The 144,179-nt window shown below is 47.6% G+C and overlaps 3 protein-coding genes across 3 annotated transcripts; 1 reads left to right on the top strand and 2 right to left on the bottom strand.

Moving 5' to 3' along the window:
- Positions 1-40,220: 40,220 nt before the first annotated feature.
- Positions 40,221-48,096, top strand: POLR2L (RNA polymerase II, I and III subunit L). Its single transcript, XM_065402521.1, has 3 exons — positions 40,221-40,314; positions 41,914-42,021; positions 47,642-48,096. The coding sequence occupies exons 2-3, from the start codon at positions 41,927-41,929 to the stop codon at positions 47,748-47,750; spliced, it is 204 nt and encodes a 67-aa protein (XP_065258593.1). The 5' UTR covers positions 40,221-40,314; positions 41,914-41,926; the 3' UTR covers positions 47,751-48,096.
- A 22,821-nt stretch (positions 48,097-70,917) lies between these two features.
- Positions 70,918-125,076, bottom strand: CD151 (CD151 molecule (Raph blood group)). Its single transcript, XM_065403779.1, has 8 exons — positions 125,004-125,076; positions 90,215-90,318; positions 88,703-88,894; positions 81,853-81,927; positions 78,850-78,954; positions 76,261-76,416; positions 72,364-72,450; positions 70,918-71,203 (listed from the first exon to the last, which is right to left on the bottom strand). Exons 2-8 carry the CDS (start codon positions 90,296-90,298, stop codon positions 71,144-71,146), a joined length of 759 nt encoding a protein of 252 aa, XP_065259851.1. The 5' UTR covers positions 90,299-90,318; positions 125,004-125,076; the 3' UTR covers positions 70,918-71,143.
- A 4,647-nt stretch (positions 125,077-129,723) lies between these two features.
- LOC135878150 (histone H2A-like) lies at positions 129,724-130,203 on the bottom strand. Its single transcript, XM_065403733.1, has one exon. It carries the CDS (start codon positions 130,201-130,203, stop codon positions 129,724-129,726), a length of 480 nt encoding a protein of 159 aa, XP_065259805.1.
- Between the last annotated feature and the right edge of the window lie 13,976 nt (positions 130,204-144,179).

The raw sequence follows: 144,179 nt of genomic DNA, 5'->3' as shown, positions 1-144,179 counted from the left end.
CCTTGAAAATGACTTTTTTGTTTAAAGTAATCTGAGTCCAACGAGCTAGAGTCTCAAGGCAAACTGAGAGAGACACACGGATACAGGCTCAAAATCCTCAGGACACAGAGCGCTCTTTAGATAAAGCATACATGGAGTTACATGGGAAATAAAAAATGTGAGGCATCCAGTAGGTCTGTGCACTGCAAGGCTGGAGCTGTATTTCAAAGCCAAATGTCACTGAGGGCAAGAAAGTTTCACATAGATGAAGAGCTACAGGAAGGAGAAAGGAGTATAGCTTGTTATGCATTTTAACTGCCCACGTGCAAATCAGATGACACGTCACTTCATCTTGCCGGATTACTTTTTCCAGAACCATAGGTGATCACAAAGAGACTTTGACTCCATAAAAGACGCTAGCATGAAGGCAAATTTGCTGTCATTTCAGTGGGTTAAGTTATAGTTACTGCCCCATTGCAACTTCTTAAATGTATAGTAGCTGGCAAGATGCCATGACGACAGGACATCTTCCAGAGTACTAGAGAGGAAAGATAGATGTGCCGGGGGTGGGGGGGGGAGGACACGGCAGGAGGAATTAAGTTTGGATAGGGTCTCAAATTCTTTCAAATTGCAAGCAAGAGAAATTCTTGAAGAAAGGGTGGCTTTTTTGGACTGGGGGAAAATGGACGTCCTGTACACTACTCCAGACACAAAATGCAGACAGACAATTAGCCCCTAGTGATTCTACTGACTAGTAAACAGAATGGATTTCCTAGCAATCTGGCATGCAGGTGGTAGAATCCCAAGAGAGAAGACAAGCTTTACAACTCCTTGCCCTTTCTGCGCTCCAGCAACATCCCCTAAGAGATAAGGGAAGCTGCTTTGCCTCACATCTCTGTCCAAATTCTTGAGCAGAAAGATAAAAGGCAGCAATAGAGGTAGAAGCTCAAGGAAGAGACTTCTGTGCTGATCCATATGGAAGATAAATCCACTTGGATCAGAGAGTGGCAGAACATCACAAAGATTCTATGTACACGCACACAATATTTTATATGGTATTTGGTATATTTTTTAAAAATCTTGAGCTAGATGTCTCCTTCCTGAAGCACACAATTTGTGTCATTTAATAAAAACTTATTTGCAAGTAGCGGTGTTCATGAAGAAAGCTATAATTTTTCATGAGGACTATATTTTCCTCACAGAAAAAGTATTCCTCTCTGATGAGTGAGCCACAAAGGAGAGATATTCATATGCTATCTGATTGGCTGACAGGCAAATAATATTTTTCACTGAATTCAGCCGAAGCCAATCACAATGCAAAAATTTACATATACAATCTGATCCATCAACAATGTTAAGACCTTATTATTGCTGACATCAAACCTCAACAAGAGAAACATTTTGATTTGTCACAGGACCTTTCCAACACTCATGAGACAAGATTTCCTCTGCTTGTGTAACAATATAAATTTATCCTAGCAAATGTGAAAGTCTTCAGCCTTGTTGCTACATTTGACCCCGGAAATGCACTTCCTTTGTCTCAAACTGCAAACTGGTCTTCCTGCTGGAAAACAGCAGTAACAAGATAATTCCCAAGGAGAGGCACAAGGATGATTTGGCATTACGACAATATTAAACAGAGGTACATATTCTTATTGCTGGTGAAAAGTTTTGAAAGTTCCGTTTCTTCTGTACATATGCTCTCATCAGTAAATACACCTCTACCCCGATATAACGCTGTCCTTGGGAGCCAAAAAATCTTACCGCGTTATAGGTGAAACTGCGTTATATCGAACTTGCTTTGATCCGCCGGAGTGCGCAGCACCGCCCCCCCGGAGCGCTGCTTTACCGCGTTATATCCGAATTCATGTTATATCGGGTCGCGTTATATCGGGGTAGAGGTGTATAACATCTAAGACCCTGCCATAGCAAATGACTTCACTAGCGCTCTGTTTGGGCACTGGATCCACTCCCAGGGAGCTCACTGTGGGATAGGAGCCTATGGTACAAACTGCTCAATCTTCCTGTATAGAGACACCGTCAACAGGTTTGTTATAGGTAAAAAGTACATGTTAAAAGAAAGTCATGCGCTAAGTATGACATCACATTCTTCACACTGGACTTGATGTGGCGCTGGTTTGGTCTGGTCTGTATATACAGCTTCTAAATCCTTTTATTTGCAAAATGTTTTTAAACAAAACCTGTTACTAGAATTGATTGTTTTTGTTTAAATGGAAACAGATGTGTTTGTTTGTTTTTAAAAAACTTTGTATTTAAACATTGCCTTACAGCAATTATATGGGATAATCTTCCCCCATGGAAATCCCATCCCAATTCCAAATAATTAGAGACCGGTTTAAACCGTGAAGCATGAGGTTTTATATCACTTCCAAAACTTATTTAAGTGACCCTAAAAAGGGACACTGACTAGCATATTTTCCATTGTTCAAGATGAATAATTCTGACTAATCTAACTATTGGTAACCCACGTAAGAATTTTTGTTTTTTAACATGCATTATTTTTAAACTGAGAGCCGCCCTTTAAATTAGGACATTGGACCCAGGTATTGGTGGGCAAGAAACAAAACAAACCAGGCTGAATAAAGAAAAGTCTTTGTGGCCCAGTCTGTGAAGTTTTATTTGCAAAGCTAGTAACGGCATAATGAGCACAATGTCTTGGATTCTAGCATGCATGGAGTCTGATCTTGTCCTCTGGCTGCTGTCTGACTAGCAACATTGCCTGGGCTCTTTGCAGGAAAGTTTGCGAGAACGAGTTTGTTATTTTAAGCCGAAGGCTGGGTTTTATCTTATTGTTTCAAGTAAATGAAAATGAACACACTGTATAGGGGAAAAAGTGTTTTTAAAGCTTCCCACACTAGTCTGAAATCTCAGCCAGTGTTAAGTCTATCTAAAATTTCCATGGAAAGAGTCTGCCCAGGGGAATTACATAGCTAGAGAACCAGTAACTATACAACTCCCCAACAAGAGCAAGATTTGCAGAGATGCTCAACACCCAGCAGCTTCCATTGAGACACTTATGGAGAGATTTAAAAAAAACAAAAAAACAACACCCAAAGTACTGAGCTCTTCTGGAAACCTGGCCATTTAGGTAGGTAGCTAAATTATTACAAAATGGGAGCAGAGCCCTTTTGAAAATCTGGCCCACGTGCCTTGTAAGAGGGAGGTGATTTTTAAGTGATGATTGATCCCCAGAATGTATTTAAAGTCCCATTTGGTGACCAACACAATCCCTCTTTTATCCCAAGCTTAGACATGAACCTTGTCGAAGGATATCTGGAAGTGGCCCTTGAGAAGCAGCGGGGAACCTGTCGGCAAAAAGAAGCTCCTGACTAAGAGAGACATGGTTAGGAAAGCTGTTTTTCAAGTGGCCTCATCCAATTATAAGCCCAAACAGCAGCAAATCCTCCCCCCCCCCCAACCCCCCACAAAAAGTGATTAACGGCAGCACTCTGAGCAATGTGGAGCTATTTTTTTTTCCCCCAAAGGGAAGTGATTATAGGTTAAAAGAGCAAGAAGAAGCCAATGGTGAAGTAATCTTTTTACTTGTATGTAGCATTTCTCTGGTTTTCCTCAACTAATTCAATGGTTTGGGTGAAATGGGTTTCTGTTGCACTAACAACCCTTCCATACAAGAAGTAAACACAGAGAGACATTCTTTAATTTCAAACAGATCCAGAGCCCGGCACAATTTTGGAAATCTCAACAGGACAGTTGTAAGCATTCCTCCTCCAAACTTTGTTCATGTGAGTTCCTGGAATGTCCACAAGCATCTGGATAAGTTCCCAGATTCTAAGAGGGGCATGAAGTAATTTATAGTCTTATTTATTTTAAATTTATTTGTAGGCCCAGGTTCACAGATCCTCTGACTCATTCCCATGGAATGCTCTGGTTGCACCAGCTACACATTGAGAGCAGCAACTGAAATATAAAAGGGGCCAGAAATCCAAGATCAACTGTCCAGCCATCACCACCAAAGAAAAAAAGCCTGGTGCCATGTTTGCTTCTCAAGTTCTCCCTCTCCTAGCAGCTGTGATTTACTATCCACAGCTGGGAGACAGCACTGCCCGGTGGACAGGGCACTGGGCTAAGACTCAGGAGACTTGGATTCTAATCCCAGCTCCACCACTCACCAGCTGTGTGCAAGTTACCTCATCTCTCTCTCTGCCTCTGTTTCCCCACTCAAACTTCATCTGTTTAGACTGTACATTCTTGAAGCCAGGGACACACAATCTCTCTATACAGTACCAAGCACAATGGGACCTGATTTCAGTTGGGGCCTCCAGGCATTATGTCAACACAAAGTAGTAGCAACCAGCACCATGCACGAAAACAGTCACCTGCCAGTACAAAACTCCAAGCCTTCAGTAAATATAAATGACAGATAACATGCAGAATCGAAGCAAATTAAGTTTGGAAGGAAACACTAGAGGGAAAGGAATAAAACAGAGCTCTTCATTAGCTGAGGCTCCACTTACCCATGATCTATGGTGCTCACAGCAGCTCTGCACCACTGTAAAACATGCACAGCTCTGAACGGCACTGTGGCATCCACCAAGTCCCTCCCCTATTCATCTACGTCAGCAATGCAATGATATCATTTTGTAATTCAAGAGCTCATCTATCTGATCACCACCCATCACACCTTCAAGTTCTAGAGCACATTTCACCAGAATGCGTGAGCCACAAAGTGCTTTGAAGAATAACGTCTCCATAGGTCTGATCCAAAGCCCAATGAAGTCAACATGAGTCTTGCCATGGGTGCCAGTGGATTTTGGACCAGGCCCCATGGCCCTGAATGAGCAGCCCCCATCCCTATTCAGCAAAGCACTTGCTAAGCCCAACGGTCCCTTCATTTTCCAAGTAGCACATATAGAGCCCATATTTTCATATTTCTTATCCTAAAATCTGTCAATTGTTTTCCCAAAAGGGCCACGGTTCAGAAAAGCATTGAAGTATGTGCTGAAGTGCTCTGCTAAATAGGGACAGAAGTAAGCAAGTGCTTAATGGCCAGATTTTCAACGGTATTTATGCGACTAGTAGGATTTTCAAAAACCCCTAAGCAGGTTAGGCACCGAATTTCCATTGACTTTAATGAGAGTCTGGCGCCTAACCCAGTTAGGGGCTTTTGAAAATCCTACTCAGTGCCTATCTTCATTGTTAGGCACTGTAGCAGGGTGGTCACCCGCTCCTGCCTTAAAAGGCTTAAAACAACCTGGGGAGAGGGCTGTGGCAGGGAAGGAAAAGCAGCGCTGATTGGGGAAAGCAGCCTCACCTGGGGGCCACACCCCAATCAGGCCGAAGCTGGTTTAATGAGGGCCCAGCTGGCCCTTATAAGAGGGCAGTGGGCCAGGAGCAGACAGACACTCTCTCTCTAACCTTTGAGAGGGAGCGGCCTGGCTGCTGGAGAGCGTACCTGAGGGGGAGCAGGGCTGGGGGAAGGCCAGAGGAGCTGGGGAGCTCTAGCCTGGTAACCCCCCAGGCTGCAGGCCTAGTATAAGGCCGAATAGGTACTGGGTTTGCAGGGGCAGCCCAAGGGTAGGCAGAGGCAGCAGGTCCAAACGCCCCTTGCCTGTGATGAGTGGCTTATATACTGCAGTCTGCCTCAGTGAATGGGGGCTAGATGGGGACTGGGCAGTAGCCATATACTGAGGTGAGGTGGGGATAGGGGGTGGGGGTTCCCCTGGAAGGGGGAGACCCAGAGACTGTGGGGTTACTGCCAGGGGGCAGCACTCCAGTGGAAAGGGGCACCAGGGGCCGGGAGGGACACGGGGGCCCAGCGGTAGCGAGACACCGGCTGACAGAGGGCGCTCTAGAGGCTGGAGAGCTAATTCCCCAACGGTACCAGCAGGAGGCGCCGCAGGGGTGAGTCTCACACCATTACAGGCACCTAAATGCCTTTGAAAATCTGACCCCAAGCGCTTTGCTAAGCAGAGACGTCCATAAACATGTGCTGAAGCTCTTTGCTGAATAGAAGCCCATGTGATCGAACAATTCACCAGCTGCATGATGATCAGAAAGCTGGGTACTTGTTTTCTATAAGAAAGAGTGGAGAACATGAGCCTTCCCTTCTTCCCCACCCAGCTTCTTCCTTCCGGCTTTCCTTTCTTCTCCCCTTCTTAGCAATGGGTAAAGCGGTTTTATAATTGCAATCTACATCCATTTCAGTGCCCTGGCTGTCACCATGTATTTGGCGGATGCTATAGGAATCACTTATTTTTTGTTGTAAACGTCTCTTTTCATAACGTTATTTTCCCCCAAACTATAAAAACAAAGAATTTTAATGAGTTTACATTACGCCTTCCAATGGCCAAACCACTTCTTTAGTTGAGACAGGGTGGTGACACAAAGTAATTTAGCAACATTACAACCAGTTCATAAGCTGCAGACAGCTAGGCAAGATTTGGTACTATTAAATTATAAACTCCTGGATCCATGGAAAGGGAATAAACAGTGTAGATTCAAAATGGGAGAGAGAGGGAAACCACACAAGGACTGAGGTAATTTCTTCTAGTCCTGCTATTACAGTTTCATGCAATCAAGTATTAAGAGTTTCCACAGGGAAGGGATGGGACAGAGATTCAGAGGAGCCCATTACAAGGTATCTGTGTCTCTATGGTCCACAACAGGAACAAAGTCTGACGACCATGGTTCCAAACCAGTAGTTTTCAATCTTTTCCATACTGGGAGCCCCAGGAATACCACCTTATTTAGTCAGGAACCCCCTTCCTCCTCCTCATGCTGTAATATGGAAATGGCCGGGAGATCATTGCCCCGGACATCTGGTCATTTGCCCCAGGTTAAGAACCTCTGTCCTAGAACCAATCTATCCAGATAAAGAATGAAAAATTACCACCACCAGACATATAGACACTTATCCATGCCAAACGTTATGGCTCTGTCCTCAACTTTCAACTGAGCCTGTAAGCAGCTGCTGGCATGGTTGTCTCTAAACACGGTGTGAGTTCACACAACACATGATTGTTAGTAACCATGGCACCTGACAGTGTGTCACTCTTGCTAGAAGCCTAGGCCTGCAATCAATCCTGCATACTGGTGGTTTTTTGTTTTGCCTTTTTTTGTTTTGTTTTGTTTGGCATTGCAGATAGACCTGCTAATCACATGTGCAAGAAGTCTGGCCAATCCTCTTTCCTCCCAACTGTGTGATAGGACATCCCAGAATGCACTGCTGGTTCCATTGTCTGCATGTCCTTTACTCTCAGATGAGACACTGTGGGACCGTGGCCCTGATTTCCCCAGCCTGCACCAATACAAATACGGTCAGGCAGCCTGTTCGGTGTTGACCGCAAATATGACTGTAATGGCAGGAAACACCACTATGTGGAGTCAAACTAAATCATATTACTTGTAAACAGCTATAGTGACCAAGCCCCTAAATGGTTACAAAATCCATGAAAACTGTAGCATGGGCTGGGGCCCTTGTGCTAATCTTTCCTCAGCATGAATGTGAAGAAGTAAGTCCAACTCTTCCCTGTACAGACTGGACAACACACACACAAAATGCTGCCCTTGAAAGCTAGACTTTTCCCACTCTTTAATTAGATATTAGCTGCAGTTTAGTACGTGAGAAATTTGTCTTAAGTGCACAGATACAGTCAGGCAACCGTAAGGAACGCTTTACCATCTGCTATGGCACTTCTTAGGCAGAGAACAGGATGCCTGTAACAGGTAGCCTTCTACCTCTCCAAGTGTAATGGAAAAGCACCTCTCTTTTCAAACAATCAAGGAAAATAATGTGGCCAACTAAGCCCAGTTGAGAGAAAGATTAATTCTCTACTTGAGGCTGCATGTGAGAGCCAGCTTGTCACAGTTTAAAGAGAAAGAAAAAAGTTAAATCAATTAGAGGAAGGTGGCAAAGCTGCTAGGCTAACACTCCACTTTCTTGGACCTTCTGCACAGCTCAATGCTAGGCGATGGATGTACAGTATTCAGAAACAATGCTAAGGCCAAACCAAAGCAGGGTAATACACGTTCCTCTGAACAAGACTAGGAGAGTGGTAGGATTCAGTCTGTGCTGGTGAGGATTCTATTTGCTTTACCCCTAGATAACCTATCTAGCCACACAGCTAACCACTCCCACATCCAAGAGTGGGGAAAATAGCTGGAGCCCCATTGGGATTCTTGGGGAGCTGTCATGATATAGAAAACCGTAGACCTTTTTAAAACAGGAGGCATTTATTAAACAAAACAGCTACATACTACAGACAAACATGCAGGCTTCCATATAGCTTGAGCCCCAGTTTTGGTCCCTTGTTTACCAGGGACCACATCCTGGCTGGAGTTCTATACAGAACAGAGACGTCTAATAGCTGAATAATATAATCTCTAGCATATATAATTAAAGTGTAGGGAAAGGGAGAGCATAAGAACCTTAGCCCTACCCCCAGTAGCCCCACCACCTTTAGACACTCCAGACATTTGGAACTACCGAAAGCTGTTCCTGATTATCTATTTACTTTAAATCCCTTCTTGGGCCCAATCTGTGATCTCTGATGTGGGAGAGGGACAGGGTGGTGAGGAGGATTGATGCTGGATTTGAGAAGTAGGGTGGATCAGGGACAGATGGCAAGATGATGTAGGGAAAGGAAAATAAAAAAATCTGATAAGCCACATGCCACACTTCATCTCGCTCCCTTTGTATGCGATCCTCTCTCCCTTAGGCTCAGTTCCCCCCCCCCCCCCCATTTAGAACATATGCCCCTCTGTATAAGACCCTGCCTTATTCGATGTCTGCGACTGAGCTCAGGGCAACACTCAAGTGCAGTTTCTGAATGGTGCGGAATGCAATTTGGTCCTGTCTACACCTGCAGTTAACAGTTTTCAGCACTGGTTCATCAGCATTCATTGCTGACAGTCAGCAACATGTAAGTCTCCTAATGTAGAGAAGGCTTAAAGGACTCCAAGTGCCCAATCCCAGCATTTAGTAGAGATATGCCTGCAAAACACAGGGGATACAGCCAAGTTTCACTTTACCAGCAGTGTAGCTAGATGGTGCTCTACTGTATAACTAGAGAAAGGAAACCAAGCTTAATTTGGAACTCACCAACTTTGAACATGCCCCTTTAAGCGTAAGAGAGCTTTCCTTCAGCTTTGCACTCCACAGAGACTGAGAAATCGCGGTCAGACAATACATACTGTGCATGTCACCCAGATTCTACAGCACTAGGTGTATTAGAAACAGCTCTATTAGATACAGCCAGATGTTTAATACCGATGTAACATGGTCCTGCTTAGCTGGGGATTTGTTACGTTCTGAATGCTGCTATTAGTTCTAATTATCCTGCCTTCACCATTCACATTCACCTCCAGATGGATACAGAAATGCCTGACATTCTGAGCACCTTTCTGGCCCCTCTACACCAGCAAGTGGAAAAAACCTTTTTGTTTTAAACCCATACATGCCATCTACGCAGAAGCAAAGCCAGCCCTGCAGCCAAGTTTCAGCAGCGGTAAGTCTAGTTTTTTGCTGCTGATGTAATTTACTCAAGGGTTCTGGTAAACCGCAATTGCATCACAGCAAGGGACAAACATCAGGGTAAACAATCGGTCTAACATGAATCAGTGACCTTGCCATGATCTTTCTATCATAGGAGACTTACGAGGGTTCCTTTCCTGCTTCCTTACGCTAGACAGCTCAGCAGTGCAATATTGTGAGTAACCCAAGCACCAGCATAGTATTTTGCTGGTGTTCACCACACAGTTAACTCAGATACATAGATTGGAAGGAAATAAGTGAACACCCACATAAGGGAGGCAGGGTGACTTAAGGTATGTCTACACTACGAAATTAGGTCGATTTAATAGAAGTCGATTTTTTAGAAATCGATTTGATACAGTCGATTGTGTGTGTCCCCACTAAGCGCATCAAGTCAGCAGTGTGCGTCCACAGTACCGAGGCTAGCGTCGACTTTCGGAGCATTGCACTGTGGGTAGCTATCCCACAGTTCCCGCAGTCTCCGCCGCCCATTGGAATTCTGGGTTGAGCTCCCAATGCCTGATGGGGCAAAAACATTGTTGCGGGTGGTTCTGGGTACAAGTCGGCAGGCCCCCCTCCCTCTGTCCCTCCGTGAAAGCAACGGCAAAAAATCGTTTCTTGCCTTTTTTCCTGGGTTACCTGTGCAGACGACATACCACGGCAAGCATGGAGCCCGCTCAGCTCACTGTCACCGTATGTCTCCTGGGTGCTGCTGGCAGACGTGGTACTGCAGTGCTACACAGCAGCATCCCCTTGCCTTGCCTTGCGGACGGCAGACGGTGCAATACAACTGCTAACCATCGTCGTTGTCCCGTGGGTGCTCCTGGCCGACCTCAGTTGGGTTGGTCGGGGACGCCTGGGCAGACATGAGTGCTCCTGACCGGCCTCAGTGAGTTCGGTCGGGGACGCCTGGGCAAAAATGGGGATTATTCCAAGTCATTCTCTTCTTTAAGTTTCGTCCAATGGAGATTCAGTCCTGCCTGGAATATCATGCCAGCTGGAGGCTTCTGCCTCAGGCTGCTCTCCCAGTCGGCAGCACCGTGCGGTCGCACCTATCCCAGCCTACCCCTTGCTCCCATGGCTCATGAAGCCTGGACAGTAGTAAGGAGCAGTTCAACTATAGGCTGAGCAAGTGCAGAATGGTGGTAAGAATGTGCCTTTGGACATTTAAAAGCTCGCTGGCACAGTTTACTGACTCAGTTAGACCTCAGTGAAATCAATATTCACAGGGTTATTACTGCTTGCTGTGTGCTCCACAATATCTATGAGAGTAAGGGGGAAGACGTTTATGGCGGGGTGGGAGGTTGAGGCAAATCACCTGGCCGCTGATTACGCGCAGCCAGACACCAGGGTGGTTAGAAGTGCACAGCAGGGCGCGCTGTCCATCAGAGAAGCTTTGAAAACCAGTTTCATGACTGGCCAGGCTATGGTGTGAAAGTTCTGTTTGTTTCACCTTGATGAAAACCCGCCCCCTTGGTTCACTCTACTTCCCTGTAAGCCAACTGCCCTCCCCTCCCCCCTTTATCTCCGCTTGCATAGGCAATAAAGTCATTGTTGTTTCAAATTCATGCATTCTTTATTAATTCATCACACAAATGGGGGGATAACTGCCAAGGTAGCCCAGGAGGGGTGGGGGAGGAGGGAAGCACAGGGGTGGGGTAGTTGTAGGGGCACCCCCTAGAATGGCATGCAGCTCATCATAGAAGCGGCATGTCTGGGGCTCTGACCCGGAGCGGCCGTTTGCCTCTCTGGTTCTTTGGTAGCTTGCCTGAGTGCCTTAGGTTTCACGTGGCACTGCTGTGGGTTCCTGTTATAACCTCTGTCCTTCATGCCCTTGGAGATTTTTTCAAATATTCCGGCATTTTGTCTTTTGGAACGGAGTTCTGATAGCACGGATTCGTCTCCCCATACAGTGATCAGATGCAGTACCTCCCGTTCAGTCCATGCTGGAGTTCTTTTGCGATTCTGGGACTCCATGGTCACCTGTGCTGATGAGCTCTGCATGGTCACCTGTGCTGATCAGCTCGCCACGCTGGCCAAACAGGAAATGAAATTCAAAAGTTCATGCGGCTTTTCCTGTCTACCTGGCCAGAGCATCTGAGTTGAGAGTGCTGTCCAGAGCTGTCACAATGGAGCACTCTGGGATAGCTCCCGGAGGCCAATACCGTCGAATTGCATTCACACTACCCCAAATTCAACCCAGCAGGGTCGATTTCAGTGCTAATCCCCTCATCGGGGAGGAGTACAGAAATCGATTTTAAGAGCCCTTTAAGTCGACAAAAACGGCTTCGTCATATGGACGGGTGCAGGGTTAGATCAATCTAACATTGCTAAATTTGACCTAAACTCTTTATGTAGACCAGGGCTTAGTGGATAAAAGCACTGGACTGGGATTCAGGAGACCTGGGTTTCTATTCCTGGCTGTGCCACTGGCCTGCTAGGTTACCTTGGTGAAATCACTTTACCTCAGTTTCCCTATCTGTAAAATGGGAATGGTACTGACGTCCTCTGTAAAGTGCTCTGAGACCTACAGATGAAAAGTGCAATACAAGAGCTAGGTATAATTATTCTTTTATATGAACTGGCTAAGTCTGGCTGACAACATGGGAATAAGCCACTGAGGATTTCACATTTCTCCTCTTCTTCCCCCATATGAACTCGTTTTCTCTACTGGGCAACAAGGGAAGAAAGATGAAAGTGTACTGCGGAAAACTCACAGGAAGAGATAGCAGCAGCTGTATAAATCCAGTAAAACACAGAGGAGGGACCACTAAAGTAAAGGCAAAAAAAAATGTGTGAGAAGTGAAACAGGTTGCCTCATGACAACTTACCACATAACTCTGAAGTGAGATGGGAGAGAAAGTAAACAGCCAGCCCAGACCTCTCGGGGTCACTAAAGGGAATCTTCTCTTAAGCACGGAAAAAAAAAAAAGGTAATTGAGCAATCTCTCCTGCTAACCCTCTTCAATCACATGCCCAAGCTGCTTCTGCAGCTGCTAATAGTAAAGCAAAAGCAGGCAGGAGGAGGGGCTCGGTTGCCTGATGTCTTCCCTTTCCAGCTGTTTATAGAGTATGTTTCTCTGCGCTCGTGTTTACTTCCCTGGGTCAGCCCTCATTGAGCCGTCTATCAACCACACACCGTGACTCACAAAGTTGAGGCACTTGCTCTCTGCCACTGTGCACACCCTTCCCCTGGCAGCCCCCGTTCTGCTTCGCCAGTGGAATGCGAGCAGCGAAGAACGGGAAAGGGGAAGGCTCCTTTCTGCACAGCGCCAGGGCTCTGTCTTTTGGTTTGTTTATCGGTCTGAACACTGGGAAGGCTTTAAAAAGAGAAGACAGATTTGAGAAATGGGACTGGGCGGCCCAAAGGGTCTCTGGGGCAAAGTACCAGATGTGCACAATTTCTCCTCCTTTTCCATGAGCAGTGCAAGGAAAACAGCACCTTCCCTCATTGAAAATAAGTTGGCTCACTGCACGCTGCCCGTGGCGTTATGAACACACTGGAGGGGAGGCAGAGGGAAGGGATTCCTGTCCCCTCTGGCGGGGAGGGGAGGGATGGCTTAGATCCTTCCCTTTCAACAAGGTTTGTAAGGGAGTTACAAGCATCAGTCTCAACTTCACTGCCTCGCAGATCGACTCACTCTCGGATCTGCCTAGGAGCAGCATCCCGCACTGTGGAAGTGCCTCACTTTGTTTTCAACACCACTAGCCTTATGTAAAAGGTTACAAAGCACTGCCTCCCTCCTCCTCCCCCCCGTACGGGGCCAGCCCAAATTCTCTCCATTGGCACAGAGAGCGAAAGCCACTCTGGCCCACTCTCAACCTGTGGGATGGGAGATGGAGGGTAGGAGAGTCACAGACAAGAGGCCTCCCACTTTGGGGGACTATGCTGGAGCTCCCTGGCACCTCACAATCTCAAGGCCAACAAGCATATTTGACTCCCCAGGAAAAGCTTGAACTGGGTGATCCTGGTTGCGTTTCCAAACACAGGACCAGACCCTCAACCCCGGAGGCACTTCATAGCACAGAGCAGCACAAAGGGACTTTAAGCTGCCCTAGATGGGCAGTAAAGAAACCCCCAGTCATGGAGGAATTCTCGGCTGCTGTCAAGCTGGCATAGCTGTCTCTGTGCAGCCCATCCTGTTCCCCTCGCCCACCAGCGTCGGGGGCATGGCAGAGACTGGGATCACAGTGCACTGTGCTCCAGTGACTCCGGTTGGCACAATGGCTCAGAAGTGGCCATTACAAGTCAGTGCAGGACAGATGTGGAGCCCCTTTCTGCCTGCATTGCCCATTGTGGGCTCAGTGCCCTGTAGAACTGTACCCACTGAATCTAAGGGCTAATCACAACACATGATCTAACTCTTGTTATTTGCCCTTCCAAAGAAGAGTTCAACCCTGGTTTGGTTTTTTGCATTCTCCCTGACTTTTGATTCCCTCTTCCCTTTCCACCCCTTCCCCTCCCTGATATTTCCATGACAGACACAAAGATACTTCAGATTTCAACCTAGGGTTTTTTGTATCATAGATTCTCTAAAGTTTTCACTTCCATTTCTTGCTCTTAAATCAATTCCTTACTCCTTGTCCTGAACAGAAATTCAGAACTACATACAGCTCTGCTGTTCATGTTCACTTAACGGCGCAAACCCTTATGTATCACTATGGTAGCCCAAACCCAAAGTAAGTCTCCAAAAAGTTAGAAACCTCGTGGAGGTGGATTACCAGGAGCGCTCCAGCCGCGGAGTCCGGGCGTTCTACTTGCCTTGCCAGTGTGGATGCGTCTTGAATTAGGGTGCCCGGGGCTGCTTTAATGCACTCTAACTTGCAAGTGTAGCCAAGCCCTTAGATTGCAAGCTCTTTGGAGCAGGGACCTCTGTTTGTTCTGTGTTTGTACAGCACCTAGCACAACAGGGTCCCGGGCCATGACTGGGGATCCTTGGTGCCACCACAATACAAATCAACAACAACATAAAACCTTCCCTGTTGAGCAAGAAGCAATAACTAAGAGCTCATCCTGGCTGCCATTTTAAGAAAAAGACTTGGATGTAATATGGCACTAGCATACACCGGGCTTATGATCGTTTTCCCAGGGATTTATGGGAGTTTGACCTGTTCTCCTACAATTCCCTTGGGCTCCCCAAGGAATTCCCAAAGGCCTTTTGAAGCCTCACAGAACAACTGCTTCTAGGAGCTGTGCCAGGGACTGAGAGTGGGATACTCAAAAGGCAGTGCAACTGCAACCCTGTAGCAGAGCATAATGGTGGATAGGAGATGTAATTTGCACTGAAACATAGCCCTACTACCCGGCGCTAAACACAGTTCAAAATGCAGGATGCTGCAAAAACAGCCCTTTACAAAAATTGAAAGCAAACAAAACTATTCTAACACAGCAGTAAGAGTCTGCAGATGAGCTCCAAGAATCACTGGGATTTCAAAAGTGTATCACGGTGTTCAGCAGGGCTCGCCGCCCTCTCGCCGCACTGCCCCCGGCGCTCTGGCCGCCGGGGGGAGAGCGGAGCCCCGGCCGGGGCTCGCCGCCCTCCCCCCCGGCGCCCTCCCCCCGGCCGCTGGGGGGAGAGCGGAGCCCCCGCCGGGGCTCACCGCCCTCCTCCCAGGGCTCCGGTCGCCCTCCCCCCCGGCGCCCTCCCGCCGGGGGGAGAGCGGAGCCCTCGCCGGGGCTGGCCGCCCTCCCCCCGGCCGCCGGGGGGAAAGCGGAGCCCCCGCCGGGGCTCGCCGCCCTCCTCCCAGGGCTCCGGTCGCCCTCCCCCCCGGCGCCCTCCCCCCGGCCGCTGGGGGGAGAGCGGAGCCCCCGCCGGGGCTCGTCGCCCTCCCCCCCCGGCGCCCTCCCCCCGGCCACCGGGGGGAGAGCGGAGCCCCCGCCTCATAGTCTGCAGATGAGCTCCAAGAATCACTGGGATTTCAAATGTGTATCACGGTGTTCAGCAGGGCTCGCCGCCCTCTCGCCGCCCTGCCCCCGGCGCTCTGGGCGCCGGGGGGAGAGCCGAGCCCCGACCGGGGCTCGCCGCCCTCCCCCCCCGGCGCCCTCCCCGCCGGGGCTCGCCGCCCTCCTCCCAGGGCTCCGGTCGCCCTCCCCGCCGGCGCCCTCCCGCCGGGGGGAGAGCGGAGCCCTCGCCGGGGCTGGCCGCCCTCCCCCCGGCCGCCGGGGGGAAAGCGGAGCCCCCGCCGGGGCTCGCCGCCCTCCTCCCAGGGCTCCGGTCGCCCTCCCCCCCGGCGCCCTCCCCCCGGCCGCTGGGGGGAGAGCGGAGCCCCCGCCGGGGCTCGTCGCCCTCCCCCCCGGCGCCCTCCCCCCGGCCGCTGGGGGGAGAGCGGAGCCCCCGCCGGGGCTCGTCGCCCTCCCCCCCGGCGCCCACCCCCCCCCCCCGCGGGGGGGGGGGCGGCCGGAGGCTTTTTTGCCTGGGGCGGCAAAAAAGCTAGAGCCGGCCCTGGTGTTCAGGAGAGGAAAACTGTGCTCCAGAGCCTGAGCTGAGACCAAGTGGCTATCCAAACGACATCCCCTCCTGCTGTAGTTAGGCTAACCTTGCTCTCCAGGTGGCTTTGGCTCTCAGATGCCCAGTCATACAAGTGCCCCCTTCTCCTGGGGTGAGGTTTCCCTCAGATACAGTTTAGCTCTAGACTGGGAGAAACAATGCTCCAAGGGGCATTAGAGCCAGCTCAGCAGCCTCCTGATATGGCCCAATACTTGGGAATCACCTCCAGCTCCCCTACACTGCAAGCCCCTCCAACCAAATGGCTGAAAAAAATCATCCTGTGACCCACATCCTACACTCTTCGGCAACCACAGAAGATTGTGAGATATGGGAAGTTTTTTATGTTGTGGGCCACCAAACAACAAAATGTTGAAAATCGCTGCCTTGAACTGAGCCCCCTTGGGAACTGGTTTCTTCCTTCTTTCCTGAGCCTGCTTTAAATCCAACCCAGTAGAGGGGATTGCTCCTGCCCTCCAGCTGTGAGGAGGCATATCAGATCTCAAAGCATTTTACAGGGTAAATGTTATTCCCTTTTACAGTTGGGGAAACCAAGGGTATGTCTACACTACAAGAGTAGTTCGATTTCACGTAAATCGAATATGTGGAATCGATATTACAAAGTCGAACGTGTGTGTCCACACTAAGGACAGTAATTCGACTTTGTGAGACTTTGTGAGTCCACACTAACGGGGCAAGCGTCGACATTGGAAGCGGTGCACTGTGGGCAGCTATCCCACAGTTCCCGCAGTCCCCGCTGCCCATTGGAATTCTGGGTCGAGCCCCAAATGCCTTCTGGGTAAAAAAATGTGTCGAGGGTGCTTTTGGGTACCTGTCGTCATCCATCCGTCACTCCCGCCCTCCCTCCCTCCCTGAAAGCGCCGGCGGGAAATCAGTTCGCGCACTTTTCTGATCAGTGACAGCGCGGACGCCACAGCAGTGCGAGCATGGATCCCGCTGCGACCATCGCTGCAGTTGTGGCCGTTCTCAACGCCTCGCAGCTTTTCATCCACCTTTACCAGAGGCAGATGCAGAGAAATCAGGAGAGGAGGCTACGGCACTACCGTGAGGGCCTGAAGTCGGAGAGTAGCACAGAGCTCTCAGAAACCACGAGACCCTGCGCCCAGGACATCACGGTGGCAATGGGTCTTGTGGATATTGTGGAACGGTGATTCTGGGCCCTGGAAACAAGCACGGAGTGGTGGGACCGCATAGTGCTTCAGGTCTGGGATGAATCCCAGTGGCTGCGAAACTTTCGCATGCGGAAGGGAACTTTCCTCAAACTTTGTGAGTTGCTGTCCCCTGCCCTGAAGCGCCAGGACACCCGGATGCGAGCAGCCCTGACTGTCCAGAAGCGAGTGGCCATAGCCCTCTGGAAGCTTGCAACGCCGGACAGCTACCGGTCAGTCGCGAACCACTTTGGCGTGGGCAAGTCTACCGTGGGGGTTGTTGTCATGCAAGTAGCCAAGGCAATCGTCAAAGTACTGCTATCAAAGGTAGTGACCCTGGGAAACGTGGAGGTCATCATAGATGGCTTCGCCGCGATGGGATTCCCAAACTGCGGTGGGGCTATAGATGGGACTCACATCCCTATCCTGGGACCGGACCACCAGGGCAGCCAGTACATTAACAGAAAGGGCTACTTTTCAATGGTGCTGCAAGCACTGGTGGACCACAGGGGACGTTTTACAAACATCAACGTCGGATGGCCGGGCAAGGTTCATGACGCTCGCGTCTTCAGGAACTCTGGTCTGTTTAGACGGCTGCAGGAAGGTATTTACTTCCCGGACCACAAAATAAGTCTTGGGGATGTGGAGATGCCTACAGTGATCCTCGGGGACCCTGCATACCCGCTAATGCCCTGGCTCATGAAGCCCTATACTGGCGCCCTGGACTCAGAAAAAGAACTGTTCAACTACCGTTTGAGCAAGTGCAGAATGGTGGTGGAGTGTGCCTTTGGCCGTCTCAAGGGGAGATGGAGAAGCTTACTCACTCGCTGTGATCTCAGCGAAACCAATATCCCCATTGTGATAGCTGCTTGCTGTGTGCTCCACAATCTGTGTGAGAGCAAGGGGGAGACCTTTATGGCGGGGTGGGAGGTTGAGGCAAATACCCTAGCTGCTGATTACGCCCAGCCAGACAGCCGGGCGATTAGAAGATCCCAGCGGGACGCGCTGTGCATCCGGGAGGCTTTGAAAGCTAGGTTCCTGACTGAGCAGGGTATCCAGTGACTGTTAAGTTTGTGGACACAGATGCTGAACCTGCCCCCGTTTCTTTACCCAGTTACTGTTGACTATCCTTCCAAGATACATACCCCCTTCACCACCTTCCCAAAAAATAAAATCTGTTCCGTTTTGTTAATGAACACCGTTGTCTTTATTACTGTTTTCGCGGGAATGTTTTAAACCGGGGACGCAGACTGTGGCGGGGGACGGGTTTAGTGTTTTGATGCAAATGATGCTTCTAAACTCCGGGAATGACAGGCTCCTCAGTGGTGGACTGCTTGTTTCAACGGAGCCTGCCAGCAGTCCTGGGCGGGACTGCGTGTATGTGTCGGCCAAGTGACTTTCTGGCAGGGGGAGGAGGGTTACAGATCCCCTGCTGCGTGGCTCTGTGATCCAGGATAAGGACCGCGGCATAAGATCTCTAACTGCCCTCCCCCGCCACAAAGTCACAGATCAACCCCCCCGCCCCCCAGAACATGAAAAGCACCTCCCGGACTGACCAGGGTAACTGGTGACTGCACTGTGTATGTGTCCTGATGCTGGACCTGCCCCCGCCTCTGTACCCTGCTAAAGGTGACTGTCCTGTCCAATTACCAAACCCCTTCACCCCCTTCAGACAGACTCTCCTCTAAAAGAAAATCTTGGAAACAGTACTTAACAGAAACGAATATTTTATTATGAACCACACATGAAACGGGGGGGGGGGGGGTGAAACTTGGACGGGGGCTTGTGTGAGGTGGGTAGGAAAGGACTTTTCAAACTTTGGGGAACGAGAGCCTTCTAGTGCTACAGCAGTCTGCAGGGGTTGACTGAAAGTTTTAACGGCCCTTGCCGCCCCTCCTTCTTTGGACTTTGGGTGAGGGGGGTGTGGGACTTTGTGGCGGAGGAGGGCGGTTAGAGATAGACTGCAGCGGGGCTCTGTCCTCTTGCCTCCGGTCTTGCAGAACATCCACAAGGCGCCGGAGCGTGTCCGTTTGCTCCCTCATTAGTCCAAGCAGCGTTTGAGTCGCCTGCTGGTCTTCCTGACGCCACCTCTCCTCCCGTTCCATGATTGCTCGGTGCATTTGGGACATGTTCTCCCTCCACTGTGTCTGCTGGGCTGCCTGGGCTCTTGAGCAGTCCATTAGTTCTGAGAACATGTCTTCACGCGTCTTCTTCTTCCTCCTCCTAATCTGCGCTAGCCTCTGGGAGTGTGATGCCAGGCTGGGTTGGGAGACAGTCGCAGATGTGTCTGTGGGAATGGGAAAAAGGGAGTGAATTCCTGAGACAGATAAATGAAGTTGTGAACAAAGAACATAGTCTTTCTCTGTGAACAAGACCATGCACTGCACCTCTCACATGCGCACTCAGGACAAGGTCGAATTTTCGGCCCTCGCCTTCAGTGCCTGGGGTCTTGCAGTTGCGATCTGAGAAGCGGGGCAGGACACCTAAACTTTTGTAGCAGGCAAACATGGTAAGCCGTACACTTGTGGCAGCTTAAAACTTTAATAGTAGCACTGGGCTCCTTTCGCATTGAAAGCAATGCCAGTCTCTGCTGGCAGCAATCAGGGAAGCATGAGCTCTGCCCCTGTCCCACCACCTCGCGGCTGTCCCAGGAAAAGATCCCTGTATGCTGCCCCTCTGCCGCCTCCACCGCGTGGCTGTAAAGCAGTCCCAATACTAACATTCCCCTCCCTAATTCAAAGCAGGGCGTCATGTGCGACATCACGCTGATGAGGATCTCGGAGAGCGACAGGGAACGGATGCTCCGGAAGAGCATGCAGAAACCAGGGCCGTATGCCGCCATGCTCTGCCGTGCAATGATCCCAGACTACTTGATAGAGTCATGGCGTGGGAACGTGTCGTACCACGGTGGACCTAACAAGATCGCCCTGCCACGGAACCTGATGCACAGGCTTGAGCACTACCTCCAGGAGAGCTATGCTGAGATCTCCCATGAGGATTTTGTGTCAATTCCCGGACATATAGACCGTATTTTGGTTTAGCTGTACTGGAAGGGACTACAGAGTGGAGCGTCCTGTGGTTGCCTAATCATGAAAATCCGGACATTACTTGATTTTTTTTACATAGTTGGGACTAAATAGTTGCCTAAGGCAAAGAAATCATGAACAACCAATTGTTGATATTATAAATATTCCTGTTGTGTTATAAATAAAAGTTTATATGTTTAAATGACTGAATGAAAACCCCATTGTTAATAATATAAATATTCCAGTTATGTTAAAAATAAATGTTTAGATGTTTAAAGCACTTACTGCTTGATCCTTCCCCTGATTCGGTGTCTGGGGTAACGGATGGGGACGGTTGGTAGGGGATCTCGGTAAGGGTGATGAAGAGCTCCTGGCTGTCGGGGAAATCAGCGGTGCAAGCGCTGTCGACTGCCTCGTCCTCCTCATCTCCTTCCTCATCTTCCCCGTCCGCTAACATTTCCGACGAGGAACCGGCCGTGGACAATATCCCATCCTCAGAGTCCACGGTCAGTGGTGGGGTAGTGGTGGCGGCCGCACCTAGGATGGAATGCAGTGCCTCGTAGAAACGGGATGTGTGGGGCTGTGATCCGGAGCGTCCGTTTGCCTCTTTGGTCTTCTGGTAGCCTTGTCTCAGCTCCTTGATTTTCACGCGGCACTGCGTTGCATCCCGGCTGTATCCTCTCTGCCATGGCTTTAGAGATCTTCTCGTAGATCTTTGCATTCCTTCTTTTGGAGCGCAGCTCGGAAAGCACGGACTCATCGCCCCACACAGCGATGAGATCCAAGACTTCCCGATCAGTCCATGCTGGGGCCCTGTTTCTATTCTGGGATTGCACGGCCATCTCTGCTGGAGAGCTCTGCATCGTTGCCAGTGCTGCTGAGCTCGCCACGCTGTCCAAACAGGAAATGAGATTCAAACTGCCCAGACAGGAAAAGGAATTCAAATTTTCCCGGGGCTTTTCCTGTGTGGCTGGTCAGAGCATCCGAGCTCGAACTGCTGTCCAGAGCAGTCAACAGAGTGGTGCACTGTGGGATAGCTCCCGGAGCTATTACCGTCGATTTCCATCCACACCTAGCCTAATTCGATATTGCCATTTCGAATTTAGCGCTACTCCTCTCGTTGGGGAGGAGTACAGAAGTCGAATTTAAGAGAGCTCTATGTCGAACTAAATAGCTTCGTGGTGCGGACGGGTGCAGGGTTAATTCGATGTAACGGCGCTAAATTCGACATAAACTCCTAGTGTAGACCAGGCCCAAGACACAGAAAGTAGAGGTGACTTGCCCAAGGTCACACAGCAAGCAGGTGAGCGGCGGAGGTAGGAACAGAACTGAGGTCTCAACTTCCAGTTCAGGGCTCTATTCATTAGAATACCCACAGCTTCTGTTTAAAAAAAACTGACCTAGGTTGCCTTGGAGTTACAGTCTAGCTAGCACAGTGATACTCAGATCTCAGTGGTTCAGGAGCCAAATTAGTGATCAACATTACCCAAAAGAGCCACAGTAGTGTGAATGACAGGGAAAATATTTATTTATATCTATACTATTCTGACAGCAAATAAATTAATAACTTAGCACAAGTCGATAACTTAATTAGTTAAGAGTAAAAGCATCCTGTTGCGTAAATAATTAAATCACAGTTTTAATATCATGCGCTGCAAAGAGCCGCACGGGACACATTAAAGAGCCACTTGCGGCTTGAAAGCAATAGTCTGAGTATCACTGGTCTAGCATAAATTGACTAAGGGTATGTCTACACTTCGAAATTAGGTCGAATTTATAAAAGTCAATTTTTAGGAAGCGATTTTATACAGTCGATTGTGTGTGTCCCCACTAAGCACATTAAGTCGGCGGAGTGCATCCACAGTACCGTGGCTAGCGTCGCCTTTCGGAGCATTCCACTGTGGGTAGCTATCCCACAGTGTAGGAATATAAAAGAAGGTACTAACAGTGATTCCCCCAAGTGACAGTGACCCCCTCATAATTTCCCCCCCACACTTTAAAATCCAACAGTTTCACCAAGTACAAAAATCTCTTGGGTCTTCTGTTAAAACTTGTAAGCTACTGTCTGAAGAAACCATTGATTAGATCTATCCTGTGAAAGATACTTTATTACTATGTAAAACTTACAAACAAGTTAATTGACTTTGTTCTTGAAGTAATTGATACAATGTAAACCAACACTATAAGCTGTTAAGTGACTTTCACTTCATTCAACGGCTTCTAGGACAGACCCCCACCCTCTGTGATTAAAGGGCCGGGAGTCTCAAATGAATTAGCACACACTCCGAAAGTGGTGGAGACAGTAAATTAAAATATGGTTAAGATATGGAATGTATGTTGATGAATGCTTGATGTACATAAATGGTTCGGGAGGTGCCAGCCTAGAAAGGAAGTATCCATCGGCCGAAGAATGTGTCAAGTAGGACCACCAGACAACCCCCTGAGGGTAAACTGGGATCCACTCCATCACCTGGAAAGATGAGAAACCCAAACTGTGGACAGTGTGGAGCCACCAGGAATGTGCCACTTTGGACAGGAATGTGCCATCTGCTGATTGAGTCAGCAACAGCAGGATGAAACAGTTCCCATAGACTAACATAGGAATTAATTCCTATAAGAATGGACTCTAAAGACTGATGACTTTGAGTCTCTGGTTCTGCTGCCAACCTCCAGGAGCATCAGGTGCACCTGACACAGACTCGGCTCCATTCTCATGACCAAGATACCTGGCCAGTAACTTGGCATGAGCAACTTCTAGGCTGGTAACTATAACACCTATACAGAACTTGAATGAATGATTGTGTGACTGAATCTCTCTCTCTCTGTGTGTGTGTGTGTGTGTGTGTGTATAAGAAATAAGTAGTCAAACAACGTTGTTTACTTTTATCTTTTGCTTTATCAGTATATTTACAATAAATGTGGCATCTTTGCCTTATCCCTCTTAATAAGATCCTGCTGGTTTTTATTCTATTGGTATAACAACAGTTCCCACAGTCTCCCCTGCCCATTGGAATTCTGGGTTGAGCTCCCAATGCCTGATGGGGCAAAAACATTGTCGTGGGTGGTTTTGGGTACATGTCGTCAGTCGCCCCTCTATCCATGAAAGCAAAGGCAGACAATCGTTTCGTGCCTTTTTTCCGTGCAGACACCATACTGCTTTCAGCAGACGATGCAGGGCCTCTCGTCGTTCGGTATAAATATCTATTCTCGTGGCATCCATCATCATCCACCACTTCCGCTGCAACTCTGCTCTCCTGCAGATGCCATACCACGGCAAGCATGGAGCCCGCTCAGCTCACCGCTGCTGTTGTGAGCATTGTAAACACCTCGCGCATTATCCTGCAGTATGTGCAGAACCAGAACCTGCAAAAGCAGGCGAGGAGGCAACGACAGCGCGATCGCGATAGTGATGAGGACATGGACACAGACTTCTCTCAAAGCACGGGCCCTGGCAATTTGGGCATCATGGTGTTAATGGGGCAGGTTCATGCCATGGAATGCCGATTCTGGGCCCGGGAAACAAGCACAGAGTGGTGGGACTGCATAGTGTTGCAGGTCTGGGATGATTCCCAGTGGCTGCAAAACTTTCGCATGAGTAAGGGCACTTTCATGGAACTTTGTGACTTGCTTTCCCCTGCCCTGAAGCGCAAGAATACCAAGATGAGAGCAGCCCTCACAGTTCACAAGCGAGTGGTGATAGCCCTGTGGAAGCTTGCAAGGCCAGACAGCTACCGGTCAGTCGGGAATCAATTTGGAGTGGGTAAATCTACGGTGGGGGCTGCTGTGATCCAAGTAGCCAACGCAATCACTGAGCTGCTGCTATCAAGGGTAGGGACTCTGGGAAATGTGCAGGTCATAGTGGATGGCTTTGCTGCAATGGGATTCCCTAACTGTGGTGGGGTGATAGACGGAACGCATATCCCTATCTTGAGACCAGACCACCTTGGCAGCCAGTACATAAACCGCAGGGGGTACTTTTCAATGGTGCTGCAAGCACTGGTGGAACACAAAGGACGTTTCACCGACATCAACGTGGGATGGCCGGGAAAGGTACAGGACACTCGCATCTTCAGGAACTCTGATCTGTTTGAACAGCTGCAGGAAGGGACTTACTTCCCAAACCAGAAAATAACTGTTGGGGACATTGAAATGCCTATAGTTATCCTTGGGGACCCAGCCTACCCATTAATGCCATAGCTTATGAAGCCATACACAGGCACCCTGGACAGTAGTAAGGAGCTGTTCAACTATAGGCTGAGCAAGTGCAGAATGGTGGTAGAATGTGCATTTGGATGTTTAAAAGTGCACTGGCGCAGTTTATTGACTTGGTTAGATCTCAGCGAAACCAATATTCCAATTGTTATTGCCGCTTGCTGTGTGCTCCACAATATCTGAGAGAGTAAGGGGGAGATGTTTATGGCGGGGTGGGAGGTTGAGGCAAATCACCTGGCTGCTGATTACGCGCAGCCAGACACCAGGGCGATTAGAAGACCACAGCAGGGTGCGCTGCGCATCAGAGAAGCTTTGAAAACCAGTTTCATGACTGGCCAGGCTATGGTGTGACAGTTCTGTTTGTTTCTCCTTGATGAAAACCCGCCCCCTTGATTCACTCTACTTCCCTGTAAGCCAACCGCCCTCCCCCATTCGATTACCGCTTGCAGAAGCAATAAAGTCATTATTGTTTCAAAATCATGCATTCTTTATTAATTCATCACACAAATAGGGGGATAATTGCCAAGGTAGCCCGGGAGGGGTGGGGGAGGAGGGAAGCAGCGGGTGGGGTGGTGGATGAGGGGAGGAGGGAAGGACAAGGCCACACTGCACTTCAAAACTTATTGAATGCCAGCCTTCTGTTGCTTGGGCAGTCCTCTGGGGTGGAGTGGTTGGGTGCCCGGAAACATCCTCCCCTCTCTCCCCCCACGTTCTTGGGCATCTGGGTGAGGAGGCTATGGAGCTTGGGAAGGAGGGCGGGCAGTTACACAGAGGCAGCAGCAGCGGTCTGTGCTCCTGCTTACTTTCCTGCAGCTCCACCAGACACCGGAGTATATCAGTTTGATCCCCCAGTAGCCTCAGCATTGCATCCTGTCTCCTCTCATCGCGCTGCCGCCACCTCTCTTCTCGTTCGTCCCTCCTGTCCTCGCATTCATTTTCTGCTTTCCTGGACTCTGACATTGTTTGCCTCCATGCATTCTGCTGAGCTCTTTCAGTGCAGGGGGACTGCATGAGCTCAGAGAACATTTAATCGCGAGTGCGTTTTTTTCCACCTTCTTATCTTCGCTAGCCTTTGGGACAGAGATGATAGGGGGAGCATTCAAACATTTGCAGCTGCGGGAGGAAAAAAAGGGAGAGTAGTATTTAAAAAGACACATTTTAGAGAACAATGGGTAGACGGTGAACCAAGCTGTTAACATTACATAGCATGTGTGCTTTTGGTACAAGGTCGCATTTTGCCTCTTATATTGAGGGCCTGCCGGTTTGGTGTTAGAGATCACACACACAAGGCCGGGCAACAGAATTAGTCTTGCAGGCAGCCATGGTAAGCCACAGTCTTTCAGCTTCTTCAACCTTCATAACATGTGGGAATGGTTTCAAACATCAGTGCCTTCCTTTCCCATACCAAGCACCCATTGGGTTGGCCATTTAAAAGAAGGGGCTGTACTGGCCGCGAATGCATCCTGAGTCTTCAGGGCAAATTAATCATTAGACACGCTTGCTTTTAAACCATGCATTATATTTACAAAGGTACACTCACCAGAGGTGCCTTCTCTGCCTTCATGGTCCATGAGCCCGCCTTGGGAAGGTTGGGAGGGTATTGGCTCCAGAGTGATAAACAGTTCCGGGCTGTGAGGGAGAATGGTTTCTCCGCTTGCGTGCTGTGCGCTATCCTCATCCTCCTCCTCCCCAAAATCCTCATCCCTGTTTCATGAGACTCCCCCCTTGCAGGTGTCCACAGACAGAGGTGGGGTAGTGGTAGGGGCCCCCCCTAGAATTCCATGCAGCTCATCATAGAAGCGGCATGTTTGGGGCTCTGACCCGGAGCGGCCATTTGCCTCTTTGGTAGGCTTGCCTGAGCTCCTTAATTTTCACGCGGCACTGCTGTGGGTCCCTGTTGTAGCCTCTGTGCATCATGCCCATGGAGATTTTTTCAAATATTTTGACATTTTGTCTTTTGGAGTTCTGATAGCACAGATTCGTCTCCCCAAACAGCGATCAGATCCAGTACCTCCCGTTCGGTCCATGCTGGAGCTCTTTTGCGATTCTGGGACTGCATGGTCACCTGTGCTGATGAGCTTGCCACACTGGCCAAACAGGAAATGAAATTCAAATGTTCCCGAGGCTTTTGCTGTGTATCTGGCTAGTGCATCTGACTTGAAAGTGCTGTCTAGAGCGGTCACAATGGAGCACTCTGGGATAGCTCCTGGAGGCCAATACCGTTGAATTGCGTCCACACTACCCCAAATTCAACACGGCAATGTCGATTTCAGCGCTAATCACCTCGTTGGGGAGGAGTACAGAAATCGATTTTAAGAGCCCTTTAAGTTGACAAAAATGGCTTCGTCATGTGGACGGGTGCAGGGTTAAATCGATCTAATGCTGCTAAATTCGACCTAAACTCGTAGTGTAGACCAGGGCTAAGACATGAAAGAAGTTCAGGGTTACTCACAATGCCAGGTATATATCCTGGGTGGAGATGAAGAAAATACTCTCCAAAGAAATTTTAGTGGCTTTTCATATTTAATTTTGGAAGGGGCAGGTGAGGAGAAGGAGGGGATCTTGCCTCAGTTTTGTCCAGGCAGGAGTGGAAGGCAGCTAACAGACAAAACGGCAACCTTGATCAAATTTTATGTTTATTCAGACCAAACGAATGCAAAATACTCAGCCCCTGAGCATAGCTGGCTACCAACTATCAGTCTACTGTTGTGAAAGGGGTTATCAATCTTTACAGACAATGCGCTGATCGGGGCATATGATTAAAGGCTCTCTTTTATTATTCCCACTTACCACAGGCAAGTGTAGCGGCAGCAGCATATCAGATCAGATGGTGTAGAGGCTGTCCTTCAGTACAAACTCTTGAATAACTGTTCCCTGATGTGCTCGGGTGTATGATTTAATCACACACCCTGGGAATGCAAGAGTTAGAACATGCCACAAATACCACACTACTACTTAGAATGTTTAAAGAGGTGACACACACTGACGGCCAGGAAATTCAAAGTTGACTCTCAGTCCTTAATTCGCTCTACCTGGCAAGAGTTCCTTTAGAATTAATGATATGATACAACACAGTTACCCAAGGTACTGTATATAACTCAGCAAGTTCCCTCCCCCTACCATATCACCACACACTTCAACAACAACAAAAAAGGGGGCTTGTACCACTGGGTGGAGCTGATCATGCTGTTGGAAAGCTTCCCCTGAACAGCTCTGCCAATGCATCTCAATCCCTAATGCAACATCCCCTGAGGCCCCAAATGCATCTCACCAGTAAGCTGTCAAATTCCCTCCCTGTACTATTACAGTTCTGGGGCCTCCCCCCCTCCAGAGCATCTCATATCATGACCTGCAGCCCCCTGTTACACCAGTGCTGCTATTACAATGTGAACAAAATCCTGGTAGTGGCACTTTGAAAGGGGCGGAGGGAGAGAAACACTCACTAGAGACCAAACCAGCTTCGGAATCCATATTTGGCTTTTTTTCCTCTTTACCCATTAGAACATAACAGTTCCTGGCCCATCATATAAATAAGTGCAATAAAAACCCTTTTGCAGAGTAGTTACTGTGCATGTGCCGCCACCACTTGAATACCATAAAGTTCATTACAAAAAATTAATACAACAAGAGTGATTCAATGGACTATCCCTCTGCTAAATTTCAATTTAATATCTGCACTTTAAGTGCTGGACCCCTACAGTTACTGTTTCTGCAATGCAATAGCTTCAGCGCCTCTTGTGAGACCAAGCATGTCGCCTTAATGCATCCTTAAGGTGACAGAACCACCAAGCTGAGCAGATTTATCACCCTAAGGGCACATAAAGTAACATGCTTAATCCGATGAGTGATGCCAAAGCAGCGCCTGTTAATATTTTATGAACCATTTGGTTGTTTTTTAATTTAAAAAACAAAACAAAGCAGCAACTCAATAAACGGAACGTTCCTTATGGATGGAACAATCCTGGACGGGCAATGGCCCATTTCATCCGAGTGATAGATTATCTCCTTTGTGTTTACACCTTTTTTCACGCCGATTGCTGAAATCCCACTCACCACAAGACTTCAGGCTCTGCTTCCCGACAGGGATGGCTGCTTAGAAAGAGGATTGTCTCTCATCAAGATGTGACAGGTCTCTCGCACACTGGCAGGGGAAGCTTCTGGGCTGCTTTAGAATGTTTAACTTCCATACAGCATCACAATCTGAGCACGGCATGTGAACATTTAACAAGGTGAATTTGCCTGCCTAGCTCCTTGCCCTACCAATGCTACTTCTTCCCTAGTCCCAGGAGCTTGAATCCAAATATTAGGGTCCATGGGCCTCCCCCAATCCCAGATCCATGGATTCAGCCACAACTGACTCCTTCTTACAGTTGAAGTTCCCACTCCTAATGCTGCTATGCAGTCTTGCAAGGGGCAAGAAGGATTCTTCATAGAAGATATGCAGAGAGGATGGCCTAACATCAGGCTTAAAATGCAACCACAAAAATCCTCTGGAACCACAAGGTTCAATCCCATTAGGGACTCAGTAATTCATCATTCCAAGACACACATTCACTATCACATATAGGGGGTCTCTCATACAAGATCTTGAAAGAAACCAGCAAAGCTCTGATATTTTGTGCAGTCATTATTGAGCTCAGAAAACCAGAGCACCTGTTTAAAAGAGCCGTGTTTTGCTGTAGTATCCTTAACCAAAATGTTTCTCTCCCCTTAGTACTGTACGTACTGGTTATTAATGTGGCTAGGACCTTTCCACTCAGAAGATGGCCATGGTTCCATGGTGCTGTATGAATGTTTCTGCTTCTATTGGACGTGCTTCTGACTTCCGGGAACACGATCAAGCTCTTAGAGACCAATCCTACAAACGCTTACTCATGCCTGGCAGAATCAAGACCATGAGTTGCTAATCACCCATGATGAAGTGGGTATTCACCCACGAAAGCTTATGCTCCAACACATGTTAGTCTTAAAGGTGCCACAGGACTCTCTGTTGCTTTTTACAGATCCAAACTAACACGGCTACCCCTCTGATACTAATCACTTTTGGGTTCTTTGGAAGGAAAAGTGCTATCAAAATGTAACAAAGTAACCCCAAGAAGGAGAATAATTATTATGACATCTGAGGACACTTGCAGGAAATGGCAGAGCTGATGGACAGCTGGAGCAGTCTTATTAATTAAAATGTTGCCATGGGATATTACTGAGTTTTTGGAGGTTTTTGTTTGTGGGGTTTTTTTTTTTTTTTTTTTTTTTACAGGAAATGGTCAATTAGCTAGCAATATATTCATGTCATCAAGACTTTTCTCTCATAAGGCATGTCAATCAGCTAACTGCATAAACAAGACTAAGGCAGGCAAAAATTAGTTTTGCCTTGAAACAACCTTGCTGAAACCAAACATATCAGATCAATGCAGCATTGAACAGGTTAAACATCTGCACCTGGGGAAATTGAGGAGTGCGGGTGGGATCCTTATGTGGTTCTGTTTGTGTCCTCTCCCATCTCACTTCTTCTGTGAGAAGTGACACAGACCATTGCAGGGAAAGGCAGATCTAGAATTATATATATTACACACACACACACACACACACACACACACACTCTACCTATGGCACTTTTTGCAGGTGCCCTTTCACAATACAACAATAGTTTCTGTGACAAAAACTTCTTTATGATGTCAGACATCCAATGGACAACTCTTGATTCTCAGTTATGCTAATGCCCCTTTACGACACTGTCAAAATCAAAATATGTCTTATTAAAATGAGTGGAAAGTACCCTCTGAGAATGCTCTCTGTGCAAAAGGTGTTCCCAGGCAGAATAAAGCTGGCATAAGGGCTCTGCTCCCAGCATAGGGGACATAATGGGGAGGGGCATGGGCAGAGTACACTGCTCTATAGCTACTCTCTACTCCCAGGTCCAAGACCCACTGTAGGCCTGGGGAAGCAAGCCAAATTACAGCAGCCCTCAGGCAGCTCGGACTTACACCAGAGGCAACAACTTGCCACAGAACACAGCTTAATGCCAGTTTTGTTCCCTACCTCTGTTCCCGCCCAAAATCAGAACCCTTGTCTCCACAGATTGACAAGAAATGCATCAATTCTTGCCACTTTCCAAAGGGATCTTTTAAAACAATTAGTATTAATTATTCATATTGCAGTAGCACATAGAAGCCGCAGTCACAGACCAGGACCCCATTGTGCTAGGTGCTGTATTAACAAGATAAAAACAAACAAACAAACAAAAAGACAGTCCCTCTCCCAAAGAGATTACAATCTAAAAATAAAATAAATCTTTATATGAACAATAGAACAAACTTTACATCCAGCACAATGTTTTACACAGCATTACAGTGAAATATATACATTTGGGATGTGTTGGTGGGACTGTCACAGGTTTTATTTTCCTAAAAACTGGGGATTTTAAGAAACATCTGCTTCTCAACATATATTTTTATATAAAAGGACGTTATGCCGATAATAGAAAGCAACTCTTTGAATCCTTTCTATCGGTCGTCACTAATGAAGTCTATGTGTGCAAAACTGAGTTCATTCCGCCCCCATTAGGAAGCCAATTACACTGGGAAAAATATGCAATTAACAAGGTGTAGAATAAACAGCCTGCCACCTGCCTTTAATAGCAGCCCCACTTCAAACAAGTCAAGGTCTCGGCACAGCTTTCAGAATTGGCAATGGATATTATACGTATTTATTCAGCAGCTGCTCTTCATTGCAACAAATATTACAGGCTTACCAGATAAGGTCAACATATTTTTTAAAAATACACTAAGTATTAAACCCTGCTTTGAAGCTGCAAATGTTGCTTTTAATGAAATCAGCAGTATCAGGCTTTTCTGTATCACTGTGAAATCTGCAGTTACAGCCCCTAGCTTATCGTCATATTTCCCTTCATTTCTACAGGTTCAGCAGCTTCTGAATTCGTTTCACTAAATCCAGGGGCCCGGACAGCTTTTAAACAGCACATGGGGGGGCTGATGGAGCTGTTAAACAATGCAATGCATTGAGAAGCCCAGCAGAGTAGACCATTCATTCCCCCTATCATCGTTCCTTCCTTTTGTTCTGACCTTCTGCCACCTCTCCATTGTCAGATGCAGAAGGTACATCAAGTGAGGGCAAAAAGGGCAAGTTTCCCGCTGGTGTAAAGGACAGCCAGTCAAGATTTCAGCTCTGCCCTTTTCCCCTTAACCAGCAGAGGTGGAGTGCTTAGGAGGAAAAAAAACAATACTCTCACGCCTTATGGGGAGCGGGGGGGAGGAATTAAGTGAAGGGAGGGGAGTTACTGTGCAGCAACTCTTCTGGCCCCTTCCAAAGCAGTGCTGACTAGTTGCAGAAGAAGTCACATTCATCCCTGCTTGGACGGAATGTCAGTGAGTGAGAGGCACTACTGTGTGGTACATGAGGCCTAGTGGAAACCGAAGGTAAATCCTTTGTAGGCAGAGACTGGTCTACACTTCAAACTTAGGTCGACATAAGCCATGTTAAGTCGATCTAATAACATATGTGTCTACACTACCGAGTCCCTTCCACGGACCTAAATGGCCTGTAAAGTCGACTTCTGTACTCCACCTCCGCGAGACGCATAGCCCTTGATTTGACATCCATGGGTCAACATGGGGATAGTGTAGACAAAGCATTGTGTAATTCGAACGAATTGGCCTCCAGGAGGTGTCCCACAGTGCTCCGCTGTGACCACTCTGGAGAGCGCTTTCAACTCCACTGTATGTCAGCCAGGTACACAGGAAACAGCCGGTCCCCTGTTAAAGCCCTGGGGAACTTTTGAATTTTCATTTCCTGTTTGATCAGCATGGAGAGCTCGCAAGCACAGCTGATCATGGAGACAAGGCCTCAAATGCGCTCCAGCATGGAGTACACAGGTGGTGGTGGATCTTATTGCTGTATGGGGAGAAGAGTCTGTGCAGGCAGAGCGCCGATCCAGCAGAAGAAACACTGACATCTATGCCACGATTGCGTGGGGGATGGGGAGAAGGGCTACCCCAGGGACACACAGCAGTGCCACATGAAAATAAAGAAGCTTCGGCAAGCATACCAGAAGACAAGGGAGGTGAACAGTCGTTCTGGTTCTGCCCCACAGACATGCCATTTTCATGAGGAGCTGCATGCAATTCTTGGCCCCAGCACTACCCCAAAACGCTCCGTGGCTACCTCCCAGGAGCCCCGGGCAACCTCAATCAACAACGAGGAGGACATTGTCGATGAGGAGGAGAAAGTGAGGCAGGCAAGCGGAGGATCCATTCTCCCCTACAGCCAAGAATTGTTTTTAATCCTGGAGCCAATCCCTTCACAGGACCCGTTGGAGATGGAGCATGATGCTGGGGAAGGCACCTCTGGTGAGTACACATTTCCAATCAAACCGTAGGGGTTACATGCTATTATTTTTTATGTTGAATCTGACCCAAAAAAGTAGGTGTAGTGGGTATCGGTGGCCATTCCAGCTATGCAGAGGGTGCTCTCCGAAAAAGACTATTTATGTGCATGGGGATCCTCCAGGAAGCTTTCATGGAGGTAGTCTGCAATCCTTTGCAGAAGGTTTCTGGGAAGGGCTGCCTTATTTCATCCACTAGAGTCCCTCTGCAGCCTATGCTGAACCTGCTGCCATCTTTGCCCAGTTCTACATCTTCCTCCCCCAAACGTCCTATGAGGCAGGGCAGAAAGTTTGGTATCCCTTGCACTCAACACCAGGCAAGGGTACAAGCACCAGAAGGTGCCCATTCCCACACCTTTGATTGTTATTGCAGTGCACCTGTAAGCAAGCTTTCCTTGTTTCTTCCTCCCCCGCCCCCCCAGTGTTTTCAGCCCTTTTACCCCAGGTTACCTTACTTTTCTTTGCTGTCTTGGTGTGTTTTGTGCATAGTAAATCTTAACAGATTGAGGAGAAAAGGCTTGGTTGATGGGGGTGGAGTTTACAGGGGAGAAAATGCAATGGAGAGAACAGTTTGGTAAGGAACAACACAGATACGTGTCACATTACTCTGGCTCATTGCTGAAACTGGCTTTCGAAGCCTCACGGAGACGCAGAACCCCTCAATATGCTCTTCTTATTGCCTTGGTGTCTGGCTGCCTCAATCCCCCACCCCCGCAGAAACTTTTTTCCCTTTGTTTCACTGATATTATGGAGCACACCGCAGGTAGCAATAACAATGGGGATATTGCTTTCACTGAGATCTAATCTAGTAAGCAAACAGCGTCAGCAACCTTTTAAACATCCAAAGGCACATTCCACCACCATTCTGCACTTGCTCAGCCTATGGCTGAACCAGTCCTTACTGCTGTCCAGGCTGTCATGGTACGGTTTCATGAGCCATGGAAGCAAGGTGTAGGTGGGGTCTCCCAGGATCACAATTGGCATTTCAACATCACCAATGGTTATTTTGCAGTCTGGAAAGAAAATCCCAGCTTGCAGCTTTCTGAACAGACCTGTGTTCCTAAAGATGCGCACATCATGCACCTTTCCGGACCATCCCACATTGATGTTGTGAAATGGCCCCTGTGATCCACCAGTGCTTGCAACACCATTGAGAAGTACTCCTTTCGGTTTATTTAGTCTTTGGGAAGGTGGTCTGCCAAGATAGGGATATGCCTTCCGTCTATAGTCACACCGCAGTTAGGGAATCCCATCACGCCAAAACCATCCACTATGTCTTGCACGTTACCCAGAGTCACTACCCTTCTTAGCAGAAGTCTGTTAATGGTCCTGAAAACTTGGATCACAACAGATCTCACGGTAGATTTACCCACTCCAAACTGATGCGCCACTGACCGGTAGCAGTCTGGCATTGCAAGCTTCCACATAGCTATTGCCACTTGCTTCTCCATTGTCAGAGCAGCTCTCATTTTAATATTTCTGCGCTTCAGGGCTGGGGAAAGCTCTTCATACAGTTCCTGGAAAGTGGCCTTACGCATTCAAAAGTTCTGCAGCCACTGCTCGTCACCCCATAGCTGCACAAAGATGCACTCCCACCAGTCAATGCTTGTTTCCCGGGCCCAGAAACTGTGTTGAACCATGTCAAGGTGATGCATGACTGCCGCCAACAACTGCAAATTGCTCTGCTCTGTGTCTTCCAGCAGGGCTGCTTGTGTGGCATCACATTGTTCTGTGCGGCAGTTCATGTATCAGCTGTGTTAATACTGCAGGATAAGGCGCGAGGTGTTTGTAATGCTCACAACAACAGTGTACAGCTGAGCAGGGTCCATGTTTATCATGCTATGGCGTCCACACGGGTAACCCAGGCTTACAAAAAAAGGCACGAAAAAGGCTTGGTTTGTTTGCTGTTGATTTCAGGGAAGGAGGGAGGGAGGGAGGAAGGTAATTAAGTGCATCATGGGAGGTTAACACCATGTTCCCATAACCACCCGCACCAATGTTTTGGTCCCATAAGGCATTGCAAGCCCAACCCAAAATTCCACTTGGCTATGTGCACTGTGGTATAGCTACCCACAATGCAGTGCTCCATGCATCAACGCAAGCCCTGCTAGTGAGGATGCGCTCCGCCGACACAATGAGTGTAGTGTGGACACACAAGATCAACTTGCTTAAATCGGAGGCTGATGTCGACTTACATAAAGTCGACTTAACTTTGTAGTGTAGACCCTTTGTAGTGTACTCCCACGTTGAGGTGGGAGAGTGAAAGAAGAAACCAGCAATTCCTTTTCCCCCAACCACTCTGCCCTCAACCTCTGAGCCATAAAATCTTCCCATTTCCTCTAATCCCTAAAATTAACACACTTTTTTCCTTTAAGATTTTTCACTCTCCTTGATTCATTTAAGGGTCAGTAGCGTGGCACTGAGAGGATACCACCCGTGTTTAAGGCATCAGATTGACACTTCTGATGAACCAACTCTCCCTGAGGTGGACCAATCACCTCAATAAAGATATTTCTTCTCTGAATGACCAAAGGCAGAAAGCAGGAAGTGGACCTTCTGTTTCTAATTAGACAAGGCACCAAATGTCCACAGATTTTTAAAAGGGTGCTGGTCAAGACTCACAGGTTTTAAATTTTACCTATCTCAAAGGAATACTTACAAAAAAGAATCCTTTTGCTTTTCACCAAATGTGGTTTGCAATGGAGATACAATCAGAGCTTCCCACACCTGGGAAAATCAGCTCACAACAGGCCACATTCACCACTGCTCTGCACCTTTTGTGGTGACTGACCCAGGGTTAAATAAATGTAAATTCAGAAATACACCCTCACTGCACAGGTGTAAATGTTCACACAACATGCAATGTGGCAGAGAATCAGTTCCTACCTACATAGGGTGACCAGATAGCAAGTATAAAAAATCGGGACGGGGGTGGGGAGGTGTCTATATAAGAAAAAGCCCCCCAAATCAGGACTGTCCCTATAAAATCAGGACATCTGGTCACCCTATACCTGCAAGAGAGTACAATCTCTCTCTCTCTCTCTCTCTCTCTCACACACACACACCCTCACCCTCCCTCCTCAGGGGATTATGAAAAGGAAGCATCCAGACACATGCCTTCAGTTTCTCAGCTTTACCAGCAGGAGGAGCAAGCATATATCAAGCCACCATTCTGCAGTACAAACTACAAAAGGAGAAGGTCACAGGAGACGCAGCCTTTCAACATGGCTAGATGCAGAAACCCACTTGCCCTCACACATTATAAAAACACTTTAGGGATGGTTCAGCCAGGCAGGTCACTTAATTGGCTGAATATTCTTAACCCTCTCACTTGAAAAGCAAAGGTGCCCCAGGGCAACGGAGCGGCTGCTGGAACAACAGACTACAGTATTCCACAGAAAGTGCTTTATGCAAAAGAGTAGGAAGGAGCATCTGCCTTGTATCATACATGTATGATATAAATATTCATCGCTATGAGTGTTTTATACCCTAAGCCAAGCTGTACTTTGCAGGTCTACATCCATCCAAAGTACTCAAGATGTGTTCAACCCCTACAGTGTTCGCGCCAAGGTGAGTACAAGTAGCCTTCAAAAGCTATGCCAGCATCAAAGAGAATCTATACGTACATAATGTCTAGTGCATTAATGGGAGAGTGGGTTATACAGATGTCTGCAATTTCACAACAAAGCAGCATAAATGGCAACGTTTGCTTTAAGAGATGCCCCTTCAAAAATGGGGGGGAGAGAGGGGGTCTCGTGTCTCACTTCTTTACTCATCAGAGAGAAGCAACTTATCCAGTCAAACAAAAATAAGAAAAAAGAACAGGAGTACACACGGCTGCTACTCTGAAAAATAAGAAACTAGTCCACAATCCGCCACCTGTTCCAATTCGATCAGTTCTAGACGACCCTCTTCTGCTCATTGTTGAGGAGCACTCTGATAGGGTCATTAGTTGTCAGTCATATGAAGCATCCTGCAACCTTTGATAACAGTTCAAAGACACAAAGATCAGGGGGCTGCCACTTACTGAAAGTGGTGGAAGGCCTGGGTAATGGTATAGTGTGAAAACTTCTTGGCGTGTGAAATATAACCACACACTTCTAGGGGCACAGAGAACTCCAATACTTGCAAAAGGAGATATTTTACAAGTAAGACCCAATTTGATTTAGTGCCAAAGAGCATGGGTTGGTATTAGAACGTATAAAACATTTAAGGGTAGAGGAGCTGGAAATCCCACGGGATGCAACTATCCACCCAATGAAGTAGCAAGGAATCACCCTAATATGAATGTGCCAAGGTTCATAAATTACTGACTCTGCTTCTTAAAACACACAAATCTTTTAAACAGCCTGTTGTGGCTTGGCAGGCAAATACGCTCAGAATAACAGGATACACAACGTGCAGCATAAAATGTTCTCAAATGTAGAAATCTCTAGAGTTCACAGAACATAACAATCCTTAAGTTTCACAGGATCAAAGAAGGACATAAAATCTATTAGATCATTAAGCCCCACACCCAGCCAGGGTAGGCTGTACACACAGGACAGATCAGATGTTAAAATTAATACCACGTCTAGAGCATAGTAATGTTTTCTTGATGGAGATGCAAATGAAGTAATGTCTGAGAATTTAGATCTGAAAGTTGCTGTCAGGTTAAAATTCAGTTTTGTCTTCCTTAAAATTAATAAACACATTTCCACAACTTAACAGTAAAGCCTTGACCTACCTGAAGGGTTACCACTCTGTCACAAACCCCCAGCAACAGCACCTCCCTTTCTCACTCTCACTTCCTACTTTCTGCCTGCAAATACAAACACTTCTCTTCGCAGTTCAGCGAAAGAATTTCTGTAGAGCCCCAGTTCTGAAAAGGTATCAAATCACAATCTCTAAATTCAGAAGAAAAAAAAAATCAAAGGAGAAAAATAAATAATGAACACGCACACAGTTCTCATTGGCCTCAGAATCTACGGCTCACAGCAGTTCATCTGCCATTGATGCCAAGTCAATTCATTCTGTTCACAGCTAAAGATAATTATTGTTCCTGGGACTGCAAAAATCATAGTCGCTTCGTTGGTGCTTAGAATTGTTTATAAGTGGTTTTATAATCCCAAACCTCATTTGTTATAATGGAAGTATTTGCTCTTCTACAGTTCAAACTGGGTCTGGAGTTTCTGCGTATTGGGTCAATAAACTAGGTTTTCAAAATAAGAGTCATGTAAGATGTATTAACATAAACTGTGCATTAAGACAATTATTTATATGCTGGGCAGTAATGGCTCCACACTGTGCATTGTATCAAATCTCAGATACTTCAGAAAATTACCATTTTAAATAAAGAAAATTAGCATAATGTTAATGTTGTAACAAGCAGACAATAAGAATTGTCAAGAGTCAGACTGATTCTCTATCTCACAATCCTCACCCCACCAAAAAGGCAGCCACACCTGTTTACATTTTTAAGCACATATACTCTGCTACTAATACACTTCTTCACATTACTCACATCTTTAACTTAGTCTAATGAAATACCTCCAACAAAACAAAAAACAAAACAACAAAAACAATTTAAGATGCATCTTTACACATTACCAAGTCTCTTCGTTTTTGGGGTACACAATGAGATCATTTGTCACCTTGTCTACACCAACCCCTCAACTCCTCCTCAGTGGGGCATGACCCTTTCTTTCCCTGCCCTTCTCCCTAGATATTGCAGCAGCTTTCTAACAGAGCATGATGGAGCTCTATTGCCTTGGCACAAGGGAAAAGAGCCAAGACTGGTGTGTGCCAGTGTTAAATTGGAACATTCTTACTTTGGCCACACATTGTCTTTTAAATTTACATTAACAACATGAGTCACATTAACATCTGTCCCTTACAGGGCCATTTTCAAGTTTAATTTGGCTCTCGTTTAGATTATGTAAAAATAAACTCTCTTACCAACATAAAATAATTAGAACTTTCCCCATTTTGTTTTAATTTAAATGCAAACAGTTGTTTTAAACCAGTAAACATCCCCCTGCTGTATGAGAAATTCACCACTAAGAACATGGAAGTGAAACTGACAATAAACAAGAGTAAAACAAACCACAGTGATTTTCTTCACACAAGCTGAGAGAAGTGTAAAAACTAAACAGAGTGACAAGTAACTTGGATTTTTTATTTATTTATTTATTTTTTAAAACTTGTGTGTGCTATTAGTAACAGATAAACACATTTGCTTGCTACCAATAATTGATGTCTGTTTTTAAATTGGCAGAGTATGTAACTTTTTGTGTGCAAATACCTCCACAATTGCTTGCAGGCAACCAGATTCAGGAACTTCAGTTTTAATAGAAAAATTATTAAAATACAAAGCAGAACATCAGACTTCCCTTCCTGCAAACATAGGGTACCTTGGGGGCACACCTCCACTGACCTTTGGGATGGTTACTTCAGTTTGAGAGATTTGCATTTGTACAGAATAAGGTTTTTGTATGACATCAAGTATCAGATCTATCAAGTGTCACTCACTTGGACAGAGACTCCCTTTCGAATCAAAAGCACTATATTCATAAAATACTAGACAGCATTGTGAAATCAGGTCGGATTAATTTCCAAGGGCAGTTTTTGTATGGGTGTTTTTAAGTCTCTCCAAGTTAGGATAAGGGATTTTGCACTCTGTGGGTTTTTTTGTTCGTTTGCTTGTTTTTAAATCTCAGCTGATCATCAGGGCTTCCAAGCAGCCTTGGGGGCATGTCCTTGCAAACCACTACAGAACCCTAGGGGCATTTCTTGCATTGCAAAAAAGGAATCCACAACTAGCGGTGCCCAGAACAGAAACACCCCGTGCCCTGCCGTACCTCACCCCGAAACAACAACAGGTGGTGAATGTCCTGAAGCAACCGAGAAAAGCCCCTCTTCAGCTGTACCTCTCCTCCCTGCTCCCCCCCCCAGCAGGGGCAACTTGTTGGTGCTGAGCTGCAGCCACCAGTTGCACTTTCCACTCGTGCACAAACCCAAGCACTAGCTGGGCTGGGAGATGGGAGGGGGAGAAATCTGACTTCTTTTACATCCCGTTATTAAAGCCCAAGCAACAAGTGTCTGCAGAGAGCGCATGGGAATCGTTAGGAGTGAAGAGAGATACCTGACAGTGCGCCGCCGCCGTCGCCGCCTCCAGCCTCTGTGCTCCGCTGCTCTAGCTGCTGCGGCTGCTGCTGGGCGCTCTACGCTTCTAGAGCGCCAGCTGCCACTCAGCGCACGCGAATCGCGAACCCTCCCTGAACGAAGCTAGCTTGAGCCAACCGAGATGCCGTCGATTTGGGATGTACCATCCTGAAGCCGGGGGGGATTGTTTATACCCCATAGACACGCGCTATGCCATAGATCACTATTATCCCCGGTTGCATTGCGCCTTGTGTCTCAAGTCACCGAACCCCCCCCCGCCAAATCAGGTATAGTGGTATCGCCGACAGAGGGGCAACTGCCGTTGGAGGAGCAGCAGCGGCGCGTGGGGGGTGAAGCTACCGGACGCGGTACAGGCCCTGCTGAGGTAACTGGCCCCACTACCTCGGGGAGGGCGGGCTGTGAGGGAGGGAGAGCCCCAACCGTCCCTGCCTGGTCTCCGGGCCCCTTCCCCGGGGTCTGGGAGGCGGAGCGGCCCCCACCCTCTTTCAGTCACCACCCCCTTTCCAGGAGCGGTTCCCCTGCCCGGAGCCATCCACCTGGGACCGGCCCGCGCCTCTTCCCTGCAGACACCCACCGGGGTCTCCCCCGGCTTCGTACAGTGCTTGGCCAGGGAGCCCCGAGTGTCCCCTCCCCCTATTCCGCCCGCAGCGAGCGCTCCCGGCGCGCGCCGTCCCAGGGAGATGGTCCTGGGCCAGCGCATGCACGTGGGGGGGTGTAAGGCGGGGCCCTGCCCCGTGCGCGGCCGGGGGTTGTTAGGAAGCGGCGCGGAGTTAAAGGGCCCGGGGTCCCGCGGAAGGGCCTGGAACCAGTCGCCGCGACCCAGGCCCCCACCGTGAACCTTCTTGAGCCCGGAGCCGCTGCCTGCGGCCCTTGGTTCTAGCACCGCTGTAGCTCGGAGCTCCTGTTCCGTGGCACTTGAGCCACTCAGACGCTGCCCCCCCCCTTCTTTTTTTTTTTAATTCTAATCCAAGGAACGTCTCGCAGGGCAGCGTGTAGGGTGCGGACACCATATACCACTGGTGTAAACTGCTTAAACGAGTGAGGCTGTGTCTACACTGCCACTTTCAGCGCTAAAACTAGTCGTTCAGGGGTGTGAAAAAACATCCCCCTGAGCGACAGAAGTTTCAGCGCTGAAAAGCGCCAGTATAGACAGCACTCCTGGCGATAAAGCTACCAGCGCTCATTAGGGGTAGCTTTTATTATCCCTGGGAGAGCTCTCCCCCGGCAATAAAGCGTTGTCTACAGTACTGCCCATGTCACAGCACTGTCACGGCCGCACTGTAAGGTGGGTAGTGTAGACATACCCTATACTGCCTATGTCACAGCATTGCCTTGGCCATGCTGTAATGTGGGCAGTGTAGATGTACCCTAAAGGGCCCTACACGGGCTCTTTAGGCACCCCAGAGTGCCTCCTGTATGGCTCTTTTTAGCAAATTTACTATCCCAGCCTTTCCCTTCCCGCAACAGGGAAAGGCTCCAGCAGTGGGGATGCTGCCAGGGCCATTCACTGCGCTGTGTACGTACATACATACATACCACAGTGAGGAATGGGGATGCAGCCTGCCTTTCAGGGCAGTGCAGAGCTAGGTGTGTAATGCCTGTACTCTGCGCACACTGGTAAGTGCAGACATAGCCTCAGAGGATTGTGTTGAAACTGCTTGTGGAATGAAACTTGGTATCTAAGCAACAAAACATAAGTGTCTGACTTGAAAGGCTAATGTACAGCTGCTCTATACTAATAATAGGTTAATCAATCCAGTAGTAATATTAAAATAAACAAAAGGAGAATGTTTATACTTGGGTGGTGGAGCTGACCCTTCCAGCTGTGGTGCAGTCCTGGAGTTCCCGCCTCCCTTTTGCCCTATGTGAAAAACTTCCATGATGATATTTTATAGATACATCAAATGCATTCTGACATGTAAACGCAAGTGGAAAGCACGTTATTTGGTTAATGTTTTGACAGTTACTGCAAGAAAATGATTATCCCGGTCAGATGCTTCACCTGCGGCAAAATAGTTGGAAATAAGTGGGAAGCATATCTTGGCCTTCTGCAAGCAGAGTACACAGAAGGGTAAGTATTTCTTTATGCTCCTTGGCCCTGATCTTGCAAAGACTTAGCCAGACCTGGTCTATGCTACAGAGGTAGATTGACGTAAGGCATCTTATGTTGACCTACGTTACAATAGTGCTCCCACTGATGTAAATTGCCCACTACATTGATTTAATAACGCCACCTTCACGAAAGATGTAGTGCTTAGGTTGATGTAGCTAGGGTGGTTCAGTGTCTGTGTAGACACTGGAGACCCAGCCCCATCGCTGACAGTCAGCCACCAGGTTCACAGCTCTCTCCCCCCCGCACTGTCAGCAGGGCATTGGGCTCAAGGGGAGCTGGAGAGGAAATGTGAAATAGCCGCCGTGAAACTGACAAGAATGTCAATTCACTTCTGGTAAGCTCCCTACTTTGAAATTGATCCCCACCCTGGGCACACAGTGCCCCTTGCTCCAACTGTCAGTGCCCCACAATGACCCACTGCAGTTGGAGCAAGCGCTGCTGGTGAGGATGTACACCACTGGCAGAAGGAGGGTAGCATGGACACCAACAGCCGCTTTAATTGCTGCGATGGCTGTAGGTTGACCTAATTTTGTAGTGTAGACAGGCCCTCAGTGTTCATGTATTGACTTCATTGGGGTAGTGCCTAAAGTTAAGTATATGTGTAAATATTCACAGGCCCTAGTTTGACTGCTTTCCCTGCCTGTTAAGTTTCCTGCAGGGTTATAGGCGTTTTCACCAGCCCTACCCCCTACGTCTTGTCTGTAAAATGAACGAGGGCACCCACCACTTGATTTTTCAGGGATACTGGGCACTCACATCTCTTATTGAAATCAGTAAGTGTTCAGCAACTTAGAAAAACTACCCCTTCTGTCCAGCGCTTTTTCTAATAGCTGAAGGGGAAGCTATAATGGAGACTTTACCACAAAGCCTACACCACTGTTCCTTCAACCATAGAGGCAGAAAAAAAGCTGTTATGTCACCTAGTGAATCCTTCTGCCACCTAGCCAAAGGGATGAGCAGAGGCTTGAGTAAAGACCCAAACAATCTCAGGCTATGTCTACACTACTGCTTATGTTGGCATATCTTACGTCACTCAGGCTAGGTCTACACTACCCGCCTGAATCGGCGGGTAGAAATCGATCTCCCGGGGATCGAATTATCGCATCTCGTCGGGACGCGACAATCGATCCCCGAATCGACGCTCTTACCCCACCAGCGGAGGTGGGAGTAAGCGCCGTCGACTGGGAGCCGCGGAGGTCGATTTTGCCGCCGTCCTCACAGCGGGGTAAGTCGGCTCTGATACGTCGAATTCAGCTACGCTATTTGCGTAGCTGAATTTGCGTATCTTAAATCGACCCCCCCCCCCCCCCCGTAGTGAAGACCTGCCCTCAGGGTGTGAATAAACCACCCCCTAAGCGACATAATTTATACCGACATAAGCATTGGTGTGGTCAGCGCTAGGTCAGCGGGAGAGCTTCTCTCTCATTGGCGTAGAGCAGCTACATTTACAGCCACTAGCGCCCCTATATACTCTCTAGTGTAGCCATGCCCTTAGATGAACACTGTATGGGGAAAAATAAACTGAATTCAACTTTGCCAGCAGTTTGTTACATCAAGACTGCAACTGGAAAATACGTGAAAGAGGAGGGGATGATGAGTGGAGGCCAAGATTGTCAAAAGCAACTAGTAATTTTGGGTATCTACCCACTTGAGCGGTGTGCCGGAGCATGTAGTTTCTGAAAGTCAAGCCCTTTTTAAGGTGTCTTAGGTTGGACACCCAAATTTGCTAGTCATCTTTGAGAGCTGACTGAGGGTTTTTTGGGAGTATGTTCTATCCTTCAGATGAAATGATTAATCACATAATTGTCTCTCCATATTTGGTTGGAAACCATAACGCTACTCCACATTTAATACAGTCTACTTGGAGCTGCCCAAGAGCTAGAATTATCCTGTAACTTGGAGACTTCTCTCAAGTTACACTATAAATCTCAATTATGCACCAGACAGATCCTAAGTGTCTGCTTGAACATTAGGAAGCATAACACTGTGCACTGAAAAGAAGCTTTCCTTTCATAAGTAAATCACAAATCATTTGTAATTTTTTACCAATTTATGTACAATTGGCAGATCAGAAAAAATAATTCATTGTGCATTTGACAATTCATTATGTATTGCTGCTTCCAGTGTTTATTCTGCATAGTCTGTTTCCCTTTAAGGCAATTTCTAACAAATCCAGCTTTCTATGAGGTTTGGGGCTTAAGACTCCCAGCTTTACCAGACAGACTATGAAGATGAGATTAGTTTAAAAAAAAAAAAAAACAACACTAAAATCTTCCCTTGCCTAGCCTTTAAACACATGGGAATTCATAATCCACCCCTTTAGCCTCTTCAGAGCTTCTTGCCAAGGTTGTAGAAAAGACTTATCTCACAACTGAGATTTTATTTCTCATTTGTGTTAGATGAATGTGCCAGGCACTACTTTTCCTAAATCCCATTGCTATCCTGGAGTGCATACTTGTAAGTGCCCTTCCAGAAAGATCACATCAATGAATGTTGTTGAGCTCAGATACTGCAGGTCCAGGAAGGAAATCATGGCAATTTGTGCTGTAGCTTCATCATATACCGTTAATTATAGCTTATAGTAACAATACAGAGCAGGTTTCTAAGAATTTTTTTTTGTAATGCTCATTTTAATAGCTATTTATCATGGCTGTTTTCAGTGGCAGGTTGCTAACTACCATTCAGTTCCTAGATAGTGTATTTGTTTTTTCAGCCTTTAATTTAAGTAACTCTACTTGGAGGAATGCCAAAGCCATGATGAACTATTTGTATGTGGCAGAAATGTATGTTTGAGACTTGATAGGATTGTTTTGACATATTGTGGACCTGGTTCTGATCGCACTAGTGTAAATCAGGAACAATTCAACTTTGTGGAGTTACACCATTGTAATATCAGAAGAAGGGCTTCTGCCTCTAGAACTTAGGCTACGGCTACACTAGAGAGCTTACAGTGGCGCAGCTGCACCAATGCAACTTAACTACTCCAGCCCCCATGAGTGGTGGTAGCAGCTCTCCTGCTGACCTAGTGCTTTCCACACCAGCGCTTATGTCACTCAGGGGAGTGGTAGAGTGTAGACATAGCTTTAGAGTTGCAATGAAGCTCAAATACTGTGTTTACATGATAAATGCAGCCTGAAACAGAGCGTGCCCTAGGTGCACACACTGATTTTTTTCATGCCATTTCATTGTATGGATTCCTATATCCCCTAAGGTGAGGAGAGTTTCTGCAAGCTCCACTCTACTGTGCCACCAGCAATGAAACTGCATACGATTTTAGGTAATGGTATGCAGCCTTCTGACAATCGTCTGGGCAGATAAATGTCAGATGCAACTGAAATCACTTATTGTAACTTAAGAAATGAGTTTGTTCCATTTTCCTATCTGAGGTTTCAAAGCAGTGTGTAATGGCAGAAACTGCTGTCTCTCTAAAAAAAAATTTCCTTCCTTATAAGCACTAGTTTGTGGAATGTTGAAGAAGAAAGGGAAACATCTAAGGAACTGGTGCTTCCGAGTACTGATTTAGCTGAAACTATACAATGTATAGAATTTCTAAACTTGTAGCTCATTCTTGTATTCTGCAGCTCTGGCTGTCAGAACAGTATGACTTGAGAGGTCAGAATTTTCCAAAGTAACTGTTACTTCTCAGACTTAACTCTTCCCATTTGAAAAGTGTTCTGCTTTATGAAAGTATGAAGATGCAGTGTGATGCATTAGTCATGAAAACCACAACTTTCTGTGCCCTTATCACAAAAACATGCATTTATTATAACAACTTTCTCATGTACTACTTTAAGAGTAACTTCTGCACATGTTTGTTTTCCACTGGAAAACGTGCTACTTGCTGTTGAAGCCCCACTTTTCAAAACCCTAAAATGAATTGAATAAAGCACTAGCAAAAACTGTAGGAGCAATCCTATGCCAACAGGTGAAAGGACTAGCTGATTTAGAATTTTTGGAAATTGTGATTCTGAGAATATTGTTTAGTCCTTATTACATCCACCCAAACATTTGACCAAGATCCAGTTAATGTAAAAGCTTCTTGGACTTCTTTCAGTCATTACAAGGAGTTCATGAACTGCAGCTCTTCACATTCAATCTCCTGTACAGCGTCACAATTTTGTTTTAAATTCATTTTGGGAATCAAATAGTGGATTATTACAGCACTGAATAATGCAAGGCTAAAGATGACTAGGATTCAGTCCATATATTTTTGGGATATCAAGCCAATCTTGAAGAAAACTGAACTACATTTATTTATGATCCATGGTTTGGGGCTACAAAGTTCAGATGCTACCATTCATCTACTGGGAGATGTGTACAGTGAGTTAGGGTAGAATATGGTTCATGTAGTGACCAAACTTCTGATTACATTTAGCATCACTTAAGAGTAGGTAAAAGGTGGAAAATAATACAGGGCACTTTTAAGTGTGTGTTTTGTTTGAGCCATTTGCTTTATTACCCAGTTCACACATGTAGTTGCATATGCTTAAATTATTAGAAAATCTGTTTCAACTATAGCATCCCATTTATGAACAGGGGTAGTTCACATTTGTGACCCATTAAAGAGCTTCAGACCGGTCTACATTTATCTTTAAGTAACTTTTGGCCTTCATTTTTGCAATAGGAGTGCCTCATTTTAATGTATTGACCCTCCTACATCTCAGAGGTAGGCAAGCATTATCCCCAGTTTTACAGCTAGGAAACTGACAGATTAGTTTCCCAGCTCAAACAATTACATCTTTTCAAGTGCCTTAACCACACAATTGTCCTTCCTTCCACTGTAACAGTAGCAGGGTTCCTAGTTAGTATAGATGTGACCAAACTATATCCAGGTAACTGACTTAAAATCCCAGACAGTTTAAGGCTTTTAGCACAGTAGTGGGGATGCTGTTACAGTATAAGTTTCAAAACAGCAGCCTTGTTACCAGGCTAATGTTTCTGGTCATCCAGATTTTTAAACCAGAGTAGGTCCCCTTCTATGCTACCAATTGCAACAATAGTGAAACCAAGTCCCCTTTCTCAGTTATAATAATGTAAGCATGGGCTTATTTAAAAGTCATGTTCACAACCATGAAGTCTAAAAACATGTTTCCTAGCTGGAAAAACTTGCATTCAGCTGACTGGACATGGGTTGAGTTTGACATTCTCTCCACTATGAAAGACAATCCTTCTGAACTATACATAGAGCTTTTGGATTTCCAAAAGCAGTTAATTGTGTCCCCATGAGAATTAGGCAGAGTCAGATTGACCACCTGTAAGAACAAGGTAGAAATATCTGTCAGTTTGACTCTGTATTTAACTTTAGTTCCACAGAAAGGGTTGAACCCCCTTGTTTAATTAATCTGACAGGAAGAGCAGGCTTCAGCTATGTAGCCTGCTCAGCAGCAACACTGGAAAAGAACATTAACAGAAATAAGATACCTGTCCAGGAGCTCTTAAAAGCTGCCAACTACCCCTGTGTTTCTCTTGTCACTCTAGTTTAAAGTATGTTGTCACTCTTAAGTATGTTGCTTAGGGCCATTTTCAATACTACTGTTCTAAGGAATGCTTTTTCACTGTGTCATTTGTTCATTGACAGGGATGCCCTGGATGCTCTAGGATTGAAGAGATACTGTTGCCGTCGCATGCTGCTAGCCCACGTGGATCTGATTGAGAAGCTCTTGAATTATGCCCCTCTGGAGAAATAAGCAGTGGGTGGAAGGTTTCATACTGCAGCCATATGGGCCAAAAAGCACCACTAGCAAGCCTCCAACTGGACTATTTAGGAGTTACAGAGAAATGCAAGCCATTCATACACCAGCCAATGAAGGATTTCACTTTCCAGCCACAATACTGCCCCAGCCACTAATCTCTTCCAAGGAAGCATTTGAAAGATGAAATCCACTTACAGTCCAGCATTGGAGTTTAATTAAAGTATGGATGGAAGGTTTTTTGCAACAGCCTGACAGTCAAGTAGGCAGCTTCCCTTTCCTTCAGTACTTTTAAGAAATTTTCACCCAGTAACAGTATTTAATAAAGTTTTTTTATGAAATGTAGCCAAGCTGTTTGGTGATTATTACAGAACTGTATTTAGTTATCCCCTTTCTCTCCCCAGTCCAATTTCAGTTGCTGGATAGGGTTTTAGTGTCCACTAAACTTGAAATTCCTTACTCCTGGTGTTAAAGTTAAAACACTACTCAATGCTGAGAAGAAATTGTTCCTTCTCTTGAGCAGTTGTCTACACTAGTGTACAGGGAAGAGGCTGGGTCTGAAGTTCTGAGTGCCAACATAGTAAGGAAAGTAGGTACTGTGTAAGAAGAGAGGTCATTTTGTAAGAGCAGACATTCCTCTTCACGGTCAGTGATAGTAGGGGGTATTTCCTACCCCTGTGAAGGAGGCAGATTACCTTCACTAGAACTTAGTTTGAGAGCACCTATGCTTCAGTTAGTTTAGAACATTGACTGTGGAAAAGCAAAGGGAACAGCAATTATAGCCCTGATCCTGCACGCACTTACATGCTTAACTTGTGAGTCGTCCCTCTAAAGCCAATTAACAACTTAAGTGAAGTTAAGCATGCATATTGGTATTGGCAGGACAGAGGTCTATGGCCTTGATCCTGCAAGGTGCCGAGCACCCTCCACCTAATTCAGCAAAGCACGTAGTCGGGTGCTCAACTTAAGAATTCATGAGCAGTCCTATTGAAGTCAATGGGACTATTCACGTCTTAATGTAACATATGTACTTAACTTCTTTCCTGAATCAGGGCCAGAATGCTCAACAGCTTGTAGGACTGAACACTAGGTCCTCAGCAGTAACTCTCACATAAATCTTGGCTGTTACCTCTTTAAGAAAGAGTGAGTGTTAGATAAGTCTTTCCACCACGAGTCTGGAGGATAGTCACCCCTTAACCTCTGGCTGCTGTCAGAAAAGACATCAATTTAGTCTCATAGCTAAAGGAAGGACTATACTTCTCATGCACCCTTCCCAACATGTGGTACCTGTATCTCTACTGACTGAAAGACTTAGTTTCCACATACAATTCCCCACCTCACCACCCACAAAGAGTAAGACGCACAGGTCCTGCATTGTGTGTATGCCCAGAACTCTCCCCTTGAGAATTCAGCTTCAGCCTACATGTAAATGTCAGACACAATTCATAGCCACACTAGGTTGCTAGAAGAAAAACTGGAGCAGATAATACAATAATTCTCTAACTTGGAGACCATATTCCTTGGCAACATTCACTTTCTTGGCACATACAGCTCAGCAGCTGAGTAAGAAGTAACTGGATTTTTTCCCATAAAGAAAACTACAAAGTTGGGTTAAACCAAATCTGGTTTCTAGATGAGTGCTGTTTAATAACTAGGACTATTACTGGGCACAACTGCCTCAATACAACGGTCCAGTTTTGCCACAATACCTTTCATTGGGCTTTAACAATTCTCTCTAAAAGAGAAGTTACCAAGTTTCTAGCTATATTGATCAGTCCAAGGAATCTTTGTAGTTTAAACTTCCTTTTCAGTTTATTACTGACAGTTTTCCAAATGAAGAACTGCTGAATGTGGAATGTTATATTTTAAAACACATGCTTTATCCTAATGCAAAGGGCATTAAGTGATTAGTTTTGGCATTTGTGTTTCACAGTTGGATAGCTTATGTTCTGCACGTCTGCCATATTATCTAGGAAAACACATTAAAAACATTCTGTTTAAGGCTTCATGGTTAAAGGGACACTGTCGTGTACATTAGGTATCTTTTCAAAAGTAGACTCTTCCATTGGAGAACAATCCTGCACACTAGTGTATGGGGGCTGGATTAGATGAGCTAACATGGATTTATTTCTAGTCATAATTCCTTTGATATTAAGCAAGTACCCTGTTTTTACACACTTTTTAAAAAAGTCATCTTGGGGACACAAGTCTGTTTTCTTTCAGAACAGATGCAACACAATGTAGTGTGATAATAGAGGCAGTAGCTCTAGAGCTCTGTTTGTGTAGGTCCTACAATGGAAATAGTGATTCATTTATTAAAACCACAGATCTAGTTCAAAAGACATGGAGGGGGTCTCAACAGACATGCTTCTCTCGGGCTCCCATTGTGTTTGTGCTTAAATCTTGGACTTTCCTACCTTATGACTCCAAATTGAGTCTCTTTTAAAAAAGGGGGGGGTGGGAGGGGAGAAATGGTAAGTCACAGTAAACAAGCACTGGGGGGGGGGAAATACAGCACAGTAGACAACCTGTCTGCACCATAGTCCTAGCTAAGGTCCTGGATATGTCAAACATCCTGAGATTTGATATCAGCACAGAAAATGACCTGTCATAAGATCCCACAAATGGACAATGTACTGGACCAGGCTAATGCTTGCCTCAACACCACAAACCCTAGAGCTTTAGGAATAAAGAAGGTGGAAGGTGCTGAGCAGGAATGAGCACAAAACACTGGAAGATGCAACAGAGGTACATGAAGTACTTAGCTACAAAATTGAAGTCTTAGCTTAATCTCTCAACCTATACTTTGCTAATTTTGGAACTACAGATAAGGAAGAATCTAGTTAGTTAGCTAATTAGAAAATCTAGAGGCTGATCTCATCGGTATGAAGAAACGAGCATACAGAGTCCTTATGGCTTTAGTCATATTTCATAAGCAGTAAGGAAACGGAGTTCTCCAACTTTCTTCTGATACTGCTCTTAATACAATCCGTGGCCTGAGAGCCATCTGTAGTGCTTTCCCAGCTACTCAGACAAGACAACATGCTTTTATCCCTCTGAAGCAAAGCTTTTTAGGAAGAAAATTTAGGTTGTATTGTACCTAGTGTGAAGACAATGGACAGAGGCGGGGCCTGGGGCCGGTGATCTGAGATGCCCAGCTGGGAGCAGGGGGGCTCCGGGCTGGAGAGGGGAAGCAGGCAGAGCCCACCGGGATGCAGAGAGACTGGGATGTGCTGGGCTGAGGGAGGCCAGGCCTGAGGGTCAGAGAGGTTCCTGTGCTGTGTTCAACTCTCAATAAACCCTTCTGTTTCATGCTGGCTGAGAGTCACTCCGGTCTAGAGAACAGGGTTGCATCAACCCCTTCAGGGGTGGAGGCCCCGGGGGTCCAGAGCGCGTGGACTCCCTGAGGGGGCCCACGGCAGAGACAGACGTGCTAAGGCTCGGAGAGGTGCGGATCCAGGAGGTGGAGGGGCCGGACCCCGAGAGAGAGTGGACCCCCGAGAAGGGCTGTCTCACTAAAAGGGGCACCCCCCACGGACCTCACGGGGCCAAGAGTGGGCACGATCTGTGAGTCCGTGACACCTAGCCAAATGAAAAAATGTAAGAGACAAGACATAAGAGGACTGTGAGGCAGCAAAAAGACTGAGCATATAATGCTACAGCAGCTTGTGAAGTTGTGCCATAGACACTAAGGCCCAGATCCAAAGGAACTTAGGTGGTGCAACACTGATCATCCCTGTGTCTAACTTTTAGGGACGGGTTGGGGGGGGCGGGGAAGTCATAGGAACAACACTGATCCAGAAAGCCTCTTTAGTGCTTTAACCACTGAATATGGGATTTCTGATGTGGGGCTCCCTCAGTCTCCTGTTGAAGTTGTTCCTCTGGGGATAAACAATTGGAAAGTGATTGAAGCAGGGGGACTGGACCCTAAGTCTCCCACCTCCTAAGTGGATGCCCTAACCACTAGGCTACTCATACACTCTCTCTCTCCCCAAACCCTAGATTTTGGCAAATGTGGATTGAGGCCAAAGGCTGGCTGTTCAATTGGTAGAAACTGGCATGACAGGTTATGGAGCTATGTCAATTTACATCAGCTGAGCTGGACCAAGACTAAGATGAACACTTGTGTACCTATGTAGGGACTGACATGTTCTGAAAGATGTCGGGTAATGTGTGTTTGGAGTTCAGAAAGTCATCAAACCCTCCATCACACTGGTGAGATGAAAACCAACACGGTCTGTATTTTTTGAGTGTGGAATAGGTGTATAGAGTGCTTTCAGTTCATTCCAGTCATCAAAACAACACAGAAATTAGAGTTCTAAGCATTTGAGGGCATGTTTCTATTTCTAAAATAGAACGTGTAGGTTTTGCAAGAACACCCCCTCTCCCCACTCCTACACCCATTCTTATCTATTTAAGCTGTTCGGAAAAAGTAATGGTTACATTGGGAAAGTCCAGTTGTCTTTCCTATTTTAGAGGTGGGTTTTAGAAAAACCCTCTTTAAATGTTTAGTGCAGAACCCATTACAGGCTACTAAATGGAAGTACTTATTCTGGGACAATGGGTGCATCCCCATTGATTTCATTGGGGTTGCACCCACGTAGTAGAGAAGAATTTGGCGCTGGCTCTGAGTGCTGCTGAGTAGATAATTTAATATGTGCACTAAAGAATAAAGATCCCAAACCTGTAAGGAACTCCATTCAGGCAGATCCCTGTGTCCACATAGTGCTCCTTGCAGAATCAGGGCCTTAGCAGGCAGTCATGTGTTTACAAGAACTTGAATCTCCTGCACATTTTGTATTATTGTTGCACATAGTCAGCATTTGTGTTAGGCTGCTGTCATTACACAGAAGAGAATTTAAGTGTAAACAGGACACTTGAGTTCTTGAATACAGTTCTCAATCCCCAAAAAATTAAGTCACTTTATTACAGGGAGTTCCAAGGCTATTATAATACTTTAATTACAACTGTGTAACTATCACAGGATACATTTGCATTTCTCCCATGAGTCTGTAAATATGAGCATAGTATCAGGAAGGCTATTTCTGGAAAATGCTTACACTAATAGTTTTTCTGAATACTTAGTGTTCCATCTTGCTCCCATAAAAGACTGTCTGGTAGGCGGTTTGCCCTTAACATTGAGCCCAGAGGTGAAATCCTAGCTCCAATGAAGTCAATGAGAGTTCTGCCACGGACTTCATTGGGGCCAGGATTTCACCCCTGGTCCTTTGACTATGAATGCGCCAAGAGTGGTTCTCTTCCTACAGCTGTCACTTAGATGTTGTGTAAGAAAGATGAAGGAGAAATGCTAGAGTCTAACATGAGCACATCAGATTGTCTTTCTAGGCCACCAAGTCTATTTGAAAAGAGTCATCAAACTGATGCACAGCAGAAATAATCAATATTGAACCTTGAAAGCTAAGATGGGTTTTGTTTTGTTTGGCAAACTTGATCCACCTAGAAGGGAGAACTTTTCACTTCAGCTTACTCTACTCAGAAACACACTATAGAAAGAGATCGTGCTACTGGGGCAACGCTAAATTAAATGTAGAAATCTGTCAGCTAGAGGACCTATCGATATCACAGAGATTTCACCACAGTATCGTCACTTACCTGCTTCATAATCATTCTTATTTTTCAAATGGAGTTTGGAATTCTATGTTGGAAGGATGCATCTAAGATTATATTAACCTGAAACTAGAACACACATAAAATAAAAAAAAACGTTAATAGAAAGAATTAAACAACTAAAAGCAACCTGAATTATAGGCTGAGTCATTGGCTGTTCAGTGCCTAGCACAATGGGGCCTGATCTTTGACTGGGTTTTTAGGACTCTAACAAAAATGGTGAGTGAGCAATATGAGACAGCTATTTAAGGGGGAAGGGATATCTCAGTGGTTTGAGCATTGGCCTGCTAAACCCAGGGTTATGAGCTCAATCCTTAAGGGGGCCATTTAGGGATCTGGGGCAAAAAAATCTGTCAGGGATGGTACTTGGTCCTGCTGTGAAGGCAGGGGACTTGACTTGATGACCTTTCAAGGTCCCTTCCAGCTCTATGAGATAGGTATATCTCCATATTAGAAGTTCTTCAGGGTAGAGATTGTGCTAGATCCTCTACAAAAGCATAAGACACAATGGGGCATCAGTATTATTACAACATTGTTTATAGTTCTTTGAAACGGCAATTTTAACAAAGATATTCTTGATCCCACCTGTGCAGCACATGAACTGAAATACATTTAGTGCAGCTGCGCACAAAATCTTGGGCCTCAGACCTTCAAGGGCAGTTCTACTCTGAAAAGTGACCTTGTAAACATCTCATTGGAGGGTTCCATGTTTACTGTCTCATCAGTGACTCCAGATCAAGTATCCAGAGTTTACGTGATTTTCCAGCTGCCAGTCCTGCAAATTCAACCTGGACTTTGATACTGTTGATGAATGAAGATATAACATAGCCCTTTATGCTAGAGATCTGCACCTCCACTCGAGATTAACACGGGAGCATTCCTAGGAGGATCTCTACATACCAGCACTTTGTAAGAGGAGTTTGCACCTGCTGTGGATCTGGCACCCTATTTACAGAGCGATACACATAGTCAAAGCCTCAGTGAGCCAGTCAGACACCTCCTTTCATAATGCCCCTCTATAGAACTATAACCAAGATACAGCACCCCAGAGCAGTGCACAGGATTTCCATAGCCTGACCCACTTTTTCATGGTACCTACTCTACATGTGCTGTGCTGAATGTAATCATAATGCCTTGTAAGAGCTGAATCAGAAATAGATGCAGGAAAATCCTTTATTTATCCTTCCCAAATGTAAGAGCAAAAGCTTTAATAAAACCGGTTGGTTATTTTCTGCTTTTGGGGGCAGACCTAATGGTGATCAAAGGAAGCATTTCATCAGCTGTTGGGTGTGCAAGGAATAAACACAGTTAACACTCCTACAAAGCCAAATATGAGGGGCTCTGGCCCAAGTTTTCCAGAAGTGACTAGTGACTTTGCATGCCCAATATGAGGCAACTTGAAGGAGCCTGGGTTTCAGAGGGCAGACGCTCAAGACTTTCTGAATATCAGACCCCTCTACAAGGTGTCTTAAGTTGGGCACCCCAAAAGTCACCAGTTGCTTTTGAAAAATTTAGGCCTGTGGTTTTAAATAAGAAGGACCTGAGCCAAAATGTTAGGATCCACACTTTGCTCAGTATCAGCACCCTGTCTACTTGAAATTAACTAGACAAGGGCCTGCACTAAACCCCTGGATTTGAATGTGTTCTACCTCAATATTATGCTCTTCTTAATACCAATGATATCTCAATGCTTTAAATATGCCATGTGTATTAAACAAAATCATCATCAATACCTCTCTTTAGGGACCTGATCTGGGATGCTGACCTCAATGAGCTTCGAATGTGGCCCAACAGCCCGATCTGATCCTCCCTTGACAGGCTGGGATGTTTGCCATCTCTCTGCCCCAATGAAGGCCATGTTAACTACTTGCCAGGAGCAGAAAGACCCCACCTAATTAGCACACTCATTTGCATAACTTAAAAACAAGCAGTAAATATGCACAGCTATGGGGAAGAAAGGACCAGCTTGTAGGTAAGGTACTGGGCTGGGTCTCAGGAGATCTGAGTGCAGTAGCAGAGCCAAGGACAAATTTCCCAAGTGAGCTTAGACAAGTCACCTAATTTCTCTGTGCCTCAATTTCTCCCACTTGTGAGACAGCTAGCTAGTTTATGAGGCTTTCAGATACCATTATGACAAGCACCATAGAAAAGTCTTCAGCTGATGTAATAGTCCTAACATTTGCTTCTACTTGTATCTTTCCAGACTGATAAATAGAAGTGACTTTTTGAAGACTGCAGTTCACTTGCAGTAAGTTGATCAGCTTCATACTCATTCTGCAATTACAGCACAGCCAGGAACTAGGTTCTATTATTCCTCTATGGGTTGTGTTCAGCCCTTGGGCACCGTACTGTGCACTCCTGCAATATTGGATGGAGCTTTTACTGGGAATTTAATTATGTACAGAAACCCTACCCCTGGGCTGGCAGACACACACAGTGCAGAACACAACAGGTAGGTTAACCACTTTAACCATCCCTTTCTAGATATATTTCCTGCTTTCCCTTTATTTAATAACTTGTTTAAAAACTGCTAGTGGGAAAGAAGAAAACCTCATAAGTTCTCCAACAGGTGGAGTCTTTAAATCATGGTGGGATCTCTTTCTAGAAGAGATACTCAAGTTCAATGAATAGTTGTTGGGCTTGAAAGTCTATGCAAGATTTCAGATTATATTATCATCACAGTAGTCGTTGCTAGACTAAAATCTATCAGGTTATAGCCTAGTGATCTCAACTTGTTTATTCACAGACTGCTGTGACTACTACAAGCTAGTCCAAGTTAACACCTCTGAACTGCTTTCCGGTTATCTACAGGTGAGGTGAAAGGAGAGATCCCCCTGTTCATCTGCTTGAAAACAGGCTAAGGAGTATAAGACTCCAGATGTGGCACATTCCGGTGATTAGCTTGGCTTCGGTACCCTCCCTAACAGGAAGTTTCTCCTAGCAAGGTGTCCGTATGCTCTAATGAGCTCAATGCTGGGGCAGGGAGGATGTTGAGCTCATTGCCAAGATAAGGGCCTGGGGCTGGGGGAAGAATAGAGCAAAGAAGCAGGGTGGAGTGTATGTGCTTGATAATCAACTGACACCTTATTTCTGTGTGTGTGAAAGGAGCACTGAGGCGGCAGGAGAGAGAAGAAGAGGGGATGTAGGAAAGGGAGAGTAGGAACGGGAAGTGGATCTTTCCGGTGTCTTCTTAAACATCTCTTGTATAAGGTAAGTGCCATTAAGTCCCCTCTTTGGGGGTGGGGAGATAGCTGAACCTGGGAGGAAAGTTTCTATATTTCCCAGGATTGTGGCTGACTCTGTGTGATGACTTTGCAGCCAGTCTCTCCCATGGAAGTGTTGAAACTTGTACTTGGATCTTCTTAGCAACTTGTTTATTTATATGACTATTTCTTTCTACAGCACTGGATAACGGGAAACTCTCCGATGTCTTCTAATCAGAAGACAACTCATCCCAATCTGCTATTTTTCCATAAGGGACTCTGCCTAAAGCCTGTCTTCATCTAGCTATATTAAATTCTCTTCATTCCCTTTGTCAGCTAAATCTGCAATTTTGTCAAAGGAGGCAATCAGGTTTGTCTGGTATGATCTGTTCTTTATGAACCTGTGTTGCTTATCGCTTATCATGTTGTTCTCTCATAAGGGACTGACATATTGATTCCCTTACTATATTAGCAGGACTTGAAAATGCACTTGCTTGCAACAAGTGAGTGAAACTGACAAGTGGGTGTGCAGACCTTGCTAGAGATCAGTGACCCCTGCTGGAAGCACTGCTGGCAGAGTGAGGAGAGGGCTGTTCGCGTATCAGGGGGAGCTCTGACTTCCTCTTTATTAGTGATCACTTCTAAGGACCTGATTCAAAGGCCAAGGAAAGATTCCCACTGACCTCAGTGAGCTTTAGATTAGGCCCTAAATCCCCTAGTGCCTCACTTCTTAACTATTTAAAACAGGGAATTTGTTCTCTCATCAGTTGCAAGTCTTGCCCTATTGTTTCTCGTGTATGTTAGTTGGTAGATATCCTGGTAATTAACACACCGCCTGTGGTTTATAGGATGCCAACAATTAATTCTCTTCCCTTTTTCTCCATTCCTGCTCCACAGAGCTTCAGGGCTGACTCCACTGCTGTTCTCAATCTGTATTCCACTGCCAGCGTCAATATTTCTCTTATATAAGGCCCATGTGCAGGCTATTGCTGTATAAAATGAGAAAGTGAGGCAACTGCATTATTGAAGCAGTTCTTAGACCTTCTGCTGTGCGTAATCTAGTAACTTTTAATAGTAATATCTTAGCATGTGTAGTGCTTCAGAACACGATAAGCCCACTTTTTGCAAGGGCAAAGCACATTGGGGGGCTGCGCTTTCTTGACAGTCTGGCCATGAGCATCACAATGGGAGCTCCTGGGCACTGAGTGCTATTGAACACCTGGCCCTGATTTATGTGATTTATGACATTCAAGAGCTGAGATCTCTTGAATGTCGGGCCCTAATTGTGGGTGGTGAGCCCTTGGAAATCTGTCCCCCCACAAACACTGAATAACAAATCTCCCAAAATCTCCGCGGAGGGAGATAAATGGATTTATTCCCTCCATAGATTGGGAGAGCTAGGTAAAGTGACATGCCCGAGGCAACATTATGAATCAGTGACAGAGACAGATTTAGAATGCAGGCGTTCCTTAAATTCTGAGTCTTTTTTTTATGATTTCTTTCTCGTTACTACAGCCCTCCTCTGCACTCCACCCTTCCCTAGTCAGCAGCTGTCAGAAGCTGGGGAACCCAGCTGCTTTCTTGTCATCTGGTCCTGGCTGTGCCATGGGATTAAATTCACTCTGTACAGCATCTGTCTACAAGTGTCTCGGGGACCCAGGGCTCAGTCACTGCCTGAAGTAGCGTCTCCTGGTGCTGGTGTAATTTGGTTACTGACATGACTTTAATACAACCCTTAAGTATGCATTTGTTTCCAGTAAGCCCTTGAGTACAGCCAAGTCCTTTTTATATTGAAATCCAGGATCCTCCATAACATTTTATTATGAGGTTTGCTATTTTTGGAGCTGCAGTTACCCTGTTATGAGCAAGGCACATAACATCTTTTGATATGAAATCATTAAGGGCACAGCAGAGTTCATTACAGGGGCATTTCACTGTATTAAGAACAAATCAATACCACATACTAATATAGCAACATGATACCTGGCTTCAGTTATGAATAGTATAGCTAGAAATGGAGACAATATTCTCTTGGCCTCAGTGTGCTCCTCTTCCAATATATTACCTGTTGTGTTTTCCCTAGTTGTTGTGATGGATTTATATTTGGACATGATCCAATGGCTGTTTTTTGAGATATCTGAACACTATATTTTTAAGGCATAGGAGAAAGATGTAGAAAGATGTAACTTCCTGATCAAGCAAGGATGCAGGTAGACCCCCATTGATTTCAATTGAGCTCCATGGGGGTCCTTCCAGAGAGAGATCATTGGAGGATTGGGGCCCAAAGCACCATCTTTTCATGCTTGGCTCATGCACATTTCCCTAAGTAACAAATAACCACGGAACAAGCTTTAGAAACTTCAGCCTAGAAGAGGATTTTGAAGGGAGGGAAGAGGGGAAGTATAAAACATTTTAAGCAGAAGGGAGGGCACTGCTGGCAGCGAATTCTCTGGAAGGGTCACTTTCCTTTGAAATGATCTGCCCTGGATCAAGATCTGAATTAGCTGTCCTTCTGGGCATGCTGTATAGCCTATCTAGTTGAGTCAGCATTGGCGGAGGGCTGAGGTGGTACAGGGTGGGCTTTCTGTCTACTGGTAAGGTGTTGGGAGGGAGGGGGGGCGCAAGGGCATTCTAAACTGTATTATTAATGTGACTAAATGATGGGCAGAATTCTTTCCAAGGAAATCAACGGTAAGTCTATCCCGTAAAAAGAATTGGAACTCTGGCCTTCCCCAGCCACCTCCCTTCCAGAGTTTCTCCGTAACCATCAAGCCCTGCTCTTGTGCATCTTGAAACGTTTCCTTTTGTAGCTGACCCGGTGACTTTCCCCCCCCCCCCCCCACCGCCATCACGTTTCTCGTGCCCATCACAGTGTCTGATGTTGATGTGAATCTCTTTCAGCAGTAACTTGGTTGGGGTAACTCAATAATCCCTAGAGAATGATAGGGGTGGCTTTGTTCGGCAAACAAACAATTATTCAACAGTGGATTTTAATTATTTTTTGCCTCTTGAAATTATGCTTAATGGAGAAGAATAGCCATTTGTCAAGGCCACACTTAACACTGACTGGAACCAAAGGGGGTTTTCTTAAAGCCACGCTGACAATAAAAAATCAAGTTAGCAATGCTTGGTGCTGTAGGCTTTCTCCATAATGATCTGACATGCTCAAGCCATTATTAACTTAATGCTTTCATTTACTAGATCATTCCTGGAGGAAGCCCTCCTGGTCTAACTGCTATTGCTAGTTAGAAAAAAGTACAGTTAATAGCTTGAGCTGCACTTGAAAAGGCCTACAGCTCAAGACAAAGTTAATTCAGTTTCGCTTTGTTAAATTTCTAGCATGAACTTAAGCAAAGCCTCTTGTTCTACACTTCCAGCCCAGATGTTAAGTATTTCATTATTGTGAATTTATTTGTAAGCTTAATTATAAAAGTACTGAACTTCCAACTTTTCAGGGCACAGTTAGCTTTAGGGCTTCTGTATATTAGAAAATGTTACCAATTGTCTTTAAACGCAGTAAGAGTCGTGTTAGCTGGCATGGTACTGAGTGGTCAGTATAGACAAAGACAAGTTCTGTTTCAGCAACCCAGAGTTTAATCGTGAATAGCTGACACAGTGCTGAACATAGTTTGCCCTGTTCTGTGATGACTAGTCAGTTACATTTAGTGCTACTCATCTCGTCTCATTCGTATCTGAACAAGGCTAACACTAGTAATATAGACAGGCCTTAGTGACAGGGCCGGCTCCAGGCACCAGTGTAGGAAGCAGGTGCTTGGGGCGGCCAATTCAAAGGGGTGGCACTCCGTCCAGTATCGGGGCGGCATGTCCGTGTCTTCAGTGGCAGTTCGGCGGCGGGTCCCTCTTCCGTCTCTTCCTCTTTGAGCTGCCGCCGAATTGCTGCCGAAGAGGAAGAGAGGAAGGACCCACCGCCAAACTGCAGCAGAAGAAGCAGCGTGATTGAGCTGCTGCCAAAGTGCCGCCGCTCGTCCTTTTTTTTTTTTTGCTGCTTGGGGCGGCAGAAAAGCTGGAGCCGGCCCTGCTTAGTGATAACTTGGACTGTAAGCTGTTGGGGTATGGACTGTCGTTTGCTCTACCGGCAGAGTTCCTGAGAAGCAACGAGTCGCAGATGTCAGTGCAATTTCTTTTCTTTAACAATTGCATCTGCAACATCATGGATGAGAACAGATTCAGTATCTTCCTCAGAAAAACTCTAGACTGTTGCCATTCTATCTCTAGCCTACTTCCTGTTAGATACCTGCAGGGCCCACAAGATGACACTGTGCTACAATCTGTGCTCACAGCCCCTAGCGCAGTGGGACCCCATCTAAGGTGACCAGACAGCAAGTGTGAAAAATCGGGACGGGGGTGGGGGGTAATAGGAGCCTATATAAGAAAAAGCCCCAAATATCGGGACTGTCCCTATAAAATTGGGACATCTGGTCACCCTAACCCCATCTCAGCTGAGGACTAGTGCTAGTGCAATAGAAAGCGAAGCACTTTCCAAGGGTGTGTGGAGAATACAGTTTATCTGTGTTCATATACAAATTCCAGAAATCTTCTGCCTATAAAACAAACAGAATTGAATTAACTCAAAGCAAAACGATATTTGCCACCAAACAAAAATTGAAATACTTGCTGAAACTAGATTTGTTTTCCCGATTGAAATCAATGTAATAGAAATGCGGTTGACGTTCAGCATTTTCATGGCTACATAACCGCTTCGGTGCAATAATTTTTATTATTATTTCTATTACAGGAGCACTTTCAGGTCCCCAGACAGATAAGAGTTGGGCTAGGCATTGTGCATACACACGGTAAGAGAAACCTGACAAGACAAAGGAAATATTTGTAGCCCTGTCTGTACAAATGGGAAACAGAGGCACAGAAAGACTAATGACCAGATTTTTCAAAAGGGCCCAGCTGCATCTACGAGTGGGGCCAGATTTTCGGGTGAGCTCAGCTCCCATTTGGGAAAATCTGGGTTTAGATGCCTAAGGTGCTGACCCCTCCTCAGCTCCATAGAGAACAGAGGAAGCTGGCAAGTGCTGAGCACGTCTGACAATCTGGCCCCTTCTTCTAGGTGCATAAATGGGCACAGAACTCTTTTGACTTGGCCAAATCTGTGGCAGAGCTGGCAAATGAACTCAAATCTCCTGACTCCCACTCCAGTGCTTTAGCCACAGTTAAAGAAAAAGTTTTACTGGGGGAGGTTTGTATTTTAAAAATCCAGCTCCATTTTATTTGATTCAGGGGTGTATGATTCTGAAATCTGGATAAATCATTGAAATATTCCTTTTGAGACGATTGTCACATGGATATAGACCTGACAGACCATAAATAAATTAACCCTGAGCCGAACCCCATCAACCTAGCATGAGGTATGAAGCAAAGAAGCACCAGATCAGTCTTAGGCTGGATATTATTTAAAACCTTCATGAATGGCCCGGGGGATGGGGAGGGAATAAATTACACTATTGATCACATTTGCAGATCAGACAAAACTAGAAGGGACTGAAAAAACACAGGAGGATGAATGGAAATTATAGTGTGGCAAGGAGAGATGGGCAAGTCGAAATGTGATGAGGTCTGATTCAGCTAAATGTAAAATACTGCGTGACGCACAAGCGTCGGCACATATAACAGGAGAGTGCGGTCTCAAGAGGAGCAATGTGGAAAACGAATGGGGGGGCGGGGCTAGTCTGCAATGTGACAAAGATGGGGGGGAAAAGCTAAAAATGCCCTTCAGCGGTATATAACCAGGGTTGGTACCTGTAGGAATAGAGGGGTAAGGCTGGCTCTTTTTACAACCTTGGTTAGATAGGACTTATTATTTGTACTGCAATAGAGCCTAGTGGCCTCGGTGTGCCAGGTGCTGCACGTACACATACAGATAGACACTAGAACTCTAAATAGACAAGACAGGCAAAAGGAAGAAAGGGGAGTCTGTGGCAGAGCCAGGAACTGATCCCGATCTCCTGAGTCCCAGCACAGTCTTGCCCATAAGACTGTCACTCCACTCATTCTACATTTTGGTGCCCCACATTACAGAACAGGCATCAACAGCTTAGAGAATCCAAAGCAAGGGAGTTAAAGGTTTAGAAGATGTGAACAGTGAGGAGAGGCCTAAATGTGGATTAAATAGGCAGATCTTGGAGGAAAAGGAGCAGAGAGACATACCAAAGCTAAGCAATAGCTCAGTATCTCTGAGGGCATGTGTTCCAATGATTACAGTACAGGATTTTATAATACTGGAACCTACAGAAAATCCACACATATGACTGTGATTCAGGACCTCTGGATTCCATTGCCTGCTTTGCTTCTGACTTGCTGTGTGGTCTTGGACAAGATTTGGCCGCTCTGTGCCTCAGTTTCCCCATCAGTAAAATGGAGATAATACCTCACATGGGTGCTGTGAGCCTTAATAAATGATTATGAGATTCCCTTCAATGAAAGGGCTTTGGGAAGCAGCTAGGGTAATGTTACTATTACCAGTGTGAAAGGTTTTAATATAAAGATATAGGGCAGGATTATTTATAGTGCTTCAGAGTGGCCAGAGCCCTGGCTTGAAAATTAAACTGGGCATGTCTAGGTTGGAGAGAAAGCAATGTGTGTGCTGTGGAATGACCTGCCGATGAGCTTGGATATTCCTGGGAGAGGCAGCCGGCCTAGACATCCCTCAGGTAGGGGAGCAGCTGGTGCTTTGTTGCTGCCGGTGTGTGAGGTCAGCTAAAACTCCAGGAGAACTCAAGTAGAAGAGAGTCCCTACCCCTGCAGGGAGCAGTGCTTCTTTGAGAACCTGAGCAGGTTTCTATGGTGACCACTTAGTGGGGAGCCATTTTAGTGGGAACCTTCATTCTGAGCAAATTAGGAAACAAGTTGCTCTGCTGCTTCCACTACAAACTCCTTTCCCTCCCTCCCGCGCGCGCCCCTCCCCCCCCAATGCAGCAGCACGGCAGGTGTGTGTTGCCCCTGCTGATTGGGCAGCCAGAATAAAGGAAAATTGGGCTGGATGGCGGGAGAGCCGGAGGCGTCTCATATGTGAGAAGGAGAAGAGCTGATCTGAAAACCTCGCTTTCCCCTCTTGCCTCTGCTACTATATTGTAACAAATCTGCGGCTACCTGGGACATGGTGGTTGTCACTACACCGCGGCCCCAAGGATTTCACAATGGCAGCAGGGATTTCACCCAGATCCTCCTCCTGTTTTCAAACAACAGGACTGTGTTCTCTGTTTTGAAAAAGAATCTCCATTAGCTGCTACCAATATATAGCCTAGGACACACAGCTGAGCAGTTCTGAATCAGGACAGCATAGGCCAGTCAATTCATTACAGTAGTTAACTCTGTAAAGCATTTTGGGGGAACAGTTTGAAGGAAATAGGCTGCACATTGCATATCTTATTTGTGTACCTCCTTGTCTAAGCAGGGTCAAGGGAGGTCAGTGCTTGGATGGAGACCTTCAAGAACACCCACGTGCTGTAAGAAATAATGCTTGCGAATCAGTCCAGGGCACTCTTCCCTCTTAGTCAGTACTGAGTAAATGCCCCAGCATGGCATTAAGGGCACTCCCACCCTGGAGGGCACATAGGGTGAGCTATGCTTCTCAATTGTTCTCCAAAGTCTCAGCTTGCATTTTAAAAAAAGAGTTCATCTCGAGCTGTTACAATTGCAAAGAAAACCTTCAACACGTAACATAAGTGTAACCAATGCTGTAATGTCTGCCTGAGTCTGCAGAGAGCCTGAAACAATAGTGCTGAAGACCAAGCTGTTCTGTTCACCTCACTGAGTGCTAATTCAGAAACCAATGACGGTACTTTACATACCACCATTGTTAACTATATCACTGCTCTCCAAAACGTGTAACAATAGAGAGGACGTATATTGTGAAGACCTGCACAATCTGCTTAGGTGAGCCCTTATTTTGGGTAGGCCTTTTACAGCACCTGGCCAAACTGAAAGGAGATGCTTGTGGATTTGTTTCCTGATGGTGGCTCAGCTGCCCAGAGTTTGGGAAATCCTGCCCCGGGGTATGTTTGCAAGAGTGTTAGCACTTGAGAGGAACCAGCATTTCACGAGGGAACATAGCTCACTCTCCTGGCCATGCAGGAATCTTTCCTTCAGTATGAATAATAGCGCCTGCTGCTAGCAAGCGGTGCTGGAAATGCCCAGCACTGAAAAGCTATTGTCTGTACCATGGAGCAGCGATTAGAAAGAGAGAAAGCAACTGATCTTAATGTGCTCAGTGTGTGAATTTCTTTCCCTTAATGTAGGCAGTGGTTACGATGCCAGGGAACAGGCTTCTTTTACAGTGAGTAAGAAGATTTTAAACCCCTGTATGCTTAACGGTTGAACAATGATTCATTGAATACATTCGTTGGGCACCAGCCATCCCTGCTGTTCATATGATTATAGCTTGAGTGAATAAAGCCCCCCCAAACTTACCTTTTCTAGGGACTCTGCATAGATCTTTCTGTTGTCTATTCCTCCGAGCAAGCCAGGAGATATCACCAACACAGCCACAGCCCCTAGTCATGATGTGGCTTTTAAACAGAACAGCTTTATTAGCTAGTGTTTTTCCTGCAGTAACCTCTCTCCAAAGAGGAAAGTGACACAGTTGGAGGTTATAATAGCTGCACTTTAATAGCATGGAAATAGGCCAGGTTACAAATAGCAGAATAGTAAAACCCCAATTGCTATTTAGCATCTTATAGCAGCTCCCAGGGCCGCGTGTGAGCAATGTTAGCCAGCGGTGCAGTGAGCAACACATGTGCACCTCACAGGCACACACCTGGCCAATGCTAACCAATGCATGACGCGTGTGCAGCGCCTCGGTCCCTGCGCCAGCCGTGCTAACCAGTGCACTGTGAAGCAAAGCCAGGCGGCTGGCAGTGAAACGCTAACAGGTGCCCTGGCAAGGGGCTAACATCTCGCAAATCCCGATTTCAGTGTCAACCGCCATCCACATTAGTACAAAAACAGTTATACAAAACATCAGTCATGGCTAAAAGCACCGTTCCGCAACTAAGGCGCTTGCAATATTACGTTCTCCATGAAGCAGTGTGCTTTGCTGAACCCCACTCAGAGCACTAAGAGGAGGGCAGAGCAGCATGAGGCAGATTCATAGATTCGAAGGCCAGAAGGGAGCACTGTGATCATCTCGTCCGACCTGTATAACACGGGCCCTTGGACTGCCACAAAATAATTCGTTTGATCAAGGGGATGAACGATATTATGGGCAGCCCCATGGTCAAAGAGAGGGAGTAAGTGGGGCTGGAGATGGGAGGGGGGGCTAGTGTCTGTGCACAGGTGCCGGGGAAGCAGCAGCCACGAACAATGCCAAAGAGGGAATTCATAGGCTGCAAAAGAAACAAGCTTTACGAGGTCTCTTGGGAAACCCTCCAGATTAAATAGGAGACATGGGAGGAGTGGGGGCTCTCTGTAGAGATCCCAATACATTTTCTTGGCTTGGCATCTCCAGGAAGATGGTGAGAAGGCAATTGGGTTAGTGTGGGGCATACAGCAATGGGGAGGGGGTAGTTGGGTTAGTATGGGACAGACGGCACTGGGGAGAGGACAATGGGGCCGGGGAAGGGGCAGTTGGGTTAGTGTGAAGCATACGGCAATGGGGAGGGGCAGTGGCGTTATCCTGAGGTGTGAAGGTGAGGAGGACTATCCCAGTCAGAGTGGTGTGTTTTCCAACACTCCTAAAGGGACCAGAGATTTTGTCGTGTGCCCATTGGGCTCCAAGAGCTAAGCCAATTAGAACCGTGATGGGCGTAACAATAAAGTGTAACTGGCCCGCCCTGAGCTCAGGACGTACAAGTGAATGAGCTCATCCCGAGCCGATAGTGCTCAGTGGAGGAAGTGCTGTGTGATACTTCTGGCTGGGCCAGTTCCAATGCATGTGAACTGCCCAGGGAGGAAACAAAGCTAGGAACATGAGGGAAGGACAGGCAGAGGGTGAACCAAGAACTGTATTTATTACATAAGGTGGTTTGAACAGGCTTTTGCTCTCACATCCCCCCTTTTAGGCCTGAGTACATTGCAACATTTCCCCATGCCAACCTTGGCACAGTCTGCGATAACTGAATCTCCCATGTGATGTGAAAATGCACATTTTTCTAGAGCTGCGACTAACTTCCTTCCATCAGAGGAGGGGAGCAGAGGCCTCTCCACTTCTGGAGTTACGTGCAATATGCTCTCCTCGGGTCTGGCGAGGCGCATGGCAGGCGCACCCCCTAAAGCTGCACCCTTTGCATTAGGCCCAGCTCGGTTAGCTGGGATGCAGCAATGCTTCATGCGATGACTCGATGTGGGATGCACAGTGCCACTCTGTGGTCAGACATGTTAATGGCAGGACATTTCTCCAGGCTTTCGCTCCTATCACATTGGCACAGGGCTAATAAGGGGGGCACTTGTGGTTTACGGTTGTCATTTTTAATTCCTACAGCAAACACAGGGTGAGCTCAAAGCTGGACTGCAAAGAGGCTGCCAGACTCATCTACTCCTGCACTCTCCGTGCACACGTCCAGGGCTGAGGCTAGACTGCTGTGAGCTATGCCAAGGGCACGGGTGTGCCCAGGCCACAGACACAGGAATGCATCCCTGCAGCACAGGCCCCAAGACAGAAGCAGAGCTCATCGTATAGCACCACACTGGTGCTGCATTCCACTGACCTGCAGTAGCCAGTGCAAGCCCCTGTACCAGACGTGGAGGACTTCAGTTAAGTATAGTGTGCGTGGGTGGGTGCAACTGGTGGTCAGACGGTAGAGCAGAATTAACCACGGAACAGGGCTCTCTGGCCAGGGGTTGGATTCACTGCTCACACACATCCTGCCTGTTACTGCTGCCAGGACTTGAACACAGCCCCTGGCAGGCCAGAGGCAGCAGCACTAGCCGCTGGGCTGGATAGGAGCTGGCCCCTGGCAGAGCTTGCCTCTGCTGTCACTCTTTGCACTAGGGCAATGAATGTGAAGCTGAGCATGCGGCACAGTGTGTGCAAACACCTCTGTGTGCGCTCACTCAGGGCCTGACTCCATGAGCTGCTGGGTCCGCAGCTACCTTAGGAGCTGTGGTGGCTCAGCACCTTGCGGGACTGGACCCCTATCAAGCTGGCTAAACAGTGCCATGGAACTAATTTGTCTCCTGCTTCCCACTCTATTCTCCCAGATCAACTTGTTCAGGTTTGAAGGACCAGCTGGATCCAGCAGGTTTTTTTATCCTGTCCCATGCTCACTATTTATTCAACCCTTGTTATTTACAGTGTGTACTGTATACTATGCACACTCGTGCCCCGAGACACATGCTTCAGCCTGGGCCTGATCTGAAGCCCAGTGAAGCCAATGAGAGTTTTCCCATAGACGTCCATGAGCTCTGATCAGGCCTCTTGTTGGGGAACAGGAGGTGCCGAATGCTCTAAACTTGTATTGGCTTCAATGTGGATTAATAGCTCTTGGCACCTTGCAGGATTGGATATCCAGGAGCACTGAGCATCAACAGCTCCCAGGACCCGCGAGTGCTCAGCACTCTGAAAACCAGCTCCTGTAGATCAGCGTTTTTCAAGCTTTTCCATATGGAGACCCCCACTCCCACTTAGCAATATGGGAAGAGCAGGGTTGTTGTGATTTCCTCACATTTGTTTGCAACCCCTTTGAGGATCGTGAACCCCCAGCTTTGGCCTGTTTTCTCTGAGACCCTTCCTGTCGCTGTAGCCCCTGCAATCCTGCTAAACCACTACTGCATGTTATCTCTTTGGTATTGGTACAAAGGATAAGTAGAGAGTCTTTAGCTTTATTGTCAATTGACCAGCAACTTAAACTGAGTTATAAAAACAAACAAACCATGAATATGACATGGGGGAAACAGCTCAGCGGACAAAGGCCTGGTCACTCCCTCCCTCTGGACAGTATGCCTTCCAGGGAGTGGGTATAGACAACTAGCAATACACACTTAAGTAACTAGAAATATTGCTTCAAGCAATGTGCTCAGTATTTTCCTTTTTGTTAATAGTCAACTTCTCAGGAACTGAAGTGTAAAACGAGCAATAGTTTAGAGTTTTATCCTTTAGAGCATTCTGTAATAATTTAGGTTCTCTTTCCCCCTTCCACCACCCCAGGGGCAAAAATGCCCCTCCCACATGCTCTTTGCCTGTGTTAGCATCTAGAATGATTTCATGTTGCTGCTGCATTGGGGATTCCCAGTTTCACCTGCCCTGATTTTTTCCCCCCACCTCATCACCTTTTAACCTCTTACCGGGAGGCTTCTGGTATATGGAGCAAAGCCTCCTGATAGTGTAACAGGCCCTGTGGGACACTGGGGGATTCCACAACTGTTAACTGTCCGGCTGCTGGGCTCAGTATGTGCCCAGAGTCACAACAAACTCCATAACAAAAGGCCAAGGAAGGGAATAAGTCACTCAGCTTATACTGTCTTCCTGCAGTGAACGCACTTTCCCAACCCACACTCCACCTCTGTTCACTCTTACTGACAGAGGAAGTGTCTCCAAGGACCCACAGACACTCTTAGGCTGGGACTCTCAAGGCGGCCAACCCACACAGCCCTGCGTTATTCACTTTACTGCACAACCCAACATGTGCTTTTAAGTCATCACTTCACCCTGGATCTGCTGTCCCTGGCCAACTTCTGAAGGGACTGAGAGGGGAGTAATCAGTTTGGGGGATGGGATTTGCAGTTGCTGATCATCAGGGGTAAATTACATGCCTTAGTAGCTTGTGATTTCTCCCCTCCAGCACCAGGACCACAGAGATCTCTGTGAAGCAAAACTTAATCAGAGCATGGAAGGGTATAGGATCCAGCTCCAGGGAATGCCATGAATCTGTTGCTGTGCTGGGTGGCGTAGTAAATCGTTTGGAGCAGGGGTCACCGTGCATAGGATGCTGTGCTGGGTGCGTAGCGTGAATGCCTGGGATGGAAGGGGGTTACTGACAGTGCTTATGATGGGAAGCACTCCTGCATCAAACCCATCTCTGAAGGTTGAGCTTCAGCACATTTTTTCTTAGAAAGGCATCCAATCCTGATTTAGTTTCACTTCAGAGCTAATTACCAGTTTGGGCATTCGAGGACCCAATTTTCACCCATGCGTCTCTAAAGGTGCTATGTAAATTTCACAGCTGCACCAAGCAAAGCCTGCCAGGTGTCCGTGTGCCGGGTCTAGCCTTTGGAAGCACCGATGGAACATCGGCGATTCAGAATAACATCCCTGGGCAGCAGGGCAGCTGCCAGGAATTCAAGCTAGCACCCAGCTGGCACCATGGTTCACAGCCATAGGGAGAGACTATGTTGGCAACAGACATCTTTTCCCCTGAAAAGTGTCACGGATTCTAGTGAAGTCACGATGCATTTACACTAACCAGACAGTTAACTAGCATCCCCTGGTACTACCAATTTACCAAGTCTATTTTGCAGTCAGATGAAGCTGACCCTGCAGGTTACTGGGTGAGAGGAATGAGAAAGCAGGGTTACAGGTTTAATTAGAGCCAGAGAGTGCCTAACTGATTAATGAGATCCAGGGAGGCCTGTACAAAATCCTTAGTGCATTTCCTTTGCAGCCTCCACACCTGTCTCTCTTGGGCAGGAATTAATTTATGCGGCTGGGGAGTATCTCGTCACATGAGAGGGTGTCTCTGGGGAGTGGTGTTTCAGTAGGCCATTCCGGCAACTGAAAGGGCAAAGGATTTAAACACCCATATGTGGCAAGGTACAACACATTCCCCTCATGGCCCACTGTAGGGCCTGTCAGACAGGGAGCAGGAGGGGGGACAAGTTAATTTTTCCCATTTACACTGGAAACCACTAAATAAAATATAAATCGCAGAGAGTCAGAAAATGATTGAACACTCCCTCTCCAGTCACTGAAGGCAAAGAGCCCCTGTTCCCCCAATGGGCTCTGAGTGGGATGGAGGCTTCGAGGAAGAAGGGGCAAGGTAACCCCAGCCAGCCACACCTCGGGCAAGATCAGAGTTCTGGCAGGTCACCCTCCTGCTGGGGAGATGGAGAGAGGTGACGGCAGCAACTGACAAGAGCAGGTATAGATGGAATATAGCTCTGTTAGGGCATGGGCACGGCCCAAGGGGAACCTTCTGGATGTGAGAATTGATGTAGGCTCCCACCCAGCACAGAGACATCATCCGTCCTCATGGTCGGTGCACAGGCTGCTGAGTGGTCTATCAGCCAGAGCGAACCATTGTTCTTGTGTGGAATCCCGATACCTCAACGGCTGGGCCCCAATGGGCTTGGATGATTTCTCTTTGAGGTTGCAACATGGGCCTGGTTTGTTAAAGCTTCTAGCAGAGTGGAATCTGCAGTTCAATTGCTCTAGAACACACAGGGAACCCCCTGAACTCCTGGCCGTCCTGTGCCACCTCAAGGAGGGTGGCCTTCTCTGGCAGAGGCAGGGTAGGTGCTGGATGATCCAAGAGTCACTTCATAAGGAAGGCAAGTCCTCGAGTTACTGATGTTTCTTTGCTGCTGGGTAGAAGCTGGTGGGGTTGACAGACATTGAGGGTGGTGGTAGAGGGGGAGCTGATGGATTTCCTGGTGCTCCTAATATGGTTCTGACTTTAAACTCTTGTACAAGCAGCAGGTGAAGATCATTCCAAAGATCTAAAGGGTGAGGAGATACGAGACGGAGAAACATGATGTGTGCTTAGGGGCAGCTGTGTAAAGATGGGTCTATGTACCCTAACAGGTTAACAGCTATCAGCCAGTTGGGTCTTCTCACAGAGGCCAGTTTGACTCCTCTGTCTGACACAGGACTTGATCTTCAGAAGTGCTGAGCACCCACAACTCCAGCTGAAGTTGCTGGGAGCTGCATGTATTCAGCACCTCTGGAAAATCAGGCTCCATCGGATTTAAAGCCTCTGAGAACTGACTGTACTTCCAGGAACCCTGGAAGGGGAGGGGTCATTCTGGATGTAGAGAGGATGAGGAGAAAGCAGCTCGTAACATGCCTACTGGACCTTGATTGCAATGGGTGCTCAATGGATGAGCTGAGCATTTGGGAAACCCAAGCTCTGTGTTTCAATAAAACAGCAGGAGACGATGAGCAACACAGGGTGTCTCCCCCTACAACCAGCCACAGACATCCAATTGGTGCAGTTCGGTTACTAGCCAGAAAAAGGGGAACTGAGATCATATCCCACTGTCGCTCCCCTGGGAAAGCCTGAATCTTGAACCAGAGAGAATACCCTGCACCTTTCCTCTAAGACACAGGCAGGCTAAAAGAATAATGTACCGCCCCTGGAATGTGTGTCACTTTTTCACATTATCCTCAGAGTGGTATCAAGGCCACAGCACCGTTCACCTCTAGTGACAAAGCAAAGGAAAAAAATCAGGCACAAAACTACTCTGGTTCGGCAACATCTATGCTGGTAATTGTGGGGAATCCCCACTAGAGGTCTCCCTCACTCTGCAATAGATAACAGCAGGACCTAGGCCGTATCCGCATTTCAGAGCAAACCCCGGAGCTCAGCTCTCCTCAGCCCACTGCACTGGGTTTTAGCATCGGAATTTCTCTCTCGGAAGCATAGTTAAAGCCTCTGTTTTTATAGACACAAGGAAAGGAAACTAGCTCAGGGCATCTGTACCTTGGATCCCACAAGTTTAGATTAGCAGTTTGTGGAGACCCACACACCAAACTTCCAACGAATCAGTGCCATAACTTCCTAGCCATGCTCTGGGCTCGGCAGATGGTGCTTCACTGTCCTAGGGTTTGTCTTAACGTGGGCCAAGCTTCCCCACTCCCGAGCAGTCAGTCCCTTTACCTGAACACAAGCAATGCCAATCCCCACCGCTCCAATAATTTTCAGGTGTTCCTGGATGAAGTTTTCCAGCTTAGTGATGCAGCCACCCTGTGGGGGGAACGGGAAGAATAGACAGGAGTTAGTTTTGGTTTACTCCCTTGCCCCCTCATGCATTACAATGTTTGCAACCCTGGAAGGTGGGTGAATGAATGGGAGTGAAAACTAACAGGACGGATTCCTTGATACAACTTATTCTTATCTGTTTTATGGTGGCATCCAGGAACCCCAGAAAGGCATCAATGTCCCATCCTGTTAGGTGTTGTACAGACAGCACACAGAGAGCTCATAATCTACACTTCCACCCTTGTTACAGATACAGAATGTAACAGTGCAGCATGGACAGTAACCACTGTTATAGCAGGGAGCCTGGCAGCTCCCCAGAAATGGCTAGCAGGCTTCAATAGGTCCAGGGCAACAGCCTTACAAATGGCAAGTGAGCAAGGCAGTGACTGCAAAGCTAAGGCTAAGACAGCAGCCCAGCTGGGCACAGGCGATGGGGAGGCAAGTCCCCTCACAGAGACCAACATCAGCCCTGCAGCCAGAGGTGGGTGAGGCTGTGACCTCCCATACGCCTGGAGCTGAGTTGCGTTCTGGTGGCACAGAGGAAATCTTTCCCCAAGCTATTGGAAGGTCTCATCCGTGCCAGAACCTGCCTGCAAGGGATACTGCATCGATACCCAGTGACCCCAAAGGCTCCACCCTACGACTGTAATGGCTTTGACCTGAAAAAGGGCAAGGAAGCCCATGCCGGGTCTCCAGGAACTGCAGTTGGGACCAGCCACAAGGTCTCCTAAAACAGCAGCAGCCCTTTAAAGGAGAATTCCATGTAGGATTGTTTCTAAGAGCGATGAGATGGGGAGGCGTGGGCCCAAAAAGGTCAGGCACTGCCTGCCTCCATCTTGTAATTGTGTCCTTGGCTGGCAGCCTGCTCCCCTCCCAGCCTTGCCAAGTCGTTGCTGAAACAGAAGCAGCAACAGGGTTGGCTGAATATTGATCCAAGGGTCTTTAAATGATTAAGTGGGTTAATCTAGTGAGGCAGATCTTCTGTGGGACAGGGCAGGGCAGCTTCCAAACAGAGGGTAACAAGGCTCCTGCCCCAGAGAGCTTACAACCTACAGAGAGAGACGGAGGGAGGGGACAGGAGTGTAACATACAGGCAGAGGGGGTAGGGGTGGAGAGGCACAGGTCCTGCTTGGTCCATGGTTGGACTTCAAAATCTAAGCTATCCCCGGCTGTCCCATTCTGGAGCCATTATTACCTTCATGACCCAACCCGTGTCTCATTTTTTCAAACCCACTAAAATCTTGCCTGAACTACCCCCCTCTTAGCCAAACCCTGGGGGCCATCGCGCAGGCTCTCTCCCCTGAGAGCTCACTCAGCCCCTGCCACCCCATGGGCTCTCGCTCCTCAGAACTAGCCCAGCCCCCGGCTATCTCACGGTCTCTTGCTCTCCACAGCTAACCTGGCTCCCACCACCCACGGGCTCTCTCCCCAGCTAATCCAGCCTCCAAAGCCCTGGGCGCTCTCTCAGTGTAGTTGTGGCCCTGTTGGTCCCAGGGTATTAGAGAGACAAGGTGGGTGAGGTCATATCTTTTATTGGATCAACTTCTGTTGGTGAGAGAGACAAGATGAGCTCCGTGTGGCTCAGAAGAAGTTGGTCCAATGAAAGGTATTACCCCACCCACCTTGTAGGTCAACTGGGCAGCTGTGCGGGCAGTGAGAGGTCAAAAAGGCAGCCCCCAACCCCATCTCTGACATGGGTTCCCCCATTATGCTATCTCAGGGTTGCTTCGTGGGCCCTCTGTCATTACTTTCGCTTCTGCGATTCCTTGCTAGGGCCAGGAGCAGATGTGGGGGAAGTGCCAGGCAAGAGGCTCTACCCAGTTCTAGCCAACCAGCCCAGAGCCACAAATCTCCTGAGCTCGCCCCTTCCTCCTGACATTCCAAGCTCAGAGCAGTCTGGCTAAGCAGCTGAACTTCAGGCGACTGTGCTGAACCAGAGAGTCTCAGGTTCCATCATCACTATTCATGCCCTGAGGCACGAGGGCTGATTTCCCTTATATCTGTCTGATCTGCTCAACTTAGCAGCAAATGTTACTCATGCTCCTAAAACGGTCTAATCCTCGTGTGAGTCCTGCTGAACGCACATGCCCTGTGAGAAGGAATATCTGACTTTAAGGGGCCACCTCTTCATTTGCGGTGTCTCCATCATGGGAAATTATAAACAAGGAAAAGACTCCAGCAGGCATTCCCCACCCCTCTAATTACCTGTCTCAAGGCAGCCAGCCACGGTGCTGACTCCACAGGTTAGGGCGCTGGCTATGCTGCTGGGAAAATCAGGCTAGAAAGCCAGTGAACAGTCCCTAGGTTGAGGCAAATGTATTTATACTGTTATGAGCCAGGTGAAACTTTGCTATAGGCTTAGTTAAAACCTTGTTCACCCTATGTGTGAACAATAGCTGTAAGAGACAGTTACGGGGACACACCTAAAACAAGGCCTACTAGAGCCTGCCCAGAAACTTGCCCCATGTGGGAGCAGGGTTCCACTCGGTACTGAGAACAGACAAGAACAGAGAGGGAGGCAGAGGCCAAAAGCAAGAAAGCCAAGCAAGGAGTAGCCTGTGTGACCTTGGGGAAAGCTAGAAAGACCTTTGGGGTCTCTCTTGGGGTGGTTAACTAAAAAACAGCTCCTTTTGTTCCCAGTTCCTCCTGTGTTAAGAGAAGCAGGACTTGGTGCGCTCCTTGTAAATAAACACGATTGCATTAAAGAGAATACCGGACTCCATCACTTCCCACTTCTAACTGGAACATCCTCAGGGCCCCAAATTTGACTAGCCGCTCGGGTCAAAAAGGGGCAACAATACTGTGGGTGCCTGAATCAATTCCCCCTGCAAGACCTCACCCCTCCACGAGTCAGGTTGATGAGTGCTTAGCTACCCATTTGTTGATTATTTTGTTTGTCAGAGTAAAGAGGGGTTTCCCCTCTACCCAAACACTGCCTAGCCCAGCTCTAGCCAACAGGGACTGTACTAATTTGACTCTACAACACCCCTTTTCCCTCCTCTTCTGACCTCTCTTTCCTTCATGCTGGAGGCCAAATCCATCTACCCTACCATCCTAGCACCCTTCTAGATGAGGACTGGATGGGACTCCATTCAAAGCCTACCAAAGCCAAAGCTACTGAGATGCCACATGCATTGTGGGACTCAAACCCAGGTTTCCTGCTCAGAACTGAAGAGGAGAAGCACTAGGCCAGCCTCACTTTTCCCATCAGCAACATGCTTCCTACTCTTCCCTTCCCCATTTCCTGGGGTGCACTTCTTGTCAGCGTCATGTTCCCCACCCACAACCAAGTTCCCTGCTACTTGTGCTGCGAGTCGCTAGCGCTGCCTGCTGCACAGGATTCTTTAACATGCTCCTCGAGCTTTTTAATGCCGGAAGGCAATTTCTGCACTGATTTTAAATGAACTACACGCCCAATCCACACTCCCATCTGCAAGGCGCTACCTAGGTAACTTGTACCACGCTTACTCAGGACATCAGCTCTGATCCCACACCCATGATATCTGTGATTACTACAGCACTTATCGTAATGCTCTTGTGGCTGGAGTGAAGACACCCTGATTCCTGGTGCTTAAAGGTTAATAGTATCCTTTTCCTCTCCTCCCCGGATGGGTGCATTTGGGATTGGGGGTGGGGAACAAAGTTAGAGAACTAAAGTCTTCAGTGGAAAGTCCCTGCCCACCCCCTGACTTCAGTAGGCTTTGCATTCAGCCCTAAGCAAGCACCAAACCAGTCTGCCCAGCAGGTCCCCCCGCAGTGTGATCCTGGGAATGTTGACGTCAGCTTGTTCTTTACCTCCTTGTAGATGTTGGAAGGATGGTCTCTCCGGCCACACGCTTCTGTTATCGTCTTACAACAGCTGTCTGGGAATTTCCGCCCTCCGGCCTCCGTGGATTTGATCCAGATGCTCTCACTCCAGTCTGTAGCATTATTGCTGCCGCAGCACTTGAACTGTATGCGCACAAGAGCACAGGATGAGTCAGCAGTTTGTCACCAGAAAGCACAGCACCATCCCCTACATCCATCCTCACCCAGCTCCTAGTTACATCCCCGCAGAGCGTCGTCAATTGGCCAGTCCGGCTGCTTATGTCTGCCTGTGTTTTTATGAGCTGCTATAATTATGAGCGACCTTCGTGTCTAAGGTTCCTAAAAAGGTCCCTTAAATATCCACAATGCCTTTCTTTTAGCCACTTACTTCTCTGTACAGAGATGGGCCTCGTCTGCAGCTCCTTCTGGTCTTGACAACAAAACTGAACAGCACCAATCATGCTCGCGTTGAATCAAATGACAGATGACTGCGGACAACTCTGCTGTTCAGCACACCCACAGCCTAGGGGGTAGCTGTAGTCAGCAAAATGAGCTTGTTCCCTGGGTGGGTCCCCGCACAGCTGTCTGTCTCTCATCCCACTTATGGGAACAACTCATGCCCTCAGACCATAAAGGGCTGCATCCGTGTGCCCCTCAGCGCACTCACATCCTGATGGCAATGATGAGGGGAAAGGTGGCCAAGGACTGAGAATCAGGAGAGGAGAGCTCAATTCCTAGCTCCATCACAGAGGGCACTGAGTGAGTTACTTAGTCTCACGTTGCCTCTGCTTCCTCACCTGTAAAATACTCACCTGAGAGCGGCAAGGCCCGGATTAACATTTGTGCATTGCTCTGGGGTCCTCAGACAGGAGGCACTACAGAACTGCCGGTTAGTATTATTCATTGACAAACAGCAGTGCTTTGACTGCTGAAGACTGGACCTCTCTCTACTTGTGACCTGAACGAGCCCCAAGTCCTCAGCTCCATGGATTCCGTACCTCGTGAACGGAATCAGGAGACACCAAGCACTAGAATACACACCGAGCCGCTCAACACCTTAACACGAGGCATGAGAAAACAGACCAGAACGGGGAACGTGAGAAAGCGCCCCGACAGGCCACCCCGGCGACGTGGGAGTCCATTCTAAAGCCTGTACAACCCTCCCGAGAACCTCACGTCAGTGACCCTGCATGTCTCATGGACATGTATCATAACAGAAGTGAGAGTCAGGCAGTGGGACATCAGGCTGGTGTGGGTTGGAGGTAAATTCAGGTCTATAGCAAGGGGCATGTCTCCTGGGGAGGGGTTGAGAGGTACTGGATTATGAAGTTATCAAGACTATTCAGTCATTCCGATCGCTCAGTCCCCCAACTCTCTGGCAGTGCCTGGAGCAACAGGGCACTTCAGTCATTATACTTCACTCTGCGGGGTATTGGGAAGCTTGATTAACATTAGCAATTCCCCCCAAACTCCTCCACTTCCATCCTGTAGACAACCTGTTGGAAGCAAGCAACTATCAATACTGAACTGGCCAGAACTAGTTCATTCAGCAAGTGATGTGAATGTCACCCTTCCCCTTTCAAGCAATCACACGGCTCAGAGACCAGGAGTCCCAGTCTCTGTGACAGCAGACGCAGCATCATATCCATCCTGTCTGAGTTGGGGATAGTGGGGTGTGATGCTAGTAAGCCAGGTGCCATCTTGCCAAGGCTGGTGGCGTCAGCTGAGCACTGACAAATTCATAGCTGGAAACCAGACCCACTCACCTTGTATGTTAATATTGTTCAAGGTAGGCGTTAGATTTGTAAGGATGTGTTTAATGTTTAGACTCAATAGAATGCTTGTAAGTTCCTGCATGCATTAATCTTATTTGTAATGCCTGTATCCCATGCTATAAGGTAATATGAACGTTTTGCTTTATAATTGTAAAAATGCCTGATCAGAACTGGTGAACCTAGGCAGGAAACGTGGTTCCCCCGCCCATCAAGAAGGACTATCAAGACTAAATGGGCCAACGTAGGACAAAAACTTTGTTGATCGCCCCATCCACCCATGAAGAAGTTATGTGAGGAGCACTCATCCCATCAGTTTGAACTCTGGGGGAAGGGCATATAAAGATGCTCACAAGAAAAAATGGTTATATCTTTGCTGTTTGGATTCTCGCAAGGGCTGGACCTAGGAAACAAAAGCATTCTCTTGGAAGCAACCTGAATATTTAGTGATTTTTGTTGTAAGTGACCTTTTGTCACTAAGTCTATCTTGCCTGGGTGGCAAGATAGACCGGAGTGCCCAAGGCGACTATCTGTCACTTCATGGTAAGACTAGTACAGTGATCCGGGCGTTCACATCTGTTACTGCTTTGGTGAAATCCAATTATAGAACATACCACAAGTTTGGGGTCTCTGCCCTGCTTTTTGACAGTCTGCCCTGAGTCTGGCGCTCACGGTCATTGACTACTCCAGACAGCGACATGGGGAACACCGTTATCTCTTTAATGATAAGGAGCCAGTGATCGAAGGATGGTATAATTTTTAGCTCTATCATAGGTTTAATTCTCCCTGTGTCTTTGAGGCCTACCTCCTGCTGCAGTTTGTCCACCGCGCTGGTCACGCCCTCCTCTCCCTCCTTCCTATACTTCTGGGTCATGGTGTCCTTCAGGTTTTGCTTCAGCTCCATACTCAGCTAAACAAAAGGGGTAGCAGAGGTGAAATCATGAGGCAGACACCTTCCTTATCATCACCCCTTTATATTTTCTATCATCTTCACTCCTGGAGAACAGCAGAGAACTTTGTGGAAGCTATAACCCTGCCTCCAGTGTAGACCCTATTGGTTCCAAGAAAGCACAGGCACTTATTTCTGCCTCTCCTGACTCTTTAAACATCATTCTCCCCTGCCCTGCAAGGCCAGCGTGAGCCTGCCTCCACATTGAAAGGGATGCCATCCAGAGGGACAGGCCTGCCGCAGAACAGGATTGCCCTTCTCTAAAAATCTCATTCCTGCCTTATGAATATTCCTCTAGGAGCAAAGGGGCTCTCACGCCTCCGGAAACAGGGCTGCCAGAGAACTAAATCCAAAAGGATCTGGCTAGGAGTGTTAGGAATTCAGAGCCCTGGACCTGCTGGACTGAAGTTGTGCAGTCTACATACCTTTTATATCAGAGAGTGAAAGGGATGTCGCACAAGGAGATTGAGAGCATGAGGAGGAATCTTAAGCTTCTTGCCTCCCAGACTGCAGCAGCCCTTGTGATACTAGACATAGGTTCAGAAAGCCAGAATGACATTGCTCAGAAAGAAGGTCTGATATGTGGAGCATGTCAAGCATGAAAGTGTCCTTTACAGTGACACACTCACACTAACGTATCCACAAACTTCTCTCTCTGTCTAGCTGGCTGATGCACCACCAGACTATGTCATGTCCTTTTCTGGTATTTTCCTGCCCATCCCTGCGGATAGACAAAATATGGCTAAAATTTGCCTCCTTTCTAATCAGCCTCCTCCTGCCTGGTCCATTCAGTAACGATGCCATAATCCAGTGCCTGTGAAATCACAATTCTCCCATGTTCCTGAACAACGTCATCATGCGTGTAGATGGCATCGCTGAATAAACCGAACAGGGGGAAAGGCCAGATGGCCAGATAGGGAAAAAGCTTTTCTATGTACATGTATTTCTTAGTAATAAGCAATAACTGTGGGGTGGAATGCAGGAAAAGAACATTTCAGTTACACTGGGTAGGGGGAATATGGCCTGAGTTTTTCTCCCCTATTTCAAATCTGCTGAATGTAGTAGTGGTTCTTCATCCCTCTTCTGTCAAATGGGAGTAACACCTACCTCCTAGAGGTGATGCGAGACTTCACTCATTAACGTTTGCAAAGTGCTTTGAGATCTTGGGCTCTTTAGAAGTACAAAATATTTAGAGGAGCAAACACAAGAAGAAAAGTTTGGCAGCTCATGGGCACCAAAGGCAAACAAAGAGACAGAGTCCACTAGCAGAAATATTACTCAGGAGAAAAGCAGTTACCTGCGGGCTCACGGGGAAGAACTGCAGCATGGAACAAAGACAGCAAAAGAAACACACAGTTTATACGCACACAGTGGACACGACAGCAAGGGAAGGGGAGAAAGAAAACCAGCTGCAAAGAGAGAAAGCAGACGGAGCCCAGGGAAGGAAGGACTTTTACATAAAAGAGGGTGGGGGGAATCAGTGTAGCTAGTAAGCCAAATGACAGTGGGTGATCTACAAAGCAGCCTGCGGCTCTGCCAGAGAGACTACAATCCCAGCATGCCATGCTCCACCTTGATCCAAGAAGTTTCCACCATTTCATCCATTGCCATGTGTTACTTTAGCCTTTGCTCAGGTCCAGATGGAGCATGGCTTTCTGGGTCCAATAGCCTCCATGGGGCCGATCCTCCATATTAAAGACAGAGGCAGCTGGAATGTATTTCACTTGATACAAATGAGGCGTAGCTCTTTAGCTACAAGCAAACTGCTAATGCCACCTTTGTGGGAGGTGGGGGGCAAAGTCTGGGAGCCCTGAGGCAGGATGAAAGTTCCCAGCTTAAGGGTGTAATCCAGGGAAGCCTACAGTATGTGAGCACAGAGCCACTGAAAACGCCTGTACCCCTCTGCAATGTACACTTCCCTGTCAGACACACCTCCTCAGACAATCCCCAACAGTCTGCCCTCTTCAGACACCCAGCCTCCCTCAAAGGGTTGGGGAGAGAAGCCTCGTCTGAGGGAGCCTCCCAAGCGGTATGCCTCTCGTCGGCCATATCCAGCGTGATAACATGAAGCCATCACTCCCTCGTGGGGATTTCAAGCTCAGTTGTCTACGACTGCAGCCGACCCTCGGGGATATTTTGAGTTGTGGCGGTGTTGCTCTATCCCCAGCTGGACCATTTCCCGTCCATGAGCTTCCTGGGTTTAGCCGGGAGCGTTTCTGCTTGGCTATTAGCAAAGATGGTCAGGGACGCAACCCCATGCTCTGGGCATCCCTAAGCCTCTGACTGCCAGATCACTTGGGGTGATCCATAGGGGTGGATCACTTGATGATTGCTCTGTTCTGCTCATTCCCTTTGAGGCATCTGCCATTGACGACCGCTGTCAGAAGTCAGGATACTGGGCTAGATGGGCCATTCTTATGTTCTGCTTCATGGACATACTAGATGGCACAACTATAAATTACAATTGCCCCTTGTTTCCTTTCCGGACATCAGAAAAATCCTCAGGCTGATCCTCTGTACTAGAAACAAGAGGATTCACTCCAACAGCTCTCTTCACAGAGGGAGGGGGGAGAAAAGATGATGTGCAGGAAGGAGCTGAACTTCATCTGACTCCCAAATACTCACGTAACAGACTAAGGCCTTGTCAAATATGGTTTATAACCTGATGCATTTTGTATATTGGGGGATGTGAGTAAGGAGGGAATCAAGCTGGGGTGAGGAATAGATGGGCCCAAACCAAATCACAGATTCAAAGCCCTTGAAATGTTGGTTTAGGCCCAATCTCTAAATAGAAATTGGGTGAGAAGTAGCTGCTCCCGCTCACTCTGGATTGATCCTCTTAGTTCGACATCCACTTACCTGTTGGTAGTAGATATAGGCCAGGATTCCAGCAATGATCTCAAGCAGGAAAATGCACAGCAGCAATATGAAGTACTGCAAGACAAGGTTCAAAGAGAGCATCAGGAAGGGCGGGAGAGAAGTCCTGGAAGTTAAATTTAGATGATCAGGAAAAAGCCTTAAATCTATCAGTATTATTCTTTGTATTACAGCAGCTCTTAAAGGACCTGATCTGTATTAGGAGCTCATTGTATTGGGTGCTGGGCATGGAAAAGGTTATAATGTAATTTAAGACGGGCAGCAACAAGAGGGCTTATCAAAGAGTAGGAAGGAAAGGAGGAAGGAAAGATGAGGGTAGTAGTGATATGATAAGTGTATCTAATAAAGGGCAAGACAGAAATTACAGCTGAACTGGAGGAGACAGCTCCTATTTACCCTTTTTCCTACTTCAAGAACAAGGGGGTATCCAATGAAATTGAAAAGTAACACATTTATTGATATAAGGATTTCTCTTTTTATATGATGCACGCTTAGTGTGAGGAACTCTCTGCTACAATGTATCATGAAGGCAAGAGTTTAGCATGATTCCAAAAGAGACAGGACACTGATTGGATAAGAACATCCCCAGTCACATTAGGTGGGATAAAGAAAATGTATAAGAGAACTAAATTTTCATGTTTCAGGGCATAACTCAAAGGTGTTAGGAGGAAACTATAACTCTGGACAAGTTAATCGATAATTGTCTATTCTCTAGGGGCTCCTGCACCATTCTCTGAAGCAGCCTGTACTGCCCAGCAACGGACATACGATTTGGGGCTGGATGGACCATGGGTGTGATATGGCATGGTCATTCCTCTGAGCAGTCATGTATAACTAATTCAATGCAACTAACTGGATTCCACGGATGCAGTAGCTCAGTTGCAGATGCCACCCACCCCAACCACCTCCAAAAATGCAGCTGCACCAGTTGCTCTGTAGAAACTCAACACTAGCTTGTTAAATAGGAGAGGAACATCTGACTGCGCCAGGCGGTGGGAGCCCCAGAATAACCAGGCATCCTATGGGGAAGGCTCTTGAAATTGAGCAGAAGCCAAGGATGAGGCTGCAGTGCAGAGAGCAACTGCAGGGACTTTGTACTCAATAGTCGGCCAATTGTTCAAAGGAGGAAACAATGCAACAAGGTGGCAATATCTGGCAATTGCAATGCTTCCTGATTTGGGGTGGGAAATTCCCTGCTCCGGGGACCTAAGAGGAGAATGCAGAGTGAAACATCAGCACTGGAGCTCTGTATTGAAATGTGCCTGTTACTCACACAGAGTGAAATTCATCCCTATGCGCCACACTGGTACCAAGTAAACCCTCATAACGGAGTTTAACCTTAAGTAGTGCAAACACCGAACTAGTCACAGTGGTACGTAAGCCCTAGAAGTGAATTTCACCCACAACAATTAACCATGGAGAGTTGACCTCCATCCTTGGTGTAACTCTGTTGAGTCCAGTGAGATACAGAAGGGATTAATTGAACCTGGGCGTATTGTTTAATCTTTTACATCCCTTGTGTCTGTTTAAAATTTCAAAAAATGCTCTTAACATAATTTTAATCTTGGTGAAGGAATCAAACTGACATCCCTGGAGACCAACCAGTGCTCTCTTCCTAAAGCATCCGGTGCTGTGGGATCTAAGGCTAGGTCTACACTACAGCGGGGGGTCGACCTAAGATACGCAACTTCAGCTGCGTGAATAGCGTAGCTGAAGTGGCGTATTTTAGGTCGACTTACCCGGCTGTGAGGACGGCGGCAAGTCGACCGCTGCCGCGCCGCCGTCGACTCCGCTACCGCCTCTTGCCGCGGTGGATTTCCGGAGTCGACGGCAGAGCCATCAGGGATCAATTTTATCACGTCTTCACTAGACGCGATAAGTCGATCCCCGATAGACCGATTGCTACCCGCCAATCCGGCGGCTAGTGAAGACGTGCCCTAAGTATCATGTACACCACGAGTCAAAATTCTCTCAGAAAACAGGGCTATGCCCTGCCCTCGTTTAAGCTACTATCCTGAATGTCATGTCACCATGGTGATGGTCACCTAAGCAGCTACGGCCAGGTCATTCTACAGCTCCAAGGGCGTAAATTTGGGCTCATCCTGTAATACTCTATGTCATCACAGCACAGGCACCGCACAGCACTCAGCAGTGTCATCTTCCCCACACACTGCCCCACCAGAGAACTTTGCCCAGAGCTGGAGAGACCTCTTCTAGGGACTGTCACGTACTCATTCTAACTGTGGCCCTTCTGCTATGATTGTCAGGTAGTGTCAGTTCTGATGGTGATTTACTCCACTAGGAACCAGTCAGAGACACTGCCCCATGCGCACAAGCTTATTTCACAGAAAGAAGTCATGTTGGAAAGTCCCATGTTTGCCCCACCCCGATGGCTGTTCTCCTTGCAGCCTCGTTCTGCATGGGAAACACAGTATCGGATCTGATATCTAGCTGTACCGGCAAAGTCCCGTCAAGTGCCTGCAACCCCCCAAACAGCCAGGCACCTCTGCCAATGCACCTTATCTCCATTTTGTGGGATTCCCTGGAATTCCAGTCTTCGGGCTCCAACTGTCCCTCAGTCCTGAATTACATGTATTATTACACCCCTGGCCCCACAAAAGGAGCTACACACCCCTCAAAAAATCCCTGGTTAGCATCAAATAAATGCATCTATATGTTACAAAAAACAGAACACCACAAAACCCTGCTAGGAAAAGCAAAGAACTGGAGGCAACAAATTTGCCTTTGCATCACAGCTTGTCTTTTGCTGAGTGACAACCTCTGTTTCTCACTGCACTCCCCCTTTTGTCAGAAGACACAGGTAATCAAAACGCCTTGCTCCAGTGAGATTATGCCAACTCAGAATCCTTGTCCATTGGGTCAGATTTCTTCTTTCACCTTCTGCCGGGATTCAGCAGCTGCATGGGAGGGACAACTGGGTTTTATCCGCAGGCTGGGCTTTAATAGGAGTGTACAATCTCAGGCATTCACTTCCAGCCCCACTGGCTCTCAGCTGAACATTGCAAGTGTCTGCACATGCTTGTACAAGGTACCCATTCATACCATGGGAATGAGTCACCCGATGGAGTGCTGGATAACCAAAGGCTGGGCGCCACATTAATGGGAGCCTGAAAGGGACAGAAAAGGAGAGGAACACTCCTAAACAAAAGGTTTCTTTCTTTTGTTGAAGCCCGGTTATGTAATATCTCTGACATCATGGTGCTGTCAGGCTGCTGCATTGGGGAAAGAAAACAACCAATTAACTGGAAAGTTTCTCTTTCCTTCATCTATTTTCTACATACAGGGTATTTTCTGCACTGATGTCAAAGGCATTCCAGTGCAGCTGGCACATATCACAAGGCCTCAGCTCACCATATTATCTTAAAGAGCCCGCCCACTTTTTAGCAAACAGGTTTTATCAAAGCCTATATAGAGTGAAGGTTACTACAGCTACCACTTGTGCACTCAGCTAGCCTGTGCTAAAACATCTTGTTGTTATTGTTAGCCCTGCCTGGTTGTTTCGTTTACCAGTTACATCTTACCTATTTAGACTATGTTCTCTGGGGCAGGAACTGTCTCTTACTCTGTACGTACAGCACCTTGTACAATGGGGCACCAGCCTAGCTGTAGCCTCTGGACACAGATGTAATCTAAATAATAATAGCAAAATGCTTTCCACCAATTCTCTTTTCCAGTGTATGTAAATATTCAAGAGAGGCATATGTATGTGGGAAAAACAAGGGCTATCTTTTATATTCAGCTCTTCTATCCTACATAAGAATGGCCATACTGAGTCAGACCAGAGGTCCATCTAGCCCAGTATCCTGTCTTCCGACAGTGGCCAATGCCAGGTGCCCCAGAGGAAATGGAACAGAATAGGTAATCATCAAGTAATCCATCCCGTCACCCATTCCCAGCTTCTGGCAAACAGAAGCTAGGGACACCATCCCTGCCCATCATGGCTAATACTCATTCATGGACCTATCCTCCATTAACTTATTTAGTTCTTTTTTGAACCCTGTTATAGTCTTGGCCTTCACAACATCCTCTGGCAAAGAGTTCCACGGGTTGACTGTGCGTCGTGTGAAGAAATATTTCTTTTTGTTTGTTTTAAACCTGCTGCCTCTTAATTTCATTTGGTGACCCCTGACAGGCTCCTGCTTTTATCATGTGCACTATGTTTGTCTCCACGTGATTGTTAAGACCCACGATCGCTTGTAATGAGCTGTGTACAGAACAGTGACATATACATTATGTTCCTGATTCTCAGTTACGTTTCTCCCTGCTTTATGCTATCCCAGCAGTGTAAAGCATAATGAAAGTTGGCTTAACAGCCATTTCCTTGGTAAAGGGGGAATCCTAGGTGGCAACCCTACACCTTTGCAGTCCATAGGATAGGGACATCTCAGGGTATGCTGGGTGTGCAACCTGAACATCCCTGTGCCCTGATTGAATGTTAGAATGGCTACAGAATCTGAGCTCCAGTTAGAGTAGGCCTTGGGATTGCTCTAGCCTATGCTAGGGATCAGACGGTTCCTTGGCCTGCTGCACCATCGGGGTGGGGGTGGGTGGGGGGGAGGACCTGAAACTCAGTCAGGGTGAACTATAACAAGCCAGATTTTGTGACATCACAGCTCATCACTGCGGGCCTGATCCTGCAGCTCTTGCTCACGGAAGTGTCTCTCACTGATGTCAACAGGCTGCAGGCCTGGAACCCACGGAAGCAACTGTGGCGTCACAAGTGCTTGGATCACTGTGGCATCCCTGAGTGAATCTGGCTGGCTGCGAAAGAGAAAAATGCTCTAGACACACAAATATCTTGGTAATCAGCAATGAGAAACAAAACACAGAGGAAAGCCTTGAACTGGGAGTGAAAACTAACCAGTAGCTATAAAAGCAGCTAGAATATACCTTCCTGGATCAAACCCTCCCCCCGCCATCTGAAATTATTCTTGCAACTTGCTTTAAAGAGCCTCTGGGTTTGGAAAATTACAGGACACTCCCCATCGCAGCATACCTCGCTATATACATGGCCCTTTGGTACAGAGAGAAATTGGAACAGACTGGCACAGATGCCTTTCTCTTTGTTGTGAAGATGTTGGGATTACTGGCTGAGCTCAGAGCTGGCAGGAGCCTCCAGCCAGACCAACTCAGCCCTGCCCAGCACAAAATATTTCTTTTGTGGATTACTTAGTATCAACTAAGCCAGCGGAGAGGAGAGACAATAGATCTGTCACAGGCAGAGCGGGAAAGAAAAGACAGAGAACAACCTTTTGTTTCCATGAGACAATTATTAGTTTTCTGTGTCAGAATAACAAAGAAAACCCCACCAGATTTTCATCTGTAACTTGGGAGGGGGGAGGGGTGAAAGAGAGACAAAGGGAGATGAATAGAGCTCTTTAGCACAGTGAATAATTATGCTAGTGCCAAAACGAACTGCTAAGGGCCAGGGGCCAAATACCACCCCTCAAGAACCAAATGAACGAGCCACTAACAAGAGCTCCTGAGAGCTCGTCATAGGCCTTTTAGGGGCATTTTCCACCACCTTGTATTTTCAGTTCATACCCACACCCCACAAAGTGGGATCACAGACAGAGGGTACGTACTGTTCATCATGGCTCCTTTCCCTATCCCCGCCCCAGTCTCCACTCCACTCGGACAAAGGGGATGGGACATTCAGGCCAACAGCAGTTTGCAAAACTGAAGGAACGGTTAAGGCCCGAGTGGAAGCGTCCCCTTTTGTTACTATGAAATGACAATTAATGGCCCCTTGCTTTCAGTCACTACACTCACCACTGCAGATGGGCTGCTTGATGAACCACTGCCACAGTGGTTTGAGCATTGGCCTGCTAAACCCAGGGTTGTGAGTTCAATTCTTGAGGGGGCCACTTAGGGATCTGGGGCAAAATCAGTATTTGGTCCTGCTAGTGAAGGCAGGGGGCTGGACTCGATGACCTTTCAAGGTCCCTTCCAGTTCTATGAGATAGGTATATCTTCTGGACCGCAAAGGAGATTTGAGAGCGAGCGAGTGAGAATTAGGGCAAGTCTACATTTAAAACACTGCATCAGCGCAGCTGGGCCGCTGTGGTGCTTTAATGAAGACGCTCTATGTCAATGGGAGAAAGCTCTCCCATCTAATCCACCTCCCCGAGAGGCAGTAGCTATATTGACAGGAGAAGTTCTCCTGCCGACGTAGTGCTGTCTACATGGAGGGTTTGATCGGTATAACTACGTCACTCTGGGGTGTGAATTTTTCACACCGCTATAGGTCTGCAGTATAGCCCAGACCTGAGATTTATTAGGGCTAGTCAAAAATGTCAAGTGATTTTTTTTGTGTTTTTTTTGACCAAAAAAAAAAAAATTAGGGCTGTATGTGTGTGAAAATTTTTGTGCTGTTCGAAATTTTGCAATGCTCAAGAAACCAATCAAAAGAAATGTTTTGCTTTGAATCAAGTGGAATCACAATTACTTATTTTTTGGTTTTAAATGCCCCACCCTGCCTTTTCTTCCAAATTTATTCCCATTTTTTCCCTACCAGCCTGAACATTTCCTTTGCTTGGAAATGTTTTGACATGCTCAGATGAAAAGTACCGTATATTTATTATTTAGCACCTTTGGAAACATACAGAAACCAATACATTCTCTGAGTGGGACAGAAAGAAAGGAAAGTCTCCTCTGTAATAGAGACCATCCATCCCAAACAGGAGAGCGGGCCAGTCAGGGAGTCACCGGTACGTCTCTCCAGGTCCAGAGGAACAGAGATGCAGCTCTCTCCTCACACACACAAGACGTTTGGTGCCCAGCACTGTCCTAGGACAAATAGGAAACCTACCACTCTCAGCAGGTTCCGCCGCTCTTTGAAGGTGGCGCAGCACCCGAGGATCCCGGTAATCATGACGACGATCCCCGCCACCACCAGGATGTAGGCAGTCGCCATGTACGTGTTGGAGGACAGGAGACTGATGTAGTCACTCTTCTCGGCCAGAGTCCAGATACCCACCGCCATCACCGCCCCACCTGCCAGCTTAATAAAGAGAGGCAAGCAGGTGAGATGCACCTGAGGTGGGCACTTCCTCCTTTTCAGGAGTGGCATCCCCTGCTGGGCCACAGGGATCAGATTTCAGCTTGCTGACAGAGGGGCTGATCCAAAACCTACTCAAGTCCAGGGAAAGACTCCCACTGATTTCAATGGGCTTTGATCAGGCTTTAAATGAAGCCGATTCTTCCTCTCTCCCCACTCTCTCAAGGGCCCTGGGAGGTTCCAGGGAGTCAAGGCACAGTATTCCAGCTGGAAGGGGATGACAGCTGGCTGGGGGTTTGCCCATGCTGGGCGGGGAACTTTGTAACTGGAGTTCTAAGTTTCCAACCTTAACCAGTCTCTTGGCTCTCACGATTGCTTGAGTGCTGCCTACATGCCAGGGAATGGAGAAGAAGAGAGGGAGGGGATGCTTTGCTTTGCAGCCTTGCTGGCTGATCCAGGAGTGATACTGACTGCTTCGAAACAACAGCTGTGTCTACCCCCCCTCCAGGACAGAACCACTGGGGGGCAAGGCTATAAAAGGTGGGAACCCTGGTTAGCTAAACTCCAGTGAGAATGAACATTAGCACAGGAATGCCCCCGCAGTCGAGGCACATTGGATGAGCCAACTTCTCTCCTTCAGGTTCCCCTTCCTCTTTATGGGCCTTGTGTTCCCTAGAGGTTTTTACCTGGTTGCCAATTCACTGAGGCAGTTCATAATTCATTCCTCTGTAAAGGCTAGTCAGGACCCTCCACAATCATTTCTTCTAGCCCACGGATGTCTATGGCTGACAATAGGCTGATCCCTTGGCCATCAATTAACTTGAGGTAAAAACTCTAGTGTAGACATAACCGCAGCGACTACCCCCATAATCCCAGCCTAGCCATCTTCATTCCACTGCCAGCCTGTGCTATGCCACGGGGCAGAACGAGAGAGGAACTGAAGGATGTCCTTTGTCTATGGGCTGCCCTGGAGTATCTGATGCCTTAAGAATTGTGCCCTGGGTCACCCTCCCCTGAAGTGGGCAAAACAGCACTTTTTCAGACCGCTCACTGCTGTCGATATGTGATCATTTCAGGGCCTACTCCTGGTCAGTCAGGTTATAGTCCTTCCGCCCAATGTTGGCAGCTTGGGTCTAGTTAGATACCTGGGGTGAAATCCGGGACTCACTGAAGTCAAGGAGCATTTTTGCCATTGTCTTCGGTGGGGCCAGGATTTCACCCATGCTATCCATCCCACCCCCCTAGCCATTGAAACAACAGATGTAGCCCTCAACGAGGGATGTGGTGAGGCACACAAATGCGGTGAGGGAGCTGGCACATTACCCAGAAGAAGAAGTTAAAGATGAAGAGCAGGTATTTGAGGCAGATAGTGCCGCACGTCTCCTTCTTCTCCGTGTACTCACGCATCTTCCCGGCTCAGCAGGTCTCTGAAATGTGATACAAGAAGAAAAGCCTGTTAGTTTTCCCGTCTCCCCCCAGGGAGGCATCACTGCTCTCCTCTTGCAAACATCAACCACTCCTCAAAGCCTGTGCGGAGGTGCCCAACCGAGGAACCCCAGCATGGTGACTGATGAGACTCCAGAAAGAGCTGTAAAATGAAAACTCCTGCATCCCGATTGCATTCTATCGCTCCTGACAGAATCAGAGAGAGGCTGTGTAATCATCTCATCTTATTATGTTATCCCCCATCCATTCCTCCTTACGTTTGTTAGGCACACTTCTTATGGCTCATCTGCAATTGGACTGGACTGTCTTTGGGGTAGGGACCAGGCTACCCATGTTTGACAGCGCCTAGCACAATGGGACCCTGATCCTGACTGGGGCACTGTATTGCCTACTGTAATAGCAATCCCAAACATCACAGTAAAGAAACATCTCAGGAAGAAAATGGACACATCGCTCCTCCCCCCTTTTCATTTGCTTTCCTATTTGAACAAAGGAAATGTAAGTCCCATGCCTGTTCAAAACTACACCCTCTATCCAGATCAAACAGGAATCACTCCATAAGAATGTCAGGGAATGGAGAGAAATTTTGTGGACATGAAGGAGAAAGCGCTATACAAGTGTGATTCACCCTCAGGATAAGAATCCTCCCATCCTAGACAGTGTCCAGATGACTCAGTCCCTTCCTGGGAATTCTTCCTTACATTCAACAACCATCTCCAGCAGGAACTATTGTACCAGCCACTTCCCCTTCTGCCTGAGACTAAATCCTTTATGTCAACACTTCTCTTAGGGATCACCAGACTGGATCAGACCCCTGGCCCATTCACTCCAATATACCGGCTCCAACAGTAGGCAGCACCAGCTGCTTCAGAGGAAGGAGCAAGAAATCCTGCAGTTCGCAATTATGGGATATCTGCCCCCTAGAAAAGTTCCCTCCTAACCTCTGTAATTTAATAGAGGTTGCCTTAAACCCGTAAGCAGGAAAGTTTATATCCCTTCCAAACTCCTGCCTATTATAACTCTGGACTTGTTAGCCAAACAAATATCTAATCCTTCTTTGGAATCCTGCGAAGCATTTGGCCCAAGAGATATCCTGTTGCAATGGGTTCCAATGGCTAATTGTTAAGGCTGCGAGCCTGTCACGGAGGTCACGGATTCTGGTGACTTTCCGAGACCTCTGTGACTTCTGCAGTGGCCGGTGCAGCTGGCCAGGGGGCCGCCTGAGCAGCTCGGGGCAGTGTTGGGCCACCGTGACCCTCCCCCCCCAACAGCAGCAAGAGTTTGGGTGCGGGAGGGGACTCAGGGCTGGGGCAGGGGCACGGGAAGGGGTGACGGCTCCGGGCGGTGCTTACCTCGGGGAGCTGCCGGAAGCGGCAACATGTCCCTTGGCTCCTAGGTGGAGGGACTGGGGGCTCTGCGCACTGCCTCCACCCACAACCGTGGCCAATAGGAGCTGCAGAGCCGGCACTCAGGGCAGGGGCAGGGCACGGAACCCCCCTGACTGCCCCTGTGCCTAGGAGCTGAGGGACATGTCCCTGCTTCTGGGGAGCCGCACAGAGACAGGCAGGGAGCCTGCCAGCCCTGCCAACCTCCACCCCCCAGCACCAGCAGGGGTCACAGGTCGCCCCGCCCGCAAGAGTGCCCATGGTGCCCCTGGGCTGCCTTCCCCCCCAGAGGGCCCAAGATTTAGTCAGGGGTATAGTACAAGTCATGGACAGGTCATGGGCCATGATTTTTTTTTTTTTTTAAACTGACCGTGACCTGTCCATGAGTTTTACTAAAAACACCCATGACTAAAACATAGCCTTACTAATTGTATGTTATCCCTTTCCAACTCTGGGCCAGCTTACTTCTCCTATAGATGATGAAGGCCCTAAGCCCTTTCCAAGAGCCAGCTCTGGCTCCCAAGGTTAATTTTAACAAGTACCAGGAGGGAGAAGCACATGCAAATTGGTTTCATATGCTCTGCTGGTCATTGCACCCCCCCGAGCAACGCAGTTATATTGACCTAACCCCTGGTGTAGACAGTGCTGTGTCGACAGGAGGGTTTCTCCTGCCTCTCATGGCGGTGGATTGACTATGCTGATGGAAGGAGCTCTATCAGCGTAGTTGTGTGTTCACTAAAGCACTACAGCGGTGCAGCTATCGCGCTGTACATGTAGACAAGGTCTTAGGAAAGACAGGCCAGCCCACTGCAGGGAGAAATTTCTCTTTGCTTTTCTCTGGTCAGCAAACATCCAGGATAGGCCAATGCGTTAGGAGCCAGCAAATCAGACCCACAGGAATGCAGCAATGGGTATGTGCCCATCCTCAAAGCTGATCTGCCCCTGCCTGTCCCGATTTCACAAGAAAACATTTTCCCCTAAAAGAGGATCTGACACCATAGTTGGCAAGAGAAAGTCACTTCATATGGGAGGGGAGTGGCTCTGAGATGAAGGTATTTATCAGGGAGAATAACTACCAGGTTCTTTTCTCCTGGCCTCTGGCCAACTCCACTGTCTACACTGGCAAGTTTCTGCGCAGTAAAGCAACTTTCTGTGCTGTAATTCCCAAGGTGTACACACTGCCAAGCCACTTAGTGCGCAGAAACTGCGCAGTTGTAGCGCTGTAAAAAAAACACCCCGACAAGAGGCGTAGAGCTTTCTGCGCCGGGGCTACAGCGCTGCGGTACCAGTGTAAACACCCTGGTCAATTACAGCGCTGTGATTGGCCTCCGGGAGGTGTCCCACAATGCCTGATCTCACCTCTCTGGTCATCGGTTTGAACTCTACTGCCCTGCCCTCAGGTGACCAACCGTCATCCCCACCCTGTAAATTCCTTTGGAATTTTGAAAGTCCCCTTCCTGGTCTCAGCGCATCTTTCCAGGTGGCCATGTCTGCTCCATGCACTAGGCGATTCCCCGCTTGGAGCAATGCCGAGCTGCTAGACCTCATGAGCATTTGGGGAGAGGAGGCTGTCGAGTCCCAGATGTGCTCCAGCCGTAGGAATTGATACCTACGGACAGATTTCACGATGCATGACAGAAAGGGGCCATGACCGGGACACTGCAGTGCAGGGTCAAAGTGAAGGAGCTGCGGAACGCCTAACACAAGGTGTGGGAGGCAAACCGCCACTCCGGTGCTGCGCTCACGAGCTGCCAGTTCTACAAAGAGCTGAACACGATACTCGGTGGCGACCCCACCTCCACTGCGAAGGCCACTGTGGATACTTCAGTGGCTCACGTGCCAGTTGAAAGTGGACCAAGCCAGGAGGAGGAAATCTTGGACGAGGGGGGGGGACCCAGAGGCAGAGGATGACTCAGAGGTCAGAGATGCATGCAGCCAGGAGCTTTTGAACCTTCTTATAGTCTTGGCCTTCACAACATCCTCTGACAAGAAGTTCCACAGGTTGACTGTGCATTGTGTGAAAAAAAAATTTCCATTTGTTTTAAACTACCGCCTATTAATTTCATTGGGGTGACCCCTAGTTCATGTATTATGAGAAGGGGGGGGGGGGGCGAGGGCTAGCTCAGTGGTTTGAGCATTGGGCTGCTAAACCTAGGGTTGTGAGTTCAATCCTTGAAGGGACCAGTTAGGGATCTGAGGCAAAAATCTGTCTGGGGAATTGGTCCTGCTTTGAGCAGGGGGTTGGACTACATGACCTCCTGAGGTCCCTTCCAACCCTGATATTCTATGATTCTAGGAGCTCTTTTCTACCCTGGAGGTTAGCCAGTCACACCTGTCAGATGCTGGCAAAGCACAAACAGGGGAGGAGGCCCCTGGTAAGTGGATCTGATTTTGGGAATTGCAACCGATTAATAGCAGTCTGAAGTAGCCAGCTTCCACAGTGTAATCACCACGCACTTCTCCAGTGGCAGGGCAGCTCTCATTCTCGTGTGCTTGCGCTGCAGGGCTGGGACGGCTCATCACAGTCCCATGAATGTGGCTTTCCTCATCTGAAAGTTCTGTAGCCACTGTTCATCATCCCAGATGTGCATGACGATGTGATCCCACCACTCAGTACTTGTTTTCCGAGCCCAAAGGCAGCGTTCCACTGTGGTCAGCACCTCCGTGAATGCCACAAGTAATATTGTGTTGTAGCTACTATGCATAGTGAGATCAATGTTGCACTCCTCTTGCCTTTGTAGTTTAAAGAATAACTCCACTGCCACTCATGATGTGTTGGTTAGAGCAAGCAGCATACTGGTCAACAGTTTGGGATCCATTCCTGCAGCCCGAAGAGGCAGGACATGCCATATAGAAATTGTTGAACGATGGCTCCAAATGCGGACGGAAGCACAGGGATTGCTGGGATGAGAAGCAATGCATCAGGGGGCACTGGGACAGGACCCAGGATGCCCTGTGACTCCTTCCACCTTCCCACAACTCTTAGCGGCAGAAGAGAAAGAGGTGCTCTGTGGGATAGCTGCCCAGAATGCACCGCTCCGAATACCACTGCAAGTGCCGCAAGCGTGAACACGCTATTTCACAGGCAGCTGACAGTGTGAACACACAACAGCAGTTTCCCTTCAGCGCTCTCTGAGCAGCGCTGCAACTCCCGGCACTGTAACTCTGCCAGTGTAGACATGCCCTTAGAGAAGATTAATTACCACATGGCTGAACGAAAGCACAGGGGAGTGGATGGTAGTGCCATCATCCGCTCTGAATAGCCTTGTAATATCAGAGGGTTTTTTCCCTCCTTTTAAATAATGTTCCTATGAATTTCAGGTTCCTGGAAGGTGACAGATTTAAAGTCCCCAAATCTCTGTTTAGCTACAGAACACTTACAGCAGCAGCAGCAGCAAGGCTAGTTTCTACACACTATGCTAGCCGTGTGCCTCAGCCTACACCTGCCTAGACAATCTCTAGGTAATTCAGTCTCTAGGGCCCATGCTGTCCTTGGCCTATTCCCCAAGACTGCCAGGAAGGGGGCCATGGAGTGCAAATTGTGATGTGAACCCTCCGGAGATCAACAAACTCATTTCACTGACTAGCCAGGAAATTGTAACAGTTGCTGCCAAGCTGTGTAAGATTTGAACTAGCAACCTAGATGCGAAAGGTCTACAATAGACCCGTGCTAATCCCCTGAGCCATCCAGCACCCAACCCTGGAGCCCACTCCTTCCCTCAGAGGATCCCAGGATACAGATGTCCCCCGCAACATCTTCTTTCCCCCACAAAGAACCACGCTATGCAGTCACCTGACACTGCATCAGCTTTAGTTAGAAAGAGCAACCACGGTAGGTTGGTGCATTGGTCTTTCACATACAGCAATCTGGATGTAAGTGTACATTAAATCAGTGATGGAAATACGTCTTAGTCCCTAGTAGATATTTAGTCACATCGTGACTCCACCCAACAGTTGGATATGAGGCAACACAAGTGGCTATTTTTCCCCAGGAGAAGATCCAAACCAAAAACAGAGAGGAGGAGCAGCAGGCTAGGATTGAGGTGTAATAGCACGGGGGGAGGATGGGAGGGGGAGAGAGGGCGAGAAACTAGAACTAGTTGAGTAAGAGATGAAGAGGAGTCAAAGCTGAGGTGAACTGGACGAGCTGCGTAAGGGGATGCAGGAATGAAATAGCGGGGGGGGGGGCGCGCCTACGGTTTGGTGCAGGCAGATCTATGTGAGAGGGAAGCTTGCTGAGCAATTATCCCAGCTATTCTTGGATCAAGCTACCAGTGATTTACTTCCACCAGCACTACATTTCCCCTACACTCCCCCCAAAATCCAAGCCACTATTACAACGACGTGTAGCGAGGAGGAGCCTTTTGTTTCTTTGTCCTCATCAGCATCCTACCCCCAGTGAGGTGCCTCCAGGAAGGTAGGGGTGTGTGTGTGTGTCTGTCTGTCTCTCTCAATTCCCTCTGAAGCCAAGGCTTATGCTGAGCACTCAATGGAAACGGTACCAGGGAATTGCTCTCTGCTTGCCACATATCGGGAGCAAGAGATTCCTGAGAGGCGCAGCAGGGTGTCCTCACCCCATACAGCATTTTACGGTGTATCCTTATAACGTATGTACAGCAACTAATAAAGACAAGGGGGGGGGGGGAGGCAAGCCTTTCCTCTCCCTTCCCAAGAACCAGTCGGATGCCCCAGGATGGGGTATCACTGGAAGAGATAAGCCTGAGTAGGAGACTGGGTGTGACCCTAAGAGCCCCTCAATGCTCACTGGCAAAGGCCCCACTATAAGGTAAATCGTCTCAGGCCTGACACACTCATTACTCCTGTCAAGGCTCCTTCCCCACTCTGAACTTTAGGGTACAGATGTGGGGGCCTGCATGAAAACTTCTAAGCTTAACTACCAGCTTAGATCTGGTCCGCTGCCACCACTCCCAATGTGCTAATTCCCTTCCCTGGGTAGCCTTGAGACTCTTCACCAATTCCCTGGTGAATACAGATCCAAACCCCTCGGATCTTAAGACAAGGAGAAATTAACCATCCCCCCTCCCTTCTCCCACCAACTCCTGGTGGATCAAGATCCAACCCCCTTGGATCTAAAAACAAGGAAAAATCAATCAGGTTCTTAAAAAGAAGGCTTTTAATTAAAGAAAAAGGTAAAAATCATCTCTGTAAAATCAGGATGGAAAATAACTTTACAGGGTAATCAAACTTAAAGAGCCCAGAGGACCCCCCTCTAGCCTCAGGTTCAAAGTTACAGCAAACAGAGGTAAACATCCTAGCAAAAGGTACATTTACAAGTTGAGAAAACAAAGATAAAACTAATACGCCTTGCCTGGCTGTTTACTTACAAGTTTGAAATATGAGAGACTTGTTCAGAAAGATTTGGAGAGCCTGGATTGATGTCTGGTCCCTCTTAGTCCCAAAAGGGAACTACCCCAAAACAAAGAGCACAAACAAAAGCCTTCCCCCCACCAAGATTTAAAAGTATCTTGTCCCCTTATTGGTCCTTTGGGTCAGGTGTCAGCCAGGTTACCTGAGCTTCTTAACCCTTTACAGGTAAAAGGATTTTGGAGTCTCTGGCCAGGAGGGATTTTATAGTATTGTACACAGGAGGACTGTTGCCCTTCCCTTTATAGTTATGACAACTCCCAACACCGTGTGATAATATAATATTAAAAGGTGTCTGCGTAAGGTATCACATGTAAACTGGTAACACACTGGTCCCAAAAATCACTGTGTGATGTATGTAGAGGTTGTATATAAAGAATGGTGTGTGTGTGCTAGAAACACATTCTTCAAATGTGTTTTGGAGGCAGTGTATACAGCAAGTCTGCCCTAGCCAAAGGAATGGGGATTTCACTGTCTGACTGGCTTGAGACTGGCTTAAAGGCAGAGACCAATGAAAGTACATTTACTTAGAAGGTAAACAAAGCAATCAAGTGGAGGAGGAAACAGTTTAGTGAGCAAAGTCTGCATGCCCAGGAAGTCTTCCTGGCTCTCGAGACAAAGACAATGAACAACAGAAAATATAAAGGGAACAAAAAGACATTCTAGTTATCCAACAGCAGCCTCTGAGCCTGTGAATGGTGGATCTTCCTGGCCTGAAGAGCAGGAGCTGCTGGTAACTTGCTGTAAGTGACAAACCGTTTTAAGCAAAGGTATAACTTTTAAGGAATTACATTTTAGGCTCTAGAAAAGATGTTATTTTTGTAACCCTTTTTTCTCTCTTTTATTCTTGCCTGGTATCAATTAAATCTCTGTTCTTTATTAATAAACTTATTCTTAGTTTTACTGTAAGCTATCTTAGTGCTGTTATATTAAATATAGAGAGACTCCTTAGCTAACCTAGCAGACTGGTGTGTACACCGTCTCTTTCAGGGCAGCAAACGTAATAATTTCTGAGTATCTAGTGAGTGGGACTGGAAACTACAGATAGAAGTCTCTGAGGAACTCAGTTACTGGGGTGCACTGACTGCTATCTGCAAAGCAAGGTTAAGACTGGCAGAGTCTCAAGGAGCTTGTGGATGAAGAGGACAGACTGGTGTGGCAGGGAGCTGACACAGTCTAATCCCCCACAAAGCACACACTGGCTAAGGCAGAGGAGTAACACAGTGGCTTATGGTTCTGGGCTGCCCTGAGGAGAGCATCATTTGAAGAGGGGTGTTGTGTTTTAGTAGCTATTGCACTGGACTGGGAATCAGGAAACCATGGTTCTATTCCTGGTTTTGCCACGGTCCTGCTGTGACACCTTGGGCAAGTCATGCTAAATGTCTCTGTTTCCCTCTCAGCATTTGCCTGTCTTGACTATTTAGATTGTAAACTCTTACTCTGTGTGTGTGTACTAAGCCTAGCACAATGGGGCCCTGAGTTTCACTGGGGCCTCTAGGTGTTACTGTAACACCAATAATTAATAATGAGATCTGGATAGGAGACTTTGATTTTTGTCATTATTGAATATTGGCAAGTTATCACTGTGAGCCAGATCCTCAGTGGGTGTAAATCAGTATAGCTCCCTTGGCTGATTGGCACCTGCTGAGGATCTGCTGTGTATCTTGAACAATGCGCCCACGTCCCCTGAGCTCCATGGGATCAGATTTTCACTTCACCCAATCTAACTAGATGACCGCACTTTTCCATCCAAAAAAAAAAAAAAAAGGGGGGGGGGGGGGGGCTCTTTGATGGCATCTTCACTGCCAAACAGCAAAAGGTACAGCCTGTTACTGTTGCTGGGTTGCCTTTTTAGTATTTCACTCTCCCTGCCCTGGGCCAGATCCCCTGCTGATTGACACCTCCCAAGGGTCCCATGTATTTAAAGTGGGAGATGTCAGACTTGCCAGAATCTTCTTGTGCATTGAGGGGGGCAGGGGTGGGGAGGAAGTGGACATTCAACTTAGGCTCTAATCAACCCTGGGTGAGACAGAGTCACCACATACCCTCTACACCAAAACCTCTGCCACTGCTCAAGGCCTCCTGGGAATTTCCCTCTCACACACACAGATGTTTCTATCAAGTCTCAGGTAAGGACTTTTCAGAGGATCTTGCAGAACTAAGCTCAACTGTTCTGATAAAAGAAGCAGTAAAAGCACACAAGAGGTCCTCCTCTCTGTTTATTTTCAAAGAATAGGCAGAGAACAGCTGCAGGTTTATGCAGCACAATGATTCATGGAAGGGTGGTAGCCAATGAATCACAGAGCAATCACTGCTGTCTTTCGTTTGATCTATCCCTCCTAGCCAGTACAGGCTGCTCCTGCATGCTTGGTGACTAGCCAAGGAAACTATTCATGGAAACACGTGGTTGTTTCTGGACCTTCCCTTTTGTGTGTAATGCATTTTATTTTCCTTGTATCACACAGAGTAGACTAGCTCTCTGCGAGAGGCTATTCCAGACTGCCGTGTAGGGAGCAACACCCGTCTTCAGGGAAATAGACAAAGGAAAGATATATCTGAATTGAACCTCTTGCCCAAGCAGCTAAGAAGCTGATCCTGAGTGGTGGTGAGCATCCATGCCTTCCATGATGTTTAAGTGCATCATCGCTGGGAAAGCCCTGGAGCGATGCGGAGCATTAAAATGATCCTTTGGGGCCTGGTTTTCAATAGAGTTTGGCATGCTGGGTGCTGAGCTCCTCCGACAATATGGCTGTAAGTAACACAGTGGGAGCAGAGCACTTTCGAAAATAACCCCAACTGTGGCACTTGAAAATCCAGCCCTAAACATGGTACTGTAGCATCCGTTACCCTGTGCTGAGGCATCTGCGTCTCAAGGTCTAGTTATGGGGTCCCACCTCAGCCCACTGGATTTTGTTAGCTAATCTATGTATGTGCACATGCCAAAGCTATGAAAACACATGCACCCACATTCAAATAGGTTATAGGCACTTGTTTAGTCACACACACAAAGTGGCTCAATGCATCTGCCTCTACTTGCCCAGTAACAGGAGTCAATTAGACAGCAAAGAAAGAAAGCCGGTCCTGAAGACTTTTCTGCATAACCTGCCCTGAAGCTATGTCTAATGGATGGGGAGGTAAGGCACTGTTTCTTAACCTAAGTAAATTAAATAACTCCCAGGCCATAAAAGGCAACACTTAATAGCAACTAGGAGGAGATTAGTGTCCAGGGTGAGCCCAATGATGTGTCTTTATTGTCTCCCCAGTTTATACAAGTCAGACAGAAAATAAGAGTAATTAGCTGTTCAACCTTTTGGTGGCACCCATGGCCATAGTAGCTAAGTGCTGGAAGATGCAGTGTAGCTGTACTGTAAGGTCCATAGTGGACTTCATAGCCCATCTTCGCCCACATACGTAATGCACAAGATAGGAGTGTCTAGTCCTCAGGTGAGACTAAGTTCTAGTTCTGGTTTTGCCAACCACTTGCTGTGCTTGGATAAATCACTGAAGGCCTAATTTTCAGAGAGGTTGAAGGGCAATTACAGGTGCTCAGCACTTCTGAAAATCCAGCCCTTAACCTCTCTGTGCCAAATGAAAATCCCACTAGCACTCCCTTGATCTACCAGCTAGGATTTATTTTAAAAAATGGATCCTGCTGCTTATCACCTCTGCCCTTGGGTGCCTTATGGCACAGAAAACAGCTATGAACCATTAAATACAGCCTTCCCGCCAGCTGCTTGTGAAGTGCTCTGCAATGCATAAATGCTAAATGCTATTATCTGCCTAAAGCAGACTTTCAAGGGGGAACAAAAACATGGCTACCACTGACCTCTCAGGGCGAGTAAAAGTTGGAGCACAAATGAGACCTCTCAGTTCTCCACAGGGACGTCTTCCTCTTTCACCTGCTCTCGTCCTCAATGGGATACAGGAAAGAGAACAACTGAAAAAGAAGGAAGACAGCCCTCAGCAAAAAATTATTTCCTTTCCCTATATTAAAAAGCTAATAGCTTGTCTTTCCATCAAACCTTCATTCTGTAACATCAGAGCATCTGTTCACAAAGCATGCTACACGCGTGTGTGTTGGGAGAAGGAAAGAGGGAGGCCCCTGTTGCAGATCTGGGAGATATGATGGTAGGCCTCTAGTGCTGGAAGCTGCCAGAAAGGGGCAGCCAGTCATTGGGTTTATAGTCACATGTCTGTAATATCATGTAAACCCAGCTATTGTTTCTGTCAAGGCTGCCTAAACCACAGCACAGGTGCACTCTGGCAACCCAAAGGAGCCTAAAAAGGGGTGGAAATGGCTCCCTGAGAAAGCCCATGGAGAATATGCCCTGCACAGGAAGACACCCCACCCAGTGTAGAGCTGGCATAAGGACTCCAAGCCAGCTCTGCTGCCAGCCCCTGGCATAGGGGGCACGTCAGGATTGGGCCAGGGGTATGGAGTGGGCGGAAGTGGGCAAGCAGGGGTGGGAAGGGGGCACATGGCCAGAGCACACAGCTCTACAGTTATTCACCAATTGCCAGAGCTCATAAGGAGCTCCAGAAAGCAACACAGATAGAACAGTTCTGAGGCGGACACCTGGAGCCAGGAAGGGCCCCTGGCTGCTCCAAAACATGCGGAGCGCAACGGTGGTTTAAAGTAACCTTTTCTCAACTCCAGCTCTGGAGTCTTCACTATGAAACCCTACGGGACTTTCGCTGTGAAGTCAAATGGGTAGCCAGCTCCAACTTTTCTTTCTTTTTCTTTTCTTTTTTTGGAAGGGGAGGAAATGAGGAGGAGTTTAGACAACTTGCCTGTTCTCCAGAAAGAGCACTGATTGGGGAGACTTGAAGTCTCCATGGGCTGCATATCTTTACAGAAAGACTAAGAATGGCTACTATGAATTACAGCCCAGATCAGGCTCTCGATAAGTTGCGTTTGGCAAGGCTTGTGAATCCTTCGTCACAAACTGCAGGACATGAAAGGCGAACAGGAGGCAGGAATTCACCTAAAGCCACTTATTTATATTGCAGACCAGGACCCCACCGTGCTAGACGCCATCCAAAACAGAATAAAAAAATCCCCCTCCTCCCATGATCAGTCTCCCTCTCTCAAAAGCTAATATTAATGTATCCTCCCAGTGAGAATGCTACAGTTTCTTCCCCCCACCCCACCCCATCCCATGCCCTGCCTTGCCCTTTAGCTGCTTGTGGAGATACAGCTGGGGAACTGGAATTCCTACTTGTAAGCAGTTGGCACACATCCCCATCAAACAAAAATCCTGCCTGGGGTTCTGGGAGTTAAAGGAGAGCAGAAGTATAGTGTTAACGGCTGAGTTGACTTGTCTCTACTCCCACTGCTTTCCTTCCCCACCCCAGAATAGAACACCGTTTACTACTGTTGTCTTTAAAGTCACACTCCTAGCTGCAGAACAACAGGAAACAAGTGAGTCTGAGATTTTTCTCAAAATGCCGGGCAATGCAGAAACACTGAGGATTCCACATGCAAGAGTTTTCCCTCTCTCCTTAAATCTCTGCCCCTGCTGGCAATGCTGCTGGGGGTGAGGATGGGGCTTTGGCACTGATTTATCCCCTGCAAAGGTGGTGTGTGTGACGGGTTGGATCACAGAAACCCCTGGGAGCTGCCACCTGATGTGCCCAGACTACTTCTACCCCTGCTTTCCCTGCCAGCTCAGGACTCCAGCACCCTGTCTTGCTGAGCCAGACACTCCCGTCTGCTCCAACAAAGACCCAGGGTCTGAATTACTTGCCCCAAAGCTGCAGGTTTACCTGAAAGCAACTAACAGAAGTGTTCCTGTCTTTAACACTTAGATGCCCAACTCCCAATGGGGTCTAAACCCAAATAAATCCGTTTTACCCTGTATAAAGCTTATACAGGGTAAACTCCTAAATTGTTCGCCCTCTATAACACCAATAGAGAGATATGCACAGTTGTTTGCTCCCCCAGGTATTAATACATACTCTGAGTTAATTAATAAGTAAAAAGTGATTTTATTAAATACAGAAAGTAGGATTTAACAGGAGTACTTGTGGCACCTTAGAGACTAACGAATTTATTAGAGCATAAGCTTTCGTGGGCTACAGCCCACTTCTTCGGATATTCCGAAGAAGTGGGCTGTAGCCCACGAAAGCTTTCCGAAGAAGTGGGCTGTAGCCCACGAAAGCTTATGCTCTAATAAATTTGTTAGTCTCTAAGGTGCCACAAGTACTCCTGTTCTTTTTGCGGATACAGACTAACACGGCTGCTACTCTGAAAGTAGGATTTAAGTGGTTCCAAGTAGTAACAGATAGAACAAAGTAAGTCACCAAGCAAAATAAAATAAAATGCGCAAATCTATGTCTAATCAAACTGAATACAGATAATCTCACCCTCAGAGATACTTCAGTACGTTTTTTCCTCAGACTGGACACCTTCCAGGCCTGGGCACAATTCTTTCCCCTGGTACAGTTCTTGTTCCAGCTCAGGTGGTAGCTAGGGGATTCTTCATGATGGCTCCTTCCCTTTTGTTCTGTTCCACCCCTTTATATATCTTTTGCATAAGGCGGGAAACCTTTGTCCCTCTCTGGGTTCCCACCCCGTCCTTCTCAATGGAAAGACACCAGGTTAAAGATGGATTCCAGTTCAGATGACATGATCACATGTCACTGCAAGACTTTATTGCCCACTTGCCAGCACACACATATACAGGAAGACTAACAGGTAAACACAGCCATCTGCAGACAATGGTCCTGGTTAATGGGAGTCATCAAGATTCCAAACCACCATTAATGGCCCACACTTTGCATAATTACAATAGGCCCTCAGAGTTATATTTCATATTTCTAGTTTCAGATACAAGAGTGGTACATTTATACAAATAGGATAATCACACGCAGTAGATTATAAGCTTTGTAATGATACCTTACAAGAGACCTTTTGCATGAAGCATATTCCAGTTACATTATATTCACTCATTAGCATATTTTTATAAAACCATATAGACTGCAATGTCACAGTGTGATCCAGCAGCTTGAGCACAGGATCAGGACCCCCAGCATTCTACTCCTGGCTGTGACATTAACTCACTTTGTAGCTTGGGGCAAGTCACTTCACTTCTTGGTCTTCATTAATACTGACTAACCTGCCTTGCTGGGATGTTATAAGGATTGGTGTTTGCTACACACCTGGAAGAAAGGGTTAAGTATTACCAAAAGGCCAAAACCCAGTTTTTACTGAGGCAGATGCCCCTTGAAGTTATTAGGAGTTTGAATAGGGCCCACAGGAAGTACAAGGGATAAACTCTCATGTACTTCCAACAGCCCTTATTCTTCTTCCTCCTCCCCCTCCCTGCCTAAAAAAAAACAAACAACAACAAAAACAAACCAACCCTGGAAGGAGCAGAGTTAACTTCCTGGCAGCGAAGAGTCTAAATTAGACCATACAGCATGTACAGCGGCCCAGCTGCCCTGCTGTAGCGCTTGTGGTGGAGACAATCTAAGCTGACGGGAGACCCGTCGGCTTAGTAACTGCTGCCTCTGCAAGAGGTGGTAGCTATGTTGGTGGGAGAACCGACCTGGCACTATCCACATCAGTGCTTAGGTCGGTATAACTTGCGTTGCTCAGGGGGTGTGAATTATTCACACCCCCTGAGCAACATGAGTTGGACTGAAGTAAATCGGTAATATAGACAAAGTCTTAGATCATGGAACAGTCTCCCAAGAGAAGTGAGAGCAGCCCCAACATTTGAGACACTCGCAAGTCGCCTGGAAAAAGCACTGGAATATAAACGAAGCTAGAAAATAATCCTGCATTGTCAGGGGGCTGGGCTGGGTGAGCTAGAAGGGACCTTCCTACCTCTACTGTCTGTGTTCCTAGGAGAGCCATTTAAAAACAAATGGGCAACATTACCAATGTTAAAAAAAATAAAAATAAAAAAAAATAATGAAAGGTTGCCAAACTCTTCTCCAGACACTCTCTACACCAGCTGACTGACGCTGAGTGACAAGAGCACCACTGCCTGCTTTCTCCTCCTCCCTGATGTAAAGCTGCCGACCTCAATGCCCAGCACTCCAGACAAGGGCTCTGATTTCCTAGGACCAGCCTTTCGGTCTAGTTCAGCTAGATTCAGAGTCATTGCATGTATACACAGGTCTCCACCAAATCTTTCCCCTGCCTGTCTGCACTCCTGGCAGCACTCACTAGCTCGAATAGCTCGCAGACTCTTAACTGAGGCTCAGACAGTGCAGCAACTCATGAGCCAAATGTCCAGTCCTGCCCCCTCATGACATACTGGGCCTGAAACCTTCAGGAACTTCAGCTGTGTTCTACCCTTCGTTGAAGCTCAGCATGGTGCTGCCCCCCGTGCCCCTTCTCTTGCAAGAGGATAATCGTCCCCAGGATGCAAAATGCGTTTTTCATTTCAACCAGTTAGAACACGCTTGAAAGTCAAACCACCAATGCCTCTAGGGCTGGTGAAAAGCATGAGTGTGATCAAACCCTTAAACTATATGAGACAAGGAAGCTACTCAAGGGGCAGACGTATGGAATGGACATGGAGCTGAATTCGCCCCCTCCCCTTTTTGATTCTCCTTTGTTTTTTAAATGATCTAGAAGAAGCATGATCTAGTGCAGAGGTTCTCAAACTGTGGTCCATGGACCACCACTGGTCCACGAGCTCCATTCAGGTGGTCCGCGGATAGTTCCCTCTAAGGTGCACGCCTGGGCGGCCTCACATGAGAGAACGAAGGGCCACCCACCTAATTAGTGCAGGCATGACTCCACTAATTAGGTGCCTGGACCCTGAGAAGACGCACATATAAGGTGAGGTGGTGGCCTTGGGGGCAATAGGGGGTAGGTGGGTGGGGGCAGTGGAGTGAGAAGAGGGGGTAGGGGGAATTTGAGACATGCAGGGCTGCGGCGCCAGAGAAAGAGGCAACTTTCCCCAGCTCCAGGGCAGTGGCTGCCGGGGAGAGACTCCCCTCCTTCCCAGCCCCAGCTCGGGGGCTGCCATGGCAGGACGTATTCCTGGAGGTTTCATCATATGACATAACCTTTAGTTGAAGATTTAGATAAAGATTCATCTTTAATTTGTGAAGACTCCAGGGCAATCCCGGAGGATTGGCAACCCTAGGCCAGGAGGCTACAGGCCACAGCTCCCAGAACCTGATCCTCTGGAAAGCAACAGGTCCCTCAAAACAGATTCCAAAACAGCTGAAGGTGGTACACAGTGCAAAATACAGGGCTGCAGACAGAGCAGGTTTGGAGATGGACACTCCATGCATGGATTAATGAAAGTTCTTCTGTGCAAACCTCATTATTGTGTCTGAAATAAAGCTCCTTTCATCCCGAAGGATCCCAGAGCACTTTATACTATTTATACACAGGAGCCACTTCACCAGCCACTGAGCTGAAAAGAGGGATAATAAAAGGCTTTTCACTCTTCACTAGAAGTGCCAGAGCTCAGGGCCTGCTGTGTGTTTTCAAAGAGCTCCTTGCGATCTGGACCGGAGGAACAGTGGATGAGTTAGGTCAGTCTCAGCTAACAGACAAAACAAACCTGCTGTGACTACACTACCTTTTCCCCTCTAAAGTTCCCTATTGTTACTACTGGTGTAGCTCGGCCATGGGTGGCAGTGGTAGCCTAGACAGGGAGCACTCAGGGTAGTCCAGCCTATGGTGTTTTTAACACCATGCTATCAGTGATGAGCTGCCAAAATCTTAGGAACCGGTTCCCTCCGGGTCTTCCGCGGCGCGGCGGCGGCGGCGGGTCCTTCAGTGCCAGAGCGAATGAAGGACCCGCCGCCGAAGACCCGGTAGGGAACCGCCCGGTGAGTACAAGCCCCACCTGCCTCCCAAAACAGCCTATCTCCCCCCCCCCCATCCGACCCCCACCCATGTCCTGCCCCCGACTGCCCCCCTCAGAACCCGAAACCCATCAACCCCCCCGCTCCTTGTCCCCTGACCACTCCTTCCCGAGACCCCCAACCCTAACGGCCCCCCAGGACCCCACCCCCTACCCAACTCGCCCTGCTCCCTTGTCCCCTGACTGCCCCGACCCCATCCACCACCACCCCGACCTCCCACGCCTACCCAACCCCCCCATTCCCCGTCCCGACCGCCCCCCCCAGAGCCTCTGCCCCCTCCAACCCCTCCCCCCCCATCCCCGGGACTCCCTGCCCCTTATCCAACCCCCCCAGGCCCCGGCCCCTTACCATGCCACTTACCCCCGCCTCCCCCCCTCCCGGAGCCTCAGCGCGCAGCGTCCAGGAGCAGCCCTGGACAGCGCTGCAGCGGCGTGGTGGCTCCACCGGGGGCCTGAGCTCCCGCCGCTCGGCCCAGAGATTGCAGCCCCACCCCGGCCTTACCCGGCTCTGAGCGGGGTAAGCGGCATGGTAAGAGGCCGGGGCAGGGAGTCCCGGGGACAGGGAGCGGGGGGTGGGAGGGTTGGATGGGTCAGAGATTCTGGGGAGCGGTCAGGGGACGGGAAACGGGGGGGTTGGTAGGGGGGAAGGCGGGGCCGGGGGGAGCCTCAGATTCTCATGGGGGCCCCTGCGGGGCCCAGGGCAAATTGCCCCACTTGCCCCCCCCCCGGTGGCCCTGGAGCTCGCAGCCCCCCCTTACCTTGCCGGCGGCTGCTCAAAGCGGCAGGTCAGGGAGCTAAGCTGCTGGCAGCTTGGCACGCTGCGGCTCTGGGGGAGGGGCCGGGGGAGGTCCCAGCTGGGACTCCTGGGAGCTCAGGTGGGGGACAGGACAGTCCCCGCGGGCCGAGTTGTTTGCCCACCCGCCCGGCCCTTTAACCGCCGGTTCTCCACCGACGTCTAATTTTAGCAACCGGTTCTTGCGAACCGGCTCCAGCTCACCACTGCATGCCATCCAACTCTACTCAAAGTCCTTATGTAAAAAGCAGGGCTCTCGCCTACACTAGGGAACTGGATCCAGAGCATTATGCCAGTTTAATCACAAGCTATTTAGTGCATCTGCATTCACCATGCTGAATCCATGTAAGTTATGCCCCCCTCCATACAGACTAATGTCCTGATCAATTCCCTGATCATTCCCACTCAGGCCTTGGCTACACTTGAGAATTCACAGCGCTGTGAAGCGCGAGTGTAGTCGCAGCGCTGCATGTACTCCACCTCTCTGAGGGGAATAGCTTGCAGTGCTGCAAGCGAGCGTGCAGCGCTGCAGGTGCTGATTACACTGGCGCTTTACAGCGCTGCACTCGGGGGGGGGGGGCGTTTTCACACCCCTGAGTGCAGCAAGTTGCAGCGCTGTACAGCGCCAGTGTAGCCAAGGCCTCAGTTCCCACAGTTGGTGCATCTGGGCGATTCCCCAAGGTCCCCAGTGCGCTGTGGTAGGACTAGTTGAATCCTTTCAGCTTCTCTGAGTCCACGCTGGCACTAAATCAGTTCAGATGAACTGGTTAGACCATTTGTAACCCACCTGTAGACAGTGATGGGAATTTCTGTGTGTGGGTGCACTGCTTAACAACTATTCTAAGGGCCTTAACCAGTTGAATTTTTCTAGTGTACATCAAGCTCTTTTTACAAGACAGTTTCACCTCATCCACACTAGCTAGCCAAACTATGTTGTAACTTTTACGCTCAGCAGGTAAACACCATTGGCTGAACTGAGTCCACAGAGCTCTTATAGAAGGTGCTTTCTATTTATTATTCACAGATCTTTCAACATCATCTCAGTCCCCAAGCGAGTTATCAGCAGATTTTGGATCTACATGCAGTGTTAGGTGTGCCCCAACGCCAGCAGTTAGTTATCACACAGTGATATTCATACAATCAGTTTTTAGACTTTGAACCACAGCAATAAAAAATATTTTCAGGAACCACTGGAAGAGGAGATAGCTGCTAAGGTGCTTCTATAGCCCCCAGAGTCATCGTAGCAACTGGGCAGGGCACCTCAGCGCCATTAGTGTATTTATCCTCACAACACTCCTGTGAGGTAGACAGCACTGTCCCCATTTAACAGATAGGGAACTAAGGCGCAGGCAGACTAAGGCCTTGTCTACACTACCAAGTTTTGTTGACAAAACAGGGAATGTGTACACACTGTGATGCAACTTTTGTTGGGGAAAATGCCTAGGTTTGGCGACAAAATAGATCCACCCCCATGAGAGATCAATCTTTTTCCTCTACATTTTTCTTAAAGTGCCAGTGTAGACACCACGCTTGATTTCATTGCTTTAATTGGCCGCCCTGAGGTGTCCCACAATGTCCATCATGACCACTCTGGTCAGCAGTTTGAACTCCACTGCCCTGCAGCCATGTAAACAACCATCTGCCCCTCCCCCTTAGAACCATCAGGAATTTTTGAAATTCCGAGAGGTCTCATCGCATCTTCCCAGGTGACCATGGCAGGTTATCACAGCAAACGCTCTCCCGCTTGGACCACTGCGCAGCTATTGGATCTGATCAGTATATGGACAGAGGAGGCTGTGCAGTCACAGCTGTGCTTGAGCCGTAGGAATTGGGATACCTAGGGGCACATTTCTCGAGGCTTGTGTGAAAAGGGCTATGATCGGGGGACGCTGCAGTGCAGAGTGAAGATAAAGGAGCTGAGGCAGGCATACCATAAGGCAAAGGAGGTAAACCGTTGCTCTGGTGCTTCACCTAAGACCTGCTGGTTCTATAAGGAGCTGGACGCTATCCTCAGTGGTGACCCCACCCTCACCGCCAAGAGCCCTGGGGATACTTCGGCAGGCCTGGCAGCGGTGGAAAGAGGACCTAACCCAGAGGATGAAGTTATTGATGAAGAGGTGGAGTTAGACAACGATATGGAGCTCCCAGCAGGGTCACCCGGTGGGGCAGGCACTCCAGAGGTGTCTAGCTAGTCTCAGCAGTTGCTCTCTGGCGAGCAAGAAGCAGGAGAGGAGATGCCCGGTAAGTGGCTGTAGTTTGCGTAGTGTGGAGGTGAGTTCAGGGTATAGAAATGTGGGAGGCTGGCTGCGTTTCTGTGAGCCGGACATTTCTCTGTGTAGCTAATCAGTACAGCGGAACAGGGTGTTAATGCATGCCGAGATCTCACAGGAATCCTGCAGAGAGATCTCCAGGAAAGTTTCCTGGAGGTAATTGGCAATCCTCTGCCGAAGGTTCCGTGGGAGAGCAGCTTTGTTCCTTCCCCCATTGTAGGACACTTTCCCGCGCCATTCAGCAATCACTTGTGCAGGGACCGAAGTGGCACACAGGTGAACAGCATAGGGAGCATGGAGTAGATGTGCCCTCATTTCCCTGTTTACCTTTAGCAGTGAGATGTCTGCTAGAAGGACCCCCGCCTGTGGAAAAGTGTGGGGAATTTTAGAATTTTTTCCCTAGTTGGCTGCACCACGACCCTTGCAGTGTGTGTGCTCTTTCCCCTCCATGTGCAGCACCATTTCCCCCCACCCCCGCCGACACTCACCATGCTTTGGGTGTTCACAGAGATGTGTGCTTGCCAAGGGTCAGTGAGAAAGTGATTGTTATGTTGCAAAAGGTGTATTTAACTGAAATATTTCAATGCTGTGTGTGAATTTAACAATCCCGCTTCTCTGCATTGTCCCTTGTGCTTCGGCAGATGCGTCCTTCAGGAACAACCCATGGACCCCGGCCGTCTCTGCCAGATAAAAAAGCGCCCAAGACAGAGCAAAGAAGACAGACGTGTTCCGGGAGGAACTGCTCTGCTCCAATGAAGAGAAACGGGAAAGCAAGGAGTGCTGGGAAGCTGAACGGCAGGACAGAAAAGAGAATCAGGAGTTTGTTAAGGACGCAACTGAGCAGATGATTAAAGTAATGGAGGAGCAAACACAGATGCTGAAGTCCTTAATAATGCTGCAGAGTCAGCAGATTGGTGCTCCCCCTCCCCGCAGCACATTCAGAACTCTTTTCCATGCCCCCCCAGACTCCGCCCACACTTTTCTTTCCACTGCCCCGGACTTCTCAGTTTCCCCTTCACTCCACCCCCTCAGACAACTTTCACAATGATGGCCGGACCTACACGCAGCTGTGAAAGTCTGCCCTTCCCTGGTTCCTCCTTTCCCCGCAGGCACCTGTGTGTTTGTGTGTGCTGTTTCTTGTGCAATAAAAGCAAAGTTTTCAAATGGTAACTTGTCTTTATTTGTTCCCTACAAATTGAGATAGCAGGCCCTACTAATACACACACAGGCAGTTTAATCATTTGCTTACTGTAATGTAAGGCCCCAAATATCACCTTTGCTTCCTAGGAAAACTACATGTAATGTACCATTGAAGCACCACTCACAGATATACACATTACTGGTTCTCATTTTCAAAGTGTTGCCTCAAAGCTTCCCTGATTCAAATTGCCCCCTTTGGGCTCCTCTGATAGCCCTGGTATCTGGCTGCTCAAAGTCAGCAACCAAGCGGTCTGCCTCAGCACTCCACCCCTGAGCAAATCTTTCACCCTTAGCTTCACAAAAATTATGCAACGTACAGCAGGCAGCTATGACCATGGGAATACTGTCCTCATTAAGGTCTAAACTGCCATAAAGGCATCTCCAGCACGCCTTTAATCTGCCAAAGGCACATTCAACGGTCATCCGGTACCTACTCAGCCTGTTGCTGAACCGCTCCTTACTGCTGTCCAGGTGTCCCGTGTAACGTTTCATGAGCCACGGCTGTAAGGGGTATGCCAAGTCTCCCAGGATCACTATGGGCATTTCAACATTCCCCACTGTAATCTTCTGGCTTGGAAAGAAAGTCCCCACTTGCAGCTTTCTGTACAGGTTGGTGTTCCTCAAGATGCGTGTCATGCACCTTCCCAGATCACACCACGTTGATGTCAGCGAAATGCCTATGGTGATCCACAAATGCCTGTAACACCATGGAGAAGTACCCCTTCCTATAGATGTACTCAGTTGCAAGGTGGTCTGGTGGCAAAATTGGAGTGTGTGTGCTATCTATCGCCCCTCCACAGTTAGGGAAACCCACTTATGCAAACCCGTTCACTATTTCACGCACATTTCCCAGAGTCACAGTCCTTCGTAGCAGGATGTGATTTATTGCCCTGCACACTTGCATTAACTCAGCCCCAACGGTTGACTTCCTCACTCCAAATTGGTTCGTGACCGACCAGTAGCAGTCTAGAGTCGCCAGCTTTCACACAGCGAATGCCACACGCTTCTCTACTGATAGGCCGGCTCTCATTTTGTTGTCCTTGCGCCACAGTGCAGGGGCGAGCTCTGCACACAGTTCCAGGAAGGTGGCTTTCCGCATCCGAAAGTTCTGTAGCCATTGCTCGTCATCCCACACCTGCATGACGATACAATCTCACTGTTCATTGCTTGTTTCCCCAAGCCCAAAAGCGACAGCCTACCCTATGCAGCTGTTCTGTGAATGCCAAAAGCAATCTAAAGTTGCTCCTATCCATATCACACAGCATGTCAAGCACCTGGGAGTCTTCTTTAGTTAGGAACTTCACGATTAACTGCACTGCCATGTCTTCATGACAGTTAACAGAGCATAGGAGAGCAGTGCACCGTCTCACAAAGATGCTGGGGTGCATAGCAAAGAAGGGCCATTGAAAAATGCCATGAAAGAAAGCTGGAAGTCCATGGAGTGCTGGGACAGAAAGCAATGCATCATGGGACATAGAGCCCAGTCCCAAGATGTACCACGACCCGCTTCGCCTTCCCACAACACCTAGCGACAGAAGGTGCATTGCTCACACTGTCAATGACAGTGCCCCAACTGTGGATGCGCTCTGCTGACAGAGGGAGCGAGTGTGAACATGTGATTCTGATTTTCATTATGCCAATTTCTGAGTGTCGACATCACCTTTCAGAGTAGCAGCCGTGTTAGTCTGTATCTGCAAAAAGAACAGGAGTACTTGTGGCACCTTGGAGACTAACAAATTTATTTGAGCATAAGCTTTCGTGGGCTACAGCCCACTTCTTCGGATGCATAGAATGGAACATATATTGAGGAGATATATATACACATAAAGAGAGCATGAAAAGGTGGGAGTTGTCTTACCAACTCCGAGAGGCCAATTAAGTAAGAGGGGGAAAAAAACTGGTGACAAGCTCTTCTAAAAACGATAGCGTAGCTAGAAACTTCATGGGCTAGGAGGTCTTTTCCATCTATCATTTCTACATTTCTCTGGTTTCCATTTCTCTGAGGGCTCAGTTTTTTGAAGCCGGAGTATCTCTGGCTATTATTAAGGCTTTTCCACAGTTGAGATCAAATATTGAGCCTGTTCAAGGGCAAATTAAATGATAGTTCATTTCCTGAAGCAGTAGGAGCCTCTCTCTCTGCTGCTGTAGCAACAGCAACGTGTTATGTGCAGGAAACTCAGTACTGAGCTGCCTCTAAAATAATCCTCCTTAGAACCAAAATGAACACCTTGTTGCTAGAAATAAAAGTCCCTTCCATCCCTCCCTCCCCCTCTCTTTTCCAGCAAACTTTAATGGATCCACAAAACCATTTACTCAGCTGTTTGTAGAGCAGCCTGCAAACATCACAGGGAAGCATCAGCATGTGAATAAACAAGGGGAAGGCATGGGCTGTTTAAAGGCAATTACAGGCTGGCTGAGTGCCAATGTTAGGAGGGGTGGGGGAAACAGCACACTCAAACAAGCTGTAACTCAAGTTCCTCTGAAAGATGCCATACTCCCTCTCTGCCCCCATTCATGCTCCACTGTCCCTACAGGAGCCAGTGAACACTCTGTCACCAAGGAACTGTCGACACACAACTTTGTGCTGCTTTAACTATACCGGTACAGTTAAGGGGGTGCCACGCCTCGCAGAGCGGATGCAGTTTTAGCAGTATACTTTGGGGCAAAGTAGACTCCGAATCCATCTCAGCAAATCACTGTCCTTATTGAGAATTAACACACCACTGATCTGTAGTTGAGAGAAAAGATCCACTGCATTCCAGTGCAGTCTGTTAGTCAGCACTCTGATTATGGCTGGGAAATCCTGGACTGGATTTCTGCAGCTAGCCAACATGCTCCATCCTTCCATCTCTCTGGTTACCAGGGCCACCCAGAGGATTCAGGGGGCCTGGGGCAAAGCAATTTCGGGGGCCCCTTCCATACAGAAAAGTTGCAATGCTATAGAATACTATATTCTCGTGGGGGCTCCTGTGGGGTCCGGGGCAAATTGCCCCACTTCCCCCCCCTCTGGGCAGCCCTGCTGGTTACCCCAGAAGGAAGGAGGTAGCCTCATCACAGATGAAGTTTAAAAGCAGTTTTGGGTTCACTCCCTCTATTTTCTCCCCATACAGTTTAAGGCCAGAAGGGACCATTAGATCATCTAGTCCAGTGGTTTTCACCCTTTTTTCATTTGCGGACCCCTAAAAAAATTTCAAATGGAGGTGCAGGTCCCTTTGGAAATCTTAGTCTGTGGACCCCCATGGGTCCACAGACCAGGCGTTGAAAACCACTGATCTAGTCTGACCACTTGCATAACACAGGCCAGATGATCTCACCTAGTAACCCTCTATTGAGCCCAATAACTGATTTGACTAAAGCAGAATCTTCCAAGTCAAGACTGGATGCCTTTCTGAAGGCATGAAGAGATGGAGAATCCACCACATGCCTTGTAGTTTGTTCCAATGGTTCCGCTCTTGCAGTGGCTCTGCCTGCTTCTTTAAGCTCATTAAATACTAGCAGAGTTCACAGGGAAGATGCCAGTCTGACAACTGCCCAAGGTAACGCAGGCTCACCGTCCGCTTCCCAGCATGTTCCCATGGCATCAGTGGGGTTGGGGGAACAACCAGAGCTGTGGTGTTTAAATTCGGCCTTTAAGATCTCAGCACTAAGAATGGGATCTTTCCAGTCCTCAGTTTTTAACAGAAATCGTGAGAATTTTCAGGAAAGCTATGGCCAAAGTGTCCAGACGTGACCAGTGATTTTTAGGCACCTCCATTTTTGGGTGCCCAACATGGTGATAATTTGAAGGGGCCTATTTTTTTTAACAGGGCAGGAGCTCAGCACTTTCTGAAAGTCAGGCCCTTTTAAGACCTCTCAAGTTGAGCAACTGAAAAATGAGGCTCATAAACAAAACAAAAAAACCAACCCCAAGCCACGACTCACTTCTGCAAAGGTAGGTTTAAATCTAAACTTCATGCTGGAAGTAGCCATGACAACCTCACATAGGATCTAATCCCATTCCTGCTGAAATGAGTCGATGGGTGCGTTGCTACTGATTGCAATGGCAGCAGGATCAGGGCCATACTAGTGCAACTGAACCAACTCCTCACGTCAGCCTCACACAAGTTACAAAACAGCATCGGTCTAGAAGGCCCCTACAATCAACCTGGAATCTAATTATCTCAGCACAGACACAGAGAAGGAAAGAATCTGAACAGGGAGATACAAGGAACACAAGTACAGACTGGCCCAAGCAGGATGGGGGGTGAAATACAACCTTGCTGCGAGATTAATGGCCATGGGCTGTGTGCTGGCTCCCCTCCCCTTGACCACAGATATTTAACACTCTCAGGGCTTGTCAATATGGGACAGTTTCACCCGTTATACAGGAATAATTATACCAGTATAGTTACACTAGTGTAACTCCCAGTGCGGACAATCCCTCGGGAGTGGATGGTGAAGAGGGGCAGCGTTTGCTACACATCCCAGTTTGCATCTGAGGACCGGGCACAGGGAGCACCGCACCCTTCTCTAGCCACTACAGCAGCCAGTTTCCTACAGTACTGATAACCCAGCCTCCTGGCTCACACAGCAGCCACAGGCTCAAGGGAAAGCAGCCTAATGGTTTCTCCTCCCCCAACACAGAGAAAGCCCTTGTCTACGGTGTGGATTTGTCCTTATTTCAGCCATCAGAGCAGCTACAGTAGACATGGGAAGCTGGGGGTTTGCACTGGTGTAGCTGCCTCAGTGGTTGGCAAATCCCCAGCATAGACAAGGCCAAGGGTGGGAGAGGACTCAAAGTGATGTGCCCCCCTGGAGGAGGAGAGGTTCCTAAACTCCCTTGCATACCACTGTGTGGGCTTCCTGGGATTACAAGGTGACTGGTGTCAGTGGGGCTACAGAACCCAAAATACAGCTTAAGTCTAGAGGGCAGCTCTGCCTCCTACAAGGCTGCATTTCAATACCCTTTTAAGTTCATCCCTCCCCACTCTAGTGCTTGATTTACTGCCACTGCAGAGGAATCTGCAAACACAAAGCCAAATGTTTTCCTGTAGTTATGCAGTTATTTAATTAAAAGACAGAGAACCAAACAGGGAGAAGAGGGTGGGAATCCAAACAGGGTTTTGGTTTTTTTTTAAAAGACAACACTGCTCAAAGTGTTTGTGGCACCTCAACCCACTATGTGATCAGTTCTATCTAAAGCAGTGATCTCAAACTCAAATCACTCCGAGGGCCACATGTGGACTAGTACATTGGCCCAAGGGCCGCATCACAGAAATCTTCCATGAGGCCCCGTCCCTGCCCCACCTCTTCCCCAAAGTCCCTGCCCCAACTCCACCCCCTCCCTGCCCCTATTCCAACCCTTTCCCCAAATCCCTGCCCCGGCCCCGCCTCTTCTCCACCTCCTCCCCAGAGCACGCTGTGTCCCTGCTCCCTCCTGGAAAGTCCTAAGTGCCATCAAACAGCTGTTTGGTGGCGGGAAAGCACTGGGAGGCAGGCGGAGGAGCAGGGACCCAGCACGCTGGGGGGCGGGAGGGGAGCTTGGCGGGCCACAGAAAATAACTCGGGGGGGGGGAGGGAGCAGGAGAGCTAGGCGGGCCGCTTGTGGCCCTCAGGCAGCGTGTTTGAAACCCCTGATCTAAAGCACCTCCTGCTCAGAGGTGGCACTTAGTTTGTGCTTGCGTTCTAAGAGCCCCAGACGCTGCTCTGCGACTGCATGCACAGCTCCCCATGACATCCGGGAGAGTTCAGGGTGCAGCCCTCAAGCAAGAAAGTAAACAATTAAACAGCAAGGCGCAGTTGTCGGGGGAGATGGATGTTAATTCTTCCCTTACAGATTCCACGGAGGCCAATGCAAGATACCAAGAGTGATTCACAACCCATGACTCACTCCCACTGCTCCTGGCACCTAAACTATGCTGTTGGCTGGACAGCATGTTCAAAATGCTGGCATGATTTTGTTTGCATAGCTTGGTTCTATGCAGCATGGAGATTCTGCTGAAGTCTTTCTTCCACTGTATTTCTTCCACTCTTGTGTTACCTTCACTGGAGACAAAAGCACCTTTGAAACACAGTGCTGCACACACCAAAGGCTACATCTGCTTTTAGAGTTTAGGGGTCACTAATCAGCCACTTTAAAAAAGAAAGATCCACAGCACACACATCATTTTAAAAGGTCACCAGAAATTCCTGCCTCCAGTTCATCCTGTCCCACTATTTTCACTGCATTCTGTGTGGATGAAATGTGCTAAATTGACATAAGTAGTCTATTATCATTTGTATATGGTATCTGAGCTCACAGTGCCATTGTGCTTGGCACTGTGTGTACACAGAGTAAGAGACGGTCCCTGCCCTGGAGAGCTTTCAATACGAATAGACAAGACAGACAAAGGAAGTATTATCCTCATTTTCCAGACAGGGAACTGAGGCACAGAGCGGTTAAGTGAGTCACCCAAGGTGACACAAGAAGTCTGTGGCAGAGACAGAAATTGAACCCAGAGCTAGGACCGTGCTTTGTTGGCAATAAACCTGGTTGGATGCCTTTGTACCTTAATGGATCTTGTGGTCATTGGTCGGTTCGCTCGAGGTCTGCTGCGACAGTTGTCTGCGCAGAGCTGGGACAGCACACAGAGAGAACAGACTCACACACGCAGCCAAACATCTAACCACATCCTCTTCAGCAGGTTTTTATACGTTGTACATTGAAGGGGATTTAGTACAGTGATAGTGCTTTGGTAACTGAGGAGCAAAGAGGCCCAGGAAACGGTTCTGATTGCATCTCACAGCAGCTTAAGTCCTTACATTTACAGTCTGTTAATGGCTCTGAACTTCTGCCAGGAAGAACGCTCATCTCACACATAAGGACCCCCCCAGCTTTCTATGGCTCAGTATCATTCGATGCAGCCCAAACCCGGCTTCAGATGCAGACAAGGAATGTGGCACTGTGATGTAGCGGAGCCCTGTAACACAGTTGTCTGACATAAGCCACATTCACCTTGCTCATTTGTCAGATTCAGATTTCAAATACATTAGCGACAAAGTCTCTCAAAGTTCTTCTCTTCTTCCCTGCCCACTCTGCTCCTGCACTCACCTGGGAGGGGGTATGTGCTGCAGTTGTAATTTCAACTGCATACACTGGCACCTACATCTTTTTTGAGAACATGAGTCTTTCACGCTGCAACTCTAGGAGCAGCATCAGTGCACGAATGGACACACACAGGCCAACATCTCTTCCAATGCTCTTCCTCCCTTGAGTACATGCTCTGTACACTCAGGCTTATACAGTTTATCTGCCCCCATGAGGGGACATGCAAAAAGTGCACTGACTATCATATGCATCGGGGGGGGGGAGGAAGCAGACTTTGTGCCTTTAATATTAGGCTCCAGCACCAAAAAAAAAAAAAAAAAAAAACCAACCTCCCCCCAGCATCTAATGCCAAGCAGCTACTTTGTTCCCAGCTTTCAGCGCTATTTGTTCCTACAGATCATAGATACTGTCGCCAAGATCAACCCACAAGTCTGGCTGACACCCCCTCTGGTCCTGCACTTACTGTATTTCTCATTCCCTTTTTCCCAGTGGTCGAGGTGCAACACACAACTGACAGTAGCATGGGTGGGTAAAAAAGGGCAGCTTTGTTATTAGACTCCATAGTACGTACTATCCTATGCCAGAATTGCCCTGCTGGATCAGATTGATGGCCCATCCTGTCCAGGATCCTGTCTCCAATGCTGGACAGCGTAGTTGCTGACTTTTTACTTTTCCAGGGATGCTCCACCCCAGTTTTACCCCAAGGTCCCGGCCCCACCCCTTCCCACCCCTGCTCACACACTATTTTTTTCCCCCATGGGTGCTCCAGCCCCAGAGCACCCCCGGAGCTGGAGCCTATGCTGGACAGTACCAGCTGTATCCGAGGAAGATGTAAGAATGGAATAACCTTAACTCGTGTGGGTAGTGGTTGGCATGTGCCCTGAAGCAGAAGATGACAGCTACATTTTATTATATGCCTCCGAGACCCAAAAGCACTTTCAGTCACCCACAGGGATTATTTCACCAATTGCTGAAATGTAGCCATTGCTAGAGTAGAACGTAGCAGCAACATCACACAACAGTTTACAGCAGAAAGTGAAGAATCCCATCACCTAGACCTGCAAGGGGAATTTAAGGTGGAAATAAGGATGGAGCTAATCAAGTCGCAATGTGGCTTTGACATCAAAGTGAAGGCCCTGACTCTTGCATAAAGTGCCACAGGGTCTTTAATAAATATAGTCCTGCTGCCTTTCCTTTGCTGTGCAGTAGTTTATTACACAGTAGCCAGGGCACAGGATTAACATGACTGACTGAAGTAGCTTTCTCTGCATGTCAAGCTGCTGAGATCATGAACAGGACAATCCAACATGCTGGTATGAGCAGGTTACTGGCAAAGGCTTAGGCACCAGGATGGAGCAGGAAATGAGAACATACGGTCACTTAGAGCTCTATTATGAGCGTGACACTTCTAAACAGGGGCTGGGTGCGAACTCCCTTAGCATCATATGGAATGAAGACCTAAGACTCTACCTGCACTTCTGCCAAGGAACCTCATTCTCAATCTGCAGTTCCCCATCCCCTCCAGTCCTCGTCCCACCCTCTATGCGAGTGAACCCCACTCAGGGCACCATGATGGGTGGGAGCGTTTCCCCAAATAGAGAAGTTTACAAATCCCCATCCAGGATGGCTATGTACACACAGTCACCGGGCTCCCAAAAGGGCACATATGGGGGAGGAAGGGACAGCATGGCCATGTTGCAAAGTAGGATTTGCTTCATTTATTAGGTTTGGCTGCAGTCAGAAGGTACGGCAGGGAAAGGAACACTTGGGGTGTAAGAAATTAAGAGGTATAGGTGGGTCCCAACAGCTGAGAGGACACAGGTGGGAAAGGGAGAATGCGAGAGATGCAGGGAGATCTAACCTCAACCCTCAGACTCCTGAAGTTTTGAAACTGTCAAGACTAAATTAATTTCCTGGTCTTGGTGGGAGCCCATTGGGACTGCTATGGTAGGGAGGGGCCTGACATATTGGTGGAGCCATCCTGCTTCATTCTGGCTGACACCAGTCCTCTGACCTAACTTGTCTGGGGGACACAGCCCAGATGCAGCAGCAGCAGCCCCTGGAGGTAACTGGGCATCGAGACTAGAAGTAGGAAGACAGCAGAAGGCTCCTGACTCCCATATAATTGGGCAGATGGTGATATAGGAGATGGGGGGAGCAAAAGCAGAGAGAGAATGGCAGGAATGCTGACAGGGGCTTGCAGGGCATAGAGAAAGAAAGGGGAGATGTGTAAATGCAGCTCTTTTCCTTTCTGATCCCACTCTTTCTTCAGCTTGTGTGTGTTACCTATGGGAAGTGCTGCACTGTATTACATGCACTGGACTCTACCTGCTATAAACTAACATGCCATAGGGGTGAGAGGGCAGTGGGGACAGCACCACAGCTTGAAGCCAGGTGAGGAAGCTACAATGAGATGCATGGAGAGATCTGACACGACAGTTTGCTTCCCGCTAATATTGGTAAAAGACACACGGAGGGTGGAGATATCCAGCCAGCTGTTTTCCTTCCCAAAAAACTCTCGCTGAGGGGAGTTTTAAAGTAACACTCACATTTAATATAAACACATGCATATTTAGCCAGAGGCAGAAGAAAGTAGCTCACTGCACCAAGTAGAGGAGAATTCAGGAAAACAAGGGCCAAAATTTTCAGAACTAATTAAGAGATTTTTAGGTACCCTGATTTTTGGCCACCTAGCTTGGGACAACATAAAGGGGCCGAGTTTTCTGAGGGTGAGCAAATACGTAGCTGCAGACTGTGTAACGTTCTCACAGAGTGAGCAGCTACAGCAACCGAGCTACAATTATTATTAGCTTCGTATAATCCAATCTGCCTCTTGAGAGCCCCACAAGAGGACCGTATTAGCCCTGCATCAGCCACCGAAGTCAGAAACATAGTTTTCCTCTCCAAAGAAAGGTGGCAGCTTCTGTCCATCCCCTCCCAAAGAATCTCTCATTTAAGCCTAGGGAGGCCACGCTGGAAATGTTCCTTGTGGAGCCAGGATTCAGACAGTAAGCACTTTATTATGCTTCAGGAGAGGCGATGTTAAGTGTGTAGGCATAGCATGAGGCTGAGTGGGAGCATGCCTGCACTCAGGGGTTTTCTGTAAATCATTTCCAGCCTGGGGAGATGGGGCGGGGCAGGGGGAAGAAATACACCCAGAGAAACAGCCCAGGCTGCATCTAGGCAAGGGAGAGAGAGAGTCTGTGCTAGTAAAGGTCATCACCACAGTTACTGTATTTGATCAGCAAGAGCAGACAGTGCTGTGCAGGGAGATCTGGGCCTGCCAGAGAGCCTGATGGAGGTGAGACACCCACAGTCTCACGCTGCACTTTGATTACAAAAAACACTGGTTTCATGAGAGCAATACAATATCATCCCCCTGGCCACCGCACTGCAAGGATGCATGTGACCATGAGCGCTGTTGCCACACATTGTACACGATAGTGGCCTCTCAGAGATGTGCTCTGAGCACAGTTCTAGAAGCCAGGAACTCTGTTGTTCTCATCTTAGCTGTAACACTGACTTTGCAGCAGCTTTAGGCAAGTTACTTAATTTGTCTGCCTCAGTTTCCTTATCCATAAAATTGCAACAATACTTCCCTACCTTGCAGGCACGTAAGCAGGCTTAAATGTTTTGAAGAAGGCAAGTGCCATACAAATGCTCAGTACGGGATGCCCACAAGGTGGTTCCTTTAACCCCAACAGACCCCAGGGCAGGGTGCAATCTGGCCAATTTTGCTATTGGGGAGTTCATGCTAATCAGTGCTCTGCTCCCTCTATACTGGCTGCACAGGGATGAAACCATTAGAACAAGCACTTCTGAAACACATCTGATCTCTGAGGACACTCAACACCAAGGGGAAGGGAGACTTTGCTGCCCACCCACTCTGGCAAAGAGGGCATGGGGTAGGAATTTAGAGCACGAGGGATACAGCTGAACTGAGCAGAGCAGGAATGAGTGAATGCAGAACCTGCTTGAGAACGGTAAGAAGAGCTCAAAGGAGGAGCCTAGGTACATGTGGTAACTTATCTCAGAACTACAGCAGGGCTGCAAGGCCTTTGTACCAAGCTGTGGGAGTGGAAAGTCTCATGGTGACTGTGGGAGACTGAACTAAATAGGCTCCTTTGGACTTCTCTATTGCCTTTCACGACACCAAACACAGGGAGACATGGACTAATTGATCTGGCACTGTAAAGTGGCCAGCTAGAGAACACTCAGAAGCTATTTCGCAAGCTTCTGCAAATGATACACAACAATTTCAGGCCAGGCAGTGAAAAATATTGAAACTATGGAGGGAAAAGGCCGTGGTATGAGAGGGGCTTTGTGGGTCAGAAGCTACAGATCTCAAAAAGCAGCTTAGCTCTCCTGGTCACAGTGTGGTAGTCTGTTACCACAGGCAGCTGCTGAGCTCAGTAACATTCACTTCCCTAACAGAAAAGAACAATTCCCTTTACTGCTGGAGGCACTGGATTTGTTAATCATGTTGATTTACAGTAGTGCCTAAAAGTGCCACCCAAGAACGCAGCCCCATTGGGCTAGCAACGTATAAACACAGTAGTAGAAGATGTGACATTTGACAGCCTATGTTATACAAAGAGGTCAGCATAGATTAAAGTAAAAAAGGCACCACTGTGAGCAAAGTCTATGAAATCTTATCCAGTTTGTTAGCTCAAGTAGAGTTGCAGATCAGTCACAGCACACAGAAGCTGCACCCATTTTGCCCTGAACTCCACTTTCCCTAGCCTATGGCAAGAGGCAGGTTAACAGCAGCATTATGGTAACCCACAGGCCTAAAGGCAAACTATGTTCTAGGTGCTATAAGGGGTTGTCTTCCTACCTTCACTGCAAACTAATACCCTGAGGCTGAAGTTTTAACTCAGAAGGGGCTTTTCTGAGTCTCCTCCATCGGCAGTAACCATTTTTAGACTGCCAAAGTCCAAGGGCAGGGATGGGGCAAACCTTTCTGCTCTGTCTTCATGTTGATTTAAACAATTGAGAGCACCTTTGGTCTGCATGTTAACTAGATGATATCTGTCACACTAGAAGCCTCCCTCAGAACCTAAGCCACTATTAAAACATCATGGACTGTAGAAGCCAGTTTTCTGACACTGGGGTCCCCAATGGTTGTCTTGTATGGCATAACTTTAGCAAAATGGCTGCCACCATGCATCACCTCTGTAACCTTTAATTAAACCCTTGATCGGTGGGAAGGGCTGATCTTTAGCACCTTGTGAAACCCCAGAGCAAGAAAGGGGATGGGGGGGAGGGGGAGAAATGAGTTACAGGGTTTTTAATAGGTTTCAGAGTAGCAGCCGTGTTAGTCTGTATCCGCAAAAAGAACAGGAGTACTTGTGGCACCTTAGAGACTAACAAATTTATTAGAGCATAAGCTTTCGTGGGCTACAACCCACTTCTTTGGATTTTTAATAGGGCATCCAGAGGTTTCTCGGTTAAATATACTCCTCCTCAAAACCAACAAGCTGCTGCAATGGGATGGATTAATTATCAAGGGCTTCTATGATCAAGACATCCTGACTGCTGTCTATCCTTTTCACTAGATGCCATGAAGCAAAGCCTGCTGGGGAATGCTCTGCATGTCAAGCAACAGGATGGTGCTAAAGTGACACACAGCCAGCACAGCTCCTGCTAGTTTCAAAATGGGAGACAGGGAGAACACATAAGCAGCACGTGGAGCATAACAATTGATTGGATTTCCTGGTAAATATTTTCTTCCCCCCAAGGATTTCACCAGTATTTCAACCTGAAGGCCAAATCTTATTTATACAGAAGTGGAGCCTTAAACAAACCAGAAGTGAAGAGAGATAAGCTCTGTACAACAAAGTCAAGAGACTACGCCGAACCCCTGTAGCAAGACAACCCCTAAGGATTTCCTAGCGAGAGGAAGTCATGTTAAAAAAAAAAAAAAAAAAGGCAATCACAACATAGAAACTCGTCTCTCAATAGGGAGGGAAATGGTCTGGTGAACTAAGCTCTAGAGCTGGCCACAGGAGATCACCGACAACATGTGCGCCCTGGGGCAAGTCCCTTAACTGCTTTATGCCTCCCATGGCTCTGGAGAAATTAAAAGGGTTTCTCATGAGACATCTCCAAGGCTGCATGGAAATTCGTGGCCTCCAAGGGAACAGCGGGGCATTGCCCCGGGGCGTTGGGAACGCTCTCGAGTCACAGTCTGAGCCACCCCTTGATTCACGGCGTGGTTAAAAGAAAAACAAAAACCACAAACTTGTCATTTCTGCACCTCGCCGAGTTTGTTCCAGTTGAAAGCGCCAGTGAAGAGTGCCTTGCAGCAGGGAGAGCTCGGCCCTTCCCAAACCGCCTTTTCCAAAACTGGAAGCGAGAGCCCCTGGGCGAGGCGAGGGGCCGGGGAAGAGTTTAGCCGCCCCCATGTAAACAAAACGCGCCGTGGGTGGCAAGGAAACACACACGGGAAGGTGCTTTACCACGGCCCCCTCCCTCTCGGGGAAATCCCCGGAGAGCGTTTCACGTGCCCATCTCTGACTAAGGCCAACAAACACGGGCTCCGATCCTCCTCTGCTAGCCCTGGAAAGCGAAGGCTGGGGGGGGGGGGGACAGGGCTTCCTTTGTTGCTGCTGCTGTTTCAGGTACGCTTCCCCCTGCCACCCCCCGCGCCAGCAGCTCCTTGCTTTGGCCATCGCGCGCTTCTCCCCTGCAGACAGAGCCCGAGAGCCCCGCGCGCCTCCCTTTACCTGTTCCTGGCGAGCGGAGTCCCGACCCCCTGGGGCAGGAGAGCAAGTCCCACCTTCTCTCCGCCGGAGCTGCTGCGGCAGTGAAAACAGGCAGCGCGAGCCGTGCTTTGCAGCCGCTGCTCCAAACCCCTCCCAGTCCCCACAGCGCCAGCCAGCAGCTGCTCCAATGCTTAACTGTTTGAATAAACTCTGATCCGTCTCTCCCGTAACCCAGAGACCCCTAGTGGGCAGAGGGACTAGAATTGCCTAGTGCGCTCTGGAGGCAGAGCAGGTCTGTATCAGCTTGAGAATTTGTCTCTCTCACCCACAGAATTTGGGCCAATAAAAGCTATAACCTCCCCCACCTTGTCTCTCTAATAGCCTGGGACTCACATGGCTACAACAACACTGCACTCAGCACGACACAGTGAATCCCTAGACAGAGAATAAGACTAATTTTAATGTTTTAATTTAAACTTTATTATTTTTCAAAAGGCCCAGGCAAACTGGTCATTGAAAGTTACCAGATACTTTAACCTCAAGAAAAGTCAGCTGTACAACAAAACATTTGTTCTGGGTGTTTTGTGTGTGTGTGTACACATGTGTACCTGCACACACTTTTCTGCCACATTCCTAAGTGGCCAGTGCACTTTGAGGATCAGACTTAACCCTCCAAACAGCTGGAGCAGGGAGTGGGCAGGAGAAGATAAAGAAGAGAGGGAGGGAAATGCTTAGCCTGTGATTTTTGACACACATTGACTGCAGTTGTGGGTGCCCAATGGGAGCCACCAGTATTCAGCACTTCAGAAAAGTTTCTGAACCCTGTAAGAACCTGATAGCCAACTGCAGGAGCTCAAATGTCATGAGTCAGTCCCCCAAAATTGAGGGGCGTTTTTTGTTGTTGAAGAGAGAGATTGTGGTTTTGGGTCTGTTCAATGATCCCCCCCCCCCACACACACACACACACAGTGGGCGTGGCAAGAACAGCATTGCCAACTCAAAGTTTATAGAGCAACAATTTTTACACACCCACACACTCACCCCACAGAGCTCTCCTGTGTGCCTGTAGGACTCCTCACTTCTCCCCAAGTCCCAAGATTCCAGTTAATTCTGCACCCCACCTCTGCCTGTCCCCCTCACCCCAAGAGGTATTCACCCCAACCCCCACAACTATCCCCATCCTTCAGTGTAGCTCTGCTTCTCCAAGGGATCTTCACCAACCCCTCCCCCTGCTCTAATTGCCCCCATTCTCTCCCTTCCCAGGCTAGTGGCTGCCAACTTCCTGTATTTTATTGTGAGTCTCATGCTATTTGGTGCTTTTCTTAAAGCCCCAGGTCCTGGAGTCATGGGATTCCATGAGAATCTCATCTTTCATTTAAAATAAAGGTAAGTTTCTAGCCCTCTCAGTTACACACAAAAGATTGAAGAGGTTACTCAAGTGCCCCCTACAGGCTAAAAATGAGAACAATCAAGCAAAACACACAGTTTCATTATTTTTTTTAAAAGGCATGCATGATTTTTGGGGGGCCTAAGGCGTGATTTTGGAATGCTTGGGGTTGCTAATACTGTTACAGCACGATCCCCCTTTGCATCAGATCAGCAAAATTAATAGCATCTAGCCAAAGGCTATGCCCTTCTAGAGGCTCCAGCCACAAGTATACTTGTTTAAAAGACACTCGCTAAGGAGGTTTCTATAGTGAAGCCTAGAAATCATGCCATACTGGCATATTGCCTCATCCCTCCCTTATTTCCCATAAGCTTTTAGCCTAAATGCCTCAGCACTGGGACATGCCCTCCATACAAGGAACTGGAACAAAGAAAGACCCTTGTCCAATCCTCTTTCCTTCCTTAGGATACACTGGTAAGCGAGGGGCCTAGGTACACCACCATGTGAAGTCTGATATTCTTTTATTTGCCAATGAGGGGGGCGGGAGAGAAAGAAGAGGGAAATTCATTTGCAGCTATATCTATTGGATGGTCACCTCATAACTGGATCTTCACCTCTGAGTCAGACTAGAGGTATCCCTCCTCCCAGCAAGGGGCAGAATAATAAATTCATGTGATAAATGAAGGGAGGAGGAGCTCCCTTTTATGAGCACCCAGCCAGCCAGCTATAAAGTCCCTCATGGTGGCTGCTTGCTTTACCTGTAAAGGGTTAAAAAGTCCCCCACATAAAGAAAAGGGAGTGGGCACGTGAGCAAAAGAGCCAAGGGGAAGGCTAGAACTTTTTAAAATGGGAAGGAAGTTTTCCCTTTGTCTCTCTATTGTTCTCTCTGGGCTGAAGAGATGGGGGCAGCTGGAATGCTGTGTAAAGTTTGGACCAGGTATGAAAATTCATCATCCCTACCTAGAAGGATTCACTGGGGCAGGGAATGTTTAGACAGACACAATTAATTTCTTTCTTTCATTTTCTGTAAGGCTTGTGGACTCCTCTGTGCTAATACCAGATGCTTTTGTGTGCTTGTAACCTTTAAGCTGAACCCCCAAGCAAGCTATTTTGGGTGCTTAATTTTTGGAATTGTTCTTTTAAAAATCTAGCAAAAGCCTAAGTTCCAAATGTATTTTCTTTTTGTTTTTAATAAAATTTACCTTTAAGAATAGGATTGGGTTTTAGGTGTCCTAATTGGTTTCTGCATGTTGTTAAATTAGCTGGTGTCAACAGCTAATTTCGTGCGTGTGTGCGTGTGTGCGCACACGCGCGCACTTGAGGATACCCCACAGGAAGGAATCCCTAAGTGCACCTTCCTGGGATCTGACAGGGGTTTTGCATTTGGGTGGTGGTAGTATTTACCAAACCAAGGTCAGAAAAAAGCTGTAACCTTGGGAGTTTAATACAAGCCTGGAGTGGCCAGTATTAATTTTTAAAATCCTTGTGGCCCCCTTCCTTCTGCACTTGAATTGCCAGAGTGGGGAATCAGCCTTGACATCATACTACACTTGATCTGAGGCAATGGCCCAAGTCAACTAGCTTATCAAGGCCTACCTAGATTTGTAAAAGAATAAATCCAGTTGGTTTGCTTCATCACTATTCATTCTTCAACATAGTATCTCCATGAGTTTATATTTATTTGGAGGACTAGCTTCCAGCCAGACACTAGACTGAGGGTGGGAGCCTAAAGAAGAGGGAGCCGTCTCCATCCACAGATCAAAGGGGTAGTAAAATGTAAGGAAGAAGTGATGACTAGGAAGGAAGAGGCAGATTTTAAGTGCATGCACATGTCAAAGTAAGGGGGTGGGACTGTAATTAGATGGGGGGGGGCACAGAGCTTGGGAGAGCCAGGTTCCCCCACCTCCTTTCCTGATTCAGGGAGAGTCCCCTTCCTGTCCAACCTATTGGAATCACTGTGTATGTAGCAGGGGGGTGGGGGGAACCCACAGTCCTCAACTTCTTTCAGATCAGTGCTAGGTGGAAGGGGGAGAGAAGGATGAGGAACAGGAGGGCAGGGACAGAGTGTGGAGATAAAGCAGAGAGCACTGTGGGAGGAGGTCAGAGTCTGGGGCCAGAGCAGAAGTGAGCATGAAATGAAGAAATTGAAGGAGAAGGGAAGAGTAAGGGAATAAAAAATGGCTACACTAGGTCCAAGTGGAAAGAGGAGCACACAGATATTTCAGTGCCTAGGTAAGGTCAGATCCTCTCCTGTTTGGAGGTAGCCATGACACTTGGATACAGCAGACTGAACAGGTAGTGATAATACACCCTCTGTACATGCTTAGGACAAGGCCCAGGGAGGAGTCAACCTAGTGTCACACCAGACTCCCCTCTGGCAGTAACCACATGGTTCAGACTCTACACTGGTGACATAGGAGTTGTGCCTCGTTCTGGGCCAATTGAACATTCTCACCTAGGTTTGGGGTAGCCTTGCTCACAGCACATTAATGTCATTAGCTGAGGGGGCAAGACCACCATGACACCTCTCACAAAGGCATTTCTGTTCTCTGCCTGCCTTGTATCAAGACGGCCCTTCTCCCCACTTCCCTGCTGTAGGATTGTGGAAATACCAGTTTTCTGCAAGGGCCTCCCTTCCTCCAGATCCCCATTACTGGTTGTATTATGGGAGCATCTGAAGGCCCCCAATTGAGATTAGGGCCCCATTGTACAAGGCACTTATCTAAGTAGACAAGAAAGAGGAATAGTTCCTCCCCTATAAAATAGGGATAATTAAGGCAGAGATTAAGGCCCAGATCCTCAAGGGAGGGAGGTGCCTAAATACCTTTGAGGTTCTGGGCCTAAATAACTCGTTCAAGAGAGCACAATGAAGCCTGTATCCAGGGCCATCCCTGTGGGGGGTGCGGGACCCAGTATGGAAGTGACAATCCATCATGTCTGGGACCACCTGCACCCGCCGCCAGCCAATCGCATTGGTGGCCCACGGGGCCCGGAGCGGTTGCCCCGATTTGCCATACCTAAGGGATGGCTCTGCCTGTATCAGAATCAGGACTGAAACCAGATCTCCTATGGCTAAGGCACTAGACCAGGACACAAAACCATTTTTCCTCTAAATCATACAGACCAGAGCTGGATTCCTTATTACAATCTACTGCATAAATAGGACTCACAAGAGCCAGATAGTCTAATAAACCTGTATTTCATATATCAAAGATTATACAAATCACCAATCTGAATAAATATTCTTTAGCAGCAATACACAAACCAAGGGCACCAAGTGAAGCCTGTAGCACAGAAATCCAGTCTCAGTGAGCCAGACCCCACCCCTCATTTCCAGGCTCAGCTGGAGGGGAACTAGCAGGGGGCAGCTCTCTTTCTACTTGCAGACTTTTTGTTGGTTTTCTTGGTCAGAAGCAGCTTCTCAATTCTGGGCGGGACACCTCCTTGGGGAATAGTCACATGGCTGAACAGTTTATGCAGTTCATCATCACACTTAATGCCCAGCAGGATGTGCCTTGGCATGATGCGGTGGTACCCCTTTGCCTGGGTCACGTACCCTGCTGCCTCCAGCACTTCGGCACTCAGGTACTGTAGCACAGAGGCCAGGTAGACTGCAGCACTGGGGCTTATTCTCACCGCATAGTGCCCCTTCTTCAGGTACCGGTGGACACGGCTCACGGGGAATTGCAAACCAGCCCTCTTTGACTGGGATCTTGAAGACCAGGGCTTTGCCTTCCTCTTGCCGTGTCCAGACATTCTGTCAATAGGCTGGAAGAAAGAGTGAACTGTCACCCAGTGCTGCATTGGCACAAGAGACAGGAAACTTGGGAGCATGTGTGTTAAACTAGATAGAAGCCCCAGTAGGAACAAACCAACATTCCAACACTCTAAACATGGTGAAATGGTTAGTGGAGGACAATGTAGCAGCACAATTACTATTACTCTTCACCTTGGAAGCAGGAGGGATGTTGTACACCATGGGATCTGTTGGTCACAACTCATAACCTGTGCAATAAGTGAGAGCCTAGGTCAGTAGCACAGGAAGTTAAAGGGTAAGTGTCCTGGGCAGTAGCTTTCATTAGAGAAGTTCTGGTGTCCGAGGCTGGGTGCCAGCTATTGTCCAGTATGTGAAGGAACAGGTATTGCTCTTCTGGTCTGTGCCCTTTGCAGGGGAGAATAGTTTATCTACCCCAACCCTTCTTTTTCACAGCTTCTCTGAACACCTACTGCACCACCGTCCTGTAGAGGAGCCCAGATAGGTTGTGAAGTTCATACCTTGAAGGCCTTCCCCTTTGCTGGAGACAGTTTCCCATGTGGCTGAGCAAACAGGCTATCAGTAGGGACAACAAAGCCACAGGGGTAGAAGAGTCTGCTTGGAAAGCTGAGGGGTTAGGCTCTTCCTGTAGATTTTATCTGTTTTTCCTCCCTCCCCCACAAACCAAGAACCTACATCCCTCCCCATCCCATATCCATACTAGCCAGACAAGCCATATTTAAGTCTAGTTCAGACACACACATAGCTCTTGGAGAGTTGTAGACTGGGCCTTCTAGTGCTTTTTGCTGACCCATCTGTGAAAGGAGGGCTTTTTGATTACAGCAGATAGCCTGAGAAGAGGTTCCCTTGCCCCTTTGGTCTTTCTTTATCAGTAGCTATTTTTGCTATGGGAAAGGGGCAGATGCTTCAGGGGTTTCAGCTGCTGCACCCAGCAGTGAGCAAGGTGGAACCACACCAAGGCTTATTTGTGACACCTGGGGGTGCCACTCATTACACTGCCTTGGAGCAGAGCTCGAGACCTACGTTTGGGGCTCTTACTTTGCCAGAGACAGACATTAGGAGCCGCTAATCAGCGTAACACCTGGTTGAGGGGGCACCGTAAGACTGAATATGCAAAACCATGGTCTCACCCTACACCTTGGAATTTGAAAGCCCCCAGAGCCTTGTTGATATGACATCTGCTGTAGTGACACAGACCCCCCCCTAGTACATGGGGAATTAGTTATAGGATAAAGATAGGTAACAATTTGTGTGTGTGCGCGGGGGGGGGGGGGGACGACTCTGTGAATGCCTGTGTTAAGCCATGGAGCATGCCCACTATGAACCAAGGTGAAAATTTCAGATTTGTATGGATTTGAGCAGCTCACGCTGAGCACTCATAAGCAGCACCCAGAATTACAGGCTATTAGAGGCATTGCCTATACAAAGCTCACTGGGTCTAAAGAGTTAATTGAAGGTGAGAAAGAAAGAAAGAGCCAAGCCACTTCGTTAGGCACTCAACATAAGAGCATAAGCCTGAAGTGCAGACTCAGTTCAAGGTAGCTGTTCAGTTAGCAAGCACATAGTACCATCTTGCCAGCCACCATACATACTCACCTTTACACAGGCCACGCTTTTACTGGTTTACTAGTGTCGAGGTGAAGTTCTGTCTGAGCCAGCAGAACTATGCTAACAGCATTCTCTCTAGCAGGAGTTTGACAGCCATATCCCAAGTCAGAGTTTAGGAAAGAATGCTATGCCTGCCCCCTTTGGCAACAAAGAATATTACAGCAATCCACAGCAGTAGCTTTTCACCTTACAAATCCTTTTCTTTATGGCTTTCCTGTTGCTTATTAAATCCCTCCCAACATCATACTACCCGAGGAAAAGAAATCCTCTCCCTAGAGAACACAATTTCTTCATGCAAAAGAACTAAAGAAAAGACAAGAGTAAGTCAATATGTCACCTCTAAGGTTTCCACACCATTTCCTCCCAGTAGCCTGTTGTCTGAGCCAACAAATGTTTCAGGGGGTAGCTTTCAGCTGGTCCTTTTTAACTTTCTCAGCAGTAAGTGCCTCATTAGCTCCACTTCCATAATACTTAGTCGCCAGCACCTGGATTACTGACTACCCATTCATCTCTCCCCCCCACCCAACTCTAGGAGAGGTAAAGGGAGATGGTAAGTAGAGGAAAATATTAAAAAAACCCAAACTGAGCTGGTCAATTTGTTGATTGGGAAAGAAGAAGTTGTCGATGGTTTGCTGTCAAACTGTGAGAATGTATCTAGTGGGGTCTTGCAAGGGTCTGTCCTGGGTGTGGTACTATTCAATATTTTTGCTAATGACTTGGACAATGGGTTGGAGAGTACATTTATAAAACATACAGATAACACCAAGCTGGGAGGCATTGCAAGAACTTTGGAGGACAGGATTAGAATTCAAAATAACTATGGCAAATTGGAGAATTGGTCTGAAATCAACAAGATGAAATTAAATAAAGACAAGTGCAAAGTACTATACCTAGGAAGGATAAATCAAATGCACAAATAAAAAATGGGGAATAACTGTCTGGGAGGTAGTACTGCCAAAAAGGATCTGGGGGTTATAGTGGATCACAAATTGAATATAAGCCAACAATGTGATATCATGGCAAAAAAAGGCTAATGGGAGTGTTGTATCTAAGACACCGCAGGTAATTGTCCTGCACTGCTCAGCACTGTTGAGGTCTCAGCTGCAGCATTGCATCAAGTTTTGGGGGCCAGACTTTGAGAAAGATGTGGATGTTTGAAGAGGGTCCAGAAGAGAGCAACAAAAATAATAAAAGGGTTAGAAAACCTGACCTATTAGGTTAGAGAGTAGGCAAGGCTTTCTAACTATATGTACAGTTAAGTACTGGTGTAGGGATATTAAAGAAGGTACTAACAGTGATTCCCCCAAGTGACAGTGACCCCCTCATAATTTCCCCCCCACACTTTAAAATCCAACAGTTTCACCAAGTACAAAAATCTCTTGGGTCTTCTGTTAAAACTTGTAAGCTACTGTCTGTAGAAACCATTGATTATATCTATCCTGTGAAAGATATTTTATTACTATGTAAAACTTACAAACAAGTTAATTGACTTTGTTCTTGAAGTAATTGATACAATGTAAACAAACACTATAAGCTGTTAAGTGACTTTCACTTCATTCAACGGCTCCTAGGACAGACCCCCACCCTTTGTGATTAAAGGGCCGGGAGTCTCAAATGAATTAGCACACACCCCGAAAGTGGTGGAGACAGTAAATTAAAATATGGTTAAGATATGTAATGTATGCTGATGAATGCTTAATGTACATGAATGGTTAGGGAGGTGCCAGCCTAGAAAGGGAGTATCCATCGGCCGAAGAATGTGTCAAGTGGACCACCAGAACCCCCGGAGGGTAAACTGGGATCCACCCCATCACCTGGAAGGATGAGAAACACAAACTTTGAACAGTTTGGAGCCACCAGGAATGTGCCATCTGCTGATTGAGTCAGCAACAGCAGAATGAAACAGCTCCCATAGACTAATATAGGAATTAAATCCTATAAGAATGGACTCTCAAGACTGATGACTTTGAGTCTCTGGTTCTGCTGCCAACCTCCAGGAGCATCAGGTGCATCTGACACAGACTCGGCTCCATCCTCATGACCAAGATACCTGGCCAGTAACTTGGCATGAGCAACTTCTAGGCTGGTAACTATAACACCTATACAGAACTTGAATGAATGATTGTGTGAATAAATCTATCTATCTATCTATCTATCTATATGTGTGTGTGTGTGTATAAGGAATAAGTAGTGATAGGAATAAGTGGTCAAACAACGTTGTTTACTTTTATCTTTTGCTTTATCATTATATTTACAATAAATGTGGCATCCTTGCCGTATCCCTCTTAATAAGATCCTGCTGGTTTTTATTCTATTGGTATAACACTGGATCAGGTTATCAAGGGAGGCTGTGATCTTCCTGTCCCTGGAGGTTTCTAAGAACAGATTAGACAAACAACGGTCAGGGATGATCTAGGTTTACTTGGTCCTGACTCAGCAAGGGGGCTAGACTAGGTGACCTCTTGAGGTCCCCCTACATTTCTATGATTCTATATGTATAACTTTACTCACATGACTAGTCCCACTGACTGCAGAGGGACTAATCACATGAATACAGGTATTTGCAGGAATGGGAGCTTAGATTTAAGCTGCTTTCGGCAGGGTTATTTTTAAGAGCTATGTCCACCTAACAGCACTCTCTAAATAATTATATTGACTTCAGAGTGAGAGGACTGAATCTACTACCATAGTGCCTCTCAGTATATCCGGGGCCTGAGTCTCCACTCCACTCACCCCCAGGACAGAGTGAGTGTGATAGGGAGGTAGAATGTTGCTATGTCAGAATGATACTCTGTGACGCCCGCTTTGCACAGGTGGAAGTGACTGTGTCAGGTGCAGGCATTGGACAATCAGGGCCCATGGGACAGTGTTTGCACTGTTTCACATTAGTGTAGTAAATACAGCCCTCTACTCCCCACCATTTCCCAAACTCCCAAGATGGGGTTGCTTAGTCTGCATCCCTCACACATCATTTTTATCAGCGGAAGAGAACAAAATGTCCAAAACCTTCGGAATGATGATCTTTGTCCCATGGGAAAGTTCTAGTTTTAAATTTAAAAACTGGGGCCTTTTCTTAACCTCTGGTTTGGTTTCTCAAAGGGACACTGTCAGGATAATCCACTTTTTAATCATCAGATTATTAAACTGGAAGAAGCCAAACACACTTAAATTCCTCTTGCCAATGTACAAAACTTTGTGTGACCTTGTCTATTCACTGCAGCTACTGTATTTTCTCCTCATGCTTCTCTCTATGGGTCATCTTGATTATCACTTCAAAGGTTTTTTTTCTCCTGCTGATGATAGCTCATCTCAAATTGATTGGCCTCTTACAGTTGGTATGGCTACTTCCACCTTTTCATGTTCTCTGTATGTATAAATATCTTCTTTCTGTGTGTTCCATTCTATGCGTCCGAAGAAGTGGGCTGAAGCCCACGAAAGCTTATGCTCAAATAAATTTGTTAGTCTCTAAGGTGCCACAAGTACTCCTGTTCTTTTTACTCTTAGAAGAGACAACATATATTTCCCAGCCTGAAGGAGAAAGGCATTTTGGGATCATAACACTAAAAATCCTTATAGGTTGTGCGCATGGGTCACTCCCCTACCAGGAAAATGCAGCCAGTTTGATGGTGGACCAGCTCTGGGCGGAGATCACAATTTGTGTCACTCAAAATCAGGGTCATCCCCTTTTTCATTCGTTTGTGCTGCAACTTCTAGTAACAGCTTGCAAATTGGGCTGGTAGAAAATCTGCCATTGAAATGTCTTTGATGAAAATCTGGGGTTTTGGTGAAACTAGAGATGTTGTGTAAAGTGTCTATTTCCCTCCAAATTTTAGATATTTCAGCAGAAAACCAAAAAGGTTACAGTTTTCAGCAGGTATGGGGTGGATATTTTTTGTTTTTGTTTTGTTTTTCCCCCACAAAAGTTGAAATTCTTTAGAGAAAGAATCAATTTTCCAACCAGCTGTATTTGCATACACAGTGTGAAACACTCCCTAGCACTTACACCGCCTGTGGAGTCTCATAGAGCCCCAGTGACACCTCACAATGTCTGGCATGACAATGTTGCCTGGCTGTGTTGAATGCTAGGATGTGATAAAGTCCCTTTAACCTGTTTCCTGCGCTAGAAATGGAAGTGAGTAATAACTTCTCCATTTGAATGACAGATGAAATTTCTGTGTGGTACACAATGTAAATAGCCAAGCTGGAATTTGGCCAGGGCAATATGAAAAACACGTCTAACTCTTGTCAAAAGAATGCATGGGATTTTTAAAATATTATTAAAACTAGACCCAAGGGTGGCACCCAACCATGTGCCATGCATGAAGCAATAAATTGCCCCACACTTCTGGGGCTCTGGATCGGTTAACAGCCCAATAGGGTCTGCCCCGCATAATGTTCCAAACCATGACTTATCCCCTTTAAAGATGAATGTGCGGGACCCCACATTCCTGCACTGCCTCAGAGACAAGTGTCCTGAGCCAACCCCTTTACCCGTTGTCAAAGCCACCTGGTTGTATCACTCCACCAGCTGCAAACGTCTCAGCTTCCGTTCCAGAGGCTGTAACCGGCATAGCATACAGGCAAACCTTAAAATCTGGCTGCCCTCTATCACACAGGCAATTACCTAGGGCAGCCAAATTGTAAGGGTCTGGGTGCCTTTGGACTGATATGGGCAGAGGTTTGCCTGTATGCTATGCAGGTTACAGAGGTCTGCCTGAGGACTTTGTACAGGGCTCTTCATAACCTAGGGCCAGAAAATATATAGAGTGGTATTTGTGTCTATTAGCCTAGAACAGTGATCTCAGATCCTGAAAGGCAGTCAAACCATGGGAGCTTTCAAGGGCATGGGTGCTCCAGACCGTAGATTTACATCTCAGCTAACAGAGTACCAGACCCTCAGCAGGTATACAGTGGTGTAACTCCATTGAAGTCAATGGAGCTGTGCAGGTTTTCAGCAGCTGGGGATGCAGCCAGGAAACTAACAGTAAAATGGTGGCTGAGACAGGGGTCCCTAAGTCACTCTGTCACTGGGGGCTTTTGTGCTTCAGGGAGAGGCCGTTGAGTTGCTCGGCCCCTCACTGGCAGCTGGAAAAGTGCAGTTTGCTTGTAACTGCAGGGTCGTGCATTCACCCCCTTATACACCAGGCTGTCATAGCCCAGCCACATGGCGTTACCCTTCACAACGCATCTCCACTCTAGGGAACCACAACATGAGGGCAAAATACAGCTGCTAAATCACTGGGAAATAGCACTGGGGTGAGGTATGTGTGTGTTTTCCTTCTCCCCCCATGCTTTAGCTGCTTGGGATTCTGGATGAAATACAGCAAGAGCCACATGAGAGTCAGAGGCAAAATCTCCAGCCTCACGCTATGGTGTTTTCTCACTTCACCTGGAAACAAGATGAGCCCAGACTCAAAGGGCTGGCATTGTTGGGAGCTTATGAGACGGTCTCTGGCACCAAGCCCACCACCCTTGTACCTAACATTCTCTTCTACGCATAAGAAAGAGGACGCTCTTTGAAAATGTTCCCCAAACTGAATTTGTCACTAACCCATCTTTTATTATTTAGTATTACACTAGTGCCTAGAGGTCTCAACAGAGCTTGGGGGCTCTATGTACCTACACATCGTATGGGACAGATAAGTTTATGGCCTCTTAGGCATTGACCACTTCCACCTGGTAACGTACACGCTAGTGTAGGGTGACCAGACAGCAAGTGTGAAAAATCGGGATGGGGGTGGGGGGGTAATAGGAGCCTATATAAGAAAAATCGGGACTGTCCCTATAAAATCGGGACATCTGGCCACCCTACGCTAGTGTGCCACTGCTATCTACTGGATGGAAATGGAACCACTTGTCTGTGCATTAGAAGCTTGATATTGGTTACAGCTAATGGAGATTCTCTTAACTCTAGTGGTAGGGTCTTGTTCTATGGGGGGGCGATCAGGTGAACTTGGGCTCGATCTCTGCTATAACCCTCAAGCAGCTGGGATGCAGGATAGCAGCAATTGTTACATTTCTGGCTGGTTATAGCTTATTTACAATACCAGTGAAAATCCATCCCCTGGTTATTATAGTTAGGAGTATAGAACTATCATGGCCCTCGTAGATAGAGGAATAACCAATATACAATTGTATAAATAGTTTCAATACATCATGTATTGTCACCCTTCTTCTAGTTGGTGGGAGGTGTTAGGATCCTGCAGGTTGGCTTCCCACTGCGGGAGAAATTGGCGACACAGAATCTGCATATTTTCTTATTGTAACTTGTTTTATTTAGCCATACACCAGTCCTGGAACAGAGGTGGTCATAAACAACACCCAGGCCCACCCCTCATTCAGAACTCCTAACCCAAACACCAAGGCCCAGTTCCTCGCAAGCAACTTACCCCAACATTAACTCTCACTAGAGAGATTAAGGCTGTGAGAAATCGCCCCTGCTGTTTGCAAAAGCTCCCCCAAAGAACTAACTTCACCAAGCTACCAACAATGCAGCATTTCCACCAAGCCTGTACGCTGCTTCTGCAAAAGGAAAAATAACTTGTAAGACCCTGTGTAACAGCACCAGCTCGTGATCCCTCCCGTAACAGTGTTATATTGTAGGTAGTAAATGTGTTAGCCCATGTTTTTGTACATGCAGTCTGTATTCAGCTCTGTTCTATGTTGTTGATTCTGTACAAAGAACACAAGAGGTGTAAATTCATTCTCTGCTAGCAAAGCTGCGACGTGCTCTTTTCCACCACTAGTGAATGCGAATGGCCTGGGTTCAGATCCTGCCCCATGGCACAGGCTCACACTGCAGTTGCAATATACTGCAATATATGCTCTGTCCTGGATGAGACAGAAACAAGTTCCTCAAGCCTTGATCGGCCTGTAACTGTATCACGTACCAGCTGCTGATCAAAAAGGCATCTCCGAGTCCCATTACCGACAGCAGCTAAGGGAGCGTCTCCTGTAGCTCAAGTAAGGGACTTTGACCATGTGCTCATGGTTTCTAAACCCCCCACTGCCACTTAGCCTGACAGCTGTTTTTGTGTATGAGGCCATGGATCATTATACGGTGCCACACAAGGGGATGCTACATGGTTACAGGTGCCTGTTGGAGGAGACCTTCCTTGTTGGAGGTCATCGGGGAGGCAGTTAAGGCTATTAGGTGCTTTTTGAAGATGATGAGAGAGTCCCAGGACCGCTATTACTGAGCACAGAGTAGCTGCTACCCTAGCGCATGTGGTCACTGCACCACTAGTCTCTGGCTCACTGCATCAGCTGGGACACCTGGCCTATCAAAGTGCCACTGACCCCAAGTTCTAGTGTATTCAGTAAACAGCCTGAATCCCATTGGCAGTGAGGCGAGGAAAATACCCAGCAGACTTAGGGGGTAGCAGTGTTAGTCTGTATCCACAAAAACAATGAGGAGTCCAGTGGCACCTTAAAGACTAACAGATTTATTTGGGCATAAACTTTCATGGGTAGAAAAACCCACTTCTTCAGATGCATGGAGTGAAAATTACAGATACAGGCATAAATATACTGGCACATGAAGAGAAGGGAGTTACCCAGGGTGGACCACATCCACCCTGACTGAATTGGCCTTGTCAACACTGGTTCTCCACTTGTAAGGTAACTCCCTTCTCTTCATGTGCCAGTATATTTATGCCTGTATCTGTAATTTTCACTCCATGCATCTGAAGAAGTGGGGTTTTTACCCACGAAAGCTTATGCCCAAATAAATCTGTTAGTCTTTAAGGTGCCACCGGACTCCTCGTTGTTATTCCAGCAGACTTAGATGTTTGGCTACTCCCTCTAGTCACAGCTTCCATTTCCTTAGAGATAAATGTTCTCATCCCTTCCAGAATCCAAATGCAGAGGGATGTTTCTAGGGAAAGCCTGTGCTGCAGCTGTGTTGCAGGTGACTCAGAAGGCGTTTCCTACCCAGGACATTCCTGGGGAGTTCTGACCACCAGCAGTCGCCACAGAAACCTGAGTCATTGCCGTGGCATGGGAGGGATCAGGCCATTAGCAAGGAAGCTATCAGGCCAACCAAATATTAGGGCCGAGGCATTTATTTATTTTTAAAGTTTATAGAAGGGGAAATTTGGTTGGCCTCCTGGTAACATGCAGTGATGGGGGCTGCAATGGTTGGGAGCCGTTAAGTTCGTGCAGAAGGGTCCCTTGCAGCTTTAGCTTCACTCTTAGATGTGTGGTCCCTAAACAGGCACACTTGTTGGTGATCTGCAGAGAACAGGCTGGTCACATGGTGCTGGGTCTCAGCCTTGTTTCCAGCTGCTACCTTGCACTAAAAGCAGCTAAAAATACTTTCCTTACCTTGCTTTTTCTACATCAGCCACTGGTATGGTCACCCCAGAGATGCTACAGGCTTATGAATGGGAGTGGGAGGGGAGATGGGTCTGAGCAGTCCAGAAGAGGAAGGGAAGAGTCCACCACACAAACATTTGATACATTAGATCAGACATGAATGATATCTGAATAGAACCCCCTTTCTCTCCATCCCCCACAAAATCCCCTACAGCAGGGTCCAGGCTGTGTCCAGGCCCAACGTGTGCTAATAGCACGTTTCACTATATAAGTAAGTTTCACAACTGAAAAGATGCATTCACACATCAACTAAGGTTTAAAATGTCACAACCACCAAGACATAAGGCCAGGATCTTCTACTGCTTGGTCAGATTTTTTCAGAGCTGCTAATAATTCAGGATGGGCAGCTCCCACATCGCCAGGAAAGGGAAGAGTAAGGCAGGAAGAGAGGAAACAGAAGGACAGGCCCGAAGTGCGATCAGTTTGAGTTATATAACAGCAGCAATGAACGGTCACAAAACAATGAATGTTAGCAGCACAAGGGCAAGCTATGATTCCCTGAGCAACAGCTCTATAGGCTGTAAACAGCCCTCAGAGCACACGACAAATATTAAAGCTTCATTAGGCTAATTAAAAAAGCGGAAATCTAACATTGCCACTGGGGCTGATGGCTAAAAAGTCATTTTCTCATATGGAATTAGTGAGCTACAATTTTGGCAAATCAAGGCTGGGTTTCCTTTGAGAAATTAGAGCCTGATCCAAAGCCCATCAAAGCCAATGGGAGTCTTTCCAATGGCACCATAATAACAGAGGACCCTCCTTTGCCCCTCTTCTGGAGTATTTTCCTTAGTACTGTTCTCCCATGTGGTTTCTCGGTGACACTCTTTTGATGGCAGCCAATCCACCCTTTATTGTGTCCTGTGGGCCTGGCAGGATGTGCCTTGTAGAGATTGAGGGAGACGTCTGAATTATTGTTTATGAATATCATCTACACCCCAGTGTATGTGTTTAATATTATCCCGCCTGACTGCATAGAGCTAAATCTAAGTAGGTTGTTAAGGGGAAACAAAACAAAGATCAGGTATCAGGCTTCAAAATAAACTATGATACATCTGAAATTTTAGGACTTAATATCCCCCAAAGGATCAAATGTATGTCAGCTACATACATTTAAATGGGTAAAGGGAATCTTTACAATATTTAGGAAAAACGACTGTGGTGACACATGAAAAGCTTTTAAAGGCAAATTACCCTCCAATATGGAATAAAATAATAAGATTTTGAAGGAACAGAACAAATATGAAATTTCTTGGCTAAGCAGGGTATCCTAGGGGAAGATGAACGGCTTCCCAAAGTTGTTATTTTTATTTCAGTGCATTTCTGTTGGTATCCTTGATGTGACATTAAAAACATGGTAGGATGCACTAGTAAAATTCAGATGGAAACATAAAAGACAAAGGGTGAGTTCGAAACTTGTGTGCCACCCTACAAATCAGCTTGCCCTGATTTGGCTTATTATTATACATCACATTTAAAAGATGTGATTGTGACAGATATTACAAGCACAGGCTGTATCTTTGAGGGCACATAATGTATTATGTTTATGTACCACTGGGGGCAGGCTGAGTTCTGGATTTAGCTATGTTTGGTCAATTTTCCAAAAGCGATTTAGGAGCCTAAGAGCCATTTTCAAAAGTGACTTCATCCTTGTCCACACACAAAAGTTGTGCCATTTTAGTGCTTAAGGTGTTACAACCCACCTCCATAGTGTGGACGCAGCTATACCAGGATAAAGGTTTCAAACCAGCAGAATTTAGTCCTGTAAAGGAAGGGGAACAGCTGTAGTAGTATAAGCACCTTTATCCCAGCATAACTGCGACCACACCAGGGGTTATACTGATTTGTGTATACTAGTAACGAGCTCCCCTCCTGCCCCCCCAACCGATGCAGTTATTGTGATACAAAACCAGTGTGCAGCGCAGACCTGAGGCACTTAAGAGCCTAAGTCTCATTGAATGGAAAGGGGGCTTATGCTCCTAAGTCTCTTTTGTAAAAGGGGGCCGCTGCCTAAGCACTCTTGAAAATGTTCCCTGTTGTTTCATCCCTTCCACTGTGACACTGAGCTACACCTGTGAGATCCGACCCTTCCCATGAAACCATTCCTGACTTGGAGATACAGGAACACACAAGCACCTGATCCTTTGATAAGCCTGCCGGGGCAGTGTCAGAAACAAGTAGCAAATTGTGACACTACCCGTGGATTACCATTGAAGATAGCACATTATGACACGGCTGCAGAAAAGAGCATCCTTACAGGCCAGTGACTGTTCATGGTAGCAAAATGTGTCGGTAGCAGTTGCAGTGACACAACTGCAACACAGCAAGCATCTTCTCTACACCAGGGTCAGACAATGCTGCTGAACTAGCAGCAACCAGCCTGGGGCCCTTTCCACCAGGGGTGGAGTGAAATGCCACTTGTTTGCTTACTGCTCCTGCTTCATTGATACCTGAAGCAGGGGACAAGGGCCTTAGTGCCAGGTGTGCTCTATAGGGATAACAACTAGAGCTATTCAGGAATCAGGAGGTGATCCCCTCCTGAGCTATTCAGGAGCTGCACCCAGCAAGGGACAGACAGGCTTCTTCCCGGGATAGCTGCAACATATCCTCAGGCATGAAAGGGTTGCAGAGCTCTCTGAATTTGCTACAGGTCCTAACCCTTTGGAGTTTGGCAGCTTGGCATCAACGGGAGCTAGATCCAACCCTCAAAGTACCTGGCTAGCTACAAATCCCAGGCTGAATTTCCCCAGAGTTCAGAGGTTTGCTCAATCAGGGGCTTGAGTTTGAGCAGGTCTGTGCTATCCTCCAAACTGCAGCAGCAGGCAGAATCCATGTGCATTGAGCAAAGAAGAAAGCTAGTGTCAACTACTCCAGTGTCACAGATGTTAGGGCCATAACGTGTCCATGTTCCAACCTAGAAGGCAGGAAACAGGTTTCATTATAACCTTAGATCAAAATGCTACAAGGCCTACACCTCCCTTCAAAAAACCCAAGTGCAAAAGCCAGGTAGAACCAATGCTGTTTGGGTTGACGCTGGGGTTTGAACCAGGGACCTTCAGAGCTATAAGCATTCACTACTTGAACTAAAGCAGTGGTTTTCAAACTGTGGGTCGCGAACCAGTACTGGGTTGCAGAATGTCAGGCACTGGGTCGCGGCGGCTCTGGTCAGCACTGCTGATCAGGCCGTTAAAAGTCCCATTGGCGGTGCTGCCTGGCTAAGGCAGGCTAGTCCCTACCTGTTCTGACACCGCGCTGTGCCCTGGAAGTGGCCAGCAGCAGGTCTGGCTCCCAGGTGGGGAGGGGAGGCCCACGGGGCTCCATGCGCTGTCCCCACCCTGAGCACCGGTTCTGCACTCCTATTGGCCTGTGGGGTGCAGTGCAGTCCACAGTGCCAGGACAGGCAGGAAGCCTGCCTTAGTACCCCCACTGCGCCACTGACTGGGAGCTGCCCGAGAGAAGCCCGCGCCCGAACCCCATGCCCCAATCCCTTGTCCCAGCCCTGAGCCCCCCCCAAACCCGGACCCCCTTCCTGCACCCCAAACCCCTCATCCCCAGCCCCACCCCAGAGCCTGCACCCCCAGCCCAGATCCCTGACCCCCTCCCGCACCCCAACCCCCTGCCTCAGCCCAGATCCCCCTCCCACACCCTGAACCCCTCATCCTCAGCTCTGTTGGGTTGCGGGCATCAACAATTTTCTTCAACTGGGTCACCAAAAAAAAGTTTGAAAACCACTGAACTAGAGGACTATCTCCCTTAAGGCTCATTGCTAGAAGACTCAGACACCTTTTAAGTGGAACAGCCACTAGAAGGAGACAAAGAGCCATGCTCTCCTAGCACAGGTTACATAGTTGAGTAACTCTGGCTTGGTCTACACTCACCCCCCAAATCGAACTAAGGTACGCAACTTCAGCTACGTGAATAACGTAGCTGAAGTTCGAAGTACCTTAGTTCGATCTTACCTCGGTCCACACGCGGCAGGCAGGCTCCCCCGTCAACTCCGCGGTACTCCTCTCCTCTAGCTGGAGTACCGCAGTCGACGGCGAGCACTTCCTGG

The sequence above is a fragment of the Emys orbicularis genome, chromosome 4 (genome assembly GCF_028017835.1).
Source record: "Emys orbicularis isolate rEmyOrb1 chromosome 4, rEmyOrb1.hap1, whole genome shotgun sequence".
Classification (NCBI taxonomy): domain Eukaryota; kingdom Metazoa; phylum Chordata; order Testudines; family Emydidae; genus Emys; species Emys orbicularis.
This window is presented reverse-complemented; position numbering and strand designations above follow the sequence as displayed.

Bases quoted from the DNA above. Each gene is read 5' to 3' on its own strand.
- POLR2L (XM_065402521.1), top strand. From the start codon at position 41,927: ATGATTATCCCGGTCAGATGCTTCACCTGCGGCAAAATAGTTGGAAAT. The intron at 42,022-47,641 runs GTAAGTATTTCT...GTTCATTGACAG, and splicing joins CAAGCAGAGTACACAGAAGG to GGATGCCCTGGATGCTCTAG.
- CD151 (XM_065403779.1), bottom strand. From the start codon at position 90,298: ATGCGTGAGTACACGGAGAAGAAGGAGACGTGCGGCACTATCTGCCTC. The intron at 81,928-88,702 runs GTAGGTTTCCTA...CTTGTCTTGCAG, and splicing joins GGCGGAACCTGCTGAGAGTG to TACTTCATATTGCTGCTGTG. The intron at 76,417-78,849 runs GTAGGCCTCAAA...GTGCGCATACAG, and splicing joins TGGACAAACTGCAGCAGGAG to TTCAAGTGCTGCGGCAGCAA.
- LOC135878150 (XM_065403733.1), bottom strand. From the start codon at position 130,203: ATGCTCCCAAGTTTCCTGTCTCTTGTGCCAATGCAGCACTGGGTGACA.